Genomic DNA, 144,179 nt, shown 5'->3' with positions numbered 1-144,179 from the left:
CCACTGCTCTAATGCAATGCAATTTTCTACATCGTTTTCATGAAAATACAGTGGTACCTTGGGTTAAGAACTTAATTCGTTCTGGAGGTCTGTTCTTAACCTGAAACTGTTCTTAACCTGAAGCACCACTTTAGCTAATGCGGCCTCCTGCTGCCGCCAGAGCACGATTTCTGTTCTCATCCTGAAGCAAAGTTCTTAACCCAAGGTAATATTTCTGAGTTAGCGGAGTCTGTAACCTGAAGCGTATGTAACCTGAAGCGTATGTAACCCGAGGTACCACTGTATGCATTCTGATGCACATGTTACCCCAATATATAGACGTTTTATACACTTTACTTGGCTGAAGAACTGCACTGAAAGCTCTGGAGAAGTGCAAGTTCTCATCTCATCACCTCATCATTTTTTTTGTACGTCACGTTTCCATAGTTAAAACCATGCTCAAGACGGCTTATGGCATGAAAATACACATAATTATAAACTCAACAAAAGTATTCATAAACAATAAAGAAAGCATCAAAAAGTACACAACCAAATTAAACAATTTCCACATAAATCATAATGAGATCTAACCTAAAAATACAAAAAAATAACAGCAACCCCCCCACACACACACCGGCAACCAAACCACAGCCCAATAATCTGTTCAGCAGCCTTAGCTTTTGTAGCTGGAGTCAGTCAGGGCTCCCAGGCCAGATGGAAAAAGTCCTGCAAGGCAGGGTACAGGTCATTCCAGCTATGGTGGTGTTGTATATATGTTTCGGCTCACATATTGTTTTGGAACATGCAGATTAGGTAAGCTCACCCTTAAATGAGAACTGAATCAGAAACCTTTGGTTTCTCCTCTCCTTGAACTTTGCCATGCCAGCAGGTCATGAAAACAACTTGTAACTAAGAGCTTCAACCTGACTTTGTTTATTTCCTCCTCCCTCCGAGTGCATTTTGATTTTATGTTGTGTTTTTTCAGATTCTAAGCCTAAGGGCAGTGAGATCTATCATCCACCTATCTATCCATGCCATTCTTAAACCCTTTGTAAGCTTAAGTTCTCTAATAAATATATAAAATATTTACACACACAGATGTATATACACATACACCCCATTTTATTCTTATTACTTGTTGCTTTAATTTAGTTCTACAGTGGAGCCTCGACTTACGTACGGCTCTACTTACGTACGATTCCAGTTACAACCTCCAGAAGGTGCTTCGACTTATGAACACTCTAGACACGAGCAGAGGCCTTGCCAGCAGCCCAGAGCTCACTCAGCCGGCTGGGCAGCAGCTCTGAGGCCTCTGTTGCCGGGGAGAAGGCCCCCATCCCACCCCCGAAGCTGTGGAAGAGGTGCCGCCTGCAAGAGGCACAGCAGAGTGCACTGCAGCCCCAAACCCTGCCAAGGAACTAGCCTGAGGAAGTCCAGAGAAGAACCTGGCCTGGCAAGAAAAAAAGGTGACCCTGGCTGAAGTAAATCAGCTCTTTACTGACCCTTGACCCACCCCCAGCTTGTAGCCAGGTAAGCCCACCCACCCTCAGTGCACGTAAGAAAAAAAATGTTTATTTTTTTCATCTACAATACTGTCTTATTTATTTTATAGTACAGTACATTGATTATTGCCTTCATTTTATGGATCTATGGTCTCGATTAGACAATAAAATCCATGTTAAATTGCTGTTTTTGGGGGGGTTTCATCGTCTAGAACGGATCAATTCACTTTTCCATTACTTTCTATGGAAAAGTGCGCCTCTACTTATGTACGTTTCTAGTTATGACCGGACCTCCGGAACAGATTATTGTTGTAAGTAGAGGTTCCACTGTACTTTGATGTATTTTTGATGCATTTTTCTCATTATGATTTATTTTTACTTGTAAGTGGTTCCCATAGCTTTCAACAGGAAAGTCTGGTGACGCTATTTCACTGACTTCCTTATTATTTATAAATCAAAATAAGGGCTGTCCGCAGTCACTGCTTCCCCACTGATAATGACATGCCTTATTGTAGCCTTGAAGAAACGCACAAAGCAACAAGTGGTCTTCTACTTCTGCCAGCTGAAAGTTTGGCAAATTCCCTCAAACTCAGCCTAGTTTCGGAGAGTGTTTGCTGCCCTCTTCAGGCCATGGCAGAAAGTGAGCTACCATACAATGACCTTAAAAATGTCCTCTCTTTCCCCCTCTGCTTTCCAGTAGCCGTTGCGTTTTGGAGAGGCTCATGTCTCAAGGGTCCTCAAGCTGTATCCTGCTGAGTGTCTTTAAATCACAAGAGATTTAAAGAACAAAGAGGAGTTTCTTACCTTGTCAAGTGTTTAGTTTGTCCTGAGCCAGGTGGACAAAACATCTCTCCAGATGGTGGCTTCTCATGATCCTAGTTTAGCAGTCAGGGATGCAGTTGGGTAATTTTCAGACTCTGGGCTTCATGGTCTTATTTCCCCTCCTCTTTAGATGGACATGTGTATGTATTGCTGCTTATCAGGGAGAAGGGATGGATGAAGACCTTCAGAGGCTATAAGCTCTTAAAAGCTTATGGTGCCCCCTTACAAAATTCAAAGTAAAAGCAATGCTAAAGCATAAAATAAAAATGTCAGATATAAAAAACATAGATTTATTGCAACACATGACAGGATCTGATGTCCTCACATTTTTCCTATCTACATTGGTAGGATACCACCTGGGTATAAGTAATGAAAAGAGAACCAGAAAATAATAATAATGGGGGAAGAGTGGAACATAAGGAGGTCTAACAAAGTTCTGATTTTCCCCATGATGTTTTTTTTAAGATTTATATTAAAATGTTCTGATCCTGGCCATTTTATTTTCAGTCCCTCTCCTCTTAATCCCTAACATGGATTTTGCCTAAAATACTGAATTAGGGCAAAAATTTTCACTGGGACCCCAAGATCCCTACTTGATAGTCTTGCTCAATGCACTCTGTATCAGCATAACCTTGTAAAACAGACCAATCTTTGTGTTTTCAGAGATGGGGACTCAGCCCTGGTTATGCCTCTTGTTCCCAGAAGACCTTGGTTAGCTGCACAGCACCTAAGCAGCCTCAGTTGGATGTCTGCAACCTCCGCCTCCTGTGACCAGATGCAGGCTGCATGGCTTCAGCCATTTCCCCACTTCCAGTCATTCTGTTTTTCTTCTAGCCCAGGTGTGGGGAACCTTTGGCCCTCCATGTATTTAAGAACTACAATTTCCATCAGACCCAACCAACGTAGCTAGTGGCCACAGCTGATGGGAATTGCAGCTCAGCAACTTCTGGAGGGCCAAAAGTTCCCCATCTCTGTTCTAGCCTGATAAAGAGTTCCGGAGAACTCAAAGTATGCATACTATTGTGTGATATTTTCAATGACCCAATGAAGGTACGGTATTGCTGTACAGTGGTACCTCGGCTTACATACACTTCAGGTTACAGACGCTTCAGGTTACAGACTCTGCTAACCCAGAAATAGTACCTCGGGTTAATAACTTTGCTTCAGGTTGAGAACAGAAATCGTGCTCTGGTGGCACGGCAGCAGCAGGAGGCCGCATTAGCTAAAGTGGTGCTTCAGGTTAAAAACAGTTTCAGGTTAAGAATGGACCTCCGGAACGAATTAAGTACTTAACCCGAGGTACCACTGTAATATAGACGTTGGCTTTTCCCCCTCTCTCATGGGCCAATGTAGCTACATTTCTCTCCCTCCTCCTCTTTCTTCCTCACTGCATATGCTTTTGTACTTATATCAATTGAATCGGCCTTCCCCCCCCCCCAGCCATCCAGTTCACAGAGAACGCTTAGGGTTCCTCATGATCTGCTTTGCACTTCACCATTCAGAATAAGCTGGTGTCTCCTGCAAGCTTAACTACTCACTGTTCGTTCATGTTTCTGGAAGATTTATGAATAAATTACGAAGTACTGGTCCCAATAGAATCATTGGGGAAAGTTGTGTTAACTACAAACCCTGAAATTTGGGGTCCCCTCCAAACCTCTGCCAAAGATTTGAAATATTTTTGCAGCATTTTGGATTGCAACCTGCATGCTTTGCAGGGCTCCCCAAAACTGAGTAATTTATTCATCAGCCTGGGGTTCATAGTTAACATGCCCCCCAAAATTTAAATATTGTATTTTCCAAGATTTTTTAAAATAACAACATTTTTCCATTCATCTTAACACCAAATTCACCCCCCACCCAGTTTCCAATTATTTTCATTTCTTCCCCTTGTATATAATTACTTTTCAAATTAATTTTCACTTCATATTTAACTAAAATATCAAATTTAGTTCATAAATGCTACGCCAATGCTGCTAATGTTTTGACATATTTACAGTGTTCTTTAACATAGTCTATAATTATTTTCCAATCTCTCTCGAATTTCTTCTCACCTTGGTGTCTGATCTTCATGGTAAATTTTGCCATTTTGGCATAATCCATAATCTTAATTATCCATTCTTCCTTTGTTGGTACACCATCCTCTTTCCACTTTTGGGCAAATAGCATTCTAGCAGCCGTTGTCGTGTACATAAATAGTCTCTTTACATTCTTTGTTAACATGCCAAAATCTGACTTTATCCAATTCACTCCAAACTTGTGCCAAAATTTGCAAGCATTTTGCAGAATAAACCTCACCTTCTGCAGTGACTTCAAAACTGAGTAATTTCCCTCCCAATAACTTTTTATTGGGTTTAATAAATTAGAAACCCAATAATAAAAAATGTTATATATTTATAAATAAATAATAAGAAACACAACAACAACAAATAAATAGACACTTCTAATATCATTTGTATATGGAAAGTACTGTCAGACTGATAGCTCTTGCTTGATTCTGCACAATAAATTTGCAATAATATTAAAGACATATTGTTCATTATGAATGGTCAATGTATAAGTTCTTGGTTCATGAATTTATTTATTTTTTTAAATAACAAAAGGGTAACCTAATAAAACAAAATTAAAGGATAGTGTTGCAGCTGTGCCATTATCTGGACAAGGATAGCATAACTTCTGTTGTTTAAGGTCGGCGGTTCGAATCCCTGCGGCGGAGTGAGCTCCCGTTGCTTGGTCCCAGCTCCTGCCCACCTAGCAGTTCAAAAGCACGTCAAAGTGTAAGTAGATAAATAGGTACTGCTCCGGTGGGAAGGTAAATGGCATTTCCATGCGCTGCTCTGGTTCGCCAGAAGCGGCTTAGTCATGCTGGCCACATGACCCGGAAGCTGTCTGCGGACAAATGCCAGTTCCCTTGGCCTATAGAGCAAGATGAGCGCCGCAACCCCAGAGTCGTCCACGACTGGACCTAACAGTCAGGGATACCTTTACCTTTAACCTCTAGGTTAGATTACTACAGTTGTGTTGTACATGGGGCTGCCTCTGAAGACAGTTCGGAAACTTCAGCTGGAGCAGATTTCAGCAGCAGGGTTGCTCACCAGGAAAAGATGTTTTGAGCATATTACACTGATCCTGGCCCGACTGTGTTGGCTGCCAATTAGTTTCTGGACCCAATTCAAAATGGTGGTTTTGACCTATAAAGCCGTAAATGGCTCAGGACCGCAGCATCTCAAGGACTGCCTCTCCCCATATGAACTGACTTGGACCCTGCAATCATGATCTAAGACCCTTCTTTGTGTACCTCCTCCATGAGAGGTCTGGAGGGCAGCAACACGAGAACAGGCCTTTTTTGCAGTGAGTCCTCATTTGTGGAATGCTTTCCCCAGGGAGGCTTGCCTGACTCCTTTGTTACATATTTTTAGGCACCAGGCAAAAACATTCCTCCTAATTAAATGAAGGCCTTTTAACCCAGGGTGGTGGTGGTATTTTTTATTATGTTTGTTATTATGCTGTTTTTGTGTGTGTGTTTATATTGTAAACATATATATATGTGTGTGTTTATATTGTAAACATATATATTTGTTATTATGCTGTTTTTTTTGTGTGTTTATATCGTAAACCACCCTGTGATCCTTGGATGAAGGGTGATACAGACATTTAAAAAATAAAACAACAAACAAACAAATATTCAGCATCACATAGACAAACACCTAATCAGGTGCCCTTGTAGGGATGCTTAGATTCGGTACGTATAATAATAATTTTTCATCTTGTGTTATCAATGAAACAATATAAAGTGATAGCGTATTGGTGAACCTGCGAGGGTGTTTTATTTTCCTACATTGCAGGGGGTTGGACTAGTTGTCCCTCAGAGGCCCTTCCAACCCTTCAATTCTATGATTCTACGATCAATCAGATGGAGCCAAATGTTGGTGGTGGAGTGGGTGTGTTCATTTTCTGGAATACTGGCATATGTTATTAAATTAAGCCACACCGGGGAAACCTATCTTTCTTGATCTGTCCACATGTCAACTGTGCTTATTTGCTAATTTCTCAAGGAGGACTGTTTCCAAGACTGTTGGAATTTTTGTGCATTCCCACCAAATGTGGAGATATGTACCGGGTGTAGGGCAGTCTCTCCAGCAACGTGGTGAAGTGCCAGGATGGATCATTTCCAGCTTCCTAGGGGTTAGATACCACCTGCATATGAGTTTTAGGGTTAGTTCTCTACTGTTCACTCAATTTATGCACCTGTTCTAGCTCTACTAGAGCCAGTGTGGTGTAGTGGTTAAGAGCGGTAGTCTCGTAATCTGGGGAACCGGGTTCGCGTCTCCGCTCCTCCACATGCAGCTGCTGGGTGACCTTGGGCCAGTCACACTTCTTTGAAGTCTCTCAGCCCCACTCACCACACAGAGTGTTTGTTGTGGGGGAGGAAGGGAAAGGAGAATGTTAGCCACTTTGAGACTCCTTAAAGGGAGTGAAAGGCAGGATATCAAATCCAAACTCTTCTTCTTCTTCTTCTACTGTATCATTTTTCAGGTGTGGCAACCAGGACTCTACATAATATTCCAAGTGTGGTTGCACAATAGAGTTGTATAAGGGCATTATGATTTTGGCAGTTTTATTCACTTCCTTTCCTAATGATCCCAAACCTCAAATCCACCCTTTTCACAGCAGCTGCACACTGGATCAGCATTTTCATTGAGCTAACCACCATGAATGACTCTAAGATCTCTTCCCTGGTGAATCCTGATATTCTTTGCTTTTAGCTCTATATAGATGGGAGACTGGAAACAGATATTTCTGAATCAATATATGAAAAAAGTTGCTTCAGATCTTTGTGATTTCATGTGTTTGCATGGACCAGATCCAGATTTGATGTGAGGAGATTTCACCCCTCCCATATCCAAGAATCTCCTGAGGAGTCTGCTGATTCTCCAGAGAGGAGGAGGCGTGTTCTGCTCTCTACTTATTCTGCTCCAGCACCAGAGTCAGTCAGTCAGTCAGTGTCGGGGGGGAGAGAGAGAGAGACTGAGTGTTAGAGATCGTGTGTAGAGATAAGGTTGCTGCTAAGAGCAGCTGCAGACACTCAGTGCAGTGCAGCATTTATTTATGCTTAGACCTATTTAGCTCTGTATATAGTTGTATTATAGTTGTAGTTATAGAATAAAGAAGTTATTCTACAGAGCTGCTCTCCGAGTTGTTTATATACTCTGCTAGAGTCTGCTGTACTCTGCTGTGCGACGACTGTCTTCTTGTGGAAGTGAATCTAAGCTGTGAGTCCACAGCACTTTGACCTGTTCCTGTGCAGAAGGTGGTCTCTGGAAGTGCTACCCAGCTCGCCTAGCCCAGTCGGGGCTGAAGTGGATGAGTCCAGTTGGTGGCACTGGCTCAAGGGCGATGCTGACAATTTCTGAATCAATATATGAAAAAAGTTGCTTCAGATCTTTGTGATTTCATGTGTTTGCATGGACCAGATCCAGATTTGAGTATCCGTCGAGTCAAGATTGTCATTTATTAATCTGAAAATCACAGTTTGTTAAGACTATGCCTACTACAAGCCATGATCAGCTACTTGTAGTGAGAAAAATTATTAGCATCTGACTTAGAGGACAACAGTAGAACTTACTAGCTTTGGTTAAACAGAAGTGCTGAGTGCATAGGTTTAGAGGATTAGATGAGGAATTCACTGTGAATTTTTGTACCTATTGGTTTTCAACCATGATGGTTTAAATAATAATTTAAGTTAGAGTTAAGCACATGGGTGGTTAGTATTGCTCAAACAGAAGCGTTTTGTGGTCCAAGGTGCAACTCCTTTCAAACACTCATAGATTGGGAAGTTCCCTGAGAAGAGGTATTGATTGTCAAACCATTCCAAGAATTGTAGCTCTGTGAGGTGAATTGGGGTCTCTTAACTACTCTCAGTGCTCTTAAACTCCAGTTGCCAGGGTTCTTTGCAGGGAAAGTGTTTAAAGTGGTAAAGCACTGCTTTGGATGTACAGTGCAGATGGGGCTTTAAGATATTTCCCAAATGCATGGAAAAGTCACCACAATTTGAGTTGGTGGCACTGTAACCTTCAGCTTCCAGGTTTGCCCAGGTTTCTGTGCCACAGCATAGTTAGCACAATGATTACCCCAGTCCTATTCTGCATTCACCTATACAGATCTATACCCAAGCCACCCATTATCTGCTTTAATGACCATCACCCCAACAAAATGTATATACTGTACATTGAATATTCAGCTTCTAAATTCATTGGCAAATCTTTGGGATATAAAATGGTAAACCAAGCATTTTGGGGATGGGGGAGTTGGGGGGGAACCGCTAGATTGTTACTGAACCAGCGGGATGCATTACCAAACGACAATAGGTTCACTTTCATGTGGATGCTGCAGCAGGCAAGGCCGTCCGAGGGGAAAAAAGATCTGAATGTGAATTTAGCTAGTTTTGGATAAAGACGCCTTTCAGCGTCAATAAACAGCATGAATGCAGCCACGGTAGAGTTACAACTTAATGAGATGAGGGGAAGTGCACAGGGTCAGGCCTCATCTCCCAGCCTCTGTGATGGTAATGAGCCGGGCAGCCCGCAGCTGAAAAACTGCTGGAATTTTTATTTGCATTTCATTTAGTTGGAAGGAAATTGACCCAGATGGTCCACAAAGGCAATGGAAGGCTGGCAAACAGTCCAGTGCTGCACACTTTTCGGAGGGATTGCTCTTGTCTCCCCGTCCCTTTCGGAGCCAGAGGCATAAAAGAGTAAAACAGCGTAAGGGAATTGATTTCATGATTTTTTTAAAGATAATTTCCCCAAGATTTGAGAAAGCGGACTCAGAGAAACTAATTTAATCAGCCAGGACCTCAATAGTAATTAAAGGGAAGAAAAGCCGGGCTAATGAAAGAGGTGGTAGGGATTTTTTTGCTGTTGCTGGTGGGAACCTTTCTTAATTAGGAAAAGTCTAAAAACTAAATGATGTTAATAGAGACAACCATGAACATTTATTGCAGAGCCCCCGTAGTCATGGTTAGCTTGGATGATTGATTGCCCAAACAGCTGACGGTGCTTCATGAAAGCTTGAAAGGAATGGCTGAGCCAAGGACTGGCCTAGAGCTGAGGAACATCAGAGCTGTTGTCCACCAAAGTTTGTAGAACCGACCATGAGGTTATACACCTTCCGTTTATGATTCTCCTTGCCAGGCTTCTTAGATGGTGCTACCTAGACATGCAGGTGATATGCTAATAAGACAGGGAGGGCTTTTCTGATGCAGCCATTTCCTCCAGAGTCAAGGAAGCTGACGAAAACATTGATTTGAGTGTTTGTTGCATTATATGCTTTGCTACAACAATATAAATGGAAAGCATAATGGTCAACAAAATGGTCCCTCCATTACTCCACTACAACTGAATAATAATAAAAAGAAGTTGTGCCCCTCACTTGCAAGTGTTCTATATGCAGAAGGCTTTTTATATGAGAGAGTATGCTGTTTCTTACTTGTAATCTGAGATGGTACATCTTATGAAACTTTGCAGCATGTGGTTCTGCTAACGAGGGATCTTGCACCTTCAAGACAAAGGTGAAGGCTTGGTCAGGGCTTGATACAGTATTAGTGAAGACTGAGCAGAAAACAGCTGGAATTTTGTAATGTTGGTAATAGTAGTAGTAGCAGCAGCAATTATAATAATTTATTATTACGATTTAGTCCACACTTGAGCCTGAGAGGCATCGGGACTTGCTCACCATTTAGGGCTGGGCCATGTATCTCGGAAGAAGCAGCCAGGATAAATTCCAGTCATCGTGATATATCAGCATATTTATACTGTTATTTAGCTGCTGATATATCACGATGTTGAAAACAAAGTATTGCCTGGCCATAGCACTAAACTAAATCATCAGAGGGTGAGCTGTTATGCTAACCATAGCGGCAATTTACTTAGCTATTTCCCCTGTTGGACTTCCAAGATGAGACATGAATCCCAAACGCATAAGGCAAGATTCACTGAAAACCCTCCCTACAAGCTGTGGGAGAGTCCTCTAAACTTGGTAGACCCCAGGGGTCCCGGGATGCCTAATTGGGAACCACTGTGTTAGGTAGTAAAATCCAAGTGATTCTAGGCTAATCAGGAAAAGCCTACAGCACAGATGGGGAACTTGTGACACTCCGGATGTTCTTATATTAAAACTACCACCATCCATAACTATTGACCATATTACTGGGGCTGATGGGAGCTGGTGTTCAACAGCATAGGGTGGACCAGAGGTTGCACTGTGCTGCCCTGCAAGGAGAAACACAATGGTCCACTCTAACCTGTAGGACAACAGGGTATAGGAGGAAGGTGTGAAGGCATTTCTCAGACTCCCATGATTTCCTTAAACAGATTTTTCTCTCTTTTTTCATTGAAGGAGCAGGGAAAATGGACTGCAAACTCTAGGACTACAAAATGGCAGGGCACTTTGAAGAAGAAACACAGTTGCCACCACCAACTTCCCCACCTCAAAGAAAACAAGATCCAACGAGAATCTTGCAAAGTTACATGAGGATTATGCTCTGAGGATCTTGCATTCATTTCATCAGGGCTTTCATAGAATCGTATAATTGTAGAGTTGGAAGGAATCCCAAGGGTCAGTACAGGAATCTCCACTAAAGCAGCCAAGGCAGATGGTCACTCAACCTCCCAAAGGAGTCCATTCCACTGTTAAACAACTCTCCACCCCCACTGTTCAGCTCGGACACTGAGGTCCAGCGCCAAGGGCCTTCTGGTGGTTCCCTCACTGCGAGAAGTGAGGTTACAGGGAACCAGGCAGAGGGCCTTCTCAGTGGTGGCGCCTGCCCTGTGGAATGCCCTCCCATCAGATGTCAAGGAAATAAACAACTATATGACTTTTAGAAGACATCTGAAGGCAGTCCTTTTTAAGGAAGTTTTAAATGTTTGAAGTTTTATTCTGTTTAATATTTTGTTGGGTGCCACCCAGAGTGGGTGGGCTATAAATAAATTATTATTATTATTATTATTTTTATTTATTTATTTATTTATTTTATACCAACAGAAAGTTCTTCCTGATGTTTAGTCGGAGTCTCCTTTCCATTGAGATGTGATTAGATGCTAAGAGAGTATATAATTAGATATTATCCTTCCTCCCTCAAGTTTATCCATTCAGCAGTGCCATCCCTTTGAATCTTAAAAGAGAAGCTTAGATTAGTCAGTGTTAGCCTTTTAGCTAACAGATACAGCAGCTTTGTTCAGGCAAGCTTAAAATGGCAATTCAGTTACCAAGACATACTTAAGGACTTCGCTATACAGCTGCAAATACAGTGGTACCTCGGGTTAAGAACTTAATTCATTCTGGAGGTCCGTTCTTAACCTGAAACTGTTCTTAACCTGAGGTACCACTTTAGCTAATGGGGCCTTCTGCTGCCACCGCACCACCACTGCGCAATTTCTGTTCTCATCCTGAAGCAAAGTTCTTAACCCGAGGTACTATTTCTGGGTTGGCAGAGTCTGTAACCTGAAGCGTATGTAACCTGAAGCATATGTAACCCAAGGTACCACTGTAAAAGGTTTTAATTGTGTTTTAAGTGCACTATACAATGTGACACCAGATGGTGATGGTGAGCCTTATGGAAAATTCTATGTATTTTTAAAAATGCTTTTAAAAAAAAAGAATTTTCATAACATTTTAAAAATATGTGTGTAGATTCCACCTAAGTCTAGCTTAAAATGGTGTCTGAGTACTGGTGTTCTTCAGACATGCAGGTGTTCTTCACATTTCTGGCTTGGTGATGAAAGAAGAGGAAGAGAAGAAAGAACAAAAAGAGGGTATGCCCAGGCAGGTAAGAGAATCTATAGGGACGCCCTTCTGCCTGTCAGGGCACAGTGGGAGTGTCTCTCACAGACCCCTCTCTAGCAAACTTGCAGGAAAACTCTGTGAGCTTCAGCTCCTATCATGTACCTATCTAGCAAAACATGACTTGTTGGTTTGACTGCATTTTAAATATCCCACAGTTCTGTAGGCTCCCTCTGGAACAGATTTGGGGAGGACACTAAGGGCCTGTGGAGGGGAGAGAGGGAAAGTTTTGTTGCACAAGCCTTGTGCTAGCAGAAACACTTAGTTGGATATGGTCCAAGGTAATCAAATCCCCAAAACAATTCCACCATCCCACAACACAGGTTTAGCCACCAGTGAAAGCCACCCTAAATGGGGAAGGTATACAAAACTCAGAAAAGTGAGACTTTGGAGGGATAATTTGTTTTAGTTTGCATATTGGTTTGAGCAGGGCAAAGAGAAGTTATTTTCTCCTCCTTTCCTAACTGGAGTATAAAAATAAAGAGGGATGCTCGGCTGCCTGTGCGTGCAGTAAGGAACTTTTTAAGGATACAGTGGTACCTCAGGTTAAGAACTTAATTCGTTCCGGAGGTCCGTTCTTAACCTGAAACTTAATTTATTCTGGAGATCCGTTCTTAACCTGAAACTGTTCTTAACCCGAGGTACCACTTTAGCTAATGGGGCTTCCCGCTGCTGCCGTGACGCCGCCATGCGATTTCTGTTCTCATCCTGAAGCAAAGTTCTTAACCCGAGGTACTATTTATGGGTTAGCGGAGTCTGTAACCTGAAGCATCTGTATCCCAAGGTACCACTGTATAACATCATTATGAATAATATCTTAATGAACCCCAGCGTTACAAGTCTGTCTTCATGGCATGCACTGTTAATAGGGGAAATGTCTACATGAAAATAATTATTGTACTGTATTGGCAGTCACTATGAGTTTTCATGTTTTATCAAATGCATAGGATTTATTAAGTGCTATGCAAAGCTTGAAAAACAAGACAGTCCCGCTGCCCACAGGCTTCCAATCTAATAGACACAGCATAAGAGGAATAATTGCTGAGGAGAGAAGAGGAAAACAAGGAACACTTAGGGACCAATTTTTAAAGTAACATACAGTGGTTCATAACCTCTTAATTTGTTCTGGAGGTCCGTTCTTAAGCTGAAACCGTTCTTATCCTGAGGTGCACTTTCGCTAATGGGGCTTCCCGCTGCTCACGTGCCTGGCGTGCGACTTCCATTCACATCCTGGGGAAAAGTTCACAACCAGGAGCAGCTACTTCCAGGTTAGCGGAGCTCGTAACCTGAAGCGTTATAACCAGAAGCGTTCGTGACCAGAGGTACCACTGTAGTTGGAATGGCTTCAAATAGAGCTCAATTCTAGAGAGAGGAGGTGATGTATGAACCCATGTTGAAAACATTTAACCAAATTCGATTTTAGTGAAATCCAATGGTACTGTGTCCTTCACAATTTTTGTCTACCCTTATACTATTCCTGCTAGCCTGAGAGCCTGTCACTCGCAGCATTCTATCTAAGCATCTTAAAAGGGTGTCACATGCTGGAAAGGCCAGCTCTAGTTTTACATGAATGAACAAAGCAAAAAGGGGGAAAGCAAAAGCATCTGCAGGTGAAGCCTTCAAAAGCCCCTCCCCTCCTCCTTGGCATAACACCATTTCTCCTTTTTCAAACCGGTCCTTAATTTATTGCCATTGACCTGGAGGGAGGTGATGGATGCTTCCTCTTTTATTGCAATGTCACTGGGCAGCTTCTTGTTTTCAATGCCATTCTCCCTGGGTATGGAAGCAGGCAGTAGATCATTGGGGGCTTTGGCATGCTTTGTCCTGGTTTGACTTCAGCTTGGCAAAAGAGGCTGGCGGCTGCTTTACAGAGGTATAAATGCAAGAGAAACCAGCCCAGCATCTTCCGAGTGCCTTTTGCACATGAAAGTGAAGGCCACGCCAAAAGCCATTTCACACAAGCCAGTACATCACTTGATCTTTTGCAATCTCTGTGACTTACTTGGAGTTTTTTAAAAAAACAAAACAAAACACTATGGTCTATGGCTTAGATTGCTTTTTGCAGGTGGGGGAAGTTGTGGGGGAACCTTGCCTTGCCTTGGAGTGTGGGGCTGCTGTGGTCTGAATATGCTCTCCTCAGGATTCAGGATTCCGACAAAGCAGACACACAGCCCTACACATAGGTTCTCACACCCCAGTTGCAAAGCAAAGCCTGAGTTTCTTGTGTTAACCGAATGTATGAGATTACTCAAAGAAGAAGAAGAAGAAGAAGAAGAAGAAGAAGAAGAAGAAGAAGAAGAAGAAGAAGAAGAAAACAAATACATGTATTTTTCATGTGGGTTCTGATAGGTATTGTCAGTGCTTTGTTCCGGGGGTACACAGGGGTACTCATACCCCTAAACATTTTGTGAATCTAACAGGAGAAGAAACTAAAAAAATACTAAATTTTAGTTTCCTCTCTAGCATGGTGAATCATCAGTTCTGTTGCTACCCCCAATGGCAGCCTCATTTCCTGTCATGGTGCTTCCTGATTCTTAGACAGAATGAGAGTACCCCTAAATATTTTTTTAGAAAAAAAGCATGGGTATTGTACAGACATTAAAATATGAATCGAACCAAGCAAGCAACATTTGCAGGATCAGATGTTATGGTATGAGAGCGTGAAACACACACATAATGGTAATTATAATGAGCAAATTCATTTCAAGGAAAAGCTCTCTAAGGATTCTTAAGAAGCTAGTCTTTCCTTTAGAATACTTACTCCTAGGATCTCCCTGAGCTTATCTCAAAGATCGACAAGAGAAGAAGCCAAGAGGTTGTGCGCAGATGTCCAAAGCTTCCTGAAATTTTCTATGAACCGACTCTAACATTTGTAACTTTAAACTCACATAGATCAGCAATAATTTATAATTTATTTATTTTTTTTAAATGATATTTATTAAGATTTTCAAAGATACAGAAAGTAAAGATTAAAATACATTCAAAGCCTTATTTTCATAGATCCACTTTCCGGGACTCCCCCCTTCCCCCACCCCTACCATATTCCCCTTTCATATTGTTGGCTCCACAAGCTCTCAGTTCTAATTAAAACTTAATTTGTTTAAACCATTATTCGAATTTAAAATTTATACACTCCTCATCAATACCCTTAATAAAAAACAAAAGTTCTCTCCCCAGGGCCCACCCCATTTTCATTCCACAATTTCCCTTTTTTTAAAAAAATAAGGACACCCCACACAATAGAAATATAAGAAATAAGAAATAAAAAGTATAATAGGTAAAAAAGAGCCAGTTCAGAAAAAAAAAAGTTGACAAGCCTTTGGATTTTAGTTCTCCCCCCCCTGTCCCCGGTTTAATTTCCCCCTGACCACCAAACCATGTTATCTGCCTGGAATTCTTAAAGTCCATAAATCACCTATTTCCCCCAACTCCTTGCTGGCTTTTTCTTTTTATAGTTATTTTTTAAGACATTTAACTTCAAATCTTTAATAAAACTCCCCCCATTGTTCTTTCCAAGTTGTAGTCCAATTTCCTCTTGTTCCGCTGCTGAAACGTTCTAATTCAGAAGTTTAGTAACTCTGCAGGGATTATTGTTATTCAGGAACAAAAACTTGCGTTCAGTCCCTTCCTTTCTTCAATAGAAAATTCTATTGTCTCCTTTAGCTGAACACCCTGTAGACAAAATATTATTTCCGTTTTGCAGCTTTCCCAGAAGATAACCAGTCCTGTAAAATTCCAATGGTATTTTTCCACTTACGACCATCTTTGTAATGTCCCGAAACTCCTCTAGGGGGATTGTTGTAACTTTGTTTTCTCTAGTCCAAAAGTCCGATTGTTATCCATGTTTTCGCCATTTTGTATCCAAGTTTTAACGGGTTATAGCAAATTGTAACAAATTTAACCAGCAAAGTTCTCATAATAAGATCCTCTCTGCTTTCCGACTTTGACAGCTACTTTGACAGCTGTCAAAATCTCCGACTCTTTTCACCAGGCTCTCTCTTCAATCACCCCGGTTCCCAGGGGGGGGGGTCACGTTTCCCTTCTCCCTCAATTCTTCCTCCAGCACAGTTCTTGTAGTTCCCCATCGTGGAATTCTTAGTTTTTATCAGCAATACAAATCTTTTTGGACCTTGGTTTCCACCATCCTTGTTTTGGAAGGTTTACAGTAGGGAGGGGGACTGACTTCCTTTTTGGATCCCCCCCCCCGCTCGTGTCCAATCCGAAAAAAAAATTTTTTTTTTTTCTCCTTTTGAACCCGGTTTCCAAATTACTCACGGGTTGTTGTTAAGAAGTCCGAATTTTCAATAGAAGAAGTCAGCGCTCTCCGCCAAATGGCATGCGGCTTCGCTCGGCAGGGATAGCAGAGGACTCAAAGCACCACGCTTCTCCCCGGCACCCGATCCGTAGCCTTTAAAAAGGCTCCTTCACGAGTCGGGAGGGCGCTAGCGGTGCCAGCCGAGTCTCCATGTCCACGGCCTCCGTGGCCGTGGTTTTTAAGGGTCCCCGCATCGCCGGTGCGGTAGGACCCAGCCCCTGCCGAGCAGGCTCCCTCCGGTTTACCACACTTAAGAAACGACGTCTGGTTTCATCATCTACATATTAGCATTTCCTAAGCAATGGATTTCCACTAAGATTCCAAATAAAACACTTGTCTTTAGATCATGTTCAGTTCCCTACCTCTGATCCCCAACACGATTGCTCTGAAGCAGCAATACTATTTTCACTATATATTATTTTATTATTATTATTATTATTATTAGCAAGCAATATTAACAATGTTAGCTAAACCAAGTTCCTTTCAAAAATATTCATTTTCTCTTCTCTTTATTCAGTAATAAAGCAAGTGAAATGCGGATGAACAAATCAAATACTGATTAGAAGATGTTTAGCTAAGAGGAAACAGGTAGCTGAAGAGAACAGGCCAAAACTGGGAAGTTAATTATACCAGTCATTATTAGAGTGAATACTCATTTTCATCATTTTCATCAAGACAATAGGCAATAGCTCAGTTCCTGAGCAAAAACTACTAGGCATTTAACAATGAGCAAAGACATGCTGCTTCGGCAGCAAGAATTTACAAAGTTCATTTTAAACTAAGCGGAATGATGCATTAAGCATCACTGTAGAGACTTTGGGGATGAAAATCAACCTACTTTCCCACTTATATCCATGGCACATTCACTGGGGCAGTGCTTTTTTGCTTTGTGCTGCAAAACAAGGAGTGTGGGAATCTTCTGTGTAGTGATAAAACAGCAGCCTCATACAACATCACGGGGTCAGCACTTTGGACTGTCCCTTGTGTTTGAAATGGGGATTGGGCACCCCTGTTTTGCATGGCCACCTTGGGAAGTTCTTTGTGGTTACACGAGATGCCCAACCAAAGATCAGAAAGGGGAGCATGTGACATACAAAGGGGGTAGACCAATTGTGGGGGTGCAGCACAGGCCCACGAAGAGGTGAACACCCAAAGCAAGAGTCACAATGAGTAGGCTTTGGGTTACATTTTCAACAAATAGCTCTGAATAATTAACAGATTAGTAGAAAATGAAAGTCTTTTTCCAGCTAACTCACAAATATAAAAGGGGATCAATTTGTTGAATAAACTGGTTTTGAATAGATCTCCTCCCCCCCCCCAGCTCCAGTCCCAGCTTATAATTTATATTCTGAACAGGATGGTGGGGGGGAATGAAAATAAAGGTTTTTCTCTCTCTCCTAAAAGTGAACCAAAGATCCATGGGAGGTACCTGATTGACAAGTCTTGGAAGTGCAGATCCCGGTTGTTGTTGTTTTTAAAATCGTTTCCACCGCCCTCTTTTATTTTTCTCTTTAAATTGTCGCAGAGCTGAAGGAGCCCCTGTTCCCATATCCCCGCAGCTGCTATTTTTCATTAGCCGAAGTAATAGCCAAGCAATGCATCGCTGATGAGCTGGTAGGGAGGATGAAACACATATCTGTGTGGGTCATCGTTTCATCCCAGGGATTCAGGGCCCAGAAGGCTTTGCACAGAATTGTTTCCATTGACACACACAGTTTACAAAACCTTTTGTCCTGCTTTGTATGAAGACACCAAGACTTCCATGGTTTCATGTGTCCCAAGAAATGTCCCGAATTTACTGAAGGCTTTTTAGACCTTCGCTTACTTTCAAAACACATCTTTTGCCACCGTTTGCTAATTAAAGACTTGGTAGGAGTGTAACACGGCCATGTCCGCAGACCTAGCCAGAGGCTCAGACCTTGCTCATGCATACTGCGGACTGAAGTAGCAATAAGGTGGTAGAAAGAGGTTCAGCCGTAAATTTTGAAGTGCAGGAGCTGTTTGTGACATCCCACATAGACCCTAACCCTTGGCCAGCCACACCCCAAAGGCCCATTCCCAAAACATACTTATTTAGAGATTACTTTTAAAGTACAGTTAGTACTAAACTGCAAGGAAAGTTGCTATATTACTCCGTATTATTTCTTTTCTCTGTAATGTGTGTGCAGTTTGGCTTACGAACTCAAGTTGTCTGGGGTTGTTTTTATCTCAGAGTTTTTTTCTCTGTGGTGTATGATTAACTCCACTATGAGGAAAGCTTTAAAAAAAATATTTAGAAAATTATATTATTTATTGAAAAATAAAAAGTACAAAATAACAAGTGCACAGAGTAAGAAAAGACACAAACAAGAAATAGTACCCCTGTAGTAAACAAAACACAACAACATATTGTGTACATTACAAAAAAGAGGAACAATTGTTATTGTAGTTAACCAGACCTTAATCTAATATGGTATTTATAAAAATGAATTCCAAATGTTGTTAAGTTTGCCCATGGCAAGTCTACATTTGTACACAACTTGTTCATGTGTAGCGAGTTTGTACATATTTTCAATCCAATCATTAAAGGGAGCTGCATTTTAATTGTTCCAGTTCATCGCTATGAGGAAAGCTGACCACACGTGGGACTTTTTTTAGTTTGGGGGGGAGAAGGAATAGTGAGCAAGAGGAGGACATTATAGAGGTGTACAAAATTAGATACGGTGCAGATAAAGTAGACACAGATAAATTTTTCTTCCTCTATCTGCCAAAGCCAAATGGTAGCAGAAATAGTACTAGACAAAAGGAACATAGGAACCTAAGGCAGACCCAGGATTTCAGGCAGCAGCTTTTCCCAGCCCTGCCAAGTGATACTGAACCTGAGAACTTCTGGCACAAAAGGCCAATGGGCTACCAATGAGCTGCGGCTCTCACCGTCCATAGCTAAACTATGGTTTTCACTACCACACCATGGAGGGACAGCCACTGACTTGGATTGTTTCTAAAATGTTTTAGACAAATTTGTGGAGGATAAGACTACTTGCCATGATGGATGGCTATGAGCTACCTCCAGTGATGGAGGTAGCATGCTTCTGAGTACAGTGGTACCTTGGGTTACAGACACTTCAGGTTACAGACTCTGCTAACCCAGAAATAGTACCTCGGGTTAAGAACTTTGCTTCAGGATGAGAGCAGAAATCGTGCGGTGGCGGCACGGCGGCAGCAGGAGGCCCCATTAGCTAAAGTGGTACCTCAGGTTAAGAACAGTTTCAGGTTAAGAACGGACCTCCGGAACGAATTAAGTTCTTAACCCGAGGTACCACTATACTAGCTGGTGGGGAAGACGAGTAGAGAGGGTGCTGCTGCATTTACATCCTGCTTGCAGGCTTTTCATGGGCATCTGGGTGGCCACTGTGAAGAGGATGCTAGACTAGATGGGCCTTTGGCAGGGCTGTTGTAATGGGCTGTATTCAATGAAGTCATCTCATTCATGCAAGGACTTCCACTTTCACAACCAAATTTTCCTTCCCTCTTCTCTGCCCACCCAACCACCGTGAATCTGCTCTGAAGGGTTGGGTGAACCTCCAGAACAGATCTGGGGAGGTTGCAGGGGAAGGAGTGGGAGCAGACGTTCTGTTGCTCAAGACCTTGCATAGCTGGGACACCTTTGTTGGACAGAGGCCTATGCTCTTGTGTTCTTGCCCGCTTTCTGTTTGCGTGTGGAGTGCAGCGATGACTCGACGGGTGACCCCACCTTTAGGAGAGGAGACAGATTGTCCAAAAGTCTTTTCCTATCTTCTTTCCCAACTCTAGGATTCTGTTTACTCAAGAGTTAGACTGCTCCACAGTAAAAAGGGTGGCACCAGGAGGGACCCAACCCTTTTCAGGTGTGCAGATCTTGCAGTGCTGCAGCCAGCTTCTTGGACTGCCTGAAGCTCATAGCTGTCAACCATCCCTTATTTGGCGGGAAGGCCCTTATCCCAGCGCCGTGTCCCGCTGCTGTCCCTTATTGATGATGTCCCTTAAATTTCCTGGGTTTCAAAGGAAGCAGCTCCTCTCCCTCCCTCCCTGCCAGCCAGGGAGGAGGGAGGCTCCAACTGTGTTCCTTAGCTGCATTGCTCACCCAATAAGGAGTCTAAGAACGACTGAGGGGTGGAGCTTGCATGCTTTGTGCCAATCAAATCGGCTGCGTTGCCTGGGGACTCGCCTTTGCTCAGCGCTTCCCAGCGGAGAGGTGATGGTGGTTTTCCTTGCTGCATCCCCTTTGCCGGGTTGCTGCACTGTGGGAACCACCGCTTGAGGCTTCGTTTGGCTGCTGGTTGACTAAAATCCCTTATTTTGGCTGCTGATCCCTTATTTTCGAGGCTGCTGGTCCCTTATTTTCAAATCTGTAAGTTGACAGCTATGCTGAAGCTGCAACCCAAAAACGTTTCTTTTTTAACATTATTTCGTTCCTCCCAGTTCATGCCAGTAGTTTGACATGTTAAAACTGAGTGATTGCTGCAGAAAGCTTGCAGAACTAGATGTGGGTCTACATAATTGGTGCTAGCATCACTTCCCCACCAGTGGCAGAGAAAGTGGGGTGGGCGAGGTGCCCACAGGGCTGCTTCGCCTCACCTCATGGGTGTGCCAGCCCTGCCCAGAATGCAATGCTATAGAAATGGCATTACATTATGAGTAAATTAAAATGATGACAAGGATGGAACTCTATTCAGTGCCACTGGATGTTTGCTGCTCCTGATGTCTCCCTCAAGGCAGACATTCAGGCCTACTTCAGTCATGAGCCGGAGTTACTTGACCAAAGTATTTCTTCCATTCCACTCCACAGCTTCTGGAGTGATTACGTTCACCATACGTGCAGATTAGACCCCAAATAGCCCTCTGACCAGGAAAGACAATAACAGCTTCCCCTTCAAGCTGGGGCTGTGTGTACACACTATACTGTACATTTAAAGCACATCTGTAGCACACTCTTTCCCTCAAGGAATTCTGGGCATTGAAGTTTACCCCTCACAGAGTTAGAGTTCCCAGCAACCCTTAACAAACTGGCGTCTCCCGTTAAAAAAGGATCCAGTAGCAGGAGAAGTTAAAAGCTACTGCCTGAGACCTCAGAGAGCTGCTTCCAATTCGAGTAGGAAACACTGGCTTAGAGGGAGAAATTCCAATAGTCTGGATAAGACAGTCTCCCACAAAGTGAGTGCTCTGTTGCGAGGGTCCCAGATCTGGTCAGTCCAGGGCTTCATACTGTCTGCAGCTCTTTCTTTCCCTCAAAGAATTCTGGGCACTGTAGTTTGTTGAGAGTTGCTGGGAATTGTAACTCTGTGAGGAGCAAACTACAGTGCCCAGAATTCTTTGAGGGAAAGAATAATCTTTGAGTGTGCTTTAAGGGCATAACGTACAGCCTAGGAGTGGGAAGGCATAGACCCAAATAGCTACTCAGTCACAAAGCTCCCTGGGAGGCCTTGAGCCAGACACTATTTAAAATTACCTATTTGTTATATTTAACAAAATTTATATGCTGTTTGATTGTAATAAACCTCTTGGCAGTTTACAATGAATATTAAAATTATATATAAAAAACCAAGTTAAAAACAAGTAATTAACAAACGTTTAAAATATAATCTAAATTAACGGTAGACTAAATAGAGATTAAAACATGTCAACATCTATGTGTCTGAACAGGGTTGCCTAGACAGAACTGTTTTAAGCAGGTGCCAGAAATAGCACAAAAGAGGCACATGCCTGATGTCAATAGACAAGTGTGGAATGAGTATTGTGTCACACCTGTAACAGGGCTGGTTCTCATGGCACCACCTGTTTTGATAGGATTGTTCTGAAGAGAAAAGGTGGAGGGAGACTTATGTACACTGCCCTGAGCTTCTTCAAGGAAGGCAGGTTAAGGATGCAGTAAATGAATTGTTGCCCAATCTGCACTATTTCATTTTTCATTTCATATTTAATTTGTATACCACCTTTCTATTTTACTATACCCAAGGCGGTTTACAAGCTGAAGAAACAAAGAATGTACACCTTATAACAATCTAATCCAATAAAAAAATGTGATAATAAAACTTAACTTTAAAATAAGCAACTTATATAAAATACAGTAATATTCAACAATCCATTAGAACAGTATAGAATATTAAATATCAGCATATAAAAGTTAAACAGAAATCCACTCTTAACAATTACAATAAATAATTTCTAAACTATAATCATTAAAATAAAGGCAAGTCACAGTGCATAAAATGATACAATACAAACTGAGAAGCAGAGACTGGAGGGTGAAGTAGGCAGATGGAAAAGGCACTGCTGGAAGTCTCTCCCCTCACAGTTCTTCCTCTAAGTACAGCTCCCTTATGAGGACTCCTAGGGCTGGAGGGTGGGACAAGGCATTTAAAGCAGTATCGTACCAATTTAAGCAGCCATTCTGGGAACTGTAGTTTGTTAAGTGTGCACTGCTGAGAGTTGTTAGGAAACCCCTGCTCCCTGCACAGAGCGACAATTCTCAGAGTTCACTGGGAAGGCAAATTGATTGTTAAACCTCTCAGGAAATTGTAACTCTGTAATGGGAATAGCATAACCTCAACATTTCTCTGATGAAAATAGGGACTCCTTGTTGTTGTGGCGGTGGTGGTGGTTGTTGTTAATACCCCCACTCAGCTGACTGGGTTGCTCCAGTCACTCTGGGCAGCATATATAAAAACAAAATAAAACATTAAACATTAAAAAACTTCCCCAAACAGGGCTGCCCTCAGATGTCTTCTAAAGGTTATATCTCCTTGGCTCAGGGGGTCACATAACTCCATACCCTCCAACATTTCTCTGATGAAAATAAGGATGTCCTATCCAAGCCCAGACCGGGGGGGGGGGGGTATGGGCCACTTAACCCGGGCCTCCAATTCCAAAGGGGGCCTTGGTCAGCATATTTATATACTTACTTATTTATAAGACTTCACTTATCCCCGGGGTAAAAAAAAGGAGGGTCACATTATCTACCTGCCCTGGGCCTCTGCCTGGCTCTGCAAGGCCCTGGTCCTATCACACCCTCCAACATTTCTCCATTGAAAATAGGGACATCCCGAGGAAAAGCGGGACATTCTGGGATCAAATCAGAAACTGGGACGACTTCCATAAATCTGGAACTGTCCCTGGAAAATAGGGACACTTGGGCTGTATCTAGACACATCAAAAAAGCATTTCAGGGAAACGCGTCATAAACCTTATACGTAGTGGGAAATCACGTTGGCGAAAGACAGGACTCCACAGCACCATCCGGTGTCGCAGTGTTATAACGCATATTGAACGCTTTTTCTTTACTAATGTAGCTGAGTCATTGGAGGGTCTGGAATAGAAATCTCCTAACAACTCTCAGCAGTGCACACTTAGCGAAATAAAGTTCCCATGATTCTTTGGGGGGGGGGAACTATGACTGTTTAAAATGGTATTTATACTGTATAGTATAGATGGACCCTCAGTGAATAGTAAAATAAAATGGGCCTGGGTCTGATTTTGTATTGAGATTTGAGTTCACTTTTTATTCCAGTGATAAATCGCATCCTAGATGAATAAAACCCTTGATAAGACATCAGTAATTGGTGAATAAATGTCTGGCATAAACTGGCAAATCTTATTCTTGAGGCCACCTTTGCCTCAAAGAAGCACTTTGTTGGCAGTAGGGATAAACACGAAAAATGACGACCTTCAACCATAACCTGTTTTTTGCTACTCATGCCGAAGAGGGCTGAGGAAAGAATTATCATTCCCCCCTTAAATGTCACAAGGAACTGCACAAAAACAGCCTCCTCCCTACATAACTCACAATTCCAATGGCCAGAAGATGTCCTTTCCCCATTGAATGCTATATAGTTCAAGGAGGCAGAAAAATACCCTAAAGAAGGTTTTTGTATGGGCACTTTAGCTTCCCATCCCATTTGCCTTTTGGTCTTTAAAATACAGGTCAAATCAATGAATTTAATGAAGGCCATTTAGCACAATAGCTTTGCCTTGCATTTTGACCCAGATAAAGGAGAGTCAGTCTAGGTCAAAAAGCTTTAGCAAAACTTTAAGTGGTTAGTACACAAATGTGACAGAATGTTTAGAATCTCAGAGTCTTGGAAGTGCCATTGACAAGCAGTTAAAAGTATTTGAAATGGCTGCATGAATGAACTTTGATAAGGTAGAGCCATTGTCTTCCATTGTCCCTTCCTCTTCATACTAAAACACCCCCCAGAAAAGAACAAGAGTCGATGAATGTATAATGCAGTCTCACTTTTAATGGAGTTCTTTGGACTTTTTCCTGTGGGCTGTTCACTCTATTTAAATGCCTCGCCACACATTAAAATCTTCCTCAGTTGACTGTGACTGTCAAGACTACAAACCCCTTTGATTATGCTTAGGAAACTATGGAGGGTTTATAGAAATCAAGATTTAAATTAGGGATCCTCTGCCTTTCTCACAAAATGGCCAAAAAGAAAATGAAAAATTCCACCAGTGCCAAGTTGCTTAGATACCACAATGTTAGGCAGTGTTTGACAAAACAAAATTTGATGAGGAGCCCGGGTGCAGATTCATATTTAATGCTCAAATGATAGCTTTCCGCACTTTGGCGATCTCACAAGAGTTTTCTGCAACGTAGTCAATATCCATTTCAGCTGAAATAAACGTGTCTCAAGCTTAAGGTGGAAAAATGGAAGAACTTCAGAGATGCTCCGTCCTAATGAAAAGTCCTGTTCGCTTGAGAGGGAGAGGGAAAACTTCAGCTGCATGATCTGCAGTCTAATAAGGCTTGTGTGAAGTGGGCAAGAAATGTGATTTAAAAAAGAAAAACCATAACTTTGCCAGGTCAAAGATTAGGTTGATCTTTTATTTCGGTCTTGGAAGCCCTATTCCAAAGCAGCACATGTTGATTTCACATACGTTCTAGTGCTAAGGTCTAGGGAATGACCCCCCCTTTTTTTTCCTCTTAGAGGCTTTTACCCCCAGTAATTCTCTATAGCTAGATTTTTATTGTATTTTAACCTTTTGTCTAGTTTTTGTGTTTTAAAATTCACTCCCCCCCCCCAACTTCATTCATTGACCGGCAACTTTCTGTCACCCATCTTTGACTTTTCTCCTTACATCTGCATTAAAGGCTGTCATTTACTTCTACTTCTCTCCCCCCCCCCCTCACCCCACAATCCCCTCTCCATATTTGACAGCCAAAAGCCCTCGTCTGCTTTTATAAGCTTTTTGTTCGCATTATGACATAACCTGTGCGAAGTGGCAACAGCTCCCCGATCCCCGCGTGTAAAATTTGCAACATTTTTCGAGACGGGTCAGTGCCCATTTTGGGGACGCTTTTCTTTATTTGAGGACCGTGTTAAAACTTTTTGCAGATGTGAGCCATTCAGGAGCAGTCTGTGGCTGCACGCAGAGATGGGAAAAGAAGAAAAGGCTTTCCTATTTTGCGATTGCCATAGTAACTCAAACATTGCCAGTGTGTTGTGGGGGGGAGTGTTTTTTTTTTGTTTTGTTTTTGTTGGAAGTTTCTTCTTCTCTTTTTTTGGTTTTCTAGGCCAGAGCCAGTGAATTTTGATTTCCTGTGCAATCAAGCCATCTACTGGAGATCATGGCTTGCAGGACACAAGGTTACCACGAGCACAGTGTGCTTGTTAAGTCTGAAATTAAAGCATTTCGGTTTAAAATAATACCCATTTGTATCCATTTTGTTCAGCATAACAACAGCTGCTGTCCCCGGGATGACAGGCTTGCCTTTTAAACCAAAGCCTCATATGACATTTATGAATGAGGCAGACCCTATTCATTTTCACTTTGAATTCATAGTCATTATTTTGCGTTGTTTGCTGCTATTTCTCCGTCTTCTCTCGCCGCCCTGCTTTAGGCACCATGCACGATATCTAGCTTTGTGTGTATAGTTAGCTACACACTTTAAGGATGGAAATAGCTTTATTTGGGAAATCAAGTAATTTACGTTCAGAGAAAGAAAGAAAGAAAGAAATGCATACCCTCTAACATTTCTCTGATAAAAATATGGACATCTTATTCCATAATAATATACGGTAATTTTTACGGTTTATACCCCGTCTGTCTAAATCGGTTGCCCCAGCGACCCTGGGCAGCTTCCAACATATATAAAAACATAAAAAACATTGAACATTAAAAAAAACTTCCCTTCAGATGGCTGGTTCATCAAATAACTCCATACCCTCCAACCTTTCTCTGATGAAAATAGGGACGTGCTAAGGAAAAACAGGACAATCCGGGATCAAATCATAAACCAGGATGGCTTCTGTAAATCTGAGACTGTCCCTGTGCTAGATAGGCACGTGATAGGACAGGGATCAGCAAACGTTTTCAGCAGGGGGCCAGTCCACTGTCCCTCAGACCTTGTGGGGGGCCAGACTATATGGGGGGGGGGGATGAACGAATTCCTATGCCGCACAAATAACCCAGAGATGCATTTTAAATAAAAGCATACATTCTACTCATGTAAAAACACCAGGCAGGCCCCACAAATAACCCAGAGATGCATTTTAAATAAAAGGACATATTCTACTCATGTAAAAATACGCTGATTCCCGGACCATCCGCGGGCCGGATTTAGAAGGTGATAGGGCCGGATATGGCCCCCGGGCCTTAGTTTGCCTACCCATGTGATAGGAGCTGAGGTTCACCGAGTTTTCCTGTAAAGTTGCTAGAGAGAACTCTGTAAGAGAGGGAGGGTGGGGGGAAAGCCCCATTTCACAAGCAGAAGTCATGCCACAGGGTTTCCATTGATGGTGGATGTTAGGTGAATCCCTCTCATAGGGTGGGAGTCAGCTCCGTTTATTCAGAGTAGACCCGGAGAAATTATTGAACCCAAATAATTTAGGTCCATTAATTTCAATAGGTCTACTTTGAGTGTATTTGTTTCCATATCACCCATAAATTATAATATGCAAATGTTATGCTAATCAGTGCTCTCTATTGTCCTCATTTGGGGAATGCCTTTGACCTGTTTTGGTGAGAACACCCTCATGTGTATACAGCCCACTGTTGTGAGAGAGGATCTTCAGATCGGAACATTTGCAATATATCTTCCATTAATGAGGAGGCCACTGGATGAGGGTCTAAGTGCTGTTATTCTAAAATAACCCTCCTGTCCACACAAACAAAGAACTGGAAATCATTTCTCCAACCCTCTACACTGGACTAGCTTGGGACATTCACAGGTCACTGTATTTGACCATAGAACTGTGAACTCCATCCAAACATGGCGACTCTCCTGGTCACAAAGCAGAAAGAAGTTTGCTTATGCATGTTCCACTGGAACAAATGGAAAATATGAGAGCATTGAAGGAAGTGGACATTTTATTGAATGAGACTGAAAGTTTAGGGAATCCTTGTTTATTTTTTATGCTATTTTGGTTCCAGTGTGTTACTGGTGTTGTTAGTATTATTATCATCATCTGTTGCTGGCATCCATCTATCTTGGGCAGGGGTCAGCAAACCTTTTCAGCAGGGGGCCGGTCCACTGTCCCTCAGACCTTGTGGGGGGGGGGGCCGGACTATATTTAAAAATAAAATAAAAAAATGAACGAATTCCTATGCCCCACAAATAGCCCGGAGATGCATTTTAAATAAAAGCACACATTCTACTCATGTAAAAACACACTGATTCCCGGACCGTCCGTGGGCCGGATTTAGAAGGCGATTGGGCCGGATCTGGCCCCCGGGCCTTAGTTTGCCTACCCATGATCTTGGGAGACAATAGATGAGTGCACTTTTGGGGGTGAAGTCAAACTCTTGGAAGGATACAGCGGGAGATATGTGTTTTGTTGCAGTTAACTGGGGCAGTTAAAGGCACTCTGATGTGCAGATCTGGGGCAGATGAAGGTGTTTGGTTGCACTGCTGCAGAACATCATCTAACTGGGACCATTGCAAGGACCAATGCAATTTTTTAATGTAGCCTTTTACACATTAGAGATACCTGGCGGGGCGGGGCAGGCAGACAAACACAGGTGACAGACAAGCACAGCTATCCTTTTATCATATTGACAAGTGATCAAGCGAGCCTTCTTCCTTGTTAAAGGTAAAGGGGCCCCTGACCATTAGGTCCTGTTGTGGCTGACTCTGGGGTTGTGGCGCTCATCTCGCTTTATTGGCTGAGGGAGCCGGCGTACAACTTCTGGGTCATGTGGCCAGCATGACTAAGCCGCTTCTGGCAAACCAGAGCAGCGCACAGAAACACCGTTTACCTTCCCACTGGAGCGGTACCTATTTATCTACTTGCAGTTTGACGTGCTTTCGAACTGCTAGGTTGGCAGGAGCTGAGACCGAGCAATGGGAGCTCACCCTATCGTGGGGATTTGAATCGCAGACCTACTGATCGGCAAGCCCTAGGCCACAGTTTTGACCTTAAGCAAAGCACTTGAAAGTCTGTACCACCGACCAGAAGTAACACTGGACAAAGCTCAGCAAATGAAGTTTCCAGCCATCGCTATTGGTAGTGGCGGCAAGCATGGGACCGAATAGCTGGTTTGAAAAATAGCTGTGCTTCTTTTCATATCTGTGAGGGTGGGGGGTTCTGGTAGCTTGCAATAGATATTAAAGAGTTAAAAAATGGCTTGCAGGGGGGAAATGGAATAATCTTCATTCCCCCCCACCCCAAACTCAGTTCTGTGTTTAAGCTTGATTGTATTGACACCTGCACTGTGAGGAGGAGAGTAGGATGGTCTTCCTTTGTCACTTATAATAGCTCATCATTATTGTCCTAACATGCTTTTAAAAAGAAAAGAACGGGGGTGGGGGTGGGGGTAGGGAAACCCACCAAACCCTAATCTTCCCCTTGGTGCCAGTGACGGTTACAATGGCGAGATAGTTTGTTTCCTTCCTCCCCCCCCAACCCCCTTGCCTTCTTCTGTTATTCTCTCCCTTAACCTCCTATTGTTTGTGTAGTCAGAATACTCTGGCACAGGGCGGCTAGTTTGGGGGTGGGGGCACTTTCTTCTACTGTACTGCCCTGTCCTTGATTGCTTAAATCTTTCAGATTCAACTGTTCTGAAGATTTACATTTTTAATGGCTCATTTATGTAATCCCATAAATAAAAGCAGGAAAAGCATCCCGCACACAAATGAGCGAATTGGGGGGCCTGTGAGGAAGGGGCGGCGGGGGGTGGAAGCCGCTGGTGCAGGTCACCCGGGGTCTCAGCTGCAGAGGCCTTGATTGGTATCAACGCTCCGTAGCCACTGTGGCAATGGACTTAAGACCACCCAGTCAGGCCCCAAACCGTGCATTACCAAGGAATCGGAGGAGGATGGTTCTATAGTTCAGGCTCTCCTATTTAGAGTTCTGCGGCGAAGTCTCATTTACCTTATTGCTTGGACAGCTGCATGTCTGCAAAAAAAAAAAGAAAAAGGGGGAAAAAGTTGCCATGATTAGCTTGCCTTTCTGCTAGCAAGCAGCTGATGTTGTCAGGGTTTCGCTGACAGCTACCCGCCCCCCTTCCTTAAGCAATGTCTTCCTCGGACCGATATATTCCCTTTTAAAGAGTCTGTGAATTCAACCACCTGCCTGAAGATTCTATTTGACATCACAGGCAGGAAATAAAAAGGAACTATATTTCTATGACCTCCATTCTACCGACACCTCCGTCCTGCTTTTTTCCTTTTAAAGACAAATCCCAGGAAGATAAATACAGGAGATATATTTATAAGTGGGGGGGGGGTGGAGAGAAACCTGCAAATGGCAACTTGATGGAGATACTTTACCTTTAATAGCCCCTTCCATTTACAGTGCAGCTGTGTTTCTGCTTCATACAAAAGCCATTTAGTCTGGCGTGTTCACTTTTGTGAATTCGAACACCGCTTAGCTGGCATCTCCAAACATGCCGAAGTTGCTGAGGACAACAATGATCAGCGAGTTGCTGTGACTGATATGTGTTGGTGGAACCATACTGAACCCATTTTGGAGTGCATCAATCATGGATTAGACCAGCGACCTCCTGGATATATAAGGGATAAGGTGGTCTCTCAAGTAACCTGGTTCTGAGCTGTATAGGGCCTTATTATGTCAGTGCCAACATATTGAACTTGCCCAGGTAGAAGATTGGCAGCCAGTGCAAATCTCATCAGTAAGGTCTCACATGCTGCTGGTAGTTTGGCCCCACAAGCAGCTTAGCTACTGTTTTGCATCAACTGCAGCCTTCTGGTATGGTGCTTTATGTGTTATTGTATGCACTGTTGTATATTGTCTTATAAAATATATTGTATTGTATATATTGAATACCACCATTTTATATTGTATTTGGTGGTATACCAATTCATTAATTTCACATTCATTGCTCTGCTCACTTTTGCCCCACCTACCACTTACTGAGAAGGGAACATGGCCCTCGTGTTATTAAAGGTTTTCCTGCTCTGGTTTTAAAGTCTAGCTCTGTTTGTCTGGGTGCTTGCCTGATCTCTCATGCTCATCTTATGTATTAGTAATTATACTTGTTTTGTGTACATACATATCCTGCTTGCATATTCGTTATATTTTTAAATAGTTATTACGAACACCATAGGACTTCAGAATTTAGTCTTGTAGATGGGAAATGGCCTGCAAATAGCTGGTCCTGGAAATTCCTATCAGCTCAGGGAAAAACACAAAGCAACATGCTGAATCAAACACATTCTCCTACAGTACAGCTTGTGTTCGAAAGCAGGTAATCCACATGCTTCAGAATTAGCTTGATAAAAGCAACTAGTTAAAATAGATTAAGCCGGCCTTAAACTACAGAGTAGTCTGTTATACTGGGACAGCAAGCAAACAGCATATTCAAGTCATTGCCAGAGGCTCTCATTCCTAGGGTAACCTATTAAGTATTTTTGGAAAGCTTTGATTGACCCAGTGATCTGGCCCAGGACCCCCATAAATGCATGGAGTTCTGTCACCTGCAAGCGGTTTCTCCCTATGCTTTAATGGGATATGGAACTGCACTAGCAGACAAAGACATACACAAAGCCTGCACAAACCTATATAGAGGGTTTTCTCATTTTAATACAAGGAACTCTGGATACAGGCATTCAGCCTTTCCAGATACCAGTTGCTGCAGACCACAGGAGACATGCTCAGATCCTGCTCGCGGGTTTCTCACAGGCATCAGGTTGGCCACTGTAGGATGTTGGACTAGAGAGGCCATTGGCCTGATCCAGAGGTATCTTACGTTCTTAACACCTAAAACGAATGCAGTGCTGATTCCTACCTTCATATTTCCAGATCATCTTCACCTTGTGAAAAAGAGGTTGGTTTTCCTTGCCTGTTGTTTTTTATTTTCATTTTAACATTAGTGCTGAAAGATTCGCCCTCAAGACCCTATTGTCTCTCCAACACTATTAAAAATTATTCTCATTTTTTTGTGCCTCCCCTTGGAGATAAATCTGAGCTTTCCTTTCATAACATCTTCCCATACTCTCCGTTCAATATCCAAGGTCCTGCTTTGGGTCTCCTTGACCGAGATTCAGCAGGAGAAAAAAGGAACAGGGTATTATTGGCTGTCAAGTAGATGCTGTGTAATAATGATATGCTGCTATGTGTCTTCAGGCACCTGCTGAAGATCTGACTCTTTAAGAGAGAAGGCTGGACCAATAAACCATTACTGTAGTGTTGTTGTTGTTTTAAAAACAACCACCTTATTTTCTATTTCTTCTTGGTTAACACTTTTTAGTTCCCCTACTGCAAGGGTAGCCAACCTAGAATCATAGAATTGTAGAGTTGGAAGGGACCCCAAGGGTAATCTATAGTCCAACCTCCTGCAATGTAACCTTCCAGTTGTTGTTGGACTACAACTCCCACCATTCCAGATGGTTGAGGCTGACGGGAGCTGTAATCCACATCTAAAATGCCACAGGTTAGCCTGCTCTAGTGGATGAAATGCAGGATAGAATGATTAAAATAAATAAATACCCATGTCAGAATGCTGGCTTCCCTCCCCATTCATTTTTCCTTCTGTGTTGAGTCTTATTAGATCCTAACCCTGTGGCCAAGGGACTGCCTTGTTTTTAAATATCTGTACAGAGCTTTATTACCGATTATAATTTTAAGGTACTAGTAACAGGAATACTTTATTTCTGCCCATATAATATAAAAACATTGACTAACTCGGTTAAGAAGATTGCTAGCTTGTTGTTTATTTGTTGCCATCATCAGTTAATTGGGGCCTGTTTACAAGAGGATTAGACAAATTCATAGAAGGGAAGGCTATCAGAGACTCCCAGCCAGAATGGTTAGTACTGTTGCTGGGATTCACAGGTGGGAAGAATGCTGTGTTCTCTAGTCCGGTTTGGAGCTTCCCATCAGCATCTGGTCACTGTGAGAGCAGAATGACACTAGAGGTGTCATTGGCTTGAGCCAGCAGGCTTGTTTTATGCTATTAAGTGCTTTTGAGTACATTAAGGACTGAGACTGTACTAAAACAACTATTTTAAAGTTAACATTTCAAAGCTTAAGACCTCTTTTTTTCTCCCCAAGAAACAAGTTCTAGGATGACCATTTGCAGTACTCTTAATAATCTGAATATGTGTTTTGTTTATCTTTGGCAACAGAATGTGTATTAATTCCCAAAGACTGATGAATCTGTTAACATATAAAGGAAATGTACACAATGCATTTTAGTAACACAGTTCAAGTTTAATGTTAACTCAGGAAAACTACCCAAGGTTGAAAACAGCTTAACCATACATACAACTTTGCCTAAGGATTTAAATGTTAATGTTTCCATACAATAGAGAAACGACAAGGATCAATTATCTGCATGTAAGGAAACACTGAGAACTTGACCAATACAACTGTAACTAAACAGCAGTCAGACTTTAGGTGGCAATTGTCTGTATTGTTTTGCAAAAGCATTCAGCAATTTATGATGAAAAATGTATCCCTCAAGACTTTTCATTCCATTGCCATTCAAGAGATGTCCCATGCAGTTGCATTCATTATTGATCCTTCACAAATCATCATTTACACCAAAGGATGCAAAACAATGAAAGCCAATTTCAGATCCAGCCCACAGCTGTGATTTCACAGGTTCCAAGTGTACACACAACTCTAGGTCAAAAAAGGGTGCCAGCATTCACTTCAGTATTGGGAAATATTCTGTGCACACAAACAAATAACATGTCCGATGCCTTCTCCCCAAGTTTGAAGTGAATGAGGATCTATTGTTCATGCAGAGTTCCATGTGGGCACTGGAGTTCCCACATGGACACAAGAGTCACTCAGTCTGGGTAGTTTGTTTACCAATATACATTTAGCCTAACCTGCATTTACTTATCTGTAATATCCAGGTGCCACATCAGTCAATTTCAGGTTACAAGCACAGTAAACTTATTCAAATTCATCTATGTGCAGGCCAAGAAGAATATCACATTTTCTGTACCTCTAGTATCTTTGTTTTGTTTTTTGCTTTTTCAAACTAAGATTTAGTAGCTTCCTTGAAGGAATTGGGAAGCAAAATAACTTACCATGTACCGAATACACCTCCGTGTATATTTGTCTAAATAAATTGTTTCCAAACGGTTTGTGCAAAGCACTAAACATGTTACAACTATACAAAGTAACAACTTTAATTGGTTGAAGACTGGAGGGCAGGGGGAGAAACAGAAGGAACACACTGACAACTTTAAAGAATACAAGAACTCCTCAAAGAAAGTTCATGAGAAGCGGGATTTGCTTGTCTCTAAAAAGCTGTTGCCAACATGGACATCTGTACTGAACAATGCCCTCTATTACAAAATAGTTAAACATTCTCACCCACCCACCCAAACAGTTCAGTGTTTAATTTCATTCTTGGAATGGCACGGGTTCCTCCTCATTTGCTTGATCGCTGCTCATGCTTGTCCTTTGAGTGCTGGTTCCTGTTCCGGTGGTGCCTAGGAGGAGAAGAGCTTACCCTTCTTCTGGACCGAAAGCTAGGTTTGTACGGGTGGGATCTGTGTCTCTTTGGCTTGCTTTCCTCCCTGCTCTGGTTTGGTTCAGATTCCTTATCGTCTTCTTGATGGTTTTGTCCCTGCTCTTGCTCCTTCGGGGAGTGCAATGTGTTCTTAATAGTATTAATCAGAAACCTTTTATTTGTGCTGGCAAGAGGGCACTTCATCCTGCATTAGAAAGGAACAACATAAATATCTCACACAAGAGACACAGATGCTGCGAATATCCAAATCAAGTAGCTCAACACGCTTTTGGCTTTCCTTGCATGCCACCTAGTGTAAACTTGGAGTACAGAAAGAAACAATCAAGATGTTTGCCTTTTAACACTGGCTTCAAAGCAACAGCCAGATTCTATACAGAGGAGATATATATTAAGATAACATAGTAATATTTTATGACACAGATTTCACAGCCACACACCTGAGAAAAACATCACATGAGCTACAAATTGTATTCTATTGTCGTCTTCCATAGCCTCAAGACAGTTTAAAATGCTAAAGAGTTGAGAGTATTGGTGGTGCCTTGTTGGCATTTTCCATTCCTCCTCTTTGGTAAAAGGCTACATGAATACTCCTTTTGCTTGAGCGCTCTGCAGATGGTAGAAAGTCCACTCTTTAAAAAAAAAAAGTGTGCCAGTGGTAGCACACATTATTTGCATGCAAATGGTTTCGGGTTAATTTCCTGGCAACTTCAGCTACAAAGCAAAGCTAGGAAGGACTTTTGCTTGAGACCGCAGAAAGTCACCGCCCATCAAAGCAAGTTAATAAGAAAATCATCATATACAGAAATGCAGTTCAAGAATGCTATGAACTTGGGACCTTGATTAAGAACAGGCTTTAAAGCAGTTTTAAGCAGCAGGGTTCATTGAAACAATTATTTCAATATGGCAAAATTAAGAAACCCTGCGTATTCTACACTTTTAAGCAGTTGCTAGATATTTAAGTCCAATTTATGCTGCGCATCAAATCACACTGTTGCTGTTAGGAATCTCTGACAACTTTTTTAAAAAAGTTTTTGTTTTTGTTTTTTAAGAGCCAGCTCACCTTGAACCTTTGGACATAGCCACCTTTCTCTTCCCCTGCCTCAAGGCCTGTTATTTATCTTAGAGAAAGGGAATGAGATGGAAGAAGTTCTAGAAGAGCTTGCTTCCACATTGGGTTTGGATAATCCGTAGGGAGGAAACAAGCTCTGCTGGTTTCTTGAGGCATCTCAACGGATAAGGAAAAAGGTAAAAAATTTAAAAAAAGGAATGGTGGCAGAGTTGGACACCTCTTGAAGCAACTAATGGAATGCTTGTGCACTGGGGTGTTCTACTACTTTCAACAGCACAGAAACATGGGAGTATTTTGCCAGGAAAGCGTAAAAATGTTTGCCTAGCATGATCCATGGTCACTGGCTATAACAGACTATGTTTGCTTTCAGAAAAATGAACGTTTGCTCTAACAGGAATTACGTGGACTTAATTCTCATTAATTTCAATGGAATTTCTTGCATGTGCAATTAACATTAAACATCAAAAGATTATCATCCAATTCAGTTATGAAAGATTATCAGTGCTGTCTATGCATGTTCAAGATAACATATTTCCCACCATGTCCAGTGGGGCTTACTGTCTAATAAACATATTTATGATTGCAGACACAGTGTCCGTTTCCCCCAAAAAATTCTATTTTAGAAAAACACCAACATTGGTTTAGCTTCAATAACTTACCAGCCCATGGCTCCCATAGTTTCTGCTCTGGTTTTCCCACGCTTGGCCTCTGTTAGAAGTTCTTCCACTGCCTTCCTAAACATTTAAGGAGATTAAAAATAATAATTAAATTTGATCAATTTTCCAATGTTGGCAGATCTATTTTTTGCAGTTGTTGATAGAAAAAGAAAGCTAGTGCAAACTATTGACCCACTGCAAGCTCATTAAAGCTACTGTTCTGGAATCAAAACAAACTGAAACTGTAAAGTAAGCATTTAAAGGGTGTTTATCCTCATTCAATTAGCCATTTCTCTCTTTAATAGCTTAAATTGCATGAGTCGCCATACAGACCTGCAAGATATAACCATTTCTTTTCAAACAGCAGTTTATCCAGAAGAAAGACCCAAACTGGGATGGAAAGATTCAGCACCAATGGGGGACAGAAGCAATCTCACTCCGTTTGTTTGTTTGTTTGTTTATTTATTAATTAATTACATAACTATTTATTCCCTAAATGGGAATGTTTTAAATAAAGGGAACATGCAAAAAGTGTTCAGTGCAACAAACAGATGGAAGTAAATAAGAGTCTATTCAGTTACATATCAAGACAGTTTAAAATGGTCAGTTCTGCACCACTGTTTAACAAACATATGCAGTTATTAAGAGGAAATTTGATTTAAATTGGTCTTTACCACTGCCACTTTAAATTGCTTTGATTTAAATCCCTCCATCCTGCTATCCTTCTTTGAAGGCTTCTACATCTCAGCCCCAATTACTTTCTCCTTTTCCCCTTATCCAGCTTTAGGACGTCTTATGCCATTATCTTCTGTACCTCCCCAGGAGTTCTTAAGCTCCCTACCTGTTCAAGAATCGTCTCCTGGTCCTAGGCCCTGCATGAGGCTTTTCCAAATCCCAACTGCCAAGATAACTGTCCAAGGTGATAAAGTGAGTGCGGTGCTGTGATTATTCCACAGGCACTTAACCAAAGTGAACAGGAAAAGACGAGGAATACAGGAGGATGCTACACTTAGAATGGGCCTGTCACTGCCCCAGAGAACTCTGAATCATAACTTAGTATTTTGAGGCCATGAGGCGAGTAATATTAGAACCTCTGTTGAACTGCTGGCTTGCCTATTAGCTTTGCTTCAAGATGTCCTGAAATGGATGCCAAATCCTTCTAGCGCATTATCTGTTTCCATGCAGGATCCACCTATTGGTCCCACCTGCTTCCTTTCAAGTCTTTCAAAAAGCAATTCCAGAGTGGGTAACAAAAAAATATACATAAATGGCCAGCATAAATGGGGCTTCCCTTGAAGATGGTCTGATGCAGAATGCCACTGCCTGGATGTTGTTGAGCAGTGAGATGGGATCATATTGCATTGATCCTGAAAGAACAGTAATAGCTGCTGGTGAGCTGCTAGACCCAATTCAAGGCACTGGTACTAATGTACAAAGCACTCAATGGCTGAGGATCAAAGTACTTGAAGGATCACCTTCCTACTACCAGCCAGCCCAAGTTTTAAGACTGCCTGGGGAGGCTTTGTTGGTGCTACCTTTGAGTGCAGTCCACAGGGCTACCATATCATGCAGGGCCTCCTTGGCAGTAGCATCCTAGTGATGAACTCCCTATAGGAAGTCAGTTGCCCCCAACACTGGCATTGTTCAGGAATCAATTAAAAATTTATTTGTTGCTGCATGCCTTCAGAACCTAAGCGAAAATGGTGTTACCTCTTCATGATCTATCATGCTGTTAACTGTTAAACCCATTATATTTTGTTGATACTGGATGTGGTGTTAATTGTGATTTTAAGATTGTGTTTGATGCGGCTTTATTTTGGATGTTAGCCACCCTGCAAGAGCCAGTTTCAAGATAAATAAATAAATACCAACCTAAAACAAGGCAAATACATTGCATGCTTTTTAGGTTGTAATTGGACCTTAAAGGTAAAGGGACCCCTGACCATTAGGTCCAGTCGTGGATGACTCTGGGGTTGTGGCGCTGTTCATCTCACTTTATTGGCTGAGGGAGCCGGCGTTCAGCTTCTGGGTCATGTGGCCAGCATGACTAAGCCGCTTCTGGCAAACCAGAGCAGCACACGGAATTGGACCTTACACTCCTGCAAAGGCCTGGGTGAATAACCAAGGCTTTACCTGATGCCAGAGTTCCTGTACCTCAACAGTCGTGCATGGATCAGAGTCCACACTAACTGATCTAGAAACATCAATTTGCTCAAAGTAACAAAGCCTGCAATTCTAAGCACACCGAGATGTTGGAGTGAGAGCCATTGAGCAGTTTACTCTTCTAAGTAAAGATGCATAAGACTGTACTGGAAAATACCTAAATATTTTATTATATTTAAATATATTGACAACAATATTATTATTATTATTATTATTACTACTACTACATCATTAATTATTCTATATACTTTCACTACAACTACTACCAAATACTGCTATGCTAATGCTGTGATTCTTAACCCATTTACCAGGGGGTAAGGTCCATAGAACTCAATGGAATTTACTTTTCACTGCAGTGGTTTGGGCATTGTCAACTTCAGTACTGGACTACTGCAATGCACTCCACATGAGGCTTCCCCCGTGCTCCGTTTGAAAGCTGTAGTTAGTGCAAAAGGCAGCAGCACAATTGCTGACAGGAGTAAGAGTCCGTCATTGTATTACACTTGTGCTTAAAGATGTACATTGGCTGCCTGTTTGCTGCTGGGCTGAGTTCAAGGTGTTGTTATTAGTATATAAAGCCCTGAATGGCTTGGGACCAATTTACTTACCCCATACAGAGGTGGGTTTAGGAGAGCCCAACTGGTTCAGTCACATGGGGTGCAGAGCCTCAGGGATGCTGCAACTATGCTTTAGAATGGAGCATGAGATGTGGGGATGGGGCACCAAATTTTGATGTTGCACAGGGTGCCGCTGAAATTTGAGACCCAAGCTCCACCACTGCCCCACACAGACTTGATCACTTTCATCTGCAGAACTTGCACTTCTAGAAGTCCAGGAAGTGAATGTTCTGCATTTGGCAGTACCTATAAAGTACTTTTGGGACATAGGTGGCACGGTGGGTTAAACCACAGAGCCTAGAACCCCTGCGACGGGGTGAGCGCCTGTTGCTCGGTCCCTGCTCCTGCCAACCTAGCAGTTTGAAAGCACGTCAAAGTGCAAGTAGATAAACAGGTACCACTCTGGCGGGAAGGTAAACGGTATTTCCGTGTGCTGCTCTTGTTCTCCAGAAGTGGTTTAGTCATGCTGGCCACATGACCCGGAAGCTGTACGCCGGCTCCCTTGGCCAATAAAGCGAGATGAGCGCCGCAATCCCAGAGTCAGCCACAACTGGACTTAACAGTCAGGGGTCCCTTTACCCTTTACCTTTTTATAAAGTACTTTGGAAAACTCTGCCTATTGATGTTAGGCAGGCAACACCCTATGCACTTTTAGACACCAACTGAAAACACTTCCGTTTTGGCAGTTTTATCCAGACATATGATTCAGTTACATCTGTTTTTAAGATGTTCTGTTGCTTTTTTAACAGTTTTAAACGTATTTTTATTTTTCATCGTATTTGCTATTATTATTATTATTATTATTATTAATATTATTATACTACACATGTACTTGCCACCCATGAGCTCCTCCGGGAGAGTAGGATATAAACGAAATAAACGAACAAAACAACAAATATTAGGCGTGTACTCAAGTACTCGAGATGCACAGCGATAATTAATAAAATAATAAAAAAGTCACTGCTAGGCGGAAGATTGAAGGGAGGGCAACAAAATGCGAGACCTCGACATTCCAAAGTCTGTCTTGAAGCTTGCTCCGCCATAAATATAAATAAAGGGCCGAAAAAAGCTGCAGCTTTAGACACGCTGCCCAACCTGGGAGTAAGCACCGTTGAATTCAGCAGGGCTTACTTCCAAGGAGACAACGTATACAGGATTGCAAGGCCGGCCTGCGAGGGGGAACCATGTTTATTACGTAATAAACGGTATTTTTTAAAGTCGGCCTGCCGAGGTCCCCCCCCCCCCACCGCTCGCTTTTCCCCGTTGGATTTAAGTCAAGGCGCTGGGTCCGCTTCTAGTCAGGCGCCCACCGACTCACGAAAGCAGCTTCTGCGCAGCGCAACGAGGGAGCCCTTTTTCCCGAGGCCTACCTTGGAGCCTCACCACTGCCCGCCTCCGCCTATTCGAGGAGTAACCCTCCGCCTTCTCCCGCCCCCCCCCCGGCGCCTCTCCCCACCTGCCAGCCTCACCTCTCCAGCTCCGAATCCTCCGCCATGGCGGCCGGTGGGTCAGTCTCTCGGTCGTCGGGCCTGGCTGCCTCTCAAGCGCCTCCGTCGCCCGTCATCTCTTCCTGCCCCAGCGGCGGAAACGGAGGCGAGCGCTCGCGACAAGTCCTAGCAGCCGCTCGCGATGACCCCCGGGAAGGGGGAGGAGGCTCCTCTTCAAGGCGAAGCGGAAGCGCCGCCCTTCCCCGGCTGCCCATTGCCTGCTTGCCCAGGCGGGAGGGAGGGAAAGGTTGGCCGTTCACACGTTACGGATCTCGCTCCACATGGTGGGCACCCGCGAAGGTTGCCTTGCATTGGTGTTCGCGCCCTAGGGTGCTGCTCGGGCCGCAGTCCTACGCACGCTCCATGATTCATCCCAGCCAAAAAGACAACAACAACCCAAAAGCTTTGCGCTTCTTTCTTTGATGGTGATGTTGGTTTATTGATTCACGGTGTATGTTCCCATCCACACACACTCCCTGTATTGTTTCGGCATGATTAATCACCTTTGTAACACCACCCTGTTATCTGTATGGATAAAGGGTGGGTTATACTTAACTTTTAGTACATGATTTGCAGGTTGCAACCATGCACACTGAACTGAGAGTAAGGTGTACACACCCTGTATTTAAAGCACATCACACACACCAATAATTGTGGAAACCCTCGTTTATCCCCCATGGAGCTACAATTCCCGGCACCCATAATACACCACAGTTCCCAGGATTCTGGGGACGGGGGACAGCTATTCAACGTATGGTGTCTTTGCAGCCTATGTCCCACTGAACTCGCTGGGAAATGACCAGAGCAGGCAAGGCATAGGATTGCAGTGCGATAGATCTGTGGCTGTAATGCAGGGTGGCGGCCTTTTTCAGCCCAAGCACCACATTCCTTAATGAGGGCTGCATTCCCATTGTTGATGGAGCCAGATGCAACAGCAAGGCACAGCAATGGATGCAGCTCCTATGTTTGCACGGTAGGATACATTCCAGCCACGCAAAAGTTGGAGGTTTCTCCTTATGCATACAACTATACAGTGGTACCTCAGGTTACAGACGCTTCAGGTTACAGACTCCGCTAACCCAGAAAAAGTACCTCGGGTTAAGAACTTTGCTTCAGGATGAGAACAGAAATTGCACAGCAACGGCACGTTGGAAGTGGGAGGCCCCATTAGCTAAAGTGGCACCTCAGGTTAAGAACAGTTTCAGGTTAAGAACGGACATCCAGAATGAATTAAGTTCTTAACCCGAGGTACCACTGTACTATGCACCTCTACAAACCCCCTTCAAGGCAAGCGAGAGGCATGATCACAGCTTAAAAGACACATTCTAGCCAGGTCAAAGTACTCAAGGAGTGTGGGGCCTGGAGAGAAACCATATTTGTTGCCTGAAAATGAGGCTCCCTGCCTCTCCTGTAAAAACTTATGCTACAATAAAGCTGTTCAGTGTTTTAAAGGCAGTGATGAGGAGCCTCCAGATGTTATTGGAATCTAACTCCCAACAGCCCCAGCCAGCAAGGCAAATGAAGATGATGGGAGCACATTTTGGAGGACCAGAAATTCCACATTCTTGCTTGAAAGTGGCTCAGAACGCTTGGGTTTATGTAATCCAAGAAGATATTCTTGGAAGAAAGTCCCTTTGACATCAATGTAGTCTGCTTCTTGGGTAAGCATGGCTGAGAATGGGTTGTAACTGAATTTTCCTTGTAACTGAGTGACACCCTGTAGTATATTTGTAATGTGAAAAAGCCAGTTATAGGGTTCCATTTTGAGAGCCTTAAAAAAAAAACCCACTACAAAACACATAAACAACATAATCCTGCACAGGTTTACTCAGAAGTAGCCCACATTATCTTCAGTGGGTAAATGTGTTTTGGACTGCAGTCTAAAACAATTGGTACTATTTTTGTTGTTGCTGGCATCCGTGTGTCTTGGGAGATGATGGAAGAGTGAACCTTTGGAGGTAAATTAAACCTGTTGGAGAGAATTTATTTAGGAAGTCTGGTACTAAATAACACAGCTAATAAAGTTGCTTATTTGATTTGTAAACCACACTTTAAATAAATAGCTGATTAAGCTAATAAAAATGATATTTGGTTCATACTATAAATAATAACCCATTAAAAATGCAAAACTTAAATGTAGAAGCCAGTAACCCCACATCAAATCAATGCAACAGTGACCACAGTAGAGATCTTAATCCCATCACAGTATACATAAACAACTAACTTGGTCCCAAAGGACTTATTTAAAAGCCATGCCTGAAACTCAGTAATGAGGTAGCCAACCACACTTCTTGGGAGGGAATTGCACAGATGAGGTGCCATAACTGACACAAGTGATCATCGAATGAGCAATGCTTGCTGTGAGGATAATGGGAAGAGTCTCTTCAGCAGATCTTAAAGCATGGGCTGGCAGTTAATTGGAACAAGTAACTAAGACCCAAGTAGTTCAAAACTATGTAAGGTAGCACAAACCAGCACAGTTTGCCCAGAGCTGATCCCATTTAGAAGCACCACTTACCAATGGTAGCCATGTTCTGCACCAACTGAAGCTTCTGGACTGTCTTCATATGTAAACTCCCTGTTTACAATACAGCATTACAGCAATCTAAACATAAGGTTACCAGAACAGTGGTAACTGTGGCCAGGCTATGCCAGTCTGTGAACAGCCATAGCTAGAACTCTGCACTCATTGCCACTGAGGCTCTCTAGGCAGTTCAGAATCAAAGAGTGTCCCCAACTATGAACATGCTTTCTCAGATGGGAGTGTGATGCTATATAGAAGAGGCTTTCTCCTCAGATTCTGAACCTGACTCAACCATTCACAGTACCATATAGCTTCATTTTATTGGTCCTCGTCCAGCTCATTACTGCCTCCAGACACCAATCTTGCACCTACAGAGATTCACCTAATTTAGATGGTATGGAGAGATAGAGCAGGGTGTCCATGCAACACACGATACTTGAATAAGCTTTGGGGTGGACATGCTGCTAGGGAACCCACTTCAAAGTGTCCCAGTAGTAGGAAGCCATGATTTGTGTTCCATTGCTTTAAGAGTTGCCTCACTTAATCCATCTATTTTCAACAACAGTCATCCAGAGGCCTCTGAATACTCACAAGCAGCATGATAAGGAAGACACCACCATTCTCTAACAGAACTCATTGCCACAAGATGTGGTGCTGGGTGCTGGCTTAGAGATAGTTTTAAAAGAGAAATAGATAAATCCATTCAGGATATTTCTGTCAATTGTGATAAGGGAGGATAACAAAATCCAGATGAGGAATGGCTGTTGTCTAAGTGGACTTCCTAAAGGCACCTGACTGGTGCTTACAAAAAACAGTATGCTGGCCTAGATGGATCTTTATTATATGACCCACCAGGGCTCTTCTTGTATTTTTTTTTTTAATGATATTTATTAAATTTTCCAATAAAAAGAACACATCAATAAAAGATTAAACATGAAAACATAAAAAGGAAATACACAATTCAAAAATACACAATACATAATCCAAAAAAGAAAAAAGAACAAAAAACAAAAGAAAAAAAAGGGGAAAAAAACAGTTAAAAACAATATCACCTTTTCATCTTCATTTTTAAATTTACTTATTTTCTGGACCTCCTCATACCTCCCTCTTTTGTATTCCAGTTCAAATTGTTTGTCCAGCAATTTCTTTCCCTCTTTTTTAATCCCAATCTTTAATCTTAATATAATATAACATTAAAATTTTACCTCTTAAAAACCAAGTTTCCATTTCCTTAAACTTTTTTAATCCTAATCCTTAATCTATATATAACTTTAAATCCTGTACAGCTGGAAGCCACTTATTTTCAATCCAACATCACTCTAACATTCTTTAATTTTGCAATGTTTCTGCAAATAGTCTTTGAATTTCTTCCAATCTTCCTCCACCGACTCTTCTCCCTGGTCACGGATTCTGCCAGTCATTTCCGCTAGTTCCATATAGTCCATCAGTTTCATCTGCCATTCCTCCAGTGTGGGAAGCTCTTGTGTCTTCCAATATTTTGCAATAAGTATTCTTGCTGCTGTTGTTGCGTACATTTCTTGTATTCTTACAATAGCCTTCCTCTACCTGGTTGTCCTCAGCAGCAAGCATTCGGGTGCAAAAATCCCAAGCACTTTTTGGGAACACTTCTGCCCTGAATGAGAGTGTAGAAGCCCCCTCTTTAGCCCTATGAACATTTTGCTGCAACAAGCAGGTACCACACAAAATGTAAAAATAAAGCAACTCTTGTGGCATCTTAAAGAGTAACACATTTATTATGTCACAAGCTTTTGCTCCATGAACCCTTATGCCAATGTGTCAGCCTTTACAGTGCCACAAGACCCTTGGTTTCCATAGCAAGAGATTAACATGGCCACCCCTCTAGAAACAAAATAAAGCACAAATAACACCATTAAAACACAAATAACGCCTCTAGAAAACCTTACACTATGGAATCAACCTTTCCCATGAAGCTGGGTATCATGCCCTAATATATCTGTTCAGTTTTGTCATCAGATTCTTGGCTGGTTTTGTCGAAACACCTATCAATGGCTCTGCACTTAGCTAGCCCGCCCAGGATGGCTTGCATAAGCTAACCCAATAATTTCTTGTCTGGCACAGGTCTGCAGCTTGTATTCTTCTCTTTGCATCCCAAATATGATCTAAATGCTACCATTTATCAACTTCCACCCTTCCCTAGCAGACTCTTGTTAGCCCCGATCTACGATGACAACAGCTGTGGTTAAGGCATACCAAAACAGATCCTATAAGGCAGCCTGCCCACTTAACAGTTTTCAGACTTATTAAAATGCAACATAATTGTCACATTTTAAAAACAACAACGGCAACAGCAACCCTGCAAAGTATTATTTTATTAAAACCCTGTACACTGAAGGAGACCAGAGCAGCGTGAATGGAAAACAGTCCAAGGTGAGCAAGGAGGACTGAGCATCCCGCCTGCCCTTTCCACCCTCTTCCTCCTCCTCCCTCCTTCTTCGCTCGCTGCTCCGTTGGAATCAGGCGGCTGACAGGGACAACCCCAGCGAAAGCCAGGACTCCGCTGGCCTGCGCAGCCGGCTCCCGCCCCGGCCGCGCTCCCATAGGCGGCAGGCGCTTCCTCCCCCGGCTCAGGGGCGGCGCTGAGTGGCTGAGACGCGCAGCCAGCCCCGGGGAGGAGGAGCGCGAGGAGCAGGAGGCGGAGGCCACGCGCAACCAAGAGAGACGCGCCTGCTAAGTCCTGCCTGGAGTTTGGCTGCTTCCAGGAGCTCCACGGCGGCGGCGGCAGCAGCAGCGGAGCCAGAAGGAGGAGCCAGAGGCACGGCCGCTTGCAGCAGCGGGGCCAGCAGCTGCCCCGCTCCCGGTGGCGGCTCCCCGCACACCCCGCTGCCCGACGGAGCGCGATGGGACGGTGCAACGAGACGGGAGCTCCTGCCCGCCGAGGTGAGTAACTTCCCTGGGCAGCAACAGCCTCTGGCTGGAGGGACCAGCGCTGCCCCCTCCCCATGCAGCCCGACCTTCTTGCTAGGGATGGTCTCCTGGTCCACCGCACCGTTCCGGTGACAACGTGTTTGGGGCTCCTTTCAGACCAAATCCCACCTCCTCCCCCTCCTCCCCCGCCGCCGCCTTTCACCTCTCTCCGAGGCATTGCGGTTCCAGAGTGTTCCTTCCTTGTGAATGTTGATCTGGCAGAGCTCTAGCTCGCTGCAGTGGGTGCTGCCCTATGCCTCTACCCCGTGACCAGCTGCACTGTCCCCGGGGCGCCTCTCTGTGTCCTTACCTTTCCTGGGTTCAGCTTTGATCTGCTTGCACCTCCGTTCATAGCCTTTTTTTTTTTTTTTTTGCCCGCAGGTCTTGTGACACCGACGCCTTCCCTCTCCCTCCTTCAGGCGTTTCTCTCCCAGTTTTTGTCTGCACGCTAACACAGTTTAGCAGGGTCCCCCAGGGCAGTGGAAAAAGAGATGCGGATGGTGGCTGCTTGTTATTAAAGGAGATGAAGTTCTCTCTTTTCCGCCCCTTATTAGATCTAGGGGTGGTTGGATTGGGAATCAGTCCCGATATACCTATAAGAATGGAAGGCTGGGTGATCAGTTGTTTCTCCAAGTTATTTTTTTCTATTTATTATTTTTTTGTTTTAGGTTGGAAGTGAGATTTAGCATTGCTTCTTAGGCTGAGAAAAGATGGTCAGCTGTGGCATTTTGAGGGTCTTCCCCAGCTTCTTCATCCTGCTTAACGCTGCTGCTCAGTAACGAATCATCACACCACCTTTGATAAACCAACAGCCTTCTAAAGGGACAGTCCTCAAAAAGTTTGTGAGGTGGGTCTCTCCCTGAAGGCACTCTTGGTTGTTATGGCACAAATGTGTCCCTGCCTCAGTAGGGTGCTCAGATGGAGAAGAGGGTGGGACTCCTGCACCTTTAATAATGGTATAGAAGAAAGAAATTTCCCTCTTCTACCCAACTATTAAACATGCCTGAGTCCTGTCCTTGTTTTCCGTCTGGCCACCCTACTTCTGGAGCAGCTTTGAGGTGTTGAAAGAGACAGATGCCCTGATGAGCTGTTTTCAGCTTGTAATTCTGATATGTGGTGCTCTGTTAACAGGACCTCCATGTTTTCCAGGTTAAGTACTGCCTTTTCGCTCCTATAATATCCCACAATTAAGGTGGATCTTGTATCCTCTTGCAGACATGTAAAGTTCTCTCCTTCCTAGGCTACTCTGCCAGTTTCCTGACGTGAACTGAGCCTCTAGCTGAACTCCTGGACTTTATTTTGATAATTGAATACAGTATCTACAAATCTCTCCCGTCCATGACTTGACAAAGCTCAGGGAACAGAATCTCAGAAGTCTGAGATCTATGATTGGGTCACCGGTCTGTTGGTAGCAGAAGGCAAGAGATAGTGTAGCATGGGCGACAACAAGCCCATGAAACAAGCCGACGAGTCACAAACCAACACAGAACTCTCTTTTTGAACTCTTTTTCAGGCAGGGGTTTAGAAACCACACATGAGTTGGGGTGTCCATCCAAAAGGTTGTAAGCAGGAGCCTGTTGCTTTGTTCAGTCTTTATAGGCCCAGCCTCTGCCCTCAAGCAATGGGCAATTTTAAGACATAGGTGGTGTGTGGGATCTCTGACCTGCATATATGTGTAAGAGCCTTAGGTCAGGTGGATAGGGGACCCTGGGGTAGGCTACTTGGTGGAGTATGTAAAAGAATGGCCTACAACATAGAATGTATGGGGTGTTAGTGAAGAGGTAGTACCTCTGAAGGGGGACATGTTGTGTTCCTCCTGGGGTAGTTTGTCCACCTTTGGTTTCCACCCTGCACTCAGTTCTCACCTGTGGCTCCTAGCAGCTGTCAGCATGTGACAGCAGCCACACCCTGGGAAATGGCTTCAACTGGCCAGCTAAACCAGGTGAGGGTAGCCGATGGGTCTCAAACCCACTGTGAGGGGTCCCCTGCATGTAAATACAGTCTCTGGTGGACGAAGACGATGGTCAGGAAGGCAGTTTCTGCATGTGTTGTAGAGATAACTGCGTTGCGGGATAACTTTGGGAGAAGAAAAGGCTAAGGAGTAAACCCGGCACAAATCCGGAGTGGAGTCCCTAAGGCGGTTGGATGGCGTCTTGTACACCTCCTGCCAGCAACTCCTGCAGCCAAGCTGGTGCCAACTGTATTTCTCTGTTTTCCTTTGAACCACATCAGCAAGGCCGAGAGGGGGCAGATCTTGTCATCTGGGCAGCGCAGGACCTCCATACACATGGCCCAGGCTTGCGCCCCAGGGAGGTCACTTGGGTGCTGCAAATGTAGCAGTTTGACTTCACTCCTGGAGGAGCACTCCATTGTATCTCGAGACAGACGGATGTCAACAACAACATAAAACTGGGATAAACATGACTGTGGCCATGAGAACTTGCTTTTATGGCAGTACATAGAAACATAGGTAGTTGCTTTGCATTGAATCAGACCACTGGCCCACCTAGTGCAAAATTTTCTACACTGACTGCCAGTCACTCTCCAGAGTTTCAGATAGGAGCCTTTCCTAGTCCTACCTGGACATGCCAAGCATTGAATCTGGGACCTTCCACATTAAAACCATGTGCTCTGTCACTGAGCTAGGACCCGCAGTAGTATATTATACTGGACCCGCAGTAGTATATTATACTGGAGAAGGAACACGAGTTATTTTACCAAGACAACTTTAAGAAAAGATCCTTCATTCAGATTACTGTGTGCCACTGGCAGAGAGTAAAAATGAGCAGCGTTAATGATGCCAAGATGACTTGATTCAATCCCTTTCTCTTCCTTCTTCCTTACACCTCAGTCTTAGGGAATGGATTTAAAGACAGTGATGCAGCTAGCAACCAGCCAACCTTGCTGAAGCTAAACAGGCCTACACCTTGTCAGGGCCTGGAAGGAAAACTGCCTGGGAAGCCCGTAGAGCACACACTCCTCCCCAGGTTTGGTTCATGGTCTCACCAGGCAAAGGGAAATGCGTCTCTCTGGAAAGATGCTGCCTGGGTAGAATACTGAGCTGGACAGACCAATTGCCTGGCTTGGTGTAATTCAACTTCCTGTGTTCCTAAACATTCCTGTGTTCATGATACTGTTTCCAGAGGGATAGCTGTCTTAGCCAGCTGTAGGAAGAACAACAGAGCCTTGTGTCACCTTGAAGACTAACAGATTTATTATGGCATAAGCTTTTGTGGACTACACCCACTTCATCAGATGTAGGAAGTGCATTTTCATGCGTCTGATTAAGTGGACTGTTGTCCATGAAATCATACGGCATAATAAATCCGTTAGTCTTTTGGTGACATAATACTTTTTTTTGTACTTCATGCAGATGAGCCCTAGAAATGTCCTGTCTGGCATATTCAGGCATTTACCTGCTTTGCTGCTGGATCATGACCCCAGTGATGCAGTTAGGTCATTTTGGACTCTGGGCCTAAGGGTTTTACGTGGGGCCCCTTCTTTAGGTGGCAATCTGGATTTGTTTTACTTCAGACTCTGCTAAGTCAGCCTTACTGTTCTGCCTGACTCTCTCCCTCCCCACTGCCTCAGTTCACTGGAGTTCTGGACCCCAAAGTCTAGCCTTGAGAGCATCACTGTGTTGCTCTCTTGTGATTGATGAGGATCCCTGGACCTTTTTGCCCCTGTGTTCTTTCTGCGTAGGAGTCACTAGTAAAATATAAAACCTAGTTGCTGTTCCCCAGAGGCATGGCTCTGTATTCTTGAGTTTAATTCCATTTTATATCTCTCCAGTTCCTAAGGTTGTCTGTTTCATCCTGCCTACCTTTGGAGCTTTTCTCTAGGTTATCTCTGCCTCTCACTATGGTGCTATCGCCAGCACCTTCCCTCCCACAAGGGCATTGTTGAAAAAAATATGGAATAAAACAGGATCCCCCAGAAGCTCCACTTATTGTTTCTCATTTTCCTGGTGACAGTTGTGATCCAGCAAGGTTGGGAGGGTCACGTGTTTCTCACCCTGTGCTAACATAAAAGTTTACTTTTGTAAAGGTAAAGGTGCTTATGTCCATTAGAAAGATGGTTCGTTTAGCTCAGGCATCCCAACCTTCGGCCCTCCAGATATTTTGGACTACAGTTCCCATCATCTCTGACCACTAGTCCTGTTAGCTAGGGATCATTGGAGTTGTAGGGCAAAACGTCTGGAGGGCATCAGGTTGGGGATGCCTGGTTTAGCTCCACATTCTTTCTAGCACTACTAGCTCTGCTAATGTCTGGGGTGGGATAGGAATGCCACAGCTGAGAGATGATAATGACACCAGACTCTTGTCTGATATTGGGTGTGCTACATCTGAATGAGGAACTTTTTATTTTGGACTTTTGCATCCCATAGCTGCTGGATCCATGCACTTGTCTCATTGATGTTTAAAGTCAGTTATGCAAGTTGTAATTGCAACAATACCGCAAAATGTTGTGATTACAACTTGCACAAATGAGTTCTCTCTGTGTGTGTGTGTGTGTGTGTGTGCGCGCGCGCGCGCTTCCATTTGTCCTGGGGCTGCTTCTCTCTGGTTTTTGTGGATGACTGAGTTTTTTTCTCCCTGCCTCTCAAAATTATTATCCCCTTATACAAGCATTTTGAATTGAGCACGAATGTATAAGCCTCAGTCGTGACCTTTTTTAAAAAGCTGACCATCTTGCATTCTTCCCTGTTAAAATAGTTTTCCAAATGCATGTTTCCTGGTTGACGGATAACATGGGGTGCAGGGTTACTTGCAGAGGAGAAATGGCTGGTGGAAGAGGGCACGTGTACTTAACCCTTCTCCTGCGACTCTGCTAGGATTCTTTCCTGTCCCCATGGATGGACTTATCCACCAGTATTGGAGTCCGGTTGAATCAAATTAAAGGAACAAATGGCCAGGCTGTAGAGTTGCAGGGGAGACTTGGTGGGTGGGGAAGGGTTAAGCATCCCTTCCCAGCAGCTGATTATCACCTGCCAGTAGCCCTTTGTGCATCCCTGTGTTGGTGTTACACAGCAAACAGAGGGTTGAGAATCCCTTGTTTGCTGCATAATGTTTGATTATACCCCTAAGCAAAGGAATGGTTGTAACTCTCCCATGGGATTAATGGTGCAGAATTTCACTATCCCGTTGCCTTTGAAATTGCACACTGCTCTTGTTTAAACTTACCTGTCATTATCAGAGGCTAAGTATGGTTATTAAGCCAAAATAGTCGGTTTGTGGATGTTGCTTATGTATGGAAGACTGTGTACATAAGTATTTCCCCTCCCCTCGGAGATTGAAACGTTGCTGTGTTCCTCTGATGCTGTTCTATAAAAGGGCTCTAACGTGAAAAGGAATGGAATTGCTGAGTGTGGGTGGAAGAAAGAACAGCTGCAAATGAGCCCCTGTTACAGGAGCTGGATTCAGGTTGTGTGTGTTGCAGCCCTGCCAAAGAAAACCATAGCGGTGTCTAAACGTCTCTGGGGCACCTCAGAACAGACAGTTAGTTACTTGGAAACTCAAGTCTGGAAGTGTGTGCCTTAACGAAAGATTCTGCAATCTCTCTTGGGCACTTTTTGCTTTTTCAAGCCACCGTATAACTGTATGAGCCTGCTTTTATCGAGAAAGGGGGGGAAATCACGTGGGATTAAAGGAGATGTTAGTATTGCTATTTGACTGAAAATAAAATTTGTAGGCAGTGTGGTACAGTGGTTAGAGTGCTGGGCCACAACAGTGGAGACCCAGGTTCAAATCCCCCCCAGTCATGAAGTTCACTGAGTGACCTGGAAGCAGTTGTCATCTCCCAGCCTAACCAGTGCAACTGGGCAGTTTTAGACCAGGGATGAGAAGCCTGTTGGACTACAACTCCCATCATTGCCAAGCCTTGTCCATGCTGCCTGGGGCTGACAGGAGTTGGACTCCAACAGCACGTGGTGGGCTGTAGGTTCCCCATCTCATAAGAAATAACCAGCTGGATACGGCCAATGGCCCATCTAGTCAAGCATCCTGTTCTCACAGTAGGCAGCCAGATGCCTGAAGCAGGACCCAAGCTCATGAGCACTCTGTCCTCCAGCAACTGAGATTCAGAAACATTAGTGCCTCTGACTGTGCATAACCATCATGGCTAGTAGCCATCAGTAGCTATGTTTCAGACTCTGGACTTAATGGACTTAAAGCCCCCCACTTCTCTTTAGATCAGCTTTTCCCAAACTTGGGTCTCCAGTTGTTTTCGAACTACAGTTCCCATCATCCTTGACCACTGGTCTAGCGAGCTAGGGATGATGGCAGTTGTAGTCCAGAAACAGCTGGAGGCCCAAGTTTAGGAAACACTGCTTTAGATGGTAATGTTCACTCAAAACGTGGTGAACCAGACCTGCTGTGCATCTGCTCATTTGGCAGAGGGATGCCATGAACGTCTTAAGTCCTCTGCTGACAGCATAACCACCTACCTTGTAGAGCAGTTGTGAGGATACAAGCAGTGGAAGAGGACCTTTGGATTTGTTAGCTGCCCTGAGATTACTTTTGCCAAAGGGTGAAATTAAAATTGCATCAATAAATAAAAACGAGTGAGCACATGAATTATTTCAGATGTGGCATGGGCAGATACGAGCCTGCCCTCTTTGATCCACCCCCCTTCTCTTCTCCCATTTACTAATGCATGCTCAGTGCTATTTGATTGTTTGCTTTTGTAGAAATCCGCTATTAAGTACTTCTGAGCTTCCTTTAATTCCTTTTTTAATTACATTATATTGTGAGCTTAGTGTTTTTCTTTTGTACGCAGTAAAAAAAAAAAAAATCTGTTATGGATTAGCTGAAGGTATGTTTGACAATCTGCTTCTGAAAATGATTTCCTAAATTATAAAGTGCACTTAACCTTTTGTTATCGTTTGTTCAGAAGGGAGACTGTTCTGGCCAGACCTTCATTCCATCCCTTTAAACAAGCAATGTGGCCAATGTGAATTCCTGATTCTTCCTGACTTGTTGATGTTTTACACTTCCTAAGCATACAATCAGACAGGAGATCAAGAGGGCTTAGGAAACTAACATCAGATGGGGGTTGAGCTGCTGTCCCAGTAAAGATGCTTGTGCCATATGCTGCTCTGACTTTGTGGAAACAAATTCCCTTCCGATAGAAAAGAAGTGCATGAAATATTAGCATGACGGAAAATTTCTGTTGCAGGTCTTTGCCCTCCTCTTCTGAGGCTTGTTCTTTGCCGCTCCAGAGGACAGGACTCTTCATCTTAGGGTGGTGGGTTCGAGCCTCACATTGGGCAAAAGATTCCTGAGTTGCAGAGGGTTGGGCTAGATGACCCTCCTGGTCCCTTCCAACTCTACAATTCTATGATAAGCCAATCAATCAGTTAATCAAGTTGATTGCCACTGTAGAAGCTTTTAATGTTTGATGTACTATAGTATTTTAATATTTTTTGGGAAGCCGCCCAGAGTGGCCGGGGAAGCCCAGCCAGATGGGCGGGGTATAAATAATAAATTATTATTATTATTATTATTATTGATAAAAATAGTAATGATGGTGATGATGATGATGATGATAATAATAATAATAATAATAATAATAATAATAATAGCAGCTCAGTAGTAGATCACAAGGGACACAGGTGGCGCTGTGGGTTAAACCACAGAGCCTAGGACTTGCCAATCAGACGGTCGGCGTTCGAATCCCCACGACGAGGTGAGCTCCTGTTGCTTGGTCCCAGCTCCTGCCCACCTAGCAGTTCGAAAGCACTTCAAAGTGCAAGTAGATAAATAGATACCGCTTCGGCGGGAAGGTAAACAGCGTTTCCATGCACTGCTCTGGTTCGCCAGAAGCGGCTTAGTCATGCTGGCCACATGACCCAGAAGCTGTACGCCGGCTCCCTTGGCCAATAAAGCCAGATGAGCGCTGCAATCCCAGAGTCGGTCACGACTGGACCTAATGGTCAGGGGTCCCTTTACCTTTACCTAGTAGATCACATGCTTTGTGTGCAATGGGCCCAAGGTTTTATCACCTTCCCTTCCAGGTAGGGCTGTCTGAAACACTGGAGAACTGCTGCCGGTCAGTGTTGACAGTACTGAGCTAGATGGACCTGTGGCTTGGTTACAAGGCAGCTTCCTGAGCCCTGTTGCCCGGGGTGGATGGGAGTTGTGGTCTAAAAACATCAGGAGAGCACTAAGTTGGCAAAGGTTGCTCTAGACTCACATACAAGAAGGCTCCTATCTCCAGCCTTTTACCAATTAATATGGCAGAACATTCATTGAAGTTAATGCATTGGAGCCTTGTGGTCCCCTAGCATGTTGAAAGTGGGCATATGGGCGTGCATGCAAAGTGTTAGGGCAGATCTCACAAAACAAGCAGCCTGTTCTCGGCACTTGAATCAGCAGCAACTTTTGGGCCTGGGAGTTACGGTTTCTTTTAGGAATGATTCCTATGCCTGCCCTCGGAATTGCTGCGAGCGAGGCTACATAAAAAATTGGTGCAGAAAGCAAAGTTCTGAATCAGCCTGGCGACTCTTGGTTAGGATATTTAAAAGTATCACTGAATTCAATTTTTAGCAGTTTAGTAAGATATAATTGATGCTCATGCCTTTTGATTCCCTTATTAAATGACTGGTATTTGTTGTGTATAAATTATAGCCCCTTGCAAATTTGAAAATTAAATAATTTCAAATGCCATTAATTACAAGCTGTAAATGTTAGGTCATAATGTGAAAGCAACTAGTAATGTTTTAATGTGTGCTGATTTGGGATCCAACCTTGCAAGCATTCATATAATTAACTTAAAATGTGAATATTTCCATAAGAGCCCATACAACGACTACGCTTTTCTGTCAAATTAGGATTGTATAAACGTTTCAAAGATGGAGCATGTGTATATAGTGTGGCTGCTTTATTGATTTGCATTTTCCATTGAAACATAAAATATTTTCACCTGGATCATTAGCTTAGCTGAATAGTGAACAAATCCTCTAGATCCTTTTTGTCATTTAATACTTTGCTTTTTGCAATATTTGTTCCAGTAAAGGTTTAATTCTGCATTAAACAATATGGTGCATAAATAACTTTTCGCAATTGTACAGCTTGCTTTTTTGGGAGGAAGTGGGGGTACAGCAAAGGTGCACGAGTGGCAAAGATAACTTGGGATCCCTGGACCTTAAAGAGCATTCAAGGCCCAGGGATTTTCAGGGACCACTGGTCTCTGATTGGCAGTGCTTGCAAGCCTCACTTTGTCAAGGAACAGCATCGTTACCTGTCCCAAACCTGACATCACATGTGACATCAGATGTCTGTCAGCTGGGCATAGCTTGGGGAGATGGCCTGGTGGGCCACATGGGGAAGCCAGGTGGACCTAGTGAGGCCTGCTGGCCAGAGTTTTCCCTCTGCTCCTTTGTAGGAAGTGTTCAACATCATCAACTTAATTTCATGGAGTGAAGCATCACATCTTGTTATAGAAATCCAGGTAACATGGGAAGGGCGTCATCTGGCTCACATATAGATTGTTAGTTTAGAGCAGGTGAGTGGTTAAAACTGCACCGTTGAGGAGTGCCTAACACTTCCCATGAGCTTCCTCTGATGGTTTACAGTAAAAAAAAGAAAATCAAGAGAAAGCACCCCTTTCTTCACTTTTTTTGTACAGCTGGTGATACAGAATAGATGCCCACCTGATTTTCATTCAGCAGTAGCATGGTAGCCACAGGCAGTATTTTTTGTTTAAAAATGAGGTACCTCATATCTTGATAAAAGTACTGAGTAAATCTGTAGAGACTGCATGTCTCTCAAGAAATCCAACTCCCTTTAAGGTCTAGGAAGTTCCTGCTCCAATCCTTGCATTAACAAAGTAGAAATGGTGGTAGCTATTAGCAGGAGCTATTAGCTGCCCTGAGCTTTTTGAATGAGCTCCTGAAGGTGATGGCATCAGTTCACCCCTTTTGAATTTTCTGGATCGGATGCAAAGTACATCTTTTTAATATTTCCTTTGGGATCTGTTATAGATTATGATCTTTAAGCTGCCTGCTATTTTGGTGTAAGCTTTTATGAATTTTTAACTTCTTCTTTTTAAATAGCTCTTACTGCTTGGATTGTTTTTATTGTGGCAAGCTGCTTAAGCCATCTCGAACACAGGGTGAAGTGTGTGATACAGGAGTGCAATAAATAAACGGCACCAGGTTGAAAAAGCCTACACGGATTGGCAGTGACTTTCCAGGGTCTCAGGCAGAAGGGTCTTTTCCCACCCTACCTGGAGGTGCCAAGGATTGAACCTGGGTCCTTCTGCATGTAAGCAGAGGGGCAAGCAACACCAGTCACTACTAAACCCTGCGCCAAAAGGAATGCTGGATGTGAAGCAGCCACGCTCCATCAATTGGACCCAAAGAAGGCAGTCCATCCTGGTTAGACACTAATCCTCTCCAGAATGGACTGAATTTAAGAAACAGACTGATATCAGTGGAAAGACACCTGGCGTCCTCATTCAAGCCCTTGAGCTACCGTATTGGCCTGAATATAAGCCGCACCTGCAAATAAGCCACACCTTTAAAATTTGGTTGCTTGGGGGAGGCTTGGGAGCCGCAGATGGGACAGGACGGGCGCCGTTGCCCCACGCTCCTGGGCTGCTCTTTATGGGGGGGGGGTCATGTTGCTTTGCCGGCGGCCTTCTCCCTCTTCCCCCTTATCTCTGGCGGCTTGAGGGAGGCTTTGGAGTAGCGGGTGGGCCACACGATCAGAATGGGGGGGGGGGGAGTGTGTGACATATTTGGGTCAATACGGGACATGGTGGCCAGTAGAACATCACGTTTTCTTTTGTTAGGCTGGTGTTGGAGTAGTATGCTTCCCCGCACTGGAGAAAGCTAGTTTTAATTTGGTGGGAGGGAACCTTTTTTGGGGGTGGGGTGGGAATCAGGCTCCCCCCCCTTCTTTAGTGATGATCCTATTACCCATCTCTTGCATCAGGGGTTCGTGCTCACTTAACTAATGATAAAGCCGAATTTTACGCATGAAGAGCTGGCTGTTCTGCAGATTTACTTTTATAACTAGGATTATATTTCATTGTGACAGTTGAGCACATCTACACATTAATTTTATATCCTTATTAAGGCGACTTAAAGCTAAAGTTGGAAACAGTAACTTGGTGTTCTAAATGTGCAATTTTTTTAAAATAGTGAGATTTATGAAACTTTGAATGTTAAACGTGTCAGAGAAAAGTTATTTTCAGGGAGGGAGGGAGGAATAATAATCTACAATTAGCAGCACCGGCTGTTATTCAGTATATGTTAAATGTTTACCCACAGGCTGCTGCAGAGAATCTGCGCAATAGAACCCATGCAGTCTAAAAGGTTAGAAAAGGACTGGGAAAATATCCAGGTAAAAATATTTGGTGTATAAAACCAGGCTAGGGAGAAGTATATCCTGTGTAGGCTTCCAAGGGCCAGATAGATAAGCTTGGAGGGCCACATTTGGCCCCCAGGCCTGAGATTCCCCACTTATGGGTTGGAGTGTCAGGCATAACAACAACAACAATTTTGTACCTCTCCCATCAGACTGGGTTGCCTCAGCTACTCTGGGTGGCTTCCAACAGAATATATGAAAACATAAGAAAACATCAAACATTAAAAGGTTCCTGATACAGGGCTTCAGATGCCTACAGAGCATCTTATAACTGTTAATCTCTTTGACATCTGACAGGATGTGGCGAGTGCCACATCCAAGAAAGCCTTTTGCCCTGTAACTTCATTTCTCACAATGAGGGAGCCACCAGAAGGCCCTTGGGGCTGGACCTCAGTGTTCAGGCTGGACAATGGTGGTGGAGATGCTCCTTCAGGTATTCAGGCATATACCCACTCGGCCATTGAGCTCACTGCGCGGCCTTCGCTGCCTCGTAGCCTACAGGTACCTCAGGGTGGTGGTGAGGGTGAACTAATGGAGAGGGGAAATGTACCATAAATCACATTGGGAGCTCCTTGAAGGAAAAGTGGACTATAAAGAAATTAGATGTCAGCACTGAAAGTCCTTGAGCCAAACTGGGACCTTGGAATTGTGGGAATTGAATCTACACCTACTAAGAGATTTGAAAACAAATCTGAGTTGCCAGTGGCTATGGCAAGGAAGGGGGCATTTAGCAGCCTAAGGGCCGCATTCCCTCATGATTAACCTTCTGTGGGCCATCACTGGACATAGCCAATGCCAAAAGTGGTTGGGGCCACCTACACATACTGTCTGTTACCCCCCCCCATAACTCCCACATCCACCCACTCATATTTTCATTTTGCTCCACCCTGTCTCAAACTTGTTTACTTGGAAGTAAGTTCCATTGATCGGAGTGAGACATGGTTCCAGATAATTGTTTTTAGGATTGCTGCCTAATGTACATTTTTTAATAGCCATAATTGCTAGTGCATTAAACTGAACCATTACCTCCCAAGAGCTGTACAAATCTACTTAAATCAATGTCAGGATGTCTGATGCATCTCGGCGTACTTCTGAGGGGAGAATAATGCTGATCTAAGAACTATTACACTCAATAACATTGCGTGAAGAGAAGCATTCCAAGTTTTCCATCTTTGAGCTATTGACATGGTTGTTTTAATAATATGTAGATCATGCTTGTACTTCAATACCAGACTGACAATTTCTAAAACTCTTACAGGACAGTATCGCCCTTTAAATTATTTTGCCTAGGAGGTGGCTATTAACTGTTCCTGTATAGTAATATGTCTTTTTTGTGTGTGTAGTTAAAAACATAGAATTTCTAAAGGCCACTACTTTTATGCACTGACTGAAATCCTGTCCATGTTTACTCAGAAGTAAGCCCCATTGAGGTCAGTGACGTCCAGGTAATTGGGTATAGAATTGCAGCTTGAGAGCGAAATCCTCAAATTCTCTGCATTGTGATTAGCAGGATTTTACCACTGCAGTGTCTCAGGGGCATACTACAGTGCCCTCTGCTGCTCTGCTTAGTTTCAATGAGACCATTGCAGGGGATCTTCCCAGAAGATTGCACTCCAGAGCTGACAGCTGTTTGAAGTGCATTTCCTTAAGGTAGGGTTCTCATTGTGGGATCTAAAGCTGTCAGTCAAGTCCAGCATTCCGAGAGAGGACTAACTGCCTCTATGTGGCAGGCAGTTTTGTCAGTTGGTCTGTTGGTCGGTTGCTGCAAGGAGTGTTAACTGGTAACTGCTCGGATGCAGTCTTCTCATGACTCACTACGATCTAGTACAGTGGTACCTCGGGTTACATACGCTTCAGGTTACAGACTCCGCTAACCCAGAAATAGTACCTCGGGTTAAGAACTTTGCTTCAGGATGAGAACAAAAATCGTGCTCCGGTGAAAGCAGGAGGCCCCATTAGCTAAAGTGGTGCTTCAGGTTAAGAACAGTTTCAGGTTAAGAACAGAACTCCAGAATGTATTAAGTTCTCTTTTTTTCAATTTTTTAAAATTGGTTTTCCAAATTTATAACAAATAAAACACAAAATGACAAATAACAAAACATATAAAAAAGAAAAACAAACATACAATCAAAACTTCTTACAGCTATAAATCCAAATTAAAAGAATGAATTAAGTTCTTAACCCGAGGTACCACTGTATATAGTTTATCTGTTATGTAACCTAAGCCTGCCTTCAGGAACAACTCTGTAAACCTGAATGAATCTGATAGTAAAGTAGTTTATGTTAATATGATTCAGATTCATGTGTGTTTTCTTTTAGAGGGACAGAAAGGGATTATCAACCAGGAAGGTATAATTATTGAAATTATTGACTGTTTTAATGAAATTAATGAAGCAGTAGGATCCGTAATTGAAATTGCAGATGGAAATATTGTCAAAGCGAGAGGGGCTGGTTCTGTGAATTCGAAATTTAATGTAGAAAATAAACTTCTGTGATTTCAATTTCGGATCCTACTTCTTCACTCATGTGTTTGGCCAGATCCACACCACACTGTTGCAGATTAACACTTTTCTTATTGATTTTGGTGTGTAACAGGCTGAGAGTAGAAGCAAATTAAATGGTCTGTTGAGCTCAACAGTGACCATTAAAATAAACAGTACCAAAACTTGAGGTTGATTACTTGGTGGGGCCCAATTTTAATCAGCTGGAATGAAAGTTAAGAACATACTTGTCCTTTGTTTGTGGCTACTTTGGCTTTAGTATGTTACTGTACTGCGGAACAAAAAATAACATGTTAAAGATGGCTATTAATCATCTTTTTAATGGAAATTGATCAGATTAAAAATTTGCCTTTTTGTCCAGTTAATCAGCAGACTTACTCCTGGCAGACTTCTTTGGGTTTGTATTTGTGTGTGGTATGCTTTTGTTTCTCCTGCTTTCCTAAGGTGTGTGTCTTCTTAAACAAAACTGGTGTAACATAATTTTCTTTTCAGAGGTGAGGTCTTGTGAATCAATGTAAAATAACAAAGAATCTGGTGGCACCTTAAAGACTAACCAATTTATTCTGGTATAGGCATGCGTGAACTAGAGTCCACTTGATGAGATACAAGAAGTCTAATAGGGTCACTTACATTAATTTGCATACATTCTAGCTGTAATTGAATTGTTAATCTGTATCCTTTGCGTTTTATTTCCCTCCAACCTCATCGCTTACAATTCCACCCATGTATACTTATTCCTGCAGCTGATAATTCTCCTTCATGCATCTGATCAAGCCTAGTTCATGAAAGTTCATTCCATTATAAATTTGTTAATTTTAAAGGTGCTGCTAGACTCTATTTGTTATAATCTTTTAAAAAACATCTTTACTGTACTGAGATTCACAATATCCCATCCATATCCTGTTGGCCAATTACATCATTGGGCTTCAAAGCTCTGGTAGCGATCATATACAGTGGTGCCTCGCAAGACGAAATTAATCCGTTCCGCGAGTCTCTTCGTCTTGCGGTTTTTTCGTCTTGCGAAGCACGGCTATTAGCGGCTTAGCGGCTATTAGCGGCTTAGCGGCTTTAAGAAAAAGGAAACAAACTCGCAAGAACTCGCAAGACGTTTTGTCTTGCGAAGCAAGCCCATAGGGAAATTCGTCTTGCGGAACGACAGAAAAAAAGGAAAACTCTTTCGTCTAGCGAGTTTTTCGTCTTGCGAGGCATTCGTCTTGCGGGGCACCACTGTATTTACTTACTATGCATGGCTCTGTTCTGCTTCATCCTTCCGTACTGATAACACCATAGTTTCTGGGTTGCATTTACTGCTTGTGGAACTACTTTCATGTAGAGGTGCACCTGGTATCTTCACTATACAGTTGTTGTCTTACGCTGAAGATGGACTCCCTTTGCTCTAATCTTTGACAAATTGAGATGTATATATTTTAGGACCCACCCTGTTTGTGTGATTGCAATTTAACTTAACCTGCCCTGGGACCTTGGGGGTGTGTAATAAATCAAAACCAGAATGGTACAACTATACAAGGAATGTTGAAGCTGGGCAGGTTATTTAGCTTTTAGTTCAAAATGCATGCAGAATGCTTATGAAATGAGTTTTAAGATTATAGAGGGGGTTTTTAAGCTCCCCCCCTTCACCGCCCCACATTGTTCAGATGTTTAAGCTCTGGATTTACTGAAGAGCCAAGGATGAATTCCTAATTCTGTTAAAATCAATAGGACTATCATGCCATTGATTTAAGTGAATTCAGAATTCATTTATCGTTGGAAGCGGTTGCGGAATTGGTCTCGCTGATAATGAGTTTTCAAATACATGCAATAGCTTTCCAGTTTTAGAAGCAAAAGGAGGCAGTTCAGAAACCATGTGGAGTTGGTGCAGCTACACCAGGACGAGTGATTTGCCATAGACTGTTTATGTGCATTTTAAAAAGTCTAGGCATGGGGTGGGAAACATTCCAGAAAAAGTAGCCTGTTTCTGTAGTTTTTAACTGAGGAGTTTATAGGTACTCTGTTCATGGCTAGAAATTATTATTATTATTACTACTAGTAGTAGTAGTAGTGGTATACCGTATTTTTCGCTCCATTGGACGCACCGGACCATAGGACGCACCGGATCATAGGAGGGGGAGAACAGGGAAAAAGATTTTTTTTCTTGTTCTCCCCCTCCAAAACAAGGTGCGTTCAAGGTACATTCACCAGAGCTTGTGGGGCTGGCGGTGGGGGGAAGCGCTGCTTTCCCCCACCGCCAGCCTCAAAGATCCCTGAAGCCTTTGGAGCGCAGCGCCCCGCTGCCCTGCAGAGGTTTGCGCGCAGCCGTCCCCAAGCTAGAGCAGCGAGACGGAGCCCTCCGTCTCGCTGTTCTGGCTTGGGAACAGCCTTGCTAGCTTCTGCAGGAAAGCGGGGTGAAGGCACCCCACTGCCCTGCAGAGGTTTGCGCGCAGCCCTCCCCAAGCTAGAGCAGCGAGACGGAGCCCTCCGTCTCGCTGTTCTGGCTTGGGAACAGCCTTGCTAGCTTCTGCAGGACAGCGGGGTGAAGGCACCCCGCTGCCCTGCAGAGGTTTGCGCGCAGCCGTCCCCAAGCTAGAGCAGCGAGACGGAGCCCTCCGTCTCGCTGTTCTGGCTTGGAAACAGCCTTGCTAGCTTCTGCAGGACAGCGGGGTGAAGGCACCCCGCTGCCCTGCAGAGGTTTGCGCGCAGCCCTCTCGCTGTTCTGGCTTGGGAACAGCCTTGCTAGCTTCTGCAGGACAGCGGGATGAAGGCATCCCGCTGCCCTGCAGAGGTTTGCGCGCAGCCCTCCCCAAGCTAGAGCAGACGGCCTGTGGAAGAGCCTTTTTAGTGGTGACTCTGTACCTGTGGAATGACTTCCTCACTGCGGTGCATCTCACCTGAACTTCATACCTTCTCAGGTGCCAGGAAAAAAGCCCACCTTTTAGTAGCTAATGAGGTCATCTTTATGGTTTTCAAAAGTGGAGCTTCTTTATGTAATTCGTGAGAATTGCTTCCTTGTTTTTGTTTGTTATGTATTTTGTTTTTAATATTAGATTTATTTTCTGTGAAACTGCTCTGTGACCAATTTTTTTTGGGGGGGAGGAAGGTGGTACAGAAATCTTTCTTTTCTTTATAGAAATCTGTGTGCGCAGGACTTTAGATCATGCTCAGTATCAAAGAGATCTGGGTAATATACTAGAAAAATGTTCTAAGAACAGCTCGGAGTAAGCCGATTACAGGGAATGTGGAATCTTGTAGCTTAGAAGCTTTCAGAAATATTTGTCTGTTTATGGAGACTTCTGAAAACATCTGAATCTTTCTCCCCCAGCCCACTACTCTCCTTGGTACAGTGCCATGTTCTTTTGCAAGTTATGCGTAATATCCTAAAATGTGCATACTAGTACATCACCATGGTAATTACCACTTTTAAAAAATATTGTACAGAATTCACTCTCTAAAAATCTGTTCTGTAACAATGAAAATAACCTTGTTTCCTTTAAAGATTGACTGGGTGCACCTTGAACAAAAGCTATTTGTGTAATTCCATACAAAGAATAGTTATTTAGTAACTTAATGCGAGCCTCCACATCATCGTTTTATTTGTATGCCGCTCAAGGCGGCTTGCAACATGACAAGATTTACATAATTACACACGTAACAAAAGTCGTAAACAAACAATAAAACAAATAAAAAAGTACACAACCAAAGTGAAACAATTTCCACATAAATAATAAGATCTAAAAATAAAGATACAAAAATTAATGTCAATTACAACAACAAAACCCCCTAAATAGCCCAAGGGTCTATTCAGCAGCTTTCGTAGCTGGAGTCAGTCAGGGCCCCACCCTCCCAGACCAGGTGGAAACAAGGTGGCAAGGCAGGGAGCAGGTCTTCCAGGACTCACAGACAAAATGGTCTCTGCAGTTTTGCCTATTAGACACATTTTTTGTAAACCAATTTTCCGTAATATAATTAATTTTTGTTAGGTCCTTTTCACTAATACATGCGTTTTTATGTGTGCACACTTTACCTTATCATATGCATTTTTGTACACATTACTCAGCTAGAGAACTGCACTGCAAGGTTCAGAGAAAAGCAAATTTCAGAGAATGGCTGTGTTTCAGTTTGAGCAGCCTGTGGAATCAGGCCCACAGACCATCAAGTGCATCATCTTGTTTTCACAGTGGCCAACCAGATGCCTGTAGGAAACCAGCAAGCAGGATTCAACCACACGAGCACTTACCCCTCCTATGGTTTCCAGCAACTGATACTCAGAAGCATTGCTGCATCCAGCTGTGGAGGGCAGAGCACAACCATTGTGGCTAGTAGCCATCCAGTATCCCTCTCCTCCATGAATTTGTCCAATTCTCTTTTAAAGCCATTCATGTTGCCTTCTACCACTGCCTCCTGTGTTAGCGAGTTCCATGTTTGCTGCCTGAATCTCCCAACATTCAGCTGCATTGGACGCAGTGTTTTTTTCCATGGGTATTCAAGGGTATGCAGTACCGGCACATCTTTTTTTTGTTTTTAAAAAGTGTGGCACTTACTGTAACAACTTCATGGTGAGTACCAGCACCTTTTTTTTTATTAAGAAAGCACTGATTGTATGTCCATGATATTGCTTTGGAAAGTGAAGACTAGGTACATTTGCTTTTAAATGCAAACTGGACCCACCTATTCCTAGGAAAGAATTGCAGCTAATACTACAGCCGCAGACAATTGCAGTATATAAAGTTCCCTTCCTCTGCTGGCTGTTTTTAAAGGTTCCTTTTCAGGAAGACTTTTGGGCCACGAGTGGTTGCCCTTTCATTGAATTGTTTCAACTTGTGAGAAGCTACTCTGGTTAAATTAGCTTTTATGGCCTTCGATGTACTTCTGATCTTTTTTATTCTGCTGCTTTAGTGTTTAAATGCTGCTTTTATTCTTTTTAAAAACTGTTTTACTTTATTGTTACCTGCCTGATTTACAACCTGATTTACAACCAGAAGAATATCATGTATCTCAGGTGTCAAAGGCCTGGATAAAAAAAGCTAGCTCGTACAATATACTACATCTTATAATTTCAGTACCTAGGGAATGATTGGGAGACATTAAATGAGTTTTATGCAGCCACAGTGACTTAATGGTGTACTTTCCCTTCAGTATAACCTAGTCTCCTTCCCACTTCCATCTCTTCCTTGCTCAGGAGAAACCCTGCTGCAGGCCTGTGTTTAGAGCCCTACTAAAGTGCCAAGGCCTAACTGGATAGGACAACGCCACATAATACATTCTGAGCATTGTAGTTTATGCCTCCCAGAGCTACAGTTCCCAGCAGCCTTAACAAACTGCGGTTCCTGGGATTCTTTGGAGGGGAAGCAATGTGCTTTAAATGCAGGTGGTGGACACGATTCTGGCCATGAATCTCCCCACCATAGATTTCCTATAATCTCACCTCTTTAATAAACTATTTCACAATTGCCAGCAACTCTTTTGAGCCCAAATCAGTAGTCCAGATTCAAGAGGCAGCTCATCAGTTGACTTAACTAGCTATCCATGTGTTTATTTCACATGCTTATTTCAGTGGGACTTGAGCCCATGTTAGTGAGGGCTTGCTGATCGGAAGGTCAGTGGTTCGAATCCCCACGACGGGGTGAGCTCCCGTTGCTCGGTCCCAGCTCCTGCCAACCTAGCAGTTCGAAAGCACGTCAAAGTGCAAGTAGATAAGTAGGTACCGCTCCAGCGGGAAGGTAAACGGCGTTTCTGTGCGTTTCTGTGGTTTTGCCAGAAGCGGCTTAGTCATGTGCGGACAAACGTCAGCTCCCTCGGCCAGTAGAGTGAGATGAGTGCCTCAACCCCATAGTCATTCGTGACTGGACTTAACTGTCCGGGGTCCTTTACCTTTTTTTACTGATCCCAGGTTAGTGAGCCTAGAACTGCTGCATGAGATTCAAAGATTGCAAAATATCAAATTTTAACGTATCCAAACATATTTAGGAGTCACTAGGCACTGAAGACTAGTGTGATTACCTATTTTCAAGGCCAACAACCACCAATATCCTTATACACTAGAAGACTATCAGACTTTGCGCAGGAAAAGTGCCTCAATTTATTTATTTATAAAATGCCATTTACATTGTAGGGCCAATGGGGAAAGGGCCACTAGAGGAAACAAAGCAAGCAGCGATAGCCTTAATTTTCCAGGCTGACAATGGTATTCTGTCCTCCTGTATCCCCTGGTATTGCTGTCACTTTATGTTTCCTCTCTAATGGCATGAGCCAGGATGTCATAATATCCAAAATCAAATGTACCAGAAAATGTAATAAATTAAGAGTCAAGCCAGCAGAGTAATTGAAGAATAAAACTGGATGTTAAACAACAATAGACCATGTTATGGGGTAGTTACGGATCGACTGCTGTGCAGCAAAACACGCTGGAGGTGAGAGAGACTGTGTGATTTTGCCGTTGATGGCAACACTCCTCAGACTGCTTGCTTAAGTGAGGAAATAATGAGGGGGAAATAGCTGGAGTCAGTAGAGCAGCAATATGGTATCGCAGGAGGATTACAATGCCAAATTTGTTGTGTTTCGGATTTCATAACAGCCTTTTATGTACTGGTAGCCCATCGCAAGGGTTCCACTCGCATGATCTTTCAACTGCTGGCATGCAATAGCTTTTGAGAGAGATGTGTTGCTTCGCATGCTGTGTACAAACACTTTGTTTGCCCCCACAGCTACCCGTGATCAAACAAATTTTGCAGGTTTCCTAAACCATTAAACAACCCTTCATATTCTGTTGACCAGAGGTGAAAGTGGAAGGAATGTACACATTATGAACAGCAATCCCTCTTTCAAACTTGCTAGCTGCTTCCAGGCTCTGGAATCCTTAAAACAGATCTGTAAAAAGGCAAGCAATATTGCCCCCTTGTTACCACCCACCCTTCACCATAAGGCCCTTTTGGGGGGGCGTTACAACAGTTTAATTCTTCTTGCATGCCTGGATGAAGGACAGAGAGGGATGTGTGAATGTGAAGAAACCAGCCTGCTGTACAAAGGTACAATTCACATATAATGCTCTACTTACTTTCGTTTGGTTTTTAATTTGGTTAGAAGGGAAAAATACAAGAAAAAAATAAAAAGGAGAATTCCCTGGATGCCTAGATCCAGCTTTGGGGCAAGTAGTCTTTGGTGAGAGAGCCCCAGCAGAAATTTAAGATCACACAGCATGCAGCAAAGTAAAACATGAAAATACAGGCTGTTAGACCTTTAAAATACCCCCTTCTAAGTTGCTTCCAAGCTTTCTACTTTCTTTAGCATAGAAAGAGACTACATGTTTGGTAAGTTAAAAATGATTTACCGTACTTACAAACTCTTCAAAGGACAGATGCATGTGCTTTACCATACAACAGCAAGAAAAGACAGGTAGCACAACTTAGGTTGGCTCCAGAAAGGTAAGTGTTTCTAAATAGTTTGTATAGAAACACAAAGGTGGCTGGCTAAAGCCACATGGTCTAAGCTTGGAGCCAAGCTGGTAGGATTCACATGGTGGAATAATGGTAGAAAGTGGAAAAATAAAGAGTATATTAGCCATTCCTCCCAAAGTGAGGGAGTGTGACTTAGCTAAGCCTGGCAGGACAGCTTACTCTATGGTCTTAACCCCTTCATGCATTAATTAGAGTTAAGCATGTTGGTTATATGAGGCTGGATATATCCCAAAATCTTTACCTCTGACCCTGTCTACTGCAGTGGTACCTCAGGTTAAGAACTTAATTTGTTCTGGAGGTCCGTTCTTAACCTGAAACTGTTCTTAACCTGAAGCACCACTTTAGCTAATGGGGCCTCCTGCTGCTGCGCCGCCGGAGCACGATTTTTGTTCTCATTGTGAAGCAAAGTTCTTAACCAGAGGTAATATTTATGGGTTAGTGGAGTCTGTAACCTGAAGCGTATGTAACCCGGGGTACCACTGTACTAGCATGTGGCCCCGGGGAGGTTGCCTAGGACCTAGATAAAAAGCTAACTGTGAATAAAATATGAACCTACCCACTAGCAGTACAATTTGGGAGCCAGTGGCAAATTTTCCATTCTTCTATTTTTTATTATATTTCTGTTAGATTCCTTGCAAGCTTCCTACTTCCCTAGGGACCTTCAGTGCTTCCCTTTCCCATTGGGCTGAAGGGGAGTCTAAATATTTGCTGGGCGGGCCATCTGTGCCCTTGTCTTATTGCTGTATACTGGGCAAATCTCCTTGGAATTAAGTTCTGTACGTTTTCAATAGAAATTGCTTTTAAGTAGGCGTTTTTAGGATTGCATGTCTAATTGCATTTGAGGGAGCTCAAACTCTGGGTTCCTGGCATGTGACATAAAAACCCTTCTGTGGAAGGCAGTCTCATTAAAACTAATGGGTCTTGCTTTCAAGAGAGGGCAACTTTGGACGTAGGCTTTACCTCAGTCAGTGAATTAGTGCAACACATACAGCCATGTCAACCAAGCACTTTCTTATTTAAGAAGCTAAGAAGAGCCTGCTGGATACGGCCAGTGGCCCATTGCATGAAGAACCACTTTAAAAATTTGTCCAGAATTTGCCAACGTTTAAGCTTCATTGGATGTTCATGAGTTCTAGAGTTATAGGAGAGGGAGAAAAGCTCTTATTTATCCGCTTTTTCCATGCCTTGCATAATATTATGAACTTATTTCATGTCACCTTTTACCCACCTTTTGTCTAAACTTAAAAATTCCCCAATTTTGCAACCTTTCTTCATAGGTTCCCCAATTTTGCAACCTTTCTTCTTCATCCATTTGATCATTTTGATCCTTTTCTGAATCTTTTACTTTTTAAAAAAAAAAAATTTATTCTTACACCTTTGCTGAAAAAAGCCATGTACAACATTTAACATAAAAAATGAAGCACATTTTACACATAAACTAAAAGAAAGGAAAGAAAGAGGAAAGAAGGAAAGAAGACTTCTGATTGATTCTCTTTCAGCTTTATAGACGTATGCAAAACCCTTGCTCGATAATAACATCCAACTCTTCTACTTTCTATAAACCAACCTTTTTTTCCAGTCTCCAAACAAGCTCATTTCCCCTTTTGTGCAAAAAGTCCATAAGGGCTTTTGAATCATTAATAAACGTCAACAATGATTTTCCTCTAATTAGACACATCAAGTTGGCCAGCTCAGCCAAAGCCATTAATTTCAACAACCATTCTTCCACAGTAGGTAATGATAAGTCTTTCCATCTTTGTGCATGTAACAAACTCACTACAGTGAATTTTTCTGAATCTTTTCCAACTCTACAATCTCCTTTTTGAGGTGAGGTGACCAGACGTGTGCACAGTACTCCAAACGTTGTTGTACCATATATTTGTATAGTGGCATCATGATGCTGGCGATTTTACTTTCCACTCCTTTCCTAATGATCCCTAGCAAGGAATTTGCCTTTTTCATGGCTTCCGCACACTGGGTTGGCATTTCTTCCACTAGCAGACAATTAAAAAGCAGTTGGTTTTCAGTTGTGTTTTTAACCTCTAAGGACTGCTTTGCACATAGGAAGTTCTAGAAAGTTGAGTTGTCAGAATTTTTTTTCTGATGTTTAGTCGGAATCTCCTTTCTTGAGTGTTGATGTTGACTGTGAGTGCGACAAAGAGGTGGCTGATAACACATGCACTTTCCAGGGAATTCTGATTGGTTGTTCCTAGTAACCTAGTTATACAGATAATGAATCAAAGTTCAGTTATGTATACTGCGTAACATAGCCCTAAGGGTGTTACGGGAAGTAACTGGAGAGATGTATTTTGGACGCATGTTTGTACACATCATACGTTGGTTCAGACATGAGCCCAGTGTGTAGGTTGTGGTGGTTCTTGGGGGCAAGCATTATGCTCGTGTGCTCTCTTCCACAACGCACAAAATATTTAAGATGAACAGTTGTGTAGTGGTTAGAGTGTTGGACTACGACCTGGGAGGCCAGGGTTCAAATCCCCACTCAGCCATGAAGTTCACTGGTGACCTTGGGCCAGTCCCTACCTCTCAGCCTAAGCTACCTCACAGGGTGTTGTAAAGATAAAATGGGGAGAGGAAGAACTGAGTCTGCTAGCTGAGCTTCTTGGAAGAAAGGTGGGATGTAGCTGAAATAATAATACAGTGGTACCTCGCTTTAAGAACAGTCCTGTTTACGAACAATTTGGTTTACAAACTCCGCAGAACAGGAAGTCGTGTACCGGTTTGCAAACTTTACCTCGGTCTAAGAATGGAATCCGAACGGTGGAAGGGCACCAGCGGCGGGAGGCCTCATTAGGGAAAGTGCGCCTCAGTTTAAGAACAGACTAATATTAATAATAATAATATATTTCTACCCTGCCCATCTGGCTGGGATTCCCCAGCCACTCTGGGCAGCTTCCAACAGAAGATTAAAAATATATTAAAGCATCAGTCATTAAAAACTTCCCTAAACAGGGCTGCCTTCAGATGTCTTCTAAATGTCATATAGTTGTTTATTTCCTTGACATGGGAGGGCGTTCCACAGGGTGGGTGCCACTACCGAGAAGGCCTTTTCCCTGGTTCCCTGTAACTTCACTTCTCGCAGTGAGGGAACTTCCAGAAGGCCTTCGGCGCTGGACTTCAGTGTCTGGGTTGAACGATGGGGGTGGAGACGCTCCTTCAGCTATACTGGGCCGAAACGGATTAAATTCGTAAATGGAGGTACCACTGTACAGGAACTAAGAATAAAATGTATGTAGTTACTTGGAGCTTGTCTTGTGTGACACACTGTGGTAAACAGATCAAACAAGTGGGCCTACTCACAGGCATTTATACTTCTGAGATTGCCTCTAGTCTATATTATTATGGTGACTGTAATGTAGCAGATACAGCTGCACCCCCTCACCAATGTGTTTTACGTTGGGGATTTTAGGAATTTTTACTCTTTGACAAAAATGTTGAAAATCCTTGGTTTAAAGATCTAAGTATGCAACTTGCCACTGTACTTCTATATGCTTAAGTCTGCTTTATAGTTCTCTGGATTGGGGGGGGGGGGATCAAGTTGGAGACCAATAAATAGCAAAATCCTATTAAGCTCTGCCTTAATAGCTACATTCCTCTGAGCTAAGCATAGTCATTGGATTTAGGTAGCATCCATCAACGTATTTTGCAATGTTTTAAATTAACCTAATGATGCATCCAGGTTTTATTAAATCCAGTGCAATTTTTAAAACAAAGGGGCCATTCTTGCTTTTCTTAAGGTTGCTAGGTAAGCTCCTTCTTGATGAGACATTATAATAATTCTACACAACTAGAAATTGTAGGGACCTTTCTTGACAGTACAAGAGAGAGCTTCAATTGTCCCTTGGCGGTTTCTAATCGTAAAACAGTGAAACGCTAAACAGTATTTCATTGTTAATACGGTTGAAGCAATTTTGGACCAGCATTGGTAAAAGAAGCTATTATTATTACCGGTATTATTGTAATTACTATTTACCTACCTTTCACCAGCTGGTCCTAGGGCAGGTTACAGTTTATGCCACTTTTGCATTTATAAAAAAAGAAAGAAAAAAGAAACTGATACACTTTTTCAGTGTGTAGTAATGTTCATGTACCTTTAGCAGTTTCTTGTGCGAAACTATGATTGATTAAAATACCTTTTATCCCATTTCCTTTTGAAGCTTACTTGAAGGGTGGGAAGCATTAAAATGGCATTAAAAAACGGTGCTCCATAAAACAGAGTAAGTACAGTCAATAAATCTTGAGCAATCAAGTCATTGGGTTGCTAAAATGAGAAAGCCCTGAATCATTTTGAAGACTTTGGAAACCCATTTTAAGGAGAAACTTCCACAGCATCAGACTCAGCTACATAATCCATATCTGCCTTTCCTAATTCTCTTGTTGTTCACTCACTGTCTGATGGCCTACTACATTAAGGGTAGTCAATGTGGTGCCTCTCAGGTGTTGTGGACTACAGCACCTATAATCCGTGGCCATTGGCAGTGATGACTAGGGTTGATGGAAGTTGTAGTCCAAAACATCTGGAGTGTGGCACATTGGCTACCCCGGTCCACGGTCTCAAAGGCCATTGTGGGATATTCAAAGGTCAACAAGGAAACAGACAGCAATTGTCAAAAAGAGTTGATTATTTCTTGAACTATGCTGCCAGGTCTTTCTTAATTGTTTTGTTTTGGTATGACCTCATCCACATTTCCACTGATTCAGAAATTGCAACAAACACTGGCATTTGTCATTAATTTCCATTCAAATTTGTATGACTATTATAGGTGACCTTAAATTCCATTTTCAGTTGACTTAATCTGGATTCAGTGAATTGGGTTTTTAAATAGTCAGATTCCCCCCGCCCAATGGACATGATATTGAAGACTTCCAGAGGTTGTGTGTAAGTTATGTCCTTAGTCCTGAAGGGGTAGAATGGACTGTCCCACTTGAGAGTGCCATTTTGGGCAGCAATTCTATGGTGTGTGCATGTGCTTTTAAAAATTGTTCCTACAGTAAAAAAAATGAGTACGTTGGGGAGTAATTTGGGCTAGAATCACTCTGCCTAATGTATTAGGTTTTGTTTCATTTTCGCTTGCAGGTTTGTTGTTTTTCTGAGATGTGGGTGCGTTGAAAAAACGGCACCCCCTGCCTGCAGCTGAACAAATTAAATCCACTTTATGGCCTCATTCTGCTTCATGAGTAAACTAGACCTCATTTATTGGCAGTCATGCTATCAGACCTACCTACTCTATAGGGTTGTTGTGAGAGGACAGGGAGGTTAACCCAGTTGTATGCCGCCATGAGCATCTCTGAGGTGGGGGAGGGCACAAACGTGGTGACAGAAATAAATGAATGCACTCCTGTGTCTGGAAATTGCCGTCAATGCAGTCTTTTGTTCAACAAAAAATCCTTTCCTATGGCACTACGGCTCAGAGCTTGTCATATCTGAAGTGGTTTATATCAGGCAGGATTTCTGATAGAGGAGGACAGGTGGGGGTCAGAGAGCTGTAGACTCCGATTTACATGGCGGCAGCAGATGCCCTTGCTTAGAATATTATTACAGTGACAAGTCTCGGGGGCCCAGTTGGTATCTGTGTCCTGAAGGCCTGTATGAAACGCTTTCAGTCTTGTTGCCAATTTTCAGCGAAAATTGCAAAACCCTGATGCTGCCTCCCATTCAAATTGGATGTGTGCCCCTGGACCAGGTATAATGGGGAATGTTTTACATCCTGAAGTTACTGCAGGAGGTGGACAGCTTATAAATAGAGCTGTTGTTCTGTTTTACATTCAGCCAAATTGACTTTGAGAGCTTGGTGTGGGCTGGAAGGAATATCAATTGACAGCCCCTTTCTTGTTTATCTGAGAGAAGTTTGAAGATGAAGGATGAAAAAAGGAATTTTATATGGGTTTTTTGTGTTCAGAATTTTGCTTCTCTGCTACAATAAAGACAGCAGAATGTGCTGAGTTGGTGTGCCTACAGTCCTCAAGAAGAATTTGGTTTGCCAGGCCTCTTTATCCTGCCCTCAGTACTCTCCTAAAACACACACACACCCTTGGCTAGGAAAGGGACCTTGTGGCCCACCGGATGTTGTTGGACTACAGCTCCCATAATCCCTCACCACTGAGCACACTGACTGGGGTTGGTGGGATTTGGAGTCCAACCACATTTGGAGGCCTGCAGGTTCCCCATCACTGTTCCAGGCCATATATGATGTCGGATTTGGGGCAATTGATCAGCTGATTGTTGGTGATTACAGAGAAGTGTGTGTTTGTTCCAACTTATGGCACATTTCTCCAGTCTTTGCGGGGGGGGGGGGGGGCACAGCCAGGCCACAAACTTAAACTGGTTTAAAAATCTCTCTACTAGGGGAGCTGTGGGAATTATAGTTCTGTGAGGGGGACAGAAGCCTCCTAATAATTCCCAACACCTTTAGCAAATTGCAGTACCCAGGATGCTTTGGTGAAAGCCAAAGCAGTATAAAATCAATACGAATGATTAGTGTGGATGGAGCCAAACTGATGAATAGCTGCTCACCTGGTCCCCACATTGAATAAGAATTTCCAGCAGACAATTATGCAATGAAGATTTTGTCTGTTGGAAAATATTTGACTGCTTTCTCTCTCTCCAGCTCTTCAGGATTAATGTATGACATAATTTTCAGACACACAGAATAAGGAAAAAATGAATAAATCCTGCAGGCTACTAACTTTTCTGGACTTGTTTGTAAGAGTGTTCTAACAGCACATGCCAGGAGGTGCTCATGGAAGGGAAATTTGAATCCCGTCCATGTTCTCTTGATTGCATTGTGCCATTTATTTCCACTCTATTCACATCCTTGCATTTTAGACAACCAGGTTATTTTGGCTTAGTAGTCTATGTTTGTTTCAAAACCACTGGTGCATATAGTGGTTTTGGGATCACCCCCTACTATATGCAGTAAGCACATGCTCTCAACAAGTACTTAAAATTAGAATTGCAAGATGGCATTGCCTTGCTACACCTGGAGAAGCATTTATATGCCTAATCCTAGCCTGGAGCATGTTTTTAAAGTCTTGATTTATTTAATATGCCCTCCAGGGAAAGCAGTTTGAATACTAACGCCCTGTGGATCCTTTTAACTATGACAGGTGCCACTACAGCACGTACCGAGCAGTGGTTGTCAAGGCTGAGCTTGCATTTATGTGCCATTATGTGCGAGAACCAATTTGCAGTGTTTAAAGCAGAGCCCGCAATAGGTCGCTGTGCTTAGAGCCTGCAATAGGTTGCTGTGGCTGGCGCTCTTTTAATTATTCCACTGGTGTATTTTGCTTATACTAGCACGCTGGCAGCCTCTCCTCTCTCGAACTTCTGTGTTATCATGTGATCTCCTCCTCCTCCACTGGGAAGAACAATGCCTCTCGCCCTATAGCTTTACACGTTGCTCAGGTATGTTTTGCTCCTGCTTAAATTGCAATACAAAAGTGCGAGAGCACAGGAGAGAAAGGGGAATCGATATTAAGGTTGCTTTGACATTAGCAGCTTCTGTGGCAGCTGTTCTGAGCTATCAGCCTACCTTCCTTCGGAGGATTTGCAAGGAATCCTACTTGGGCGTTCCTCCTCATGATCTGGGAAGTGGGAATGGTGTTTTAGAGACTGCATTCACGTTGGGGGGGGGGGATTGTTTTAGAGAAATCTCCCCAGAAGCAAGAATGCATGGGATCACTCCCCTCCAAACTGTCTTTGGAACTGAAGAGGGTAGACCTGGTAGCCTGAAATGAGGTTCACTTTTATGTTAACATGCACTGTGCTTGAAAGGTAGCTTGTATTCATATGGCTTTTGCATTTTATGTTTGGGAGTCATTACCTTAAGAAAGGGATAACAGCCCTCCAGATGTTGTATACTGCAACTGCCTTCAGCCATAGCAAGCATACAGGGGTGTTTTGTAGTTAAACCAATGGCTTCAAGTTACAAGAAAGGAGATTCCAACTAAACATCAGGGGAAACTTTCTGACAGTAAGAGCTGTTTGACCATGGGTAGGCAAAGTAAGGCCCAGGGGCCGGATCTGGCCCAATCACCTTCTCAATCCAGCCCACGGACGGTCTGGGAATCAGCATGTTTTTAGATGAGTAGAATGTGTGCCTTTATTTAAAATGCATCTCTGGGTTATTTGTGGGGCCTGCCTGGTGTTTTTACATGAGTAGAATGTGTGCTTTTATTTAAAATGCATCTCTGGGTTATTTGTGGGGCATAGGAATTCATTCAATTTTTTTTCCAAAATATAGTCCGGCCCCCGACAAGGTATGAGGGACAGTGGACCGGCCCCCTGCTGAAAAAGTTTGCTGACCCCTGTGTTTTACAATGGAACGCTCCCTCAAGAGGTGATGGACTCTCCTTCCTTGGAGGTTTTTAAATAGAGGTTGGATAGCCATTTGTCATGGATGCTTTAGCTGAGATTCCTGCACTGCAGGGAGTTGGGCTACAGGACCCTTGGGGTCTGTTCCAGTGCTATGATTCTGTGATTCAAAACAAGATGGAAGGCCCCATATTGGCTACCCTTGCCCTAAGACAATTGCTGTTTCAACACAGAACATCTTTGTTGCATGTTAAGGCTTCTTTCAGGGGTGCAGAACTGGACCTAACCAGTGTGCCAGAGCCTTAATTCCCCCACTTCCTGTGGGCCAACTTTGCTCTCTGACAGGTGAATGGCCCTGCCTGTGATGATCAGTGGTTATGGCAAAGGCCCTTTGAAGGCCATCTGCAGGGTCAGTTTGAATGGCTTGGTGGAAATGGCCCTGCAGGCAACGTTGAGACCTGTGCTGGCCCTAATTTGGCCTGTGGGCTAGAGATTCCTTACCCATGGCTTATACTTTAAATAGTCCAGAATCCCAGCCATCACGATGCTGCTGTTAAGACTGACCCTCTCTTCTTTTGCTTTTAAATTCAACAGAGGGTCCTAACTTCTCTGTAGTTAGCTTGGAAGGAGGGAGGGTAAATGAGAGAGATGTAGCAGGGATCAGAATGTGTATAATTTGCAGTGCCAGACAAGCAGAAATACATATTTAATGGGTCCCAAAGTAAGAGATTAACTTTATTTGTCAAGCTTACTCTATTATTTATAGAGCCTGTACTTTTTGTATTGGAAACAGAGGAAAGTGTTGTGCCTTTTAGGTACGAGAGCTCTATCTAGTCTCCTAGGATACATACTCGGTAATCATTCTACAGTTACCTATTAAAGTTCTTGACTGTAATGAATGCAGACATCTCTCTAAATAGTCTTATTGTTAAATCACCCCCTGCAGAAAGCTTTTCGTTTGCATATGTGTGTGATGTTAGTGTCTGCTCCGTTTGGAAGGTTTTTACTTAAAATAACACACTGTCAGATTTAAAAAGAGAAAATGTTTTAAAAGCAGGGGTGGAAATTCTACAGCCCTAAACCTCGTTTCATGTGGCCCTTAGTGCAGTTTCATGTGGGTGGGGGAATGTGAGACAGAGAGAAATAGAGGAGGGGTGTGCTGGGGAGATGACAATATGAAAGGAAATAGGGAGTCCGATGTAACAATCAGGGCAGATCACTGACCAGAGTAGGGATTGGGGAGAAAATCTATTCAGTTTGCATTTAAAGTTGGACTTGCTGAATTCTCACTTTCTGCAACAAAATGCAAAGCGAAACCCAGCCATCTTTTGAAATTCGAGATTCTCCGAATTTTGCAATGCAGTTCTAAAATTTAAGAATAATAAAGCTAAACGATGCATAGAAAAATGCACATTCTATGGTAAAGTGTGCTCTATATGATTTTATGTTTTAGTGAAAACAACCTAGAAAAATGCATTATATTCAACACATTTTTGCCAAGCAGTTTTCCTGTTAGGCAAAATGGCAAAGAAAAAAAGTATATATTAAGATAAATTCACATTAAAACATTGATGGATTCTCATGCGGATTTTGTTTTTAAAAAATACAAACTGATGTGGAAATGTGGAGAACTGCATTTAAGACTGGAAAATTAACAGATTTACTAATCCCTAGGCAGCAACCTACTGGATAAGAAGAAAAATTGAGAGAGTATAAAAGAGAAAGAGGTGCCAGAGAGAGACAGAGACAAAGGGGTGGTCTCACCCACCAGTGATTCTGGCTCCACCCACCTTTGGTTGCAGCCACAGCCACTGCCAGACCATACCTGGCAGAAAATGGGGGGTGGAATGAGCTATGGTCTCAGGGGATGGTCTGAGAGCATATGAGGCCACCACTTGGCTAGATCTGGGATGGCAAACTCCCTGGGAACCACATGTGCTCTGCCTTGGGTTCTGTGATGGAAGAAGGGGCTGGGGGATATATGCATAAATGAATGAACGAATGAATGAATCAAATACCACTTCAGATTGCAGGTAAAATGGTGGCCACTTTGAATGCTCTACCATGTGAGTAAATATCTAACACCCTAGATATCCAGCACTCATTCTGTTTCCTTCCTTTTACTTTTGCACTTTTAGGGAGGTGTGTGTATGAATTAAATCTAGGGGACATTCAAAAAGGCATTCTGCTTTTGGAGTCTGAATTGATAGGAACCGTCCTCCTGTCTCATCCCCAACTTATTCTATTGCAAATGTAGACAAAAGTGGTCCCCCCCCCCCCAGATTATGAATTTCAGATTGACTTCTGATTATGATTGTTTTGTGGTGATTCTCATGTTTTTAAGAAATGAGATACATTGCCAACGAAAACAGGGTGCTAGACTTGGATAGCCCGACAGCATGATGCAGCAAGCTCTTTTTATGTTATAAAAGTGGTGTTCAGAACTCCCCATTGGTCTTGGAACAGGTTTCAGGGGAACACAACTTCCGTTCCAAGTGATCAATGGAAAGCAAGTTGTGTCAGCATCTGGTATCATGATGTCATGCAAGATTAAAAATTAAACCAAGAATGTGAGTTGGCCATCTATTCTGGTAAACTGTGTACTATGGCATTTTCCATAGTACAGCCTTGCTTGACTCACCCTTTCCTAGACTTTGGCAATCTGTGTACTGACGCATGGAAGTACTTTGTTTCCAAGAGCGCTTCTGTGAGCTGCAAGTGATTTTGCTGATGGGGGGGCCACATGCAAAGGAAACTAGAACTCCTGTACCTTTTAGCAGCTATGCTGAAGAGTGTATGAATGTGTCTTATACCAGGTGAGATTAATGGTCTCCAACCTGCTGCCTTCTAGAATGCTGCAACTAGAATGTTTTGGCTCCTGAACGCCGCAAACCCGGAAGTGAGTGTTCTGGTTTGCAAACATTCTTCGGAACCCGAACGTCTGACGTGGCTTCCATGGCTTCTGATTGCGTGCAGGAAGTTTCTGCAGCCAATTGGAAGCCACGCATTGGTTGTCGAACATTTTTGGAAGTCGAACAGACTTCCAGAACAGATTCCATTCGACAACCAAGGTACGACTACCATTTCCATTTCCACCATGTGTGTTTCTCCTTCTTGCATACTGGGACAAGCGAATTGTTGTAAGGGCAAGCTTACAGTCAAGCATTGTAGTTGAGATCATAGAATCACAGAATTGTAGCATTGGAAGGGACCCCGAGGTTCATCTAGTCCCCTGGCAAATAGACATTCATAGAATCATAGAATCATAGAGTTGGAAGAGACCACAAGGGCCATCGAGTCCAACCCCCTGCCAAGCAGGAAACACCATCAGAGCATTCCTGACATATGGTTGTCAAGCCTCTGCTTAAAGACCTCCAAAGAAGGAGACTCCACCACACTCCTTGGCAGCAAATTCTGCTGTCGAACAGCTCTTACTGTCAGGAAGTTCTTCCTAATGTTTAGGTGGAATCTTCTTTCTTGTAGTTTGGATCCATTGCTCCGTGTCCGCTTCTCTGGAGAGCAGAAAACAACCTTTCTCCTTCCTCCATGTGACATCCTTTTATATATTTGAACATGGCTATCTAATCACCCCTTAACCTCCTCTTCTCCAGGCTGAACATGCCCAGCTCCCTTAGCCGTTCCTCATAAGGCATCGTTTCCAGGCCTTTGACCATTTTGGTTGCCCTCCTCTGGACACCTTCCAGTTTGTCAGTGTCCTTCTTGAACTGTGGTGCCCAGAACTGGACACAGTACTCCAGGTGAGGTCTGACCAGAGCAGAATACAGTGGCACTATTACTTCCCTTGATCTAGATGCTATACTCCTATTGATGCAGCCCAGAATTGCATTGGCTTTTTTAGCTGCCGCGTCACACTGTTGGCTCATGTCAAGTTTGTGGTCAACCAAGACTCCTAGATCCTTTTCACATGTACTGCTCTCAAGCCAGGTGTCCCCCATCTTGTATTTGTGCCTCTCATTTTTTTTGCCCAAGTGCAATACTTTACATTTATCCCTGTTAAAATTCATCTTGTTTGTTTTGGCCCAGTTCTCTAATCTGTCAAGGTCGTTTTGAAGTGTGATCCTGTCCTCTGGGGTGTTAGCCACCCCTCCCAGTTTGGTGTCATCTGCAAATTTGATCAGGATGCCCTTGAGTCCATCATCCAAGTCGTTGATAAAGATGTTGAATAAGACCGGGCCCAAGACAGAACCCTGTGGCACCCCACTAGTCACTCTTCTGTTGTGGCAACTGCAGCCCAGGCTTTTGGTGTCATTTGGCGCCTAGCTTATATATTATTATATATATATTATATATTATATATTATGTATTATGTATTATGTATTATGTATTATTATATTATTTATTATATTTATTTATTTCATTTATTTCATTTCTATACCACTTTATATTTTTAAGAAAAATCTCAAAGCGGTTTACAGTATATTAAAATGTCAATAAAACATCAATAAAGCAATCAATAAAGCAATCTGAAGAAAGTCAAATGTAGAGTATACAGCCAAAGCAACATAATTAACAAAAAACCAAAATATTATCTTAAAGATTTCAAAATAAAACATTACTAAGGAGGTCAACTACAGAATACATATTTTACACAAGCAAAGTTAACAAAAAAATTAATCTTAAACTTTTTTTAAAAAAAGTCAAATATAAAATACACATTTAAAACAGCACAATTCACAAAAGAATAAAATATTGACATGGCTGTTTGGCAGGCACAAAAAGATGGGGCAAAATAATCCTATAGTTAGGGGTTGTTGTCAGGCATAGTGATGTCCCTCTGGTCTCACCAGGAGCCTCTTCCGTTGGGTTGGTGAGTGTTTCCAACACTGCCCTGAAGGCGGCCAAATTAAGAAGGCTGGTCTACTGTGACTTGGCAGCGGCCATGTAGGGTTTCCAAAAGGACACTTTCTCAGCCTTACCGGGAGGTACCTGGAGAGAACAGAGGACCTTCTGCATGCAGGGCATGTGCTGAGCTACAATACAGATGTATCTCTACAAGCAATAGCCACTGAAACGAGAGCCTTTCCTCCTTCTCTGCAATGGGTCACTTGTTTGCAACATGGGGCAAGCTTCTCATGAAAAACATGATTACTGCAGATTACCATGCTTTTCCCCAACGCTCCTGATATTTAAAAGTTATGATTGCACGGAGGAGGTCCATAAAAGGGAAATGATCTGAAATTGTGAATGGTTTATTAGGAGTAGACAAGCATAACATGCATTTGAAAATAGGTCTGGAAAGTGGAGGGGCACCCCGGTTTGATCTGACAAATGCTTTCTTAGAAGGCTCTAATGCTTTTCATGGCTATAGAATTATGAAGATTAAAATAGAGGGGTGTATTATGCCCGGCTATTGACTTGAACAAATACAGCATTATCGTAATTTGTATTTTCTTGTTCTCCCTTGGATATAGACAAGAGTTTACATAATCATCTAAGGGTCATTTGCCTTTGAGATGCCTGTCTGCAGGCTGTGTTTAAAATCCTTTCTCTAATATTGATAGTGTAGCAAGCTGCATAAAGAGTTGTTAATCTTTCCAAACATGGCTTCTATTTAAAAGAGCACTTGAGTGTCACGTGGACTTCGTTCGCATATTCCTTTTGCACTCCATTCCTTTTTCCTTAGCATAAATGTATTGCTCAGTTTTGCTATTGCTTGGGGCTTTTTTTTTTTGGCCTAAGATTATCTTTATTCCAGTAAAATGTCTTAATTAATTTTTTCAGGGTGCCAGAATTCACTGTTAACTTTCTGTGTCCCTACCCAATTTCCTGTTCTGTTTTGTAACGATTAACAGTGCAAGCCTGTACATGTCTACTCATAAGTAAGCACAGCTGAGTTTTATTTTGTATTTTTCAAATATTTATAAACCACTAAGACTGATAAAGTATCAGACTGGTGCACATAAGACATAATAAATAAGTATTAAAGAGACACCAGAAATAGCACAGTTAAAGTAACAGTTCAATACCAGAAGATGATGAGCAGATGACCCCCAAGCCCACAGAGAAGCATATATTGAAAGAGGCTTTGGTAAATAAAGTCTTAAGCATGTCTCTGAAGGAGTAAATAATAATAATAATAATAATAATAATAATAATAATAATAATAATAATTTATTATTTATACCCCGCCCATCTGGCTGGGCTTCCCCAGCCACTCTGGGCGGTTTCCAAAAAAATATTAAAATACTGTAATACATCAAACATTAAAAGCTTCCCTAAACAGGGCTGCCTTCAGATGTCTTCTAAAAGTCTGGTAGTTGTTGTTCTCTTTGACATCTGGTGGGAGGGTGTTCCACAGGGAGGGCGCCACTACCGAGAAGGCCCTCTGCCTGGTTCCCTGTAACTTGGCTTCTCGCAGTGAGGGAACCGCCAGACGGCCCTCGATGCTGGACCTCAGTGTCCGGGTAGAACGATGGGGGTGGAGATGCTCCTTCCTGGACCGAGGCCATTTAGGGCTTTAAAGGTCAGCACCAACACTTTGAATTGTGCTCAGAAACGTACTGGAAGCCAATGTAGGTCTTTCAAGACCGGTGTTATATGGTCTCGGCGGCCGCTCCCAGTCACCAGTCTGGCTGCCGCGTTCTGGATTAGTTGTAGTTTCCGGGTCACCACGTAGAGTGCATTGCAGCAGTCCAAGCGGGAGATAACTAGAGCATGCACCACTCTGGCGGGGCAGTCCCCAGGCAGATAGGGTCTCAGCCTGCGTACCAGATGGAGCTGGTAAACAGCTGCCCTGGACACGGATTTGACCTGTGCCTCCATGGATGACTCCCAGGCTGCGCACCTGGTCCTTCAGGGGCACAGTTACCCCATTCAGGACCAGGGAATCCTCCACATCTGCCCGCCTCCTGTCCCCCCAAAACAGTACTTCTGTCTTGTCAGGATTCAATCTCAATCTGTTAGCCGCCATCCATCCTCCAACTGCCTCCAGACACTCACACAGGACCTTCACCGCCTTCACTGGTTCTGATTTGAAAGAGAGGTAGAGCTGGAGTAGGCCTTATCTCAGATGGAAAGGGTTGTAGTTCAGTTGTAGAGCACCTCCTTTGTATGTGAGAATGTGGCACTTGAACTGGGAGAGGTCTACTTTCTCTGCCTCCATCACTTGTACCTTAGCGGGGCCAGATCAAAATGTTCTATGGGGTGGATCTAGCTCATTAGCTGCCCATTGAACCATGCTGACTTGGCTGCAAGTTACATGATCTGTAAGTTGCACATTTCACTCCTGGCAATCCTTAGTGGAGTAGCTTAACAGTACACAGCCATCAGTCAGGAGCTTGAGCTGTTTGCAGAGTTTACTGTCTGTTCTTTCTATGCTGGCTGATCTTTGCTTTTTGCTGAAAAAAAGCAGGTAAAACAAATTGCACCTGCTTCGTTTAGATCACACGGACAATTCTACCCACCCACCCTTAATCTTATTCCATTTTCACCTTACCAGAAAGGAGCTTGTGAACTAACTGGGCCTCTGGGGCTGCTTTTCATACTTCTCATACAGAATTTGGGGGTCTTCCAGTGTAAACGTTCTAGAGCAAAGTTTTCAAATGAATTGTATCCGTAGAACATAGCTGTCAACTTACAGATTTGAAAATAAGGGACCAGCAGCCTTGAAAATAGGGGACCAGCAGCCAAAATAAGGGACCTGCAGCCTCACCTGTTCCAGTCACTCCAGTCTTCCTGTCCTCCTGCGGTCTGGTCAAACTCATGCTGGGTAGCTTCGAGAACACTGTCCAACCAACTTTGTAACCAGAGGTTCAACTGAATAGAACCTGAATCACATGCACCACAAGGCCTATGCAGCCTCAACTTAAGACGGCTCCCTGGCCTGGCTTTGCACTGCAAAGTTTGCAGCAGCACGTGCAACAAAATGGCATCCAGCATTCAAAAAACCCCTCAGCTTGCATTAACTAGCCACACACAAGGCATGCAAGCTCCATCCCCCAGTCGTTCTTAGACTTCTTATTGGGTGAGCAACACAGCCAAGCAACACAGTTGGAGCCTCCCTCCTCCCTGGCCGGCAGGGAGGGAGGGAGAGGAGCTGCTTCCTTTGAAATTTAAGGGACATCATTTAAGGGACATTTAAGGGACATCCATCAATAAGGGACAGAAGTGGGACATGGCACTGGAATAAGGGACTGTCCCTTCAAATAAGGGACACTTGACAGCTATGCCGTAGAACCAATTACAAAAGCATTCCAGTGATCTATTGTTACAGCCATTTTGCTGTGCTTGAATTGGAGAATAAGGATGTTGCATCGGTTGAGAATGTTGGCAGGATCAAGACTTACAGCAAGAGAATCCAGTTTCATGTTTGTTATCCTTGAAAAATATTAATGTACAGACATGGGAATCCTGGCAATAGGTGATTTTAGAAATGGAGCTATCCTGTCTTGCTCCATCTGGACCAAAGAGACAGAGAGTCCTGAAAGATCTCTTGGGGCGGGTGGGTGGAGTTGGAACTATCACCCATTGCTGTGACCCTGCCAACAAGTTATATATGCCATGGAATAACTTGGTACCTAATGTGCTTTGCTAGTGGAATGCTCTCATTTGGATTACTGTGACTAATTCTTTTTTTTTTTTAAGGGACGTGGAACTTTGGATTGAGAAATTTTCCAGTCTCCTTTGAGAGACAAGTGCTTTTCTGATGATGCACAAGATCAAAGGGCATGCATTACACTCTCTGCTTCCTCGTTTTTTTCAGATTAGCTGCAAAGCAAAAGCTTGAATTGTAAACCAGCTTGAGCTTTTGGAAAGGCAAGGTAAAAAGAAAAATGTCTTAAATAAAAGATGCAGTTGTGTAAATGTATGAGTAAATGGAACTGCAACCTTTGGTAAAATACTTTTTTCTGCTTTAAAAGGTTTAGCGTTAACAGTACAAAAGGACTATTGTCATTTCAATAATCATTTTAAAAATCTTGCAGCTTTCTCTGTTCTGATCTTTGGAAGCACACGCACTTGTCAAAAAGGAAAGGGTTTGACGGAATGCATTAGACTTTCTAATCTGAAAGAGCATCCCATATACCGTATTAAGAGTTGTTGGACAGATTGAAATTCCTGTGCAAACAGATTTTTCACCCTCCTCCCTCCCCAAACTCACTTGACCAGTGAGGCGGGGGGGGGAGGTCTGGTTAATTATTCCCTTTCTTAATTGCATGGCTGCAAGCATAAAACTCTACCCTTCTATATATTCTGGCTAAAAAAAGGTTTTGGTCTTGTCAAGAAATCTTGTCTAGCTGGTTTGAGTTACTTGATTGTATAGCAGAAATTACTTCATAACTAAGTCGTACAGGAATTTCTTAGATGGAATTGGTGAGCGTGTGTGAAATAGGGTATGTACTTTTCCTTTTTGTTATAATTTGATTGATCAATATGCAGTTGTGATTAATGAACTGTGATTACTGAATTTCTTTTGGTGTCTTTATGTTAATGATACAAAGCCTCATTCCCCCCCCCCCGGGTTCACTGTTACATATTTTTCTGTGGATTATGGTGCATTGACATGCATATTTCCTTTACATCTATGTTTCAGTAACTTTCAATGCAATCCTATGCATGTCTACCCACAAGTAGACATCTACCATATTTTTCACTCTATAAGACGCACTTCCCCCCTCCTAAAATGTAAGGGGAAATGTGTGTGCGTCTTATGGAGCGAATGCAGACTTTGGGGCTACCCCAGAAGCCAGAACAGCTAGAGGGAGTGCTGCGTAGTGCTCCTTCTAGCTGTTCTAGCTTCTGGCTTAGCCGTGCGAAGCCTCCGCAGGGCAGCGGGATGAAGGCTCCCCTGGCTATCCCTGGCTTTTGCGTGCGGCTCTGTCCCTTCCCCCATCTCCCAGGAAAGCCCCCCAAACCCGCACTCCCTTTAAAGAGCGCATGGCTCTTGCGGGAGGTCGGGGGAAAGCCAGGCTGCTTGCTTTCGCTAAAGCCAGGAGAACAAGCGGGATCAGTGCGCACTGATCCCGCTTGCTCTCCTGGCTTCAGGGATAGCCCTGCAAAGCCTCCTGAGCGAAGAGGGAGGAGCGCTCCCTCTTCACTCAGGAAGTTTCTTATTTCTTGTTTTCCTCCCCTAAAAACTAGGTGCGTCTTATGGTCAGGTGCGTCTTATAGAGCGAAAAATACGGTAATTCAGTGGGACTCGGTCCCAGGTAAGTTGCTATAGGATTGCACCTCCCTCCCTCCCTTATAATAATGGCTATACAGTGCATGCACAAGTGTAGTCTCTGGTTTTGCAAATTGTAAAAACTGCCAGAATTTTTAGTGCATTAGTTATTAGAAGATGATCCTGAGATGTTCCCAAGACATCAGATTTAGCATCAGGCACAGAACTCAGTACTGGTGATAAGGGTGAATTTTGGGGTATTCAAAATGCAAACTCCTGCAGTTTGAGAAGTGTCACCCCCAATACAAGGCAATCCCAGACCCTTCCAAATTTGGGACAGGGCTTGGTTTGCTGTGTACCAAAGTTTAACCATCACTTCTGCTGATGCCAACAAAATCTGGCTCCTGATATCGCTGTCCTCTTTTCTTCCTCCCAAACTTACTTGATGGTGGGGCAGTTACATATTGGGGCCTTGGGAGCCCTGGGAAACAGCATTTCCCATGGCTCCTTGAGACTGGAATGCTGCCACTGTAGGGATCTAGGCACCAGAGGGGAGTCCGAGAGGGGAGACCTTGCTACCCCTGCAGCGCTGCCAGGGAAGGGATGGCATTGGGCACAGGAGTTGATGGGAATGGGGGAGGATGACCCGATCCTTGCTTTTTTGCAACTTTCCCTTTTGCAAGTTCTTGAAGGCTCAGTCGTGTTTTGTTTTTAGTGCTTGCAAGTCTAAATCAAGGGAAGTTAAGGGGCATTTCCTTATCAGCACTCAGCAGCCTGAACAGCTTAGTTTTATTTTATTTTACCCAAACGGCTTTAAATCCTTATTTGTTGCTGTATATGCTTGAAAGGACATGGGGCTGATGCTTGCTGTGATATCGCAAAGACATCAAGGAGGCTGGGTAGGATTGCCAGTGGTGAAGGTGGGGGTGGGGGTAGGGCTTCATCGTCCCACAAATATCCTTGCCCTACCTCACAATGGCCACAAACAAAATTAAGTATTAAATGCACATTTCTTGGAACTCGGCGACTTACGTAGCTTGCAGAATTTAGCTTACTGGGGCGGAAGGGGTGGGGGCAGTTTTGATTCCCGTCCTTCTCTGCAGAGTACGCAGAGCTCTCTGTATAATTTATTCTAGAACCTAATATTAGCTTTTCGTAAGACAACATACAAGAGGTGTCCTTGAGAGAAACAGAAAGAGAGAGGGAGAGAGAAAGGAGTTAGCACTCTTTTTAAAGTCGCTGCTGTAATTAAAGCCTGAAGCTTCTTGTTACTATGGAAACGCCAAGCACCACAAATATGAAATGCAGGTTCCAAGGCCTCCGTTAAATGTGCCCTAATATTCTGCGTTCGTAAGGTTGAAGTTGTGCTTTCCGAATGTGCTTCCCCCTCCCTCTCTGCCACCAACAGGCAAGAGCCCTTTTTGCATTCACAAGCGCACATGAATCTTGGGGGGAAGGGGCATTCACAAGTGCATGCTGAAGCGGAGCTGTTGGGGGGAGAAGGGATGGGTGGCAGGGAGACTGAGGCTGAGGTGAAGAACATAAAAAGAGCTCTGCTGGATCAGGCCAGCACCCTGTTCTCTCAGTGCCCAACCAGATGCCTGTGGGAAGCTGACAAGTAGAACGAGAAACTATGGAACTCACTCCCTCAGGGGGCAGTGGTGGCGCCGGCCTAGATGGCTTTGAAAGAGGATTAGACAAATTAATAGGGGAATAGGAGGCAGTATTGCTTCTGAATACCAGTTGCTAGAAACCGCAGAGTACAGTGGTACCTTGGGTTAAGTACTTAATTCGTTCCGGAGGTCCGTACTTAACTTGAAACTTTTCTTAACCTGAAGCACCACTTTAGCTAATGGGGCCTCCTGCTGCCGCCACGCCGCCAGAGCACGATTTATGTTCTCATCCTGAAGCAAAGTTCTTAACCTGAAGCACTATTTCTGGGTTAGCGGAGTCTGTAACATGAAGCGTATGTAACCTGAAGTGTATGTAACCTGAGGTACCACTGTATTGTTGCCCTCAGGTCCTGCTTGTTGGCCACTGTGAGAACAGGAAGCTGGACCAGATGGGCCACCGGTTCCTATTCCACTTTTGCCACTGCTGATATGTTCACTTCTTCCCCCTGGGCCCAATCCGGGCCTCTCCGAGAGGAGGAAGATGAGATGTATAGAAGTTATTGCTCCTCTCCTTGCTCACCAACGCAACCTTGAGAGGGCAGGTGAACAGGCAACAACAGTAGGAAGGATGAGTAGCATCACATGGGACCCCTATTGGGGTCTGGGCCTCAACAGATGCTCAATGATGCCAGCCTTGTCCATCAACCAGAGGTCTAATGGCTGCTAGGTGGTGTGTTGAGTGCTATGTATGTAGAAGCTGAGGGGGAAAAATTGTATCCCTTTCCCAAGGTACCAAATATTGCTGTTTCAGGGCTGGGCAAATGTGATGTCTTTGCACCCGAAACTTTTCAATCAAACTAGACCTCTTCCTGTGAGGGCACCACACTTTTGCTCAGCGTTCAGACTGCAATATTCCATAAGGTGAGGAGATGTGATTCATCTGGAGGCAAGGGGAAAAGGTCTGCCACAAATTATCCCAACTTCCCTTCTGTCTTTTGTAAACTTGGCACCTCTAATCTTAGCCTTTGCTTCTGCCCGTCTAGCAGCATTTTCAGCTTCCTGCTGTCAGCATCTTTCTTGTGGCAATGTAATATATTAGTCATTTATACCCAGTTAGAACTAGGAAAGCTTAGCATAATGCTGAGCCTGCCTCCAAATGCTTTGTAAAGCAACACTGAGCAACATGGGGATGGCTGTGTGCGGATGTTTTCAAGTGTTTTTGTGGACATCGGGGGCAAGCCCCTCCAGATGTTGTTGGATTCCAACTCCAACACCAAAGTGCCCCCCCTGGGGTGCAAGCCTGGGCAGAGTGTAGGGAAGTTCTGGGATGCCCAGATGACAAGACCTACTCCCCCTCGGCCTCGCTGATGTGGTCTAAAGGAAAGCAGAGCAATACGTTTGGCACCAGCTTGGCTGCAGGAGTTTCCAGAAGCTATAGGAGCCAACTCCTAGGGGCTGAGGTCCCTTCGCCCCCACACTAGAGGCTGCTGGCTTCCCAAGTTGATGGGCATTGCCATTCAATTGGTGTGGGTGTGTTCTGTGTCTTGTGATCCGTTATGCAGGGTGGGGCTTCCCTGCCCCCTCCATATTTTATTCAAGTTGGCGCCCCCTGCCGGATGGAGGTATACAAGGCACCATCTTAGGGACTCCACTCTGGATTTGTATAGGGTTTACTCCTTAGCCTTTTCTTCTCCCAAAGATATTCCGCAAGGCAGCAGAGATTAAGGCTTAGAGTTTTCCTTCTTCTAGATGGGCTACCTTCCGAGACTGACAAGCTGCATTTGCCCCTCACTTCCCTCTGCAGCACGTGAAGAAACCACCTTCTTGACTGTTGGACCCGCAGTTGGTCTCAATCTGCCAGAGCCTCACATGCAGGGAAGTTCCTAACTCACTGAGGGTTTGAGACCCATTGGCTACCCTCACCTGGTTTAGCTGGCCAGTTGAAGCCATTTCCCAGGGTGTGGCTGCTGTCACATGCTGACAGCTTCTAGGAGCCACACGTGAGAGCTAAGTGCAGGGTGGGGATCAAAGGAGGACAGACTACCCCAGAAGGAGCACGACGTGTCCCCCAACACAGGTACTGCCCTTACTCTAACACTCCATACACCCCAGCATTAGTGAAAAATGTTGTTGTTCTTGTTGTTGTTGTTTAGTCGTTTAGTCTTGTCCGACTCTTTGTGACCCCATGGACCAGAGCACGCCAGGAACTCCTGTCTTCCACTGCCTCCCGCAGTTTGGTCAAACTCATGTTGGTAGCTTCAAGAACACTGTCCAGCCATCTCGTCCTCTGTCGTCCCCTTCTCCTTGTGCCCTCCCATCTTTCCCAACATCAGGGTCTTTTCCGGGGAGTCTTCTCTTCTCATGAGGTGGCCAAAGTATTGGAGCCTCAGCTAGTGGCTGGATAAAAGCGGGCCCTGATTATTACTGTCATATAATTAGCACACTTAAATAAAAATGGTGGGAGGGGTGGAATCAAAAGAATATTCCTTACAGTTTTGCATCATTTGTCATTCCTGCCCACCCCCTCGCCATCAGTGCATCTTCAATCATGGAACAGATCCCCGTTGAGGCAAGCCATGTTTGATGGAGGGTGAAGTCATCAGAAATTGACGCAGAGCTTTGTTTTTGCTTTACAGCGCCAGATGCTTGTCATGAAAAATATGACAAGATCAGATATGGAGCCGTTTATGTTGTCTCTAATTATCCTGCTATATCAGTGCCTAGTTAAGGCAGCTGGCTAAGCCCCCATGTAAGATGCTGTAATTCTGCTGAGTGCTGAGATGGGCCGAGCATCTGCTTCGGAGCTGCGGCATAATTAGGCTTAAATCTGAACTCTGCTTATAGGGTTTTTGTGCTTTTTTTTTTTAGTTTGACGGTAGTCAGGTGACATATAGATCACTGTCAGAACAGGTTCCTGTGGAGTGGATGCTAAGGCAAATGGAAAGCAAGGCAAAGGAAGTCTGAAGCCAGCGCAGTCAGTTGCTCCAAAGCGGAAATGATTCCCTATCCTGTTTAATTACTCCATTTGTTTCAATTATTTAAAATTCCATTCATAACTGATTTGGAACTAGTCACTCATTTCCGCCATTTTAACTTGTTTTTGTGCCTTTGGTGGCAGACAAAGCCACTTTACTGGCATGAAACTGTCAGACCGTATACATTTAAAGTTGTATCATGCCACTTCTAGCAGCCACGGCTTCCCCCCAAGGAATCCTGGGAACTGTAGTTGGTACAGGAACCCCTATTCCCACCACAGAGGTACAATTCACAGAGTGGTTCAACAATCAGTCCCTCTTCCCAGGGAGCCCTTACCTCCCCAGCTATGACTCTCCAACACAATTGGCTGCAATTGAAGTGGGGGCACATAAGCACTTTTGGTAGCCAGTTCAGCAATCCGTGGGTTAGAGCAGAGTTTCTCAAACTCGGGTCTCCGGCTGTTTTTGGACTACAAGTCCCATCATCCCTATCTAGCAGGACCAGGTCAGAGATGATAGGAATTGTAGTCCAAAAACAGCTGTGACTGCCTGTGAGGTGATCCAAGGAGACATGGAGTGCAGAGAAGAAATCAAGCAGAGTAAATGCATGTGAGAACCAGGCATAGGCTGGTGTGAATCATTCAATGGTTTTCATCACGGGATTGTTCGGTTGGCGCAGCCGCACCAAGCTCGGCGCCCAATTAGCAAATCTTAACATGACAGAAGCTGCATCGTCAATTGTGCCCTCCGGGAGAGATGTTCCTTGTCATACTATTTCTTAAAAGGATAAACTACAAGATGTAATTTGTTAGAAGCCACCTTCTTAAGGCTGCGCAGTGATGCTCACTGACAAATCGCAGTTACAAGTGGCATCGTGATCGGGAGCACGTCGTGCAAAATATAAAAGAAGAAGAAGCATCAGCCACGCTATTTGGTTGTCATTCTGAAATTCCAAGGGGCTCATTTCTGAGTGAATTATGTGTTTTGAAAGGCAGATTTTATAGCTATTTCTCTCTTTCCCTTGACACTTGCTATCATCTTGCTTGCAATTCTTTCACCAGTATTATTACTGTTATAATAATAAATCTACCGTGCCCAAAGTACAGAGTTTGTGGTGGGTGCTAGATATTACATCATGGGAGGCTTGTGGGGGGGGCGGATAGCAAAAAGAGAAGGGGCCTTTTCAGTGGCAGCCCCTGGTTTATGGAATGCTTTCCCCAGAGAGGCTTGCCTAGCACCAAAAACAACATCTTTCTGGTGCCAGGGGGTTTCTCTTCTCTCAAGCATTTTACTGTTAAAGTTATACAGCAGTTGATGGTATTTTGGGGCTTATCTGATTGTCTCTGTTGGGGAAGGCAAGGATTTGTTTTATGGTCTGATCGCTTTTTTGTTTGCGCTGTTTTTAATAATGCTGCACCATGTATCTCTTTGAGCCTTTCTGTGTAAAGTGGCTCATGAAAATCCAGGCTGATCATCAAGGTCTAGTTATCATGAGCAGCAGATAAGATTGTAAGATACACCGCAGTTCAGGTGTCACTTGATTTATTCTTCTTCCTTATAAACAGATTCCCTGTATGTTGAAAACTAGTTGTCATAAAGAAGGGTTCTAGCCTCTTTCTACCTGCAAGTTTTCTATATTCAGGGAACAGGGACGCTCCTCTATACAAAAAATCATTTTAGCCCTCATCTGCAATAATAATAACAACAGTTATTATTATTTATACCCCACCCATCTGGCTGGGTTTCTCCAGCCACTCTGGGCAGCTCCCAATAGAATTAATGATGATAATAATCATTTTAAAAAAGCAATAAAACACCAGACATTAAAAGCTTCCCTAAACAGGGAATCATATTTATCTGTGTGCTGTTTTATGTACGCATTCATTCATTCTCATATAAGCACAGCGCAGCAAACACGGCATGCTATTCATCCCTTCACATCAACCCTGTGAGGTAGGCTAGTTCAAGAGGACAGTGACTAGCACAAGGTCACCCAGTATGTTTCATGAAATAGGCCCAAATGACTGATGGAAGGCACCCGATTACCTGAATCATATTTGGCAGGTGATAACTGAACTGTTGCACGCAGGGTACATGTACAATGCACTATTTTTCCACAGGGAACACCTGGTAATCATTTCAGCTGTACATAATAGTGCCTCATCATGACTTGCAGGAGCCTTATACTCCAAATTCAGGAGGGATGAGCCTTGTCACTTAGGATAGCACTGTGATGTGACCAATCTTCTCTCCAGAAACCTTGATGGGTAGCAATTTAGCGCTATGGTTCATAACCTATGGCTCTCAGGATTTTGCCAAACTACAACTCCCCTAATTGTCCATGACTGTTGGCTGTGCTAACTGGGGCTGATGGAAGTTGGGAGTCCAATAACATCTGGAGCACCTCTGGTTTCCCATCCCTGGTGTAGGTGATGACAGACTCTCCTAGTTGGAATATAAATGCCATTTACTTCCTCTTCCCTGCTCAAGTTTACTTTGCGTCTTTGTTCCTTTACCATTCAATCAACATTTTTTTTTTTTTTTAATTGTGAAGATAAAAACCATCCTCTCTCCAACTACGGTTTACATGGCTCCATTATGTTGGTACCTGCCTCTATCATCAGTGAGGGATGTTTTTCTCTCCTTGCTGGGCTAACGATGAGAGCAGCTCATCTATTACGTTTGAGAAATTGGGGTTTTGTGCTAAGAAATGTTCTCATTTTGCAGGCAGAATGTCTTACGCTTAGAGTGGGAGTAAATTTTGCATAAAATAAAATTACATGTTTTATTTTGGGTGCATGCCCAGATTGGCATGGCTCTTTCCTCCCCTCCTCCACCCACTTGTCATGTGTGCGAAAAGAAAAGAAAAATGAAATTGTAGAACAAGCACATTATTTTTGTCAGTCCATTGACAAGCTAAGAACTGACTTTCATAGCAAGTCTAAGAGGCATGACAACATTCAGATATTTTACCACCTGCCCATCGCTCGCCTCAAGCAAGGTACCGTATTTTTCGCCCTATAGGACACACTTTTCCCCCTCCAAAAATGAAGGGGAAATGTGTGTGCATCCTATGGGGCGAATGCAGGCTTTCACAGAAGCCTGGAGAGCGAGAGGGGTTCCTCTCGCTCTCCAGGCTTCAGGAAGCTATCTGCAAGCCTTGCGAGCCCGCGGGAGTTCCCGCCGGGCTCGCAAGGCTTGCGGGCAGCAGCCTGCACCCCGAAGCATGGGGCGCGCTCCGGAGCGCACCCCGGGCTTTGGGCAGATGTCCGCAAGCCTTGCGAGCCCGGCGGGAACTCCTGTTCTGGGGGCTGGGGTCGGGGGAAGCTCGGGCTTCCCCCGCCCCAGCCCTGCGGCTGGGGGGGGAAATAATTTTTTATTTATTTATTCCCCCCCCCAAAAAAAACTAGGTGCGCCCTATGGGGCAGTGCGCCCTATAGGGTGAAAAATACGGTACTCAGAAGGATCTCTAAGGCTCAACCAGGAAATAGTCATTAGAATATCTAGCATGCATTCTTTAATCCTATGCAAAAAGTACAGTACATGAGCAGCTTTTGACCTCTGAGGGGTTGCAGAGACCCCTATCTTTAAGTGGAACTAGCAAATCTGCTGTCTAAAATCTTTCAAAGTAAAACACAAAAATGTGCCAATAAAGTATCTGTTTTCTACTTGGGTATTGCTTGAAAAAAAATTAATATGGCATGCAATTATTGGGAGCAGACAATGTTGGGCCCAATATTATTTACATGATTAAGATTGCAGGGTGTATGTGTGTGTCTAAATTCTTAGTACAGCCAAACTAAAGGAATTCTGCATTTTTAAATCTTAAAGCATAATGGGCTTAAATTGGAACAGCCAGGTCAGAGAGGAAAATAAACAAACCAGCTAAGAAAGTTAAAAACATAGCTGGAAAAACATTTAGACGCTACCTCACCCCTGTCTTTTCCACCAATTGTTCAGGTGTTTAGCAGATATCCTCAGTTACGGAAACATCCTGACAGTCTACCACATCAAATCAGTTTCCTCCAAATATTTTCAAAACATCTAATGCACATGTGATTTCCTGCCTTAACCAAATGGTGGCCGAAAAGGAAATGACATTTCAAGGCTCTGATGTTATAAGGCAGAATCATGATCACTATGTAATACACTGAATTTTATGGTCAGAGTTCCTGTTCTTTCTCTTGCTTAGAAACCCACACTGTTGGTACTCATAAGGAAAAGTTTCCATCAGCCACATGAGGAATGAGAAAGAAAGGAACAAAGTGATTCTCACAGTAGCTGCAAGAGGAATTCATTGCACACCTTAGAGTTGTGCATGCCAGTTCAGATATTGGCACTCTGAATCTGCCCCCATTTGTCATCCATCTCTGCTGCTGCCAGTCCTGTATCTTGATAGCATCTCCTTTTATTCCAAAGCAATTTAGTTTGCAGCCAATGGAAAATATGGCTTGCCTGAGAGGGTAGTTCAGGCATAGGCAAACTCAGCCCTCCAGATGTTCGGGGACTACAACTCCCATCATCCCTAGCTAACAGGACCAGCGGTCAGGGATGATGGGAGTTGTAGTCCCAAAACATCTGGAGGGCTGAGTTTGCCTGTGCCTGGGATAGTTCATGAAACCTGCCAAGGGAGAATGCGGGAGAGAGTCCATGGAAAGGATAGCAAACTCAGAACTAAAGCTGCCCTACCTGCCCCATGAAGCTTTTGAGAATGGTCCTTTGGCACAATTGTCTGGGAATCTTTGATAAGAACCTAGGAATCTGCCTTATACCGAGTCAGATCATTGCTCCATCTAGCTCAGCATCACTCGGCAGGGGCTTTCCAGGATTCCAGGCAAAGGTTCTCTCCCAGCCCTACTTGGAGATGCCAGGGATTGAACTTGGGACCTTCTGCTTACAGGGAGCTATGGCCTCTACTGTGCAACCAGGCACAAATGGTGCCAAATGGAATAATAAGCTAATGCAAAACAAAAATAGGCAGATTTGCTTGAGTTGCATCATTATTTGGGAATTCCTTTTTGTGGTGCAGAATCTGGATTGCTGAGACACTGTATGAATATTTTTAGCACAGAGTATGCACTGTGCTGATAACAGTGATCTTCCTTTCAAGGTAACTGAGAAGAAGGGTGGTGAAACAAGGTGTCATTACAGGACTTAAAGTGTCAAAGTCGCACAGGGCTGGAGCCAGAATGTATTGTAGCATATCTGGGCTAGTTTAGGCTGTGCATAGCACACCATTAGTTCTCCAGGTGGGGGAATGCACATTTCAGTCCACATCAACAGATAAATTGATTTTGGGATTGAGTATCATTGTGCTTATCCATATTTGCATTAATTGCACTCACAGATCTCCTTCGCTCGACTGGGGCAAATACATCCGTTGTCAACTAATGCCAGGAGCATTTGTCATTTCGACAGTATTCCTATTAAAAATGGATTTGCAGTTGTCTTCATGATGGGTTTGCTGTGCTGTTCAGCTACGACTGAAACGTATAATACAAGATACAATATTTGTATAATGCAATATTTTGCTGAAACGTATAATACAAGAATATGCCTCAGCTGCTTCAATCTGGAATGTTCAAGAGCCTTATAGATTGCATAGCTTTGCATATTTGCTGGGAAATAAACATTTTTAGGATGCACCATGTGTATTGACACCCCGCCCCTCTGGAATTATACTACCTGATAGGAACAATCTCCAAACCACTTAACTTTCCATTGATTTCAATGGAACTGCTTTAGATAGAATGATTTTGCTGATGGCAGCCATACAAGGCAATCCTTTTATAACCAATTTTTTGCATAAGTGTGATGATGCATGTTTTTGCGCAGAGCAGTGGGTGGTGTATATGATGCCTTGTTCCGGTTGTTTTTTAAAATAATTTTTGATTTTGTGCATAAATAAAAGGCTTACACACAATCATGAAAAAAAGTAGAATCAATGCGACTAATTTGCTTATGACTAAGTCATCTGGAGGAAGGAATTGCTACTATGGAACAGTTTCCAAACGCAAAAGGTTACCTACAAGAAAACATGCCAATGAGAAGCCTCTACAGTGGTACCTTGGGTTACAAACACTTCAGGTTACAGACTCCGCTAACCCAGAAGTAGTATCTCAGGTTAAGAACTTTACCTCAGGATGAGAAGAGAAATTGTGTGCCGGTGCCATGGCAGCAGCAGGAGGCCCCATTAGCTAAAGTGGTACCTCAGGTTAAGAACGGTTTCAGGGTAAGAACGAACCTTCAGAACGAATTAAGTTTGTAACCAGAGGCACCACTGTATTCCCAAAGCAGTATGATATCCAGGATTACCAGTAGAAACGGGGAGTCCCCAGCTGAACTCAGCCCCAAAATCACTAGGTTGCCTAAGGCAAACTATGGTTCTTTCCGTTTCCTGTCTCCCTTTCCCCCTCTGCCGTTTGGGGCTAATAATACTGCAGTCCCCCACAGCAGCGACCTCTAACCACCCCAGACCCCCAGCCACCAATCTGTGTTGCTTTCCCTGTTGTTAGCCTTCCTGTTTAAGACCACGGCTAGTTAACACGTGCCAGGGAGGCGACCTCATTAACATGCAAACGCAAAGCTACTTGGCTGGGACTGACATTTTAATTATCTCCCACCAGTGTGACTTTCTCTCCATCTCATCGTATCGCGTGTTTTATTTCATTAGAAAAGCCAGGGTATTGGCTGTCAGCTATTAATTATGAAACCTATTTATAACAGTAGCCTGTCGACGTGACTTGCTCTTTGTTCCACAAATCAAGTGTGTGTATATTATTAATGCGCTCGGAGCAGGCTTTTTGCTAACCACAGCTAGCGCATTGGAAGCCACGCAAACTTCGCTCTCCTCCTCAAATTCCCCTCTTAAGCAGTTTTGCCGGCATCAGCCGTAATCGTAGCTAAGACCAACCAGGGTTTCTCTTTAAGCAAGAATCTGAAAGTACAGTTTGAAGTCACATAGGAAGTTGCCTGGGACTGAATAACCATTGGTTCCTCTAGCTCAGTGTTGGCTGGCAGCAGTTTATAAGTCCCTCTTCACAGGGAATTCTGGGAATGGTACCTCTGTGAGGGGAATGGGTGTGTGTGACCTAACAACTCCCAGCACTCTTTGAACCAACTCTAGCTCCCAGAATGCTTTGGGGGAAGCCATGAGTCTTCATAGTGGTATCATAGTCCTTGTTCAAGGAGGCATTGCGGCCAGGCAAAAGCACCGAAGAAGGACTCAAGAGGAGGGCCAGTGAAGGGTGCAGCTTCCGGAGTGGACATGGTCTGGGAGACTTCCAAAGGCCAGAAAGAGAGAGCCACATCTGACCCCCAGGCCTGAGGTTTCACATACAGTAGATACCAATGAACTGTCTAACCACAGTTACGGGGTAGGTGTGGATTTTGTTTCAAGGTAAGATAAAGTCTGCAGAGGGAGAGCTCTGGTTTCCTAGCCTGATCTCCTGATATGGCTCACTGTGGTTACTGGAGAGCTTTCTTTACCACAGGTTTGAAACAAAAATCCTGGTTTGTATTAAGCTAGCGCTCCCTGGGATGCTAGCGCTTAGCCTGGGAATTGTAGCTTAGTGTTAGTTAACAAACCAGGAAAATAAACAGAAGATTGGGCTATATAAACACCATACATTTTAAGCTCCTGGTTTCCCCAAGAGAAGGCTGGGAAGTGTCATTTGTTAAGGGTGCTGGGAATTGTAGCTATCTGAGGAATAAACCCCATTTCCCAGGATTCTTTGGGGGGTGTCATATGACCAGTATTATGTCTGCATTGGTACACACCACATTGCACAGATAGATGACAGCTGGGAAAGATCAGAAATGAGGAAGACCAAGTATACTTAAAAGACTGGAATAATTTTCTAACATATTTGAGAGACCACTGTAAACAGTTGAAATCATTGGCAGGAATAGAATGACACTTGTAAAGTAATATGGATTTTGGATACCATGATTATATGATAGATTACAGTAAAAGATGCAGGAAAATGTTTAGAATTGGAACCCATGGAGGGAGGGAGGGAGGGAGGTCTCAAGGCTCGAAAGAACCACTTTTTTAAGGTTTGAAAATGTTATGTTTATGGTGTGCAACTTTGATGTAAAACTAATAAAAATGTATATATATATAAAACCTCAGATATGCGGATGACACAACCTTGATGGCAGAAAGTGAGGAGGAATTAAAGAACCTTTTAATGAGGGTGAAAAAGGAGAGCGCAAAATATGGTCTGAAGCTCAACATCAAAAAAACGAAGATCATGGCCACTGGGCCCATCACCTCCTGGCAAATAGAAGGGGAAGAAATGGAGGCAGTGAGAGATTTTACTTTCTTGGGCTCCATGATCACTGCAGATGGTGACAGCAGTCACAAAATTAAAAGACGCCTGCTCCTTGGGAGAAAGGCAATGGCAAATCTAGACAGCATCTTAAAAAGCAGAGACATCACCTTGCCAACAAAGGTCCGTATAGTTAAAGCCATGGTTTTCCCAGTAGTGATGTATGGAAGTGAGAGCTGGACCATAAAGAAGGCTGATCGCCGAAGAATTGATGCTTTTGAATTATGGTGCTGGAGGAGACTCTTGAGAGTCCCATGGACTGCAAGAAGATCAAACGCATCCATTCTTAAGGAAATTAGCCCTGAGTGCTCACTGGAAGGACAGATCATGAAGCTGAGGCTCCAATACTTTGGCCACCTCATGAGAAGAGAAGACTCCCTGGAAAAGACCCTGATGTTGGGAAAGATGGAGGGCACAAGGAGAAGGGGACGACAGAGGATGAGATGGTTGGACAGTGTTTTCGAAGCTACAAACATGAGTCTGACCAAACTGCGGGAGGCAGTGGAAGACAGAAGTGCCTGGCGTGCTCTGGTCCATGGGGTCACGAAGAGTCGGACACGACTAAACGACTAAACCACAACAACAATATATAAAAAAGATAGATGACAACTGATGTTCCTCTTGAGTTTTGTTTTAAATTAAGATGTTTCTCCTGCCTTTCCATGTCCGCTGCAGCTAACGACAAAATAACAAAACACATTGCAAACCCCAAAAATATGAAAACACAGACATTACTAATAAGCAGCAGTCATCAAAACCGTGTGGTGTTGTTGTTGTTGTTGTTGTGTGTGTAGATTATAGAGCGCACAGAGTTTTAATTGCTAATCACTGAGATGGACAAACTTTCCACATACGGCTTTTGATACTGCTGACTATAAAATGCATAACAGGGCCGGGTGGTAGTGGTGGAAATGGAGCCAAATATCTCTGCACGTATGTTCGTGTTTCCTCCTGTTTTAAAAGGCAGGTTTGATGAATGGGGTCTTCTAACCTCTAATACACAATAGGAGCATTTGTTTTGTGCTAAGTCAATGAAATGAATTGTTTTTGTTTTGAGCTTAAGTGCTCCTGCTGCCCCACGTAGCCTCGCTTGTAGCCAAAAAAGCACATAATAGCTGGTGCATAGCACTGGAAAATGTTTTCGTTGTGGGAAAATAAAGGGCCAAGCGCTAGGCCTTCCCATTTCCGTATAATGTTTTGGAACGAGTGTTCTGTGACACCATTGGAGCGCTGGAAAAGTACAGAATGTGGTGCCTCTTTGTGACAAATTCAGCTATGATTCTTTTTACAGCAAACTTCTAGCTCTTAACAGCTGTCAAGGAATGTTTAAAAGTGTGCAGGCAATGCCAGGAGCCAGAAGAGAACATTTCCAGCTGTTGGGAGTGGGTTTCAGTATCCAACATAGCCTAGGACTGAACTACAGCTTATGTGCAAATACGTGAAAGAAAATCCTGGCAGCCTCTTGTAAGGAAAAGCAGCTTTGGAAAGTGGAGTTACAGGAAGTACGGAAATGTGCGCACACTGCTGCTGCTCTGTTATGAATCACACACACGCAATGCTCAAAGGGGGCTGTTTTTATGAAACATGTAGATAGGCCTCTGTTGCCTCCCTAACAAACCAGAACGAACGATGTAAATAGTAAACAATTTCACGATATTATCCAGAATAAGACTAACCATGGAAATCATGCATAGCATGGAGAAAGTGGACAAAGAAGAGATTTTTCCCCTCTCTCATAACACAATAACTCCTGGGCATCCAGTGAAGTTGAATGTTGGATGATCAGTCCAAATAAAAGGAACTTCTCCCGCAGGAGGCAGTGATGGCCACCAACTTTGATGGCTTTAAAAGAGGATCGGAGGAGAGGGCTGTTGATCTATGATGGCTCTGCTTTGCTTCCATGATTGGAGGCAGTAATGTTCCTGAATACCAGTAGCTGGAAAATGCAAGAAAGGAGAGTCCTGTTGGTGGACTTCCCCCAGGCATCTTGTTGGCCACTGTAAGAACAGGAAGATGGACCCACCAGGCTCTTCTTATGTTCTTTATGTTAAAACTGCTCATTTTGCATAATGTTAAACGGGTTGTTGCAGTCAGCTTTTATCGGCGCAGAAACTGGGTTACACGGACACCTAATTTTAATTCAGTTTTTAGGTTTGTGGTACACACACACAATTTCATGTCCCCATTTTCAGGGTACAAAAGTGGTGGAGGATTTCAGTGGCGGGATGCGGACAAAAGCTGCTGGTGTTCTTTTCCCTCCTGATGGCCACCATTTTGGTTGCCCCCAAAGGCTGGTGGCAATATCATTTTGGAGTGATAGAATAGCAGCTACCAGTGGGAGGAACTAGTTGAAGATCTGTATGTTGCCCATAGCCAGCCATGGAATTTGCATCCTGCCCCCAAAATGCAAAAATAGGGAAGCTGTTCCTTCATGAAATTTCTCCCTCCAGATTCAGCCAGAGGTTGAGCTCAAGTTTAGTACACACAGCAGTGCTGAACACAGTTTCTCTTGCATGAGGTCTTCTTGCTCACTCTTTCAGTGAATCTCAATAATGATTATTATCTTTTTTACTTTTTCAGAAAAATGACTCTTTGCTAAACAGAAAAAAACCATGAACAAATAAAACCTCTACAAGCAAGTTCTCCATTGACGAGGAGGCCAAACCGGAGTGCTTTAAAATGGGCACCACAAATGAGGAGATGGTCTCAGTGGAGCAGAACTTGAACCCTCTGTGCTTTGAATGTGGCCAACAGCATTGGACAAGGGAGAACCACTTGTACAATTATCAGAACGATGTAGACGATGACTTGGTCTGCCATATTTGCCTTCAGCCCTTGCTACAGCCATTAGACACCCCTTGCGGCCACACATTCTGCTATAAGTGCCTGCGGAACTTCCTGCAGGAGAAGGATTTCTGCCCTCTGGACCGCAAACGGCTCCATTTTAAGTTGTGCAAAAAATCCAGTATCCTCGTCCACAAACTGCTTGACAAACTCTTGGTGTTGTGCCCCTTTTCTTCAGCGTGTGAGGAAGTGATGCAGCGGTGTGACCTGGAAGCACACCTCAAAAACAGGTAAGTAGGAAAGGCCATCCACCAGTGATAACTTAGAAGTTCTGCATCTTTCAGTCGCATTTGAAAAGTGTGGGATTGAGCCGTCAAGACTAACATGCTTATATGCCATGGATGTCAATGTGAGTTGAAGTATGCTTTTCTTTCTCTGGATTTCGTATGTATGTGTATTTTGGACTGAAACCCTTTTCCTTTTCAGGGGTGTTGTTCATTTATTAATTTGTGTTGTTGTTGTTGTTGTTGTTTTTTAAACACACCTAACTTCTTATTGCACAGCAATCCCAGGTCATGATACAATCAATAAAACCATTTTAAACTACAGTACTGGCAATAACATCCTAAAGCAAGGGTGTTCAGGGTTAATCCTCTCAGACTTTCCTTCACTCGAGTAAGGCACTGAAAAACCTGGAAAGACCTCTCAAAAGCAAGCCTGGTGCCAACTATACTACCATCAAGATCAGGTCTTTTTCTAGAGGATCACCTGCTGTGGAAAGAAGTCAACTACATCCTCTGGGTGAATTTATGAACCATGTTGGCCCCTGATAAGCCTAGGTTCATGGCGTATCATGAGCTATTGGGAACAAGCTGCATACTAATGCTTTCTGCCCAATCTTCTACTTCACTCCTCCCTGGGCACAAGGAGGAGGGCGGAGGGAAACAGGAAACAACAGTTAAGTTTGGTCTCCCACAATGTCCAAATCCAAGATTGTGGTTTGTGTCTCCCCAACAAGCTGGTAGTCATATACCAAAAGCAAAACATGGTTTAGGGCTGGCTAGCTAGCCTGACTTGTTAGGGAGAACTAAACCATGATTCAGGGTTCAGGTGTCCTGGGAAGTCAAGCGTAATTGTGGGCGTCCAAGCTTTTTCTCCCACTCGAGCTAGGGGAGGGACAAAGAAGAAGCAAGTACCCACCATGTTGCTTGTTCCCAATAAATCACAATAAGCCTGCAACTTGGGTCACCGCAATCTGCAAACAAGGCCTATGCTGTCTCTGCAGCCCACCCAGGAGAAAATGAATGTCATCCATGGTTATCATTAGAAACCTAGGAAGCTGCCTTATACCAAATAAGAGCATTGTTCCATCTAGCTCAGGATTTACGCTCCCCAGGGTTTTAGGTAGGAGAGTCCTGCTTAGCCCTACCTGGAGATGCCAGAGATTGAGCCTGGGACTTTATGCATGCAAAGCATGTCTGTGAGCCATGTCCCTTCCCAAATGCCATCATTACCATGCCATTTTCAACATCTAAGATGTTTTAGGCTGCAATCCTATACACACTTTAACCTGTGTGACTAATACCTACTGAATTGAGAGGGGGCTTCAAGAAGCGTAGCTGCAACCTGTCGTTCCTGTTTGCAGATGGAAAACTGAGATGGGAAACCTGAGATCTGTCGATTGCCCAAATTCACCCCAGTGAATCTGTATGTGTTCAGGCTTGCAGCCTTACCTTCTAGGTCCAAGGCCAGCACTCGCTATTATTCTGAACCACCGGGAACTAGAACAGACTCAACTGGCCTTGGCCTTGCAGTCATTCTGGCTCAAACCCGGTAGTTTCTATTGACAAAATAATCTGCTTCATTTAAGCATAAAAGATGAATGAAATGTCAATGTAACCCTGAGGCAGCTCTGGAGTGTGTGGCGAATCTCTGAGCTTGCTCAACAAGGAGATTAGAAGAATGGGGCACAAATGTAATTATTTCCTGGTCACTAACCCCGCCCCCAATATTACCCTATTGCCTCATTAGCATCCCATTGATTTATCAGATTTTCAGGTTCAGCAAGTTCTCTTGAGAGCCACAGGCCCCCTCAGAGCACTTTGAGCTCCTCTGAAATGAGCCAGCGCAAGTCTTGGGTGGACTTTTAATTCCCTAGCATGTGACATTTCAAAACCTTCTTAAATGTTTAATAGTCCTTTGGAATGCACTTTGCCAAAAAGTCAATTACTGAACAGAGGACCAAGATTGTTCTACGGGACTCAGCCGAGCTTTCATTTGATTCTTGCCAAGTGTTCAGCAAAACCATACAGATGTCGAAGATAGGCATAGCAACTCAGCATATAGTACAGCGTTCAACAAGGGTGGCAACTTTGCTGAATCATTTTCAGGGGGTGGGGTGGAGAAACATGGCGCTGTCCAGATGCATCCGGTCACATCAGACCACACACACACCCTGGGCTGGGGCTCTGCTGGACACTTGGTACCTAGCAGAGATCTCTGGGATTTGTGTAGACCAGGAGTGGGGGACCTTTGGCTCTCCAGATGTTGCTGAGCTAAAACTCCCATCAGCCCCAGTTAGTTCAGTAACGTCTGGAGGGCCAAAGGTGCCCTGGCACAATCAGTGCTGTTTGCAGAATTTAAGGTCCAGTGGGTTGGATTCAAGCTAAGTTGAATTTAGGCCATGCTTGGAAATCAGTTAGTCATGGCTTTAGACCAAGTGATTTCAATATTAACTAAGTTCCATTTAGCTGGGATCCAGACCCTTATTTCCCATACCAAGCTATATCATTTGTGTGTGTGAGAGAGAGAGAAATATTCTTTATTTTTGTATATATTTTTAATTAATTTTCCAATAAAAACAAATTTATAACACAATTAAACATTAATAATTCATCACACATCTTTTTTCTTTTAGGCTTCCATCAACATGTCTGATAATTTTCCATAGTTAGAGAAGGAGAAAGTTTCGACTCTTGCGCAGTTTGTTTAGTACTGGAATCCCTTCAAATTATTTTTTGTGGTGGACACATCGCAATCTCTGCCTTGTGCATGTTTTAATGACGATGCAGTTGCTTTAAGCAAAAGTTGTTCATTGACTTCAGAATACCGGTTCTAAGGCATTCCAGTTCTCCCTTGGGATTTGGCAGTCTGTGACATCATAACAGGTCAACCAATGGCAGCAGAGGAGCACAAGTGGCAGAAACGAAAGAGGACCGAACAGATCAGTGGATGAGGAATGCAGGATATTTGGGGGTGGGAAATACAAAAACAACCAAACATCAATTTTCTATTATTTGTCACTGTGAGATACTATCCACATGGCCACCCATTTTGACTTGTGCATATTACTTGTCAGGGCTTTTTCCCCCCTAGAAAAAGAGGTGGTGGAACTTGCTGAGCACCCACATGAGTTGATTTGAGAGAAGACTGCTCCAACCTATATTTGATCTTTGGAGTCAGAGTTTGATCCATACATGTAATACAAAGGAGATGGAGCAGACATCATACTCAGCTCATTTCCCCAGCTCCCTGCCCCTCGTGCCCAAGTATTATGGGCCCACGTCATTCCTCTTAAAAGTTTAAGCTAACCCTGGACTGGATTACAAGGCTAGTTCAGTTTGGGATGTACTGATGAGGAAGAGTGGAAGAGTTAGGGTTTCAAAAGCACATGTGTCTATCAGTAGGAGGTACAAGTCAATGATCACCCAGCAGGAGTCACTCAGTCCCAGCCAAAAAAGTTGCTCTCCTTTTGTTGTTGTTCCTTGTCTGACAAAGAAGGGCTTTCATGTTACTCTTTCCATACCTTTCATCTAAAAAATATATAAGGAAGATTTAACATTCAGGTAGGGAATCCCAATCTTTGGACAACACCTATATCTGAAGTCATGAGATGGAAAAGGTTCTTTATCAAAAGACTAGCTAATAACTGCCCTTCTCCAAAATAACAGTATAACAGCCTCTGCCAACCTGGTGCCCTCCATATGTTTTGGACTACAACTTCCATCAGCTCTGCTGGCAGGTGCTGATGGGATTTGTAGTCCAAAATATTTGGCGAGCACCAGGTCAGCAGAGGCTGCTGTAACTATTTAGCAGAGATGTCTGTTGGGAGTGTGTGTGTGACATGGATTGCTACTCAGTTGGATCACAAGCAAGACTCCAGATTAGTCAACCAAAAGCTTTGCTTTTTTTGTCCAGGCATTTTGTGAGCCTCCTTATATTCATGGGAAGACATTGTGTTTTGTCCTTAGGTGTCCTGGGGCTTCCCACCGAAGAGCTGCCTTGGAGAGAAGGAAAAACAGCAAATTGCAGGCAGACGCGGAGAGCGAGAATGAGAACAGCATGATAGATCACCCAGGTTCTCAGTCTCCTGACGCAGAGCATTCTGGGACAGGAACAGCACCAGCAGAGCAGAACATTACATCAGCAACTGTCCCTGTGTGGACAGATGAGTCTGGCCTTGACAACCCTGCCTTTGAGGAGAACACAGGAGCTGACAGTATGTTCTGTTTCTCTTTTGACATCCTGTTTGTTCTGCCTGTATTAAACCTTGAAACGTAGGAAGCCCCCAAGCCAGAGTTATTCTTGCATGCAATCATTTTCATGGTCAACTTTTTCCAGTTGCTTGTTATTTTTTAAACCTTTTCTCTCTCATTCTCACTCTGAAGTAGTTAGGGCTGCAAACCATGGTTTGAGAAATACTTTAATTAACTGGGCTTAAAAAAAAATCTACCTGGTTAATCAGGTCACCTTTTTAAGTAATCAACAAAAAAATGAATTGATAAATCTAATCATAATCAGCTCACTGAGCTCAGAATTTTGCCTTAGAAGGGTTCAAATACCGTTCAGGAAAGAAAATTAAGAGAGATTGATTGCCAAGCCAAAGGTCCTTCCGGAATATGCTGGGATTTGAACCAACATCTCTTAAGAGTGTCATGATGTTTGAAATTCATCCTAGTGTACTGTTTATGCACACATGAATAACTGTATGGTAGTACCTCGGGTTACAGACGCTTCAGGCTACAGATGATTCAGGTTACAGACTCCGCTAACCCAGAAATAGTACCTCGGGTTAAGAACTTTGCTTCAGGATGAGAACAGAAATTGTGCTCCGGCGACACGGCAGCAGCGGGAGGCCCCATTAGCTAAAGTGGTGCTTCATGTTAAGAGCAGTTTCAGGTTAAGAACGGACCTCCGGAATGAATTAAGTTCTTAACCCGAGGTACCACTGTAGTGCTATTTTGGAAGCAGGGTGAAGTGGGCACCTCAGGCAGCCAGGTGATTTGGGGTATCATAAGAGCAGACCAAAGGCTCATCTGGCTCAGCATCCTATTCTCAGAGTAGCCACCCAGACGCTGTGGGGAACCCTGCAAGCAGGACCCTCCTGCAGTTTCCAGCCACTGGCATTCAGAAGTGTACCACCATAGCTGCCACCAAAGCAGAATATACCATTTGGGTCCCCCCCCCCACCTCAATGGAGCCTTCTAAAATTGCTCTGGGTTGATGGAAATGCTCTGCAAAGCGGTGCATAGCTCAGCGCACTGTATGGCCTTTGCTGTCAGTGCACTGAGTATTCCAGTAAGCATTTTCTAGAGCAGGCCTGCCCAGCCAAGACAGACAGACAGATGCAGAGGTGTAGGGCATTATTGGAGGATGTTATTAGAGAATATAAAACATTATCCAAGGATGCAGACTGATGCCCATGCAAAACCACAGATCTCCATTCAGCCTCCTTGCACTTTCCTTTGAAGTATCCATGCGATTCGCCCTCTATCTATCACGGTGACCACAGTGGCAACTTGGAGAAATGCCCTCTGGCACCTACACAAGTTGGTACGTAGCCATCTGATTCACCCAGGCTTGCTTACATAACCCAAGGGTAACCATAGCACTTACTTTGCACTTTGTTTCCTAGATTGAGCACCTCACCTTGGGCTTTTATCCTGCAGTTTATTTCACTAGATTGCATCCGTTCCTCCTGCCCAAGTCACTGCCAGTTCAGCTTTAGCCCAACTGGTTGTAGGAACTTCTTTTACCGCTTCCACCAAGGTCCATCTTGTCCAGCCTTTCCTAGCCTGGTACCCTCCAGATGTTGCTTTACTCTGGCTCACATCTGTCCTAGTCAGCATGGGGAGTGGCCAGGGAAGGTTGTTCAAACTGCCTGGAGGGGTTGAGATTGGGAAACACTGGTCCAACAATCAGCTGCCTTCGGGAGTTGTAGAAGCAGAGCGTTAGACTTCTCTCACTGTCTGTCTACCCCAGCATGTAGTGGTATTCAGAAGAAGAGTGCCCCTGAACATGGATAAATTATTTCATTATCATTCATTGACTTGGCTTCCATGACTTTTCCTAATCCTTTCTTTAAGTCAGGGTTCGGGAACCTATGGCGTTCCAGGTGTTGTTGGTCTCTAACGCCTATCATATACAGCCAGTGTGGCACAATGGTCAGGACGATGGGAGTTGTAGTACAGCAACACATGGAGGGCCACAGGTTTCCCACCCCTGGTTTAAAGCCATTTGAGCTAGCGATGCAGCTGACATTAGGAAGCTTTTCATTTGGTTTTTTAAAATGTATTTATTCATGGCATTTTTCTACTGCCCATCCCCAGATTCTTCGATGTGGTTTAGAAAAGTTATGAATCAATAAAATAATGTATAGATATACATATTAAAAACAATACCTATCTGTATTAAAACAGTATCTATACAGTCAATGTAAAGCTATTAGAAACCAGCATAAAATCAATATAAAACCAACCAGAAAGCAGCGTAAGAGAAAAACAATTAACAGCACAGAGGTAAAAAATACATTAAAAATACAACTAAAAGGCTCTCCATCATCCATTTAAGGGTACTGGTGGCTGCTGCTTCTGAATAATGAAACCCTAGTGTGAAAATATAAAATCTCTCTTTTAATGCAGTTATGGGAAGGATAGTTTGTAATTCCTCCCCTCTTAATGTGCTTCCTCTGAAGCACTGTGTTTTCTGCAGATATCATCAAACATCTTGTTAAAATTAGATTTCCCATTATCAACTCTCAGCTATCGGATGTTTTTCTACCAAAAGAAAAAAGGAAACTGAATAATACCAGCATTCACCTGCAGTTACCCTATGGTAATGTTTCAGTCTGGGGTTTTAGAGAGGAAGCGGAGTCTTATCAGAGAGGAAAGGAGTTCTTCCACTTCCCCTTCCTAGAGTGGCGTGCAATCTGGTCAGCCACTCATGAGCATCCCATGTTCGTTACAGTTGGTTTCCTGTATTTGTGCCTCAGGGCCTTTCTGAATTCATCCTTCCGCACTTAGGATGGCACCAGTTACTGCGGCTTCACAGCCAGCCTCCAGGGCAATTTCACTCATGTTACTAAAATCCTGAGGGCCACATTTGCCCCCGGCTTGAAGCTCTCCACTCCTGTGCTGTGCTGATCACTCCCATGTCTAGAGGCCCATCGTAGTGCAGTAAAGCTCCTGGTTTTGTTGTCTGCCTGCAATTTCAAAAGTAGGTGGGCTGATGAGAATGTGGCAGGGCACAATCCTGTACATGAATCTAGTGGGCAGGGCTTAGCCTGCCAGGTGTAAGTTGTGCAAGTTTAGTTTCAGCTGATCTGCATTACGATATGTCAGGTATCCTGTTGTTTGTTGCTCACGAGTTTCCTCTGTTGAGGGACAAAAATGTATTTAAGCGTCCATATTGTTCTCCTTTCCAATCGGGCAGCAACCCATCAGCCGCCGAGTTTGCCGGAAGGTGAGATCACCACCATAGAAATCCATCGGTCCAATCCTTATATCGAGCTGGGAATTAGCATAGTGGGTGGCAACGAAACACCTTTGATCAACATTGTTATTCAAGAGGTTTATCGAGATGGGATCATTGCCAGAGATGGAAGACTCCTTGCTGGAGATCAAATACTGCAAGTACGTATCTAATTATATATTCTTCTCAACTTGCGTGTGTCCGGACTGTGCTGTTCTATATCAAATGGTGGGTGGGGAAGAGAGAGAGAAAGAGAGAGGGTGTCATCATTTCCTGGCAGTCAGTTGGAATTCTCTATTCTGGACAAATGTTAGCATGGCAGTCTCTGGTTGGGAAACATTATTCAGGCAATGTGAGTTTGCCCTTTCAGCATTGATACTGGTGATTTATGCGGCTCTTGGGGGTTTCTCATCCTATAACTCTTTTCCATTCTGGTGCATCTTTCTAAATGTGGCAGTCAGACTGGATGTCTTGTCCTTTTGTAAAACGATGTGCTTATGTTTCCTTTAGCTTTCCATGCCCCGAGAGCTTATTTTTTGATAAGACGTTAATGTAATTTAACTAGCACAGCAGTGTGTATTACCAGTGCTATTTTTCTAGAAAAAGAGGTGCCAGAATGCACCATGAACGCTTCCCTTGTTCTCTTATAATGGCAATGGTGCCCACCTGAGAAGTACCGGAACTGAGTTTCAGCTGAAAAAAAGCTCTGTGTATTACTAGTGATCATTTCTATAAATTCCACACACACACACCCTTATTGATCTTAAAAACTGCAAGAAAGAGGTTAGGCTCAAATCAGGGTATGTGAAAATTGTAACTTGAGAGCATCCAAACCCTTTCAAGTAAGAACTTGTGTGTGTGTGTTTTGTTTTGGGGAGGAGACATTTTCAAAATAGAAGATCTTAGCAAGTAGGACTAGTTGGCTGGTACCCTGAATGGTGCACTCCACACTCCAACATTTTGTTGCATGTCCCACTGACATGGCCCTAATTCCTTTCTTTCAGGTCAATAACTTTGATATCAGCAACGTGTCCCACAACCATGCCAGGGCCATCCTTTCCCAGCCTTGCACGGCGCTGCACCTGACGGTGCTCCGAGAGAGACGCTTTGGGAGCCGAACTCACAACCACAGTGACAGCCCCCCGCAGCGAGAGGATAGTTTCCACGTGACCCTGCACAAGCGCGACTCCAACGAGCAACTTGGCATCAAGCTGGTGCGCAGAACGGACGAGCCTGGGGTTTTCATCCTTGACCTTTTGGAAGGCGGCTTGGCTGCTCAGGACGGCCGGCTCTGTAGCAACGACAAAGTGTTGGCTATCAATGGGCACGACCTGAAGCATGGCACTCCAGAACTGGCTGCTCAGATTATCCAGGTAAATTTCGGCTGAATCTTGCAGGGTGAGAAAGCAGTCACAACGGTCTGCTAGTTACCAAGGATGCTGATGTTGCAAATTTTAAGGGAAACCTAGCGAGATAAGAGTATAAACCAGAATGAGGAACCTGTGGCATGTTGGACTCCAACTCTCATCATTCCTGACTGTTGGCCATGCTGGCTGGGACTGATGGGAGTTGGAGTCCAACAACATCTGGAAGTCCACAGGTTTTCCATCCCTGGATTGGAAAAATGTCATATCTGATGCTCATACCGCTAAACCAGACATGTCCAACGCGTCGATGGATTCTGGTCGGTCACGACCAAGGCCTCATCATCTCCACCCGCTGCCCTCTCCCATGGCCACCAGGCACCCTCAATGCGTGCTCGGCTGCAGCTGGAGCAACTCCTCAGGCGGTATGGCCCATTGAGGTTCTGCTTAGCTAGGCTTGCTCACCACTGCCGCAGCAAGTGCTCTGGCTGGTGCTAGTGCTGCCTCTGCCTCACAGCCAACTCCCACACCCCGCTAAAGCCACTGGCTTTGCCTGATGCCCAGCCAGCTGGCCGGCCCTGGAAAGGCGCAAGGCATCTGCCTCCGCCCCCTACAATCCGCAGCCGTGGGGCAGGGAGGTGAAGATGAGGCGCATGGGCTCTACATGGGCTGCAGTGCTGTGGCGGGAGCTGTGGGAAGGGTGAGAGAGAGACAATGATGTCCTTCCTCCTTCTCTCCCCTCCCGCCGGTTCCCGTAGAAAGAAAATGTTCCCTCTCTCCTAGTTCTGCATGGATGCTGAACTTTCCCCACCAGCTCTTCATCTGGTAAAGGGGGAATTGGAGATTTGGGGGCGTGTTGGCTTCCCGCATGCACCAAGGGCCCTAGGAGGGGGCTGCTGTGGGGGTAATAATTTGTTATTATTTTTATCATCATCATAATTTATTATTTATACCCCGCCCATCTGGCTGGGCACCCCCAGCCAAATATAATATGTTTAAGTTGAAGAATGACAATGGGAGAGTGTGGTAGATTACTGCCAGTTTTTGATACTCAATAGCAGAGCCTGCTGGAAATTGGACATGACTGTGCTAAACCAGCTTGTTAACATGGAGTCTCTTTGGACTCTTACTTGTGCAATGAAGGCTGTTTTCCATATTAAAATGATATGGTTGGTTTCCCTAACACAAGGAGTTGTTTTGTTTCACTAAAGGGAGGAAAGCATGGGTTTGTTCACACACTCTTAGGCTGTGTATAGAAATCAGCTTTTAATACTACATGAACCAGTGCTTTGACTGGGTGTCATGTATCTTAATAACAGGAAACGTTCTCAACTGGCAAGACTTCTGCCAGGGACGCTGGAGAGCTGCTGGCAATGAGATTAGATACTGCCAGTCTGGCTGAACCAATGATCAGACTTGGTGCAAAGCAGGTTTTTAGGTCTCTTTTAAAGCCAACGTAGAATTATGTACCCTGTCCAGTTCTTTTGATCAACACTGATCAACATTTACAGCTCAGGGAGAGATCACCAGCTAGGCTGGAGCCTTCTGATGATATTCTGCATCCACAGTGCTTGAACTGGAACGATTGAGCCCTGTAAATGGGAATCCCCACCAAAAATGCAAAATGGGAGGTCACCCTGAGGACCCCTGTGTTACTGCACTGGCATTTGAGACACCCTCTTGCTTTGTGAATGGGTGCATGGGAAGAGACTGGGATCAGGAAGGAGAAGAGGGGGAGCAGGTAGTTAAAAGGGGAATTTTTAAAATACTCGTTTCAAAGGAGATGCCAACCTTTCAAAAAAAAGGGGGGGGGTATTACTTCAAGCAAACTACTAGGCAACCCATATTCATCTGTCCCAGCTCATCTCCTCGATCACTGTGTCTCTCACACAAGCATGACCATCTCAGTTTCCACAGGAAAGCAACCTTTAACAGGACATCTTGTGGTGTACTAGAGAAACAGCATTGTTTTCCCACTTTTAGGGAAACTGCTATGGCATCCTGGAGCATAACATCACAGACCTGCAACTGTAATAAATCACCGTTCCAAAATACTGAAAATTGTTCAGGAATGGGTTTCTGTGCAGAATGGCTGCTGAGTGCAGTGGCAGATTTATAGGCATGAACTGAGTTTAAGCCTCTTAGGTTGCATCATCATACTTTGATTGAGTAGAACGTTACCTGCATATTTGCCACCTCAGCCAGCCAGTTGGCAAGATCTTTTGTCTTTGCCTCTTTTTTAAATGAAACAAAACAGCCCATCAGAAGTTCCTAGTTTAAAATTCTAATTAAAAAAAAAAAAAAATTATTAACTAGTTCACTTTTATGCATTTAGCTCCGTCATATTTTTGGACATAGTCACATTTATGTAGGTGAACAAACAGGGCCCTCCAAAAGGGTTGTGTGCACAGGGCCTAGTTCAGTTCTGGTACTCAGAAGAGATTCCTGGGCGCAGAATTCTTCCATTCTATACCTTTTGCATCAGGCTGCAGTTGGTGGCTAGTTGGCTTGTGAGAAAAAGCAGAAATCTCCCCCGCTATCACCCTGCGTCATGCATAGTCCATTTTATTTTAGGGCTGTCTGGCTGTGGTGCTGGCAATAATTCTGATTTCTTCCCAACTGCCCTTCCTGTTCCTTTTTTTTGTTCCCCACAGGCCAGTGGCGAGAGGGTGAGCCTAGCCATTTCCAGGCCTGCCAAGTCACAGATCGTGAGCATTGTCAGAGATGGAGGGATTCACCCCATCAGCCAACACCAATCTCATTCGCTGTATCACAGTAACAGGCCCAGCCCACATAAGGTAAGCTGGAGGGCGGTGGGGCTTGCTGACCACTGAAAGTAGTGCCTAGTCATTACTAGAAAAGTTGTGGCAAGCAGTTTCATAGGGGGGTCATGAATTGCTGGAGGGAGGGTGGAAAAAATTGAACTGCCCTGAAATTTACGGTTATACGGCGGTATACAAATTTAATAAATAATGATAGTAACGTCTGCTCCAGTGGGTAGTGTGGCTCTTCCTATGAGTGGTTGAATGGCACCTATCAATATCAGTGTCAGAGGCAGTATTTTATTTTATTTATTAAATTTATATCCCACTTGCTGTCAGGTGGCAGAGGAACCAACCCCCACTGCAGGTTGCTAGGAACGGATAAGGAAAAGTCCTTACCATCTGCGTTTTATTCAATATTTACAGAGAGAGGCTTGAGAATGCAGCCTCTTAGAATAATGGCATCCCAAGTAAATCTCCACCCCCCTTTTCTTCCTCATTCCTCAACAGCACAAACACACCCTTACGGTTGGCACATCTTTGCTCTCCTACTTTGAAGGCTCGCTGAGTTCTGGGAGATGGAGAGTCTGGAATGCTTTCTAGTGACAATGTGTCAGCCAGCTGCTGCTCTGGCTCTGCCTGCTCCTCCTCTCCTGTTATTTCCCAACTTTCCCCCTCATCTTCCTCTGAGCTGTGACCTCCCTCAAACCCCCATTGTAATTCTGAACTGTCTTCCTCTTCTCTGGACGGGTCAGGCTGGGGAGGCGGTCTCCACCATTCTTCCTCTGCCCAGTTGCTGACACTTGCAGGCATCCTGTTGGCCACTGTATGAACAGGATGCTGGAAGAGATGATGGACCCCTGGCCTGATCCAACAGGTGGCTCTTGCCTCCCTATGTTCTTCTTATGTTCTCGTGTTCTTCTTATGTTCTCCTGTGATCCTTTGTTCTATGAAAAATTGGTACTCTTCGCAAATCAGAGCGGAGTATAGTGAGCAACACCTGAGCATATAATTTCAACAGCTGGCACTAGTTGTGAGTCTTTGATGCTGAACACTTCCACACCTCCAAAAGATAACTGTCCTAAATAGCCGCCCCCAAGGGTGGAGTGATGCTTGGCTATTGTGTAACCACCCAGCATGGTACAGTGTTACCTCGCAAGACGAATGCCTCGCAAGACGAATGCCTCGCAAGACGAAAGAGTTTTTCGTTTTTTGAGTTGCTTCGCAAGACGAATTTCCCTATGGGCTTGCTTCGCAAGACGAAAACGTCTTGCGAGTTTGTTTCCTTTTTCTTAAAACTGTTAATACCATTATAACCGTGCTTCGCAAGACGAAAAATTCGCAAGACGAAAAAACTCGCAGAACGAATTAATTTCGTCTTGCAAGGCACCACTGTATCTAGAGGCAGACAACAAGGTACAGTAACATTTTGCATTTCCCGGGAAGTTTATGGAGGTGCTCCAGATCTCAGCTCTTCTGTTTTTTTGCTAGGGCAGGATGGGTGGAATAAATACCACATCCTTATAAAAGGCAAAATATGGATTTCAGATTCAACCTGACTTTAATGGATGGTATTTGCCTTTTTGCAGGACCTTTCCCAATGCGTTACTTGCCAAGAGAAGCATATCACGGTGAAGAAAGAGCCCCACGAGTCCCTTGGCATGACAGTAGCAGGAGGCCGAGGAAGCAAGAGTGGGGAGTTGCCAATATTCGTCACGAGCGTGCAACCTCAAGGCTGCTTGGCAAGAGACGGCAGGATCAAAAGAGGTGGGACTAGAATGGGCTCCTCAGGCAGCGTGTTGCGCTGTTCCCAATTAGCCAAAGTGCAAAGCTCCCCACAACCCCCACTGAAATGAATGGGGGGTGCCATTTCTCTTGCAAACCTCCCATTGGTTTCATTGGGAAGTTCGCAGTTTCTGTGCAGAGATCTTACGGGGGTAACAACTGTTCCTGTAATCATTACAAATAACGTCCATTGTATAGGCAAGTTACAATAGAAGAGTCCAAGCTAGATTTCACATTGAATATGTGTTCCAGTATCTGAAGTATATTCCTTCCTGCCAGGGATGAATGGGATTGTAGGCTAGCCCCATCATCCTTTCTGAGCATCAGTTTTAATGCTTGAGGTGTATAAATGATTTTTGGGAAGCACTTTTCTCATCTAGCCCTTTTTATTTCCCCCCTTTCCTAAATAATAATAATAATAATAATAATAATAATAATAATAATAATTTATTATTTATACCCCACCCATCTGGCTGTGCTTCCCCAGGCACTCTGGGCGGCTTCCAACAAAATATTAAAATATCGTAATACATCAAACATTAAAAGCTTCCCTAAAGAGGGCTGCCTTCAGATGTCTTCTAAAAGTCTGGTAGTTGTGCTTCTCTTTGACTTCTGGTGGGAGGGCGTTCCACAGGGCGGGCGCCACTACTGAGAAGGCCCTCTGCCTGGTTCCCTGTAACTTGGCTTCTCGCAGCGAGGGAACCGCCAGAAGGCCCTCGGCGCTGGACCTCAGTGTCCGGGTTGAATGATGGGGGTGGAGACGCTCCTTCAAATGAGTTCTGCATGTCTCTAAAGCAGAGAGACACATTTTTTATTGTTTATATTGGGGAGGGCAGAAGGAAGAACTTTGGGGCTTCTCCCACCCCACCCTGTAGGCACACTTTGAAGGGCTTGAATGTATCGCACAACGTGCATAATATTCACTCCTTTTTCTGGATCTGTTAGCCACGGGTAAAGAGCAATAAGTTGTTCATGACTTAGGAGATGCATCCTCTGTTTATCGCAGAGCCAGCAACACCGCAACATAACCATAAACGCCGTGCATCTTGTGTCACTGTTGTAAAAATCTATTGGCAGCTGACAAGCAGCCTAGCAGGTTGGACTTGCATCGCACAGGACCTACTAGCCTCATTAGGATTGGATTAGAAACAAGCCAAGATGTTTCCCCTTCCCAAAATGCAGATAACTCTGCTTATTTCCAAGCCAACCCAATTAGGCCTTCGAGAGCCTCTTCCCCCTTCAGTCTTGCACTGCATCCCTTCCACCTCGCTTACCTGGCTGCTATTGATGCTTCAGCAATGGCTGCAAGTGGGAGGCAGGAAAGGAGGGAGGTCTCCCCCATCAAACCATCTGGTGCCTGGTGTGCAACATTCTGGCCTGCAAACATGCCCCTGAGATATGTCGTTTTCCCAAAGACTGCTGACTTTGCAGTCCAGAAGTGGACGTCACTATGCCAGATGCTTCTGTTCCAACCTGGGTTTGGACCACCTTGCGTACCATCACAGGTGCATGTGCCTGTAGGGTCCAGGTGCGAGTGAGGAGCAGAAAACAACAAGCTATGCATTTGCACAGGAAAGCCACAGGTTTCTGGACCAACTAATGGCTTCTGTTTTCTTTTTTCCACCAGGCGATGTGCTGATGAATATTAACGGCATTGATCTGACCAACCTAAGCCACAGTGAGGCAGTGGCCATGCTGAAAGCCAGTGCTGCCTCTTCCGTCGTTGCCCTCAAAGCTTTGGAGGTCCAGATCGCTGAAGAACAGCCCCAGGCCAATGATGAGCAGCCCAGCACCATCAGTGAGAACGAATATGATGCAAGTTGGTCCCCATCATGGGTTATGTGGCTGGGGCTTCCCAGGTACTGCTGGACAATCACACAACTTTGACTTGTGGTCTTCTGCATTGCTGGCATTCTTGTTTGGCCAGGCCTCTGGAGTAGCCTTTAGGCCACCTGATTAATATTTCTTAGTTAAAAAAATCAGTGGACCACCCATTTGTGAGTGCAGATCTCTTCTATGTCTTGGTCTGGCTTTGCATCTAGTGTGCCATATTGCAGAATGCAGAGTAGCACTGCACAAAAGAAGCAGACCTCTCTGTGACTGTTGGAAAGGGAGGCCCACAGCATCCAACTGCAGTGTCCTCACCCTAACGGGGAAATGCATCCCCAAAATGAGCAGCAGAGAGAACGTTGATTAGCATAACATTTTATGCATATTCTAATTTATGGGCAATATTCAAAAATTATATTTGGAGCAGACCTGTTGAAATTAATGGACCTAACTTACTCGGGTTCATTAATTTCTGTGGGTGTACTCTGAATAAAACTAAGCTGACTACCACCCTATGAGAGGGATTCACCTAACATGCCCCATCAATGGAAACCCGTTGCTTGTGCAATGGGGCTTTCCCCCTCTACTCTCTTCTCATGCCCCCTGAAATTGGCTGTAGGGATTTGGAAGAGCCCCCAGAACAGCACAGGAAAGGAGGGGGGAGGATTGTTCTGTCGGGCAAGCAGCAATGATTGTGCAAATGGAACATTAATCAAAGTGTGATGTTGAATTCTACCTGTTATGTGTAGATTAGAATAGATTACTAGGGTAGATTACTGCAACACATTATAGATGGGGCTGCCTCTGAAGATAGTTCAGAAACTTCCACTGGTGCAGAATTCAGTGGCCAGGTTGCTCACTGGGGTAGGACAGTTTTGAGTATATAATGCCAATCCTGGCTTGACTGCATTGGCTGCCAATTCGTTTCCAGGCCTAATTCAAAGTGCTGGTTTTTGACCTATAAAGCCTCAAATAGCTCAGGACCCCAACACCTCAAGAACTGCCTCTCTCTGTATGAACTGACCCAGACCCTGGGATGATGTTGAAGCCCTTCTGTGTGCGCCTCCTCCACGGGAAGCCTGGAGGGCAGCAAGTTGAGAACGGGCCTTTTCTGCAGTGGCTCCCTGCTTGTGGGAAGCTCTCCCCAGGTGGCGCCTTTGTTAAATCATAGAATCATAGAGTTGGAAGAGACCACAAGGGCCATTGAGTCCAACCCCCAGCCAAGCAGGAAACACCATCAGAGCACTCCTGACATATGGTTGTCAAGCCTCTGCTTAAAGACCTCCAAAGAAGGAGACTCCACCACACTCCTTGGCAGCAAATTCCACTGTTGAACAGCTCTTACTGTCAGGAAGTTCTTCCTAATGTTTAGGTGGAATCTTTAGACACCAGGCAAAACAATTCCTCTTCACCCAAGCCTTTTGCTAATTAAACAATTAATGACCTTTTAAACTGTGCGTGGAAGGGGGTATAATTGTTGTTTGTTACTATGTTACGTGTTTTTGCATTTTCATATTGTAAATTGCCCTGTGATCCTCACATGAAGGGTGGTATAGAAATTTTATAATAATATTCTTTTCACAGCTGCCTGCATAGTTGCCATGATGTGGTGCTACGGAGGAGCAATTTAGCAAGCTGGGGCTTTAGCATTGTCGGCGGCTATGAGGAAAATCACACAAATCAGCCTTTCTTCATAAAAACAATTGTCCTGGGAACACCAGCGTATTTCGACGGAAGACTCAAGTAAGCTGTTCTGGTTCTTTCTTTTTATGTGTATCTGAAACAAGGAAGGACAATAGCTAGCGCTTGTATGTGATTCTGCAAATTCTTTGTGACATTCTATAGTATGTTTAAATTGTGTGCTCTAAACCTATTCCCCTGTAAATTTATAATGTGGTCATACTGAGCTTATTTGCATGTCCATTCTTTTTTTTTGTACACAACATAGTCACCTTTCAAAATTGATATTTTTTTAAAAAATGAAAAAGCTTATCCACCAAGGTTAGGATTGATTTCAAGTAAACTAGCTGGAAATAACAACCTTGTGAGTGAAGGTAAGCCAGGAACCTTGTCTTAATAAACCATAGCGTGCAGAAGCTGTGAACTAGCACACAGCACCCAATCGTTCTTTAGAGCAGTTGTTTTCTCTTAGGCAAATGTATGGAGATTTAAGCCATAGAATTAATCCGTCACAGCGCGTTCCTGTGTGTGCCTGTTCAGTAGTACATCCCAGGGTTGTGAATGATCCCAGGGTTAGGCTACCGCAACTTTGTCATGTTACTAGCCCTCACTAGCTTCTATCTCTGTCTTTTAGATGCGGTGATATGATTGTTGCGGTCAATGGACTTTCAACCGTGGGCATGAGCCACTCAGCACTGGTTCCTATGCTGAAGGAACAGAGGAACAAAGTAACATTGACAGTTATCTGCTGGCCAGGAAGTCTTGTATAGACTTGCAAAAAAAAAGGAAAACAAAAGGAAAACAAACACCACTTTGATTCAAGCAGCTTAATTTTTCTAGATGGCTGGTTCAAAATCTTCAAGCTGTGTTTTCTCTCCCCCCCCCCCCTTTCTACTACTTATGCAGCTGGTAATAAGCTGGGCCAAAAACTGCTACATTCATACCTTGCGGGGGAGCTAGGGATGGGAAAGGAAGACTCTCAACCTCACTGTGTGTCTCTTTCCATCTCGAAACCACCATTTCTGCCATGTTTGTTGTGTTTTTGCTTTGTTTTTCCACAAGTTGTCCCATCTAAGCATCCACGTGCACAACACACTTTAGGGCAGGCATAGGCAAACTTGGCCCTCCAGATGTTTTGGGACTACAACTCCCATCATCCCTAGCTAACAGGACCCGTGGTCAGGGATGATGGGAGTTGTAGTCCCAAAACAGCTGGAGGGCCAAGTTTGCCTATGCCTGCTTTAGGGCCATGGAGGGGTTGCTTGCAGAGGACAGCTTTCCCCAGCGACCCTAGTGTTTATATTGCATGTCCAAGGCCAGCTTCTCTGATCCTGCTGCTGCTAAGTGTTGACCCAAGTGTACAAGCAGGATCCTGGCAGGATCAAATCTGCAAGCTGGATCTGAGGGCTTGAACTAGGCAGGATGAAATGTGCAAGCAGACTCTTGTCACGCAGGACTCTCAATGGTAGCCCCCAACTCCTATAAAATATATCCGATTTTGCTTCCCCATGTTGTGGACACCATCACTTGGGAAAGAAGCTTTTAAGAAGCATCCTTTCCTGTGGTTAATGTGTGCTCTTGATCATTCAACCAGAGAACGGTCATACAAGTTGAATCCTATGTCTTACAATCCCTATGTCTCTATCAGAAGGGGGCAATTCCTTGTATTATGGCGGCATGGAGCCGCCCTGCTGGCCATGGTGCCGTTGCTGCTTACCGAGACAAGGTGGAGGCAAGCTTGGGATTGTGCAACCACACTGGTGGAAGCACTGCATTGGTTACACTGGCTCAGCCCTTCCCCATCCCAGTAGGCAACTCAGCTGTTGGGAGGTTGGTGTCATGCTGGCCACAGCTAATCATGGCTCTAGCAAACAAGCTGCAGCCAACAGGGGGAGGGGCCATAGCTCGGTGGCAGAGCAGATGCCTTCCATGCAAACAAACCCAGGTTCAAAGCCTTGCATCTCCCGATAAGGCTGGAGAAGCCCCACCAGGAAATTTAGGGTGGTATTCAAAGTTGCACCGAGCAGATCATTCTGTCAGCACAAGCATTTCTGCTTGCTAGACAGAACAATCTCCCTTTTCCTCCCTCTGTGTGCTCTCCCGGCCATTCTCCTGACCGTCCCAAGTAGATTCTGGGAGGAGGGAAATCCTGTTGCGCTAGCGGGACTCATTGCACTGCCTTCCGCTAGCACAGCACCATGTCACCTGCCACCACCATGAGATGCAGCGCTGGCATGGAAGTCCAAGATGAGGGGCAGGGGAGGACCATGAAGTGCGCGTTGTCCCACAAAATCATTTGTGCCCAGAAACTCCACATCACCGTTGTAGTGTATGAACCTGTCCCTAGTTCCATGCGGCCAGCAGGCCCATGTTTCACTGTCAAGCATGGCAGCCGGAGTTTGCCACCCAGTTAGTATCGGCCCCAAGGCTGCGGCTGCTATTTGATCTAAGTCATGAACGCATCAGTGCGCCACCAGTCAGTGAGATCTGCACTGTGTCCCGAGTTGTTTCTGCATCAAATGCGTAACCGTGCACACATTCTCCATGCATCGTCTGCGCTGTGCTACGGACAAGGTTGTGAACCCGCTGTGATAAACCAAAATCCTGTAATCTGAATAAATTATGAAAACTTGCAAGTATATGTCTGTGCTTTGCATAATTTATTCTGCCTTGCTAGTCATATGGTGAGATGGGGAGCCATGCAGCAGAATGAAGCTCCAGGTCAGTGCCGCTAGAAGTTCTCCCCAGACTTCCAGGATTCACTCAACACCAATTCAAATTAATATCTTCAGTCATAAGGCTTAGAAACTTGCTTTTTGCTTTCTTTAAATGAAAGGTGAGATTTCTGGGATGCTAATACACAATGCCCCTTCTCATTCCTGTGCAACGCTGTTGCAGGATGCTCAGAATTGACACAGGCCTGGTTGTGATTACATTGGGTGGTTTCCAATATTCAGCTTTTGATTGCAGATAAGTGCTGGTGCAACCACTATAAACGTGGCTGTTCTGGGTTAAGATCAGTGTCTGCACCAGGTCACCCCATTCATGATGTGAGTGGGAGAGGGTATCTTGCAACCTCCCACCTCCCCACTGTATTGGACGTATACTTGTTATTAGGATAGGTAGGTGGCATCCTGGCAAAATTGGTGAGATTTATATATATCTCAAACAAATGATCCTCTAGTTCCCTTTTCTGCAGAACCAGATTTGACAACAAGATGCAGCAACCAGTATCTTTTTGTAATTTGTAATACAAGTTAAACATAAAACAAAGGGGCAGACACTTACAAACATTTTCATATTCACCTACCATATTCTTCCATAATCTTCTAAAAGTGTGTCTTTTTGTAAGAAGCCATTTTCATCCCATAGTTTTATTTGCAGGTCATCCGTTCTCATGAAGTAGGACAAAAGCCTGGATTTTTTAAAAAGAAAATAATAATAATGAAGTGCAATAATTAGATTATTTCTTAGCAAACTATTTAGTATATGAAAAGGTTTGTACCCTACAATGAAAGCTTAACGTTGATGTGATTACTAAGAATGCTGGCAATTATTTTAAAAAAGGGGGGAGGTGACCTTTGATCTGTTAGTGTCTACTAATAATTACTGTTCCAAAGTGAATGTTTTGCTATGTAAGAATTTTGATGAAACGCTTTTTTCTAAAAACCATTTTTACAGTTTATACTGCAGCTGTCTTTAGCTCTCTTGAGTGGATTGTATACAAAACCAGAGACATGATTTAAGCAAAGGGGGAAGCTGTTGCTAAGTGTTCTACGTTACTACAATTTCAGGAAGTCCAAAGGAGAGATTTTTTTCTATCTTGCTTTCCCCCCCAAGCTGAGAGAAGGAACTGCACCCCCCAACCCCTTGCTCTGTCATCTGCTGACAAAAGCCCAAATGCCTTCACGTGAACTGCTGGAAAACAATCTGTCGTCTTTTTGCAGAATAATTTTATCGGCGAATCGCCTGTCATTGAGCCGATGACAGCTACCTTAATTTCTACCTAGAGTTGACTCACGTTTACATTTCTAAACCAAACTGCTAACTTCTCGCATGTTTCAGTCAGTCTGTGTGACTTGGACACAAAGGACACCCTTTTGTTTGCTGCTGACTGGATCTAGATTTTTGCTTGGGTCCGGGGTTTTGCCTGCTTTAAAAATGCAACCAAGGTCCAAAAACGGTCAGCCGATTTCATCAATTATCTCTGTATTATATGAAGCTTGTATTAATGATCGGAGAATGTATTTCAATCCCATTACATCTATCCATTGTGAGGCATGAGATTCCCCCCCACCCACTTTTTTTCTCCCCCCTCCCAATTTAGAAGCTATGTAATGCAGGATATTACAGCATGTCATTTCCACCCCCCGAAAGTACCTTTGTTCATAATAAAGCTACAGACCTTTGATTTTTTTAAAGAAAGAAAAGCCCACTTCTCTGTATAATAGGAAATTATTTCGCTTTAATACAGTAGATTCATGCAGTATAATACTGTGCTAAGATCACGCATTTGTGAATGTATTTAACCCAGATGCTTACAAAGGTAGACCTCCTCCATAGGGCAGGATCCACAGTTACTTTGGCTTGCAAAAGGTATTGGCACTCTCTCTGGAATGCTTTCTCTGAACAGCCAATTCCCACGCTTGATGACAGGGTGGGGGAAAATGTGGCCCTTCAAGACTCATTATCAGGCTTTCATGGGGACACGGGTGGTGCTGTGGTCTAAACCACTGAGCCTCTTGGGCTTGCCAATCAGAAGGTTGGCAGTTCGAATCCCCGTGACAGAGTGAGCTCCCGTTGCTGTGTCCCAGCTCCTGCCAAACTAACAGTTTGAAAGCACACCAGTGCAAGTAGATAAATAGGTATTGCTGCAGCGGGAAGGTAAACAGCATTTCCGTGTGCTCTGGTTTCTGTCACGGTGTCCCTTTGCACCAGAAGCATTTAGTCATGCTGGCCACACGACCTGGAAAGCTATCTGTGGATAAACGGCGGCTCCCTCAGCCTGAAAGCAAAATGAACACTGCAACCCCATAGTCGCCTTTGACTGGATTTAACCGTCCAGGGATCTTTTACCTTTACCTTATCAGGCTCTCATGTAACACACCCTTCTCAGTCACACCCATTACTGGCTCTGCTTTGCACCGTCCTTGAGTGTTTTTAGCTTGCTGGAATATGTCCTTGAACTCTGATGATGCCTCTCGTTTGTTTGTTTGTTTGCCTGCCTGGATGGAGAACAAGCAGGTGTGCACGGAAACTTTGCTGTGCAAAGGTAAAATTTGCATTCATTCTCAGGCTTACCTTTGCCTCTGGCCCTGCCCGCCACTGGCTTGTGGTCCCCAGAAGGTTGAGTAGAAAGGAATGCTACTCTTGGGTGGAAAACATTTCCCCACTCTACTTGATTGGAAGCTGCTTCTGAATTTCCCCTCAATTTCAAAAGCAGTTTGCCACGATGGTGCACGGAGGGGTGCGTGCTCTTGTTGCAAGGTCAACATTAGCAAAGCTTCTTGTGGAGCCATCCAATTTCAGCTTAATGGTCCTCTACATCCTGTGTAGGGCTGTAGCACAGCAGCAGAGCATCGGCTTTCCCTGGGAAAAGTTCCAAGCTCACTCCCCCAAAGCTCCAGGTAAGGCTGAGAATACCCCTGCCTAAAACCCTGGAGAACTGAGGCTAGTCCTTTGCAGAGCTACATAGACCAATAGCCTGATCTCAGTATAACACAGCTTTCTATGTAAGTGATTAGGGAGCACCTTAAATGCATGGTGCACCTCAGGATCCCTTGCCCACAGTAAATATCTGGCTTGGCAGCAGGCAAGTGAGAGGGTACATCATGGCCATGGATGAAACAAAGCCAGTACAACAATTACATGGAATGACAAGGTATCACCGTTGCATAGCCATTATGGGCAGGTATGGAGGCACCAAGGTTTGAGAACAGGGTAAAGCCCTTCTTTTTTAATATATATTTTTAAATTTTTCATTAATAACACTTCAATATGGGCCACATTATTACAATGTCAAATCATACCAAATCATAATACAATTTATAAAGCCAATTATACATTCCAAATTAAACAATTTGGTGACTTCCCGTGTACTGATCGTCCAGAGATAATTATTTCTAGGTCCTGCACATAGTCTCATATATAATCCAAATACAGCAATTCCGATCTTGATCCTTTCTTCTATTTTTGCAGCCGCTGGTGTACTGACTTTCATTCATATTCCAAAAAATCCATAGCCATTAACTAGGGTGAATGAGTGTCATCCCATCATCTTCCCAAAAGCTTGTGGGTGTGGTGAAGTAACCTTTGAGGTTTAATGCAACACTTTGCAAATAAAAGTGTATTACATTTCACTGCAGGCTACAATAAAGCCTAACAGGTGAGGAAGCATACCTGCTCCACCTGATACATTCTATGCGAAACGGGGGCATCGCACTGAATTCATTATTATTTGTTCTTCTTCTTCTTCCGCCCATTTGACTGGGTTGCCCCAGTAAAATGTCCTCTTATACAGACAAAACCAAAGTTCCTTCCTCTGAATGCTTGATCTAGTAATTGCAAGCAATGCAGCTAGACTTCCCGTTCAGGAGAGCTACTGCTATTGTTCATGATCTTTGGTGATGAAAAATAGTTTGGTGTGGGTTCTCCCTCCCTTGCCCTGTTGATACATAGACAAATTTCCTTCCTTTATAGTGTTGTAGTCTATATGATTGGCTTTGTTCTGCTGTGCCTTCCGTCTTAAATGATGAGATTCAACAGTGTCATATATAAATTGAAGGATTGGAGATTTTTAAAAAACCCATTCTCCCTTAACAAAAATATTATATTTATTTATATTAATTCAATTATTTATATTAATAAATAAATAGAAATAAAAATGTGCACCCCACCCCCAAGACCATTCCATTATAATTACCCAACCTCCCAAAATGACACCACCTTGCATTTCTTGTTTTCCCTTAACCACTTCTTTGTCCATTGCTCCAGTTGTATACAGTTAAACCAAGTTATTTTACTTCCTGTTAGAGATTCTCTTATTTGTTCTTTGCTTCTCATTTTCTCCACCCATTCCTTTATTTTAAGTATTTTCTTCTCTTTCATTTCTTTTTCAATGTCTTTCTTAAAATTTACTGGGAAATCTTCTATCATCACCACCGGGGTTAGTGGGGAATTTATTGGTATCAAGTTTCTATTATATTTTGCCCGTATCTCAATGATGTTTCTTAATAAGGGATTTTCAATATTCTGCCACCACTGCCTATTCTGTTTGACAGAAAATATATTCACTAATTTCTCCCTCATTTTCTGTGTACCACTCTTTAACCATGCTAACTCTCCTTGTTGTGTTATCCCATCTATAATATATCTTATATGCTATATAATATAACTTTATGTTGTGGAGACCAAGTCCACATATTTTCTGGGATTTTTTCTTTGATTAATTTCTGATCCCCATTACAAAATTTATTAATCATACTTTGCCAACCTTTTATCTCTGTCCCTGATATCTTAATTGGTAACATTCTAAATAAAAAAATTATTCTAGACAAAATTTTCATTTTAATTATCACTGTTCTTCCAAACCATGAAAGCTTAATTTTATTATATTCCTCCAGTTTCCCCTTAATTTCCCTTTTTAATTGTTAAAATTCTCTTGTTCTAAATTTTCTAAGTTTCTTGTTATATTTATTCCCAAGTACTTTATTACATTTCTTAATTTTATATCTATTTTTTTCCTTCAAAAGTTTTTTTCCCCATCTTCATCATAATTAAATCTCATAATCTCTGATTTGGACCAATTAATTCGCAACCCTGCTATTTCTCAAAAAAAAATCAAATTTGGTTCTATTACCCACATATTTTCCAACGGATTGTTGATTGTTTGCAAGATGTCATCTGCAAATAAGCTTATTTTCTCTTTACCATTATTACTTATTCCTTTTATATTTCCATCTTCTCTAATTACATTGGCCAGAGTTTCAACGACCAATACAAATAAAATTGGGGAAAGGGACACCCTTGTCTTCTATCTCAGGCTAGTGTTATTTGTTCTGTTATACCATTGTTCAATAAGACATATGCCTTGTTCCTCAAGTATAATTGATCTAGTAATCCTTTCGATCGTTCTCCAAATCCTAAACTTTCTGTCATTATTTTTAACACCGGCCATTCTACACTGTCAAAAGCCTTAAAGATATCCAATGCTACTATACCAGTTTCAATTTATTTTTTTCTTATTATATCTATTTTATTCAACACTCTTGCTATTAAACTAGATATCTGTCTTCCTGATACAAAGCCACATTGGTTTTTATTTATATATTTACACATGAAATTATTCATCCTTTTTGCCATTATTGCAGTCAATATTTTAGCATCTTGATTTATTAGGGAAATCGGTCTATATAATCCTGAGTCCTTCAAATCTTTACCTGGTTTTGGAATTAAGATAATCATTGATTGTTCCATCATGGTGGGATCCTCTCAACCTCTATTACTGAATTATATAATACTTTTAATTTAGGAACCAATATTTTTAAAAATACCTTATAATTTACTGTTCCCAATCCATCTGCTCCTGGGCTTTTCGCCTATTTCAGTTTCCCTATAACTTCCTCTATATCTTTTTCTGAAATTGGTTGTTCCATAACCTGATTATCCTTCCTTTCTAGCTTTATCTTCCAGTGTCTCTCAATATATTCTTTCATCTTCCCCATAGAATTGTTACCTGCTGGATATAACTCTTGGTAAAACTCCTGAAATACTCTCATCATTCTCAGCTCCCATTGCTCAATTTTCACATTATGTTGCTTTATCTTTTCATCATTGTTTTGTACTCTTTCTTGGATTTGGTCCATCTTTGCTTCTACTTTATCTACTTTATCTTACTTTGATCTCTGAAATTGCTTTTTCTATTTGAGTGGTAATGCCTGTCACTATCTGGTTTCTGAGAATCTCGTTGCCTTTCTGCATCATTTCTTTTATTTTATCCAAGATATCTACTTGTTCTTGATGCCTTTTTTCTTTAGATTTCGCCCCCAACTCCTCCTTGCTCCCCCTCTGAGTTCCATTTTTCCTGTTTTTCTTACTTCCATCTCCACTTTGTTTCTCTTGTCTACTTGCCATAATTGCTTCTGTTGATTGGGCTCTGGTTAATCACTGGACACTTCGATATGATGGGTGCTTCCTCCCCCCCCCCCAATTTATTTTGGATTGCTTTGCCTCATGGGAATTGTCTATTGGCATCTAGCCAACTCAACTGCTTCACCGAGTTGCTATTTACAGTGCCTTAAAGTCACAATAATTTCCTTAATAGTTTAATGCGAATGTCTCGGCTTGGATTTTACCTGCTTCTGTTATCTTTGTAGTATTTATTGTTGTTTTTCCCTTTCAAGTTCTTTTGCTTCAATTCAATCCAGTCTCCAAGACACGATCAGGCTTCAGGCCTGAAGACCAGAAGTAAGAGCAATTAATTATATTCAATTATTTACTCCAAGATTTCCAAATATTTTGCTGTCCTGGCTATTGATCCTTTCTTTTCCCCCTTCTACTATTTAAATGTAAGATGTCCAATCATTTCTAATTGTCCATTTTTTGTCTTCACAAGCCCTTTGCTTTAGATTCTTTTCCAGCCGATAAGTTTGGCATCTGGCCCAGGCCTGGCATCTAGCCCAGAAATTAAGCATTAGTGTTTATTATTTCACTACTCCAAATTACATTCCTGCTTGAAAAGTTCTTAAGGACTGACCTGTATTCTTTGCTTCATGATACTTGTTCCCCATTCTCCCTTTTTATTGGTGCCTGGTTTTGGCTTTTGCATTGTCTCTGTTCTGGGAAAAGACTATGTTGTCACGTTACCTGGTGAATCAGGCCAAAAAACGGTTAGGTGAGTCTCAGTTGTTTTAAAGTGCTCATCATGCCCTGTGCAATCTCATATGTTTCCTGCTATCATTATCCACCATTTCCATCTAGAGCACTTTTATTGTACAAATTGGTCCATTTAGCCACAGAAAAACCCAATGAGGCAAAGAATTGGTTCTTGCGGTGCACTCCCTGGTTTTGTCTTGACCAGTTAAGAAGCAAACTCGATGTATGGGAAATCATGATGAGAATGCTGAACGGCACTATTCTGCAGCCTGGCTTCTGTGAGCAGGATATGCTACTAAATTAGAGAGCTCCGCTCATGGAGACTGATCCTCAGAGATCTATAGGTACTCTTCCCTGAACACACATGGTGACAACACTCACTGGTCTTGCAGATTTCTTGCTCTTGTTTTTAACCCAACTGCATGTCAAAGGGCCAAATAATATACAGTGGTACCTTGGGTTAAGTACTTAATTCGTTCCGGAGGTCCGTTCTTAACCTGAAACTGCTCTTAACCTGAAGCACCACTTTAGCTAATGGGGCCTCCTGCTGCTGCCGTGCCGCCAGAGCACAATTTCTGTTCTCATCCTGAAGCAAAGTTCTTAACCTGAAGCACTATTTCTGGGTTAGCAGAGTCTGTAACCTGAAGTGTATGTAACCTGAAGCGTATGTAACCTGAAGCGTATGTAACCCGAGGTACCACTGTATGGTGCAAGGGATCAGCAATCCTATCTCCCAATCTCATCTTATGACCTTAAAAACAACTGCATCAGCTGTGTGATGTGGATCAGGACCACAACACTGGGGACGTGTGCAGAATAGTTGGAAGAGACCCTGAGGATCATCTAGTCCAACCCCCTGCAATGCAGGAATATGCAGTTGTCCCATATGGGGATCGAACTTGCAACCTTGGCATTATCTGCCGCATGGTCTCTCCAACTGAGCTATCCAGGTGGGTTTGGTCCTTTCCCAAATCCATCCTCAAAGCCATGCCACTAACCACCATTACACAGAGGAGGCTGTATTAGACCTATCTTTCCCCCTAAACAACTAATAGTAACCTGATGATCTCTGTAACTAAGGACTGCATCAGAAGGCAACCCAATTCATTGCAGTAGGATTTACTCCCAAATAACCCCACTTAGGACTTTGGCCTTAGCCTCTCTGCCACTCCAACCACCAACTCATACAGCAGCAGCTGCCACATGCCTAGTGCAAGTATAAAATTCAATATTGCTTCTCTCGGGAGAACATCCAGTCTAGATTCTAATTTATTTCCACTAGGAAATACAATGGCATAAGAACACCCAAGCTGCTCAAGACACGGGATTCTGTGAAAATAAGGTACACTGAGTAACGGGTTCCCTAAGCAACCATAGGCAGTTTTAGCTAAAAATAAAGCACTTCAATGCCTTGCTGCAAAAGCAACGAGGAAAACTTGGAGGCTACACTTGCCTGGGTGCAATCTCTCTCCACCGGAAGGAATGCAGAGAGAGAGTGCATTCTTGTAAAATGTAGCCAGGAAGAAACAGAGCATTCATTCTCAATATAAGTAAATATTAGACGAGCCCTTTTGGATCCAACCAAAGGTCCACTTTGTCCAGCATCCTTTTTAGCCCATTTTTGTGCCCTTCGTCTGCCTCTTCTCGTGCCATGTGTGCTTGTTCCTTCTTCTGTGTCTGCAATGCATGTATTAGTTTAATCATGGCTAGAATTATTTAGTTAACTCTCTCACTGGGAGCCAGTGCGGTGCAGTGGTTAAGAGCGGTGAAATCGTAATCTGGTGAACCGGGTTCGCTTCCCCACTCCTCCACATGCAACTGCTGGGTGACCTTGGGCTAGTCACACTTCTCTGAAGTCTCTCAGCCTCACTCACCTCACAGAGTGTTTGTTGTGTGGGAGGAAGGGAAAGGAGATTGTTAGCTGCTTTGAGACTCCTCAGGGTAGTGATAAAGCGGGGTATCAAATCCAAACTACTCCTCCTCTTCCTCTTCTTCTTCTTCTTCTTCTTCTTTTTCAAACCAAAGAAATTGTATGCTTTGTTTCTGCTGAGCTACTCCCCATTGCTGTAGTAAATGTGCAGATTTTCCTGAGCTTTTCCCCACTGCGGTTGCATATTCTGATTTTGTGTGTCACCAATAAACATTTTGCTTTATAACTTATGTGAGTTCCTGGACAAATCTGAGATGCAGGATTGTCGCTGCTCAATACGAGATTCTTAGAATGTGTGTTAGTGGAAAAGGTGTTTACCAAGGGGGCTCACCAAAAGCCTGAAAGTACCATCAGCTGCAGGCAACATGCCCACTGCTCGGGGATGATGGGAGTTGTAGCCCAAAACATTTGGGGGAGGTTTGCTTTGGACCTACCCCAAAGTGGAGTCATAGGGTTTAGGATTAGAGTAAATCTCCACTTGCCTTAAAAGCAAGTGCCATTCCCAGATTAAGCACTGCATGCCAATGCTCAAACCCCAAAGTTCTGCCTGTTTTACCTGCCCATTCAAAGTATTTGAGCAGCGTCAAGAACATGGAGGAGCAACAACCTTTGTCTTGCCCTCTCCTCCTAGTCTGTGGTGCTGATTGGGCCCAGGGGGAGAAGACAAGAGAATGAATTGTGGGATAACCACAGGAAGAAGGGGAGAGCTGTAGGCCAGTGTGATGTACTAGACCATTTGTCGGAATAAGGCAGGAATAGACAATGTGTTGCTCTCCAGAGACTGTCAGACTCCAACTCCCAACAACATCTTGAGGGCACCACATGGCTTCCATTGGACTAAAGAAACCTGGGTTCAGTGCTCCCTGGGTAAGTCACTATCTTGCAGTCTAACCCATCCTGAAAGGTTGCTGTGAAAATAAAATAGGCTAACTGTGGATAATTGGATTGTATGTTTGTAAATCACCTCGTGACTCATGTGAAATGCAATCCATAAATGTATAATAATATAATAACCCCCTTTGCTTATTTGAGCTGCTCAGATGAAGGCAGAGGCTTACAAATGTGATCAATTATCCTGGTACTTCCAAAGAAATGCATTTAGGATTGAGATGCAAATATTTGTTTGTCTAACCACCTTTTTTAAACTGTGTTTAGATGGGGCTCAGGATCAGATACCTGTCTAGTTTGCAACACTGGAGATTTAGATCATACCAAGCGCAGCTCTTTTCATTTGTATTTTACAGAGGCTTTCATAATTACATACCTTATGATGATGCTAAATGTAATTCTGATCATGCCCTTCTAAAAATGCCTTGGATTAAAAGCTTTTACGGTCTCTTTAGGCCATGGGCCTGCAATTACAGAAAATGAACTGCATTTTAGCTTTCCATTGAAATTAATAACAGCACTTCTCCAATTGACTCAGTGAGTAGTTAATGGAATAAACTGCATATTTCGCTACAATATGGTTTTAAAGCCATTTGAGATATATTCTGTGCTTCAAATAGGATAATAATTCATACGGTACAAACTCTTATTTGGGATTCTACAAAATCTATCCCAGATATGTCCAGAATTTAATGGTTATTAATGTTTGTTAATGTTATTAATGGTTTGACAATCATTACCTGCTTGAGTCTAATCTTCCTTACCTTGCATACTTGGGACCGTCTCCCTTCATGCATGCTGAGGTTTAAAGAGACAGCCTAATAAGAGTGCGCCTAATGGCATTTAGGATCTTGCACCTAAGATTTCTGCATTTTAGCATGTTTCTTAACGTAGTGTCATATATACAAAGTCCAGTTGATTGCCATTCTCTTGGTCACACAAGATATCCCCCGTAGTGTCTCCACTTCTCCCATAGGGGATGCACATAAGTTTGTGCCATCTATGACTGGATATGAAGCATGCAACCTGTATTGGCCATAAAAGTTAAGGGCAAATATATTTCCACGTTGGCTTCAAAGCCTGGTGACTAACTTATTTAAAGTGCTCAAATACCCCCTCAACACACACACACACACACACACACACACACACACAGCCTCCACTTGAACACCATAATGAGCTGTTTGCATTTATATGTAAACAAGTAGCACATTAAAGCTGCAATCCTATGGGACTTACCTCCAAGTAAACATAAACAACTGCAGTTGACAAATTGCAATCCTAGACACACTTAAGGGTATGGGTACATACCACTATACTTTTAAAGCACCCACCTACCAAAAAGAGAAAGAATTATGATTATTGCTTATGATGATTTTATGGTGGGAAATGTGTACTCGGGGGTGGGATGCTGAGTATGGTCACTTTTGGTTGTTATCGTTGCATTGTTTTAATATTTATTTGTTTAAGTAGCTTTTGGCATAAGGCAATGCATAACGTTATAATAATACTATTCTTTTTTTATTAAACAAACCCACACAATTTCTATCAGTACTGATTTTCAAAAAGAACAAAACAGAATGGCTGTAGATTTTGTAGGATTCTTTTTCTCACCCCCCCCCCCCAGTGGCGTGTGTGTTTTAAAGGTATGGTGGTGTGTTCCACATCCTTAAGAGTATTTAGGATTGCAATCCTATTTATTGGTAGGTCCCAAACGATTGCAGCTTTAACGTGCTGATTTTTGGCATATAAATTGCAAACAACTCTGCTCATTATGGTGTGCAAGTAGAGGCTCTGTGTGTGCTGAGGCACCACTTGAGCACTTTTTAGAAGTTAGTCACCAGGTTTTGAAGCAAACATGGAAATATATCTCCCCCCCCCCACAATGAGTTTCTGTTTGTTGAATTTTGTCCCCAGTCAAACTTTACAGATGTATGCTGCTGAAGCTGGGGGACTGGGTTTCCTAATGGAAATGCTGACAGACCTTTACTTATAGCGCTATAGAGAGTGCCCCTGTAATTATTCAATTGCCTAATTCCATTTATCTTCCATGAACCATTATGGGCTGCTGACACGCTGCAGCTTCCTTAGCAGAATACACAGCCGAGTCTAATGGACTGCAGGGAAAGTCAGTTAAATGGAATAAGGTTTGCGCCTTACTCTCAAAGGCTATTATTTTATAAATGAAGGCAGGTGGATGCATTTACGTTATTAGGATAAATATTTATGAACTGTTATCACTGATACCCTGCATTACAAAAACATTATCTTCCATATTAAAAAAATAAAATACAAAGAACAATCCATGCCCAAGTATATTTTGATTAGGATATTGATTATGGTGCTCCTTACACAAAGCCACAAAATAGCATGATCTTAGAAATGAATGCTTGCTGTGTTTTTTTCTCCCCCCCCCCCTTATGCAAGCAAGGAAGGTGCTGTTGAGAAACAAAGACTGAAAGCTAGCATATTGTGACACCATTTTAAAAACAAACCCTCAAACTAATAACTTTCCATTTCTATCTCCAAGCATGTGTGAAAATATTTAATTAACCAAATGTGATCAGCATACTTTGCTACTATGCGTGGGTCTACAGAAGAAAACCAGTATCTGTTACCTCGTTGAAAAAGAACATCAAGTCACTGTTTTTCTCATGGCATTAATCTTATACAGTGGTACCTCGGTTTAAGAACCGTCCTGTTTATGAATTTGATTTAAGAACTCTGCAAAACTGGAAGTAGTGTCCTGGTTTGAGAACTTTACCTCGGTCTAAGAACGGAATCCAAACAGTGGAAGGGCACCGGTGGTTGGAGGCCTCATTAGGGAAAGCGCGCCTCAGTTTAAGAACAGTTTCAGTTTAAGAACGGACTTCCAGAACAGATTAAGTTCACAAACCGAGGTACCACTGTAAAAGAAACTTTTTCTTATACTTGGAAACAGAAACTGAATGCATAACATTTGAGAAATTGAGTTGGTTAACAGCACATATGGAATGTATCATTCAAGACTCCCGACCTGAAGAAATTAGTCATGCTTGAGGGCCTTGACTACCTTTTTATTTTATTTTTTTTAGGTATATACCTAAAATGATTTTGTGTATTTTGTAAGTCTTGTTGCTTATTTTATGATTTGGAGGGGTTGTTTTTATTTTTGTGTTCGGTACGCTGCCCTAGCATCTGCACCAATGAAGGGCAAATCATTAATCTATCTCAAATGAATGAAATAAGATTGGCTACAGCTCCCTGGTGATGGATGATTTGTATGATATGTGAAAGGGCCTTACGTCCCATTGAAAATCAACTTAGTTGCCACGAACCTGTCCCATTCAGTTTAATAGGACGTAAAATGCAACTACCTTTCTCTGAGTCAGGGCCAAGGTGGGTGAACTTCTCAACAAAATCTAGAGTTGCAATGGAGGGGGGGGAGTGTCCCTCCTTTTGCTGTTGTCTTACTGCTGCCTGTTCTGAAGTGGCAGCCACAGCATTTGACCCAGCAATGTTCCCACAGCTTCCTTTCTAAGATTATTACCATACTTTTCTGTGTATAACACACCCCCATGTATAAAACGCCTCCTATTTGCGGGAACACAAATTTAAGAAAATGGCCCAAAGTTGTTGAGCTTTTTTGGGTTGGGGGAGGATTGCCAGAGGTTGTTCATGATTTTTGGGGAGGAATGCAGTCAATCACTAACCCGACGGTTACAACAACTCGCACCACTCGCTAAAAACCGCTCACATCTGCTACAAGCGCCAGTCCAATAAATAATAGCAGCAGGAAATTGCAAGCTAAATTGTCGCAGCGACAGCCAGTCACACTCCTATTTACCATATAAGACGCCCCCAGTTTTTAAACATCATTTTACAGTAAAAAAAAAACTCGTCTTATACACGGAAAAGTACGGTATATGTCATTATGAAGCACTAATCCAATGACAGTTCTGAAGGCAGCCCCTGGCAGTCCTCATTAACCCACAGAATTCTGTTTCCACTGCTACAAGGTGGTTTAGCTCTCCCAAATATCACCACCCCCAAAATACCACTGAAAAATGGTCCACAAAAAGACAAGGAGGGTTTCAAGCTAATCCAAAATTCCTTTGTAAATGTGAACACTTCATTTTTCTCAGTGAAAGTTAATCTCAGCATGCTTAGAAATAACACTCCGTTTCCTAGAAGCCTTGATCCTTTATCACAAATGTGTGTAATAGGCTATTATCTTTCAGGGAGTAAAAATAAACTTTCCACATGTCCAGAGGCATTCTCTTATTATATCACATTGTCTTGAGACTGACAACTGAATTTGGTGTACACTCAGATAGGTAGCCATGTTGGTCTGAAATAAATAAAATAAATCAAAATAAATCAGTCAAAATAAATAAAATAAATAAATAAATTGTGCAGTAGCACCTTAGAGACCAACTACGGTTATAAGCTTTCGTGTGCTTGCACAGTTCTTCAGATACACCAGTGTACACTGGTGTACACTGCAACTTGCTCATGCTGTATTTATCTTAGTGAGACTTCATAAAGCAAAATATTATACCTCATCTCAATAGCAGTACAAAACCCAGGCACAGCTTCATGGGAAGTAAAAGAAGCAGGAATTGAAGGCAACCACAATCGAAAAGTAAACACATTTACAAATACTCATTTTTACCCTTATAAATGCTCTCTCATTTGTTTAGATGATAATCATGTCAACAAACCTCAATCAAAAGGACCATTTCCCAGGGCTAATAAGAATTAAATGCAGTAGAACATCCTGTGTATTCAGCTATCACTTTGGATGAAAATATCTTGTGAACTTTAAACACAGATGATACTCGGGGAAATAGGTTGTGCTGGTAGGTTCCCCCCTCTCCTTCTTGTTGTTGCGGTGATTATTATATATTAAAGCATTTGCACTTTCCTAGACATTTCGTGAAGCATTTTGTTTTCTTAATCTTTGCAAGAAACATGACAACATTTAAATTTCTTTGCAATTAGATTTGACTTAATTATGACCATTGTTTAATACCACCTTGTTTTACCTGCTTTGGGTCATAAATAGCCACCAAACTCATCATTTCATAAAGAGTTGTTTTTCTACCTGATGTTCGCTATGTTCAGAATGTTAATAGCTACTACAGCGGAATATGAATAGGCTTGGTGCAGCCACTTGAAATATAGAAAAATGGCCCAGACATTAAAAAAGATAAAAGGGAAAAGGGCAGTAATGAATTTAGAGGAAAATGAACATTAATGGCACTAACATTACTCATGTTCCACATAACAAATTATTGGAAGTCTGTCAAGCACACCAAATTACCTACTCATCTGCTGTTGTGGGGCCCTTTGGAGCTATCCAAAACCAGCAAAAGCAAGACAATTTGAGCTAATTTTACTATTTATAACAATAGAACAGACCATTAAGATAAATTAATGTCATTATCAAGTTTCTATGAAAATGACAAATACTGCTATTTCGAGCAGCTTTAGAAGCTGTTGACTATAATGAAATCTGCTCTAGAGGTACTAAAAAGAAACACTCCATGTAATTATTTTCTAGTAGCTTGTTTGTTTCCTTCCTATTCATTTGGCTTTCACCACAATTAGTTCTGTACACAATACGTGGTAACTAAATAGTCAACACTACGTGGCATTAGGACTAATTGGGCAATTAGGAGGCAGTTCCCATCCTTTTAAGTCCTAAAGAGAGTGGGGAGTAGACGTTCTCCAGGCAACAATAACAGTACCACACAGGCCAAGATTGTCCAAGTTTAAGGGAATACAAAGTAGAACGAGGAACAAAGTGCAAATCAAATGCTTCACCTAAAGCAACACACACATGAGGTGCTTTATTCAACAATCTAATTGATCACACACAGAGAGAAACACAGGGCACTGCGGCAAATATCTTTGCCAAAGCAAGCCTATCTTAAGATACCAGTACAATAGCTTTCGGGTTCTTCTTAGGTCACAAGGTATTTCAAAGATATCCAGCATCGAAAGCCGAGGTTCACACGGTGTCGCATGTGCTCTGCAAGCGAAGACTGTCACAATAGTCAGGGAAGTTGTGGTCACTACCCTTTAACAGAGAAGTTCTTCAGCCAAAGGGAACTCAACACAACACACAGATTCACCCGTCCTAAGATCTGCTTTGTTCAGTCCAGCTGTGCTATCATCGCACCCTTTAGTTAATTCCAAAGCTTTCCAAAGCCACTAGTGCAATCTCTTTGCGCACACCTTGCAGGCTCACTGCAAAAATTGTCTGGCATCACCTCAGATCCATTATCTAGCTTCAAGCGCCCCCACAACATCAATAGTAGCATACCACACTTTTCCAACAGTGTACCTTCCTTCTCCAATTTTGGAGTTGCTTCTGTTCTCTCTGTTGTGCACATCTAGGCAAAACGAGCCCTTGTGGCGCATGGCACCTCAGGCTGGGCATGCTCTAGGCTTGCGAATGTGTCCACACCCTGTTTATTCTGTGATGTGCTGCTATCTTTTTTTAAAAAAAAATAATATTTATTAAAATTTCAAAAGAAAAGAAAAATCACATTAATGAGAAAATTAACAATAAAAAAGAAAAATACAAAATACAAAGAAGAAAAAAACAGTTGAAAAAAATTCCATCTTTTCATCACTTCTTTTACATTTACTTGTTTCCCGGACCTCCTCATACCTCCCTCTTTTGTATTCCAATTCAATTTGTTAATCCAGCAATTCCTTTCCCTCCTTTTTAATCCTAATCTTTAATCTTGATATATTATAACATTAAATTTTAACATATTAAAAACCAATTTTTCCATATTCTTTTATACCAATACAGCTAGAAACCACTTAACTTCAATCCAACATCATTCTAACATTCATTAATTTTGCAATATTTCTGTAAATAGTCTAAATTTCTTCCAATCTTCTTCCACCGACTCTTCTCCCTGGTCCGTGCTGCTATCTTTTGGGGGACTTTACACAAAACAAATGAAATACCGTGAAAATCCCTGAAACGAGAAGTAATTGACTAGAAATATTATCTTATAGAAATAAACTAAATAATAAAAATCAAAAAGTTTAAGGAAAAAATTAGAAAAACCTAGAATTGTACAAAGCCTTAACGGGATGCCGGCTACAAACCTTGTTTCACTGAATTATTCAGTTTCCTCAGAAGGAAATAGAAAAATCATAAACCTTAAATGACCAAAATTCAAAAAAGGGGGTTAAAACTCCCAAAAATTCTGAAGTATTATAATCCTAGCTCAACCTAGGGTGAAGCAAAGCTCAGTAATAAAGGATTAAGGACTCAAAGGTACAGTTTCCAATACCAAGTTTACAAAAAAAAGTTTGAAAACCTAAATGGCAAGTTTTAGACACAGCCCAACTTAAAGAAAGCCAAACACAGTAATAAAGAGTTGAGGACTCAGCTGTGAAAGTTCTAGTATTGCCTTTACACAAAGGTTTAAAAAACCTAGATGGCACAAATTCAAAGAAAGGAATACAAGATAAGCTGTTTTAGATTTTAAACTCAAGAACAGGGCAGCCTCGTTTCTTAACATGACGTTTCCTACAGCTTCAAATTCACAATCTTGAAGTTTTTGCCTTAGCTCTGTTAGAAAGTGATCTATTCCTGCTGCCTCTCTGTCAGGGATACAGCTTCACTTTCTTTCGGCTTCTGTACTTGTTTAATTTTACGTTGCCACCCATTCACTCAGAATGCTTTCAAAACGTCTTAGTAGCTGGTATAGTAGGATTAGACATGAACTGGACAGAAAAACCAGAGGCAGGGTGAACTTTAAAATGAAATTGTTGCCTTGATCAAGGGGATCTTATTATATATGGAAATGCTGATGTTTACACTGGGGTCTTAATGGTGCTTGTCGACAGTTTCTGAAGACTCAAGAGACATTGTTGCTGACACCAGCCTCTAAATGACTTTTACCGCTGGCCAAATTCTGAAAACGAAGCAAGCTGACTGACCTTTTTCTTACCCTGTTTAACGAAGATTCAGACAACAGACTGGGAAGTTTAAAATACGATTTGCTTACTCACAGTCTTGCATTGGTTCTCAGCTACAGCAGCTGGAAAAACGATGCAGGTAAAATACATATATTTCTAGTAAAACCAGTCTCAGACATGTGCCTGAGCCAGAGCAAGCGGAAGGTGTAGCTGCACTCATTGCTGGTCGAAGGAAGAGAGAGGGGGAAGGAACAGGAAATGCTTCTTTGAGTCCTGCTCAAGAGAGGAGAGGAAATGACATCACACAGAGCCCTCTCTACCAATTACATTTCTAAGGCCTATTAGCTCTATGGTCATTAGCCCCTAAACTTATTAACTAGCAAGAATATGCATTGTTGAATTTTACTGCAATCTCCCACATATCCCTTTTGTTTCTCTGAATGCACGTTGGGCTTTTGCAAGGATTATACGTGCAGAATCTCTACAGGTGTTTGGCATATTTTCAATGTCCTATCTCCAATGCAAATTTTAAATTCCTCAGGATGAGAATTGACTTTGGTGCCTGTTAGATAGAGCTGGAGTGTCTTTTCCCACCTTCTCCAGCTTCCCTCTCCCCCAGGATTGTGGGATTGTCAGGGCGGAATGTAGGGACAGAGAGAGGTCCGTGGCCCCATTTAGCAGAATAAGCATCAGGAAACCCAAATGCAAAAGCACTGCATTACCACATTTGGAAGCAGGATAATTCACATTACCGACTAAATTTGCTATTGTCAACCTAGCGCCCTCCAGATGTGTTGCACTATAACTCCCATCAGCCTTAGCCAAAATTTTGCCCCAGACACCTAGAGGGCACCAGGTCAGAAGACTAGTCTGGAACACAGTGGCTAGCACAACCTAGAGCATCTCTGAATCAAAGCTGCAGTCACTGCCTCAAGAGCAAGTCCATTTTGGAAGACCCTGTGCAATCTGCTGTAATGGATTCTCCACCACTGGAACCCGTTTCCCCCTATTGGTTCCTATTCCCTGTGGCTTTCTAGCTGGCAGGCAAACTGCTTGCCTGGCACTGGTGCTCACCTCAGCTCTGGGTCCATATGCCAGCATAAAGCTCTGGGGCTCACTGGTGCCAGCATGCTAATTATGCCAGCCCTGGCACAAATATGCCAGAAGAGGGGCCAGTCTAATTAAGATACCAGTGCTGTTGGCAAGCTGCTGTCCGCAAGAGCCTGGTAGGCACTCCACTCCAGTATTGACTATATGATTTTACAATGGCTTTAGTATGGCGTACTTTGCAGTAAAAGCAACGAGGCTGCTGGAGGCTTGCCTAGTGGAAACTGATGGCGCAAGTCATGTGTGCAGGACGTACCTAGGGCAATGCAATGAAATCATCAAGCCAAGATTGCAAAAGCATTCCCCTCCGGAGATTGGGCCCATCACACAAGAGCCTAAATCTGATCATACTAACTAAGGAGTGATTAACACATCTGGTCTCCATAAAAAAAACTAAGGATGTATTCACACATGAGGTTTGTTGCATTAGTTTTACTGATTAGAACCGTAACCCTTCTGTTCTGATTTCTAACATCCCTTTCACACTCCAGTATGTCTTTTGGCCGCTTAGCTTTCCACTAAGTTTATGCCAGCTGCACACAATTGAGGCTTAGTCTGCAATGTGAGCCCAGAGAACATGAGAATGTAGCATGAGAATCTTAACATGAGGTCCCCCATCCAATTTGAAACCAGACCAGGCCCTGCTTAGCTTTGCAAACGTGCTAGCAGTTTTAATCCTGCACCACTAGGATGACTTTATCCCAAGATTAAGACAAGTGTGTGTGAAAACTGCTGGGTAAATCTGTCAAGATACACTACTGCTGCTGTCAAAAGAGACCTGCTGAGTGCCACTGCTGGGCTGCCACGTAGCAACACCAGCAGTGGTAGTCCTGGCATGGCTCTGGGGCGCTAGAACCTGCCTGCATATTCTCCCTGTTTGTGTCAGGCCCAATCATAAGATGCACAGGTCTGTTCACAAATTTCTTCCCTTGCCTTGCCTTTGTGTATATAGATAGATAGATAGATAGATAGATAGATAGATAGATACATGTATAAGAGGAGAAAGAAAATGCATGTTTGTTTGTGCGTGTGGTCAGAAGCAGTGTACTTCTGAGTACAGTGGTACCTCGGGTTACATACGCTTCAGGTTAGACTCCGCTAACCCAGAAATAGTGCTTCAGGTTAAGAACTTTGCTTCAGGATGAGAACAGAAATCATGCTCCGGCGGCGCGGCAGCAGCGGGAGGCCCCATTAGCTAAAGTGGTGCTTCAGGTTAAGAACAGTTTCAGGTTAAGAATGGACCTCCGGAACGAATTAAGTACTTAACCCGAGGTACCACTGTATAAGCGCTGCTTTCTATGTTCCTCTGACCGCCAGATGCCGTAAGTAACCAACAATGGATGGCCATTGTCGTCGTGCCCTGCTCTGCGAGCTTCTGGGGATATCTGGCTAGCCCCAGCTACGAGAAAGAACGCCATTTTGTGTAATCCTCCATGGCAGAAATTTTGTTTTATGTCTTGTCCCTCACAACAATCATTCTGTGACTGGTGCCCACAGCAGTTCCTCAAAATTCCAAAAGATTGGTGAGACCTGCTTCCAATGTAAGTGTATTTCCTTTGCCCCTTCCCAGACTTAAGAATTTGGAAATTCATTATTTAGATCAGGTATGGGGAATTTTTTGACCCTCCAGATGTTGCTGAACTATAATTTCCATTGGCCAGGAATGGAGGAAGTTGTAGATCAGCAACATCTGGAGGGCCTAAAATTTCCCCTACCTGATTTAGCAAGTGAGCCAAAACCACACATTAGTGTGGAAAACAAAATATCCAAGGCTCACTGGCCAACTAGAGTTGGAGAAAAACCCGCTTACAGACCCAAATATGAAAAATGGGACATCTGCCTTTCCCTTTTTTACTTACTATAATAATAATAATCTGCAGCAGCAGCAGTTACTGGAGTATGTGAGCCCAGCCAGAGCTCCTCTGATCAGTTCAGCCAGTGTTAAAGTTAATGAAAGCCAATTAGTATGTGAAAGCTCTATCAAACATTTCAGAGCATTTTATTAGTACTATTAGTCAGAGGCTTTCTGTGTCAGGGGATTTGGCATTTTTTCTTAATTAAACCTTTATGAGAGAATATCAAATTTGATGATCCATGTGGTAATTTATTATAAAATAAAGAGACTGTGGTCCGAGCTGAGCTCTGGGTGCCTAAGTGAGTCCTATGACACAGGGGCCGCAGCCTCTTACACCAGGCCTGAATTTAGCCCCACAGGTTGGCAACGGTTTTAATTTATTCATTAATCTGGGGAAAGCCTGCATGCTTTTCTGTGGTGTATAAGCACAGCTCTTGTGCTGTCTAAAACGCAAAGAAATGCTGAAACAGGGCAACAATACCCTTACTTCAATAATTTTACGATGTGGTTTCTGCTGGGTATTTGTTTCTGTTTATTAAAAAGAGGACCAGATGGAGAAGAGTGAGAGCCCCCTCTCAGGAAGCAGCAGGAACCCAGCACCTCTGGAAGGTGGGAGCCCCACCTGTTCAGCCCCACTGGTTGCTCCTGCCAATGGACCATTAGTCCTGCATCCTTGTTCTCACAGTGACCAACCAGATGCTGAAGACTGACCCTCTGTAAGGGGTTAACAAGGAGGGTGTAAATAGGTGTCATAAATCCTTGCGCAATACGCAGTACATGTGTCCTAACACTAATTCAGCCACCCAAACTTGGTCTGAATCTGTCAACCAACTGCACTCTCCTGGAATGCCTGTCCATTGAAACTGATGGGAGCGACAGCAAAAGTTATTTGATATTTAGAAGCTGCTAAACTCAAAAATTATTCAGCTCCCAGAAATCCTGGCTTGAAATCCAGATTGAGATTTATAACAGAGCATGCTCTTGTGTGTCCCTGCCTATGTACTTTTATTGAAAGATTTGTTATTTTATAAAGTATATAAAACAAGACAATTATATAATACAACAGATTAAAATTTAAAGATGAAAAAATATTCCTGCAATTGCAGGGGGTTGGTGTGGATGACCTTCAGGGTCCCTTCCATCTCTTCAGTTCTATGATTTTATGAAAACCATAACATGGGCACATAGACAATCAGTACAGTTACTGGTACATATTGGCTAAGTAACAAATTCCAAGTCATGGAAGGCAAAAGCTAGAATAAAAGTTGTCTATTCCCCAAAGACCAGAAGCCTTTCTTATAGGTACACTAGGGACAGGTGTGCCGAAGAAGATGCCCAAACTATTTATGTATGTGACAACAGTATCTAGAATAGTACATGCACAGAAATGGAAAGAAGAGAAGGTTCCAACGAAGGAGAAGGAGGAGTGGCTTTTGAAAGTCATGGACTATGGCAGAAATGGCAAAGCTGACAGCGAAATTAAGAGATCAGAATGACGAACTTTTAAGAGAAGAATGGAGGCCTTTCGTGGACTATTTAAAAGAATATTACAGTCAAACGAATTTGTGGGCAGGATTTGAGAAATGAGGGTGGGAAGTCAACTTACGAACCAATGTATTTGGTTGTTGTGAAAATGAAAAAAATATATTTTCAAATCTACTTACCTACCTATGAAGGGAAAGAGCCCATTGCTTTAGCACTGAATGCATGTGGAAGGTGACAGATACAACCCCAGGTTCTCTAGTTAGAACAATCTCTGGAAAGAGCTTTTGCTTGAGATGCTGGTGAGATGCAACCCACCAGGAAAGGCTGCATTGGGCAACACGAACCAGTGCTTTGACTCAGCATAAGGCGGCTCTTTGGTGGCTCAGAAGGTGTGTTTTGTAAGCTTTGGCTGGCCATGGCTTCCCAGGACATGTGTATGCCCACAGGAACACGAACGCATGCGTGTTCCATGCTGCTTCCAACACGGAAGTCTCTTTTGGGGCAAGAAATCCATGACTTGAGCTCTTGTCACTGCACAGGTAGGTGCTTCTCGTAACCCCCATCCAATTTGCTGAAAATACCTAGCTGTGGTGGACCTCTTGAAGGATACGAGGTTTTCACATTGTCTGGC

The 144,179-nt window shown here is 43.3% G+C and overlaps 2 protein-coding genes and 2 long non-coding RNA genes across 8 annotated transcripts; 1 reads left to right on the top strand and 3 right to left on the bottom strand.

Moving 5' to 3' along the window:
• Positions 1-33,068: 33,068 nt before the first annotated feature.
• On the bottom strand, positions 33,069-40,512 carry POLR1D (RNA polymerase I and III subunit D). Of its 2 annotated transcripts, XM_081004223.1 has the most exons (4): positions 40,343-40,512; positions 38,227-38,328; positions 36,097-36,171; positions 33,069-34,552 (listed from the first exon to the last, which is right to left on the bottom strand). In XM_081004223.1, the coding sequence occupies exons 1-4, from the start codon at positions 40,366-40,368 to the stop codon at positions 34,267-34,269; spliced, it is 489 nt and encodes a 162-aa protein (XP_080860349.1). In that variant the 5' UTR covers positions 40,369-40,512; the 3' UTR covers positions 33,069-34,266. The 2 variants fall into 2 exon arrangements, with proteins under 2 accessions (XP_080860349.1, XP_080860350.1); XM_081004224.1 differs by lacking the exon at positions 38,227-38,328 and having other exon boundaries at positions 40,343-40,505.
• Positions 35,005-36,090, bottom strand: LOC308476578. Its single transcript, XR_013985974.1, has 2 exons — positions 35,845-36,090; positions 35,005-35,800 (listed from the first exon to the last, which is right to left on the bottom strand). It is a non-coding gene; the product is annotated as an uncharacterized lncRNA (long non-coding RNA).
• Positions 40,513-45,594: 5,082 nt separating the features above from the next.
• LNX2 (ligand of numb-protein X 2) lies at positions 45,595-121,117 on the top strand. Of its 3 annotated transcripts, none has more exons than XM_081004111.1 (10): positions 45,595-45,803; positions 101,105-101,598; positions 105,559-105,806; positions 109,019-109,218; positions 110,062-110,430; positions 113,076-113,219; positions 114,773-114,950; positions 116,596-116,827; positions 118,383-118,541; positions 119,113-121,117. In XM_081004111.1, the coding sequence occupies exons 2-10, from the start codon at positions 101,204-101,206 to the stop codon at positions 119,246-119,248; spliced, it is 2,061 nt and encodes a 686-aa protein (XP_080860237.1). In that variant the 5' UTR covers positions 45,595-45,803; positions 101,105-101,203; the 3' UTR covers positions 119,249-121,117. The 3 variants fall into 3 exon arrangements, with proteins under 3 accessions (XP_080860237.1, XP_080860238.1, XP_080860239.1); XM_081004112.1 differs by lacking the exon at positions 45,595-45,803 and adding an exon at positions 74,470-74,574; XM_081004113.1 differs by lacking the exon at positions 45,595-45,803 and adding an exon at positions 84,130-84,263.
• LOC308476554 lies at positions 109,135-123,312 on the bottom strand. 2 transcript variants are annotated; one of them, XR_013985949.1, is made up of 4 exons: positions 121,789-123,312; positions 112,322-112,443; positions 110,182-110,348; positions 109,135-109,273 (listed from the first exon to the last, which is right to left on the bottom strand). It is a non-coding gene; the product is annotated as an uncharacterized lncRNA (long non-coding RNA). The 2 variants fall into 2 exon arrangements; XR_013985950.1 differs by lacking the exon at positions 112,322-112,443 and having other exon boundaries at positions 121,789-123,311.
• Positions 123,313-144,179: the final 20,867 nt, after the last annotated feature.

Source organism: Podarcis pityusensis (assembly GCF_964106645.2).
Source record: "Podarcis pityusensis genome assembly, chromosome: 4".
Taxonomy (NCBI): Eukaryota; Metazoa; Chordata; class Lepidosauria; order Squamata; family Lacertidae; genus Podarcis; species Podarcis pityusensis.
This window is presented reverse-complemented; position numbering and strand designations above follow the sequence as displayed.

What these genes read in the sequence shown, in the direction of transcription:
- POLR1D (XM_081004223.1), bottom strand. Translation starts at nt 40,368, where the DNA reads ATGGCGGAGGATTCGGAGCTGGAGAG. An exon ending in GAGGATTCGGAGCTGGAGAG is followed by an intron (nt 38,329 to 40,342) that starts GTGAGGCTGGCA and finishes CGGTGTGCTTAG; the next exon opens with AATTGCAGGCTTTGTTACTT. An exon ending in ACTATGGGAGCCATGGGCTG is followed by an intron (nt 34,553 to 36,096) that starts GTAAGTTATTGA and finishes TTTCTAATGCAG; the next exon opens with GATGAAGTGCCCTCTTGCCA.
- LNX2 (XM_081004111.1), top strand. Translation starts at nt 101,204, where the DNA reads ATGGGCACCACAAATGAGGAGATGGTCTCAGTGGAGCAGAACTTGAAC. An exon ending in GGAGAACACAGGAGCTGACA is followed by an intron (nt 105,807 to 109,018) that starts GTATGTTCTGTT and finishes CCAATCGGGCAG; the next exon opens with CAACCCATCAGCCGCCGAGT. An exon ending in ACAGGCCCAGCCCACATAAG is followed by an intron (nt 113,220 to 114,772) that starts GTAAGCTGGAGG and finishes GCCTTTTTGCAG; the next exon opens with GACCTTTCCCAATGCGTTAC.